This window comes from Mus musculus, chromosome 7 (genome assembly GCF_000001635.26).
Source record: "Mus musculus strain C57BL/6J chromosome 7, GRCm38.p6 C57BL/6J".
Taxonomy (NCBI): domain Eukaryota; kingdom Metazoa; phylum Chordata; class Mammalia; order Rodentia; family Muridae; genus Mus; species Mus musculus.
The window spans coordinates 12,351,501-12,473,396 of NC_000073.6; the positions used below are offsets into that span (position 1 = coordinate 12,351,501).

Genomic DNA, 121,896 nt, shown 5'->3' on the forward strand with positions numbered 1-121,896 from the left:
TATTTCTATATATCAAATTTGATTGTTTTAAATCTTATAACAAAAACTAAATATTACAAATTCTTTTAAAATTGCATACATATTCATATATCTATATTTTTAACATACACATATACATACTTTATAATGAATTTGGGGCAATAAATTAGCCACTATAAATTAAGAGTTTTAAAAAGTAACAGTGTTTGAATTACAGGTTAAAAAAAATCCCTACCGTTTTGTTCATTTAAACATTATTTCAAAAGTACAGTTTTCAGAATGCTTAAACCCCAACATTAAGGGAAGTAAATATATTTTTTTTATTTTTATGTTTTCTTTTTTTTTCCATTTTTTATTAGGTATTTAGCTCATTTACATTTCCAATGCTATACCAAAAGTCCCCCATACCCACCCACCCCAACTCCCCTACCCACCCACTCCCCCTTTTTGGTCCTGGCGTTCCCCTGTACGGGGGCATATAAAGTTTGCATGTCCAATGGGCCTCTCTTTCCAGTGATGGCCGACTAGGCCATCTTTTGATACATATGCAGCTAGAGTCAATAGCTCCGGGGTACTGGTTAGTTCATAATGTTGTTCCACCTATAGAGTTGCAGATCCCTTTAGCTCCTTGGGTACTTTCTCTAGCTCCTCCATTGGGAGCCCTGGGATCCATCCATTAGCTGACTGTGAGCATCCACTTCTGTGTTTGCTAGGCCCCGGCATAGTCTCACAAGAGACAGCTACATCTGGGTTCGTTCGACAAAATCTTGCTAGTGTATGAAATGCTGTCAGCGTTTGGATGCTGATTATGGGGTGGATCCCTGGATATGGCAGTCTCTACATGGTCCATCCTTTCATCTCAGCTCCAAACTTTGTTTCTGTAACTCCTTCCATGGGTGTTTTGTTCCCACGTCTAAGGAGAGGCATAGTGTCCACGCTTCAGTCTTCATTTTTCTTGAGTTTCATGTGTTTAGGAAATTGTATCTTATATCTTGGGTATCCTAGGTTTTGGGCTAATATCCACTTATCAGTGAGTACATATTGTGTGAGTTCCTTTGTGAATGTGTTACCTCACTCAGGATGATACCCTCCAGGTCCATCCATTTGGCTAGGAATTTCATAAATTCATTCTTTTTAATAGCTGAGTAGTACTCCATTGTGTAGATGTACCACATTTTCTGTATCCAATCCTCTGTTGAGGGGCATCTGGGTTCTTTCCAGCTTCTGGCTATTATAAATAAGGCTGCTATGAACATAGTGGAGCATGTGTCCTTCTTACCAGTTGGGGCATCTTCTGGATATATGCCCAGGAGAGGTATTGCTGGATCCTCTGGTAGAACTAAGTCCAATTTTCTGAGGAACGGCCAGACTGATTTCCAGAGTGGTTGTACAAGCCTGCAATCCCACCAACAATGGAGGAGTGTTCCTCTTTCTCCACATCCACGCCAGCATCTGCTGTCACCTGAATTTTTGATCTTAGCCATTCTGACTGGTGTGAGGTGGAATCTCAGGGTTGTTTTGATTTGCATTTCCCTGATGATTAAGGATGTTGAAAATTTTTTCAGGTGCTTCTCTGCCATTCGGTATTCCTCAGGTGAGAATTCTTTGTTTAGCTCTGAGCCCCATTTTTTAACGGGGTTATTTGATTTTCTGAAGTCCACCTTCTTGAGTTCTTTATATATGTTGGATATTAGTCACCTATCTGATTTAGGATAGGTAAAGATCCTTTCCCAATCTGTTGGTGGTCTTTTTGTCTTATTGACGGTGTCTTTTGCCTTGCAGAAACTTTGGCGTTTCGTTAGGTCCCATTTGTCAATTCTCGATCTTACAGTACAAGCCATTGCTGTTCTGTTCAGGAATTTTTCCCCTGTGCCCATATCTTCAAGGCTTTTCCCTACTTTCTCCTCTATAAGTTTCAGTGTCTCTGGTTTTATGTGAAGTTACTTGATCCACTTAGATTTGACCTTAGTACAAGGAGATAAGTATGGATCGATTCGCATTCTTCTACATGATAACAACCAGTTGTGCCAGCACCAATTGTTGAAAATGCTGTCTTTCTTCCACTGGATGGTTTTAGCTCCCTTGTCGAAGATCAAGTGACCATAGGTGTGGGGTTCATTTCTGGGTCTTCAATTCTGTTCCATTGGTCTACTTGTCTGTCTCTATACCAGTACCTTGCAGTTTTTTCATCACAATTGCTCTGTAGTAAAGCTTTAGGTCAGGCATGGTGATTCCACCAGAGGTTCTTTTATCCTTGAGAAGAGTTTTTGCTATCCTAGGTTTTTTGTTATTTCAGATGAATTTGCAAATTGCTCCTTCTAATTCGTTGAAGATTTGAGTTGGAATTTTGATGGGGATTGCATTGAATCTGTAGATTGCTATTTGCAAGATAGCCATTTTTACAATGTTGATCCTGCCAATCCATGAGCATGGGAGATCTTTCCATCTTCTGAGATCTTCTTTAATTTCTTTCTTCAGAGACTTGAAGTTTTTATCATACAGATCTTTCACTTCCTTAGTTAGAGTCACGCCGAGATATTTTGTATCATTTGTGACTACTGAGAAGGGTGTTGTTTCCCTAATTTCTTTCTCAGCCTGTTTATTCTTTGTGTAGAGAAAGGCCATTGACTTGTTTGAGTTAATTTTATATCCAGCTACTTCACCGAAGCTGTTTATCAGGTTTAGGAGTTCTCTGGTGGAATTTTTAGGGTCACTTATATATACTATCATATCATCTGCAAAAAGTGATATTTTGACTTCCTCCTTTCCAATTTGTATCCCCTTGATCTCCTTTTGTTGTCGAATTGCTCTGGCTAATACTTCAAGTACTATGTTGAAAAGGTAGGGAGAAAGTGGGCAGCCTTGTCTAGTACCTGATTTTAGTGGGATTGCTTCCAGCTTCTCTCCATTTACTTTGATGTTGGCTACTGGTTTGCTGTAGATTGCTTTTATCATGTTTAGGTATGGGCCTTGAATTCCTGATCTTTCCAAGACTTTTATCATGAATGGGTGTTGGTTCTTGTCAAATGCTTTTTCTCCATCTAACGAGATGATCATGTGCTTTTTGTCTTTGAGTTTGTTTATATAATGGATTACATTGATGGATTTTCATATATTAAACCATCCCTGCATCCCTGGAATAAAACCTACTTGGTCAGGATGGATGATTGCTTTCATGTGTTCTTGGATTCGGTTAGCAAGAATTTTATTGAGGATTTTTGCATCGATATTCATAAGAGAAATTGGTCTGAAGTTCTCTATCTTTGTTGGTTCTTTCTGTGGTTTAGGTATCAGAGTAATAGTGGCTTCATAAAATGAGTTGGGTAGAGTACCTTCTACTTCTATTTTGTGAAATAATTTGTGCAGAACTGGAATTAGATCTTCTTTGAAGGTCTGATAGAACTCTGCACTAAACCCGTCTGGTCCTGGGCTTTTTTTGGCTGGGAGACTATTAATAACTGCTTCTATTTCTTTAGGGGATATGGGACTGTTTAGATGGTCAACTTGATCATGATTCAAATTGGTACCTGGTATCTGTCCAGAAATTTGTCTGTTTCATCCAGGTTTTCCAGTTTTGTTGAGTATAGCCTTTTGTAGAAGAATCTGATGGTGTTTTGGATTTCTTCAGGATCTGTTGTTATGTCTCCCTTTTCATTTCTGATTTTGTTAATTAGGATTTTGTCCCTGTGCCCTCTAGTGAGTCTAGCTAAGGGTTTATCTATCTGGTTGATTTTCTCAAAGAATCAACTCCTTGTTTGGTTAATTCTTTGAATAGTTCTTCTTGTTTCCACTTGGTTGATTTCACCCCTGAGTTTGATTATTTCCTGCCGTCTACTCCTCTTGGGTGAATTTGCTTCCTTTTTTCTAGCGCTTTTAGATGTATTGTCAAGCTGCAAGTATGTGCTCTCTCCCGTTTCTTCTTGGAGGCACTCAGAGCTATGAGTTTCCCTCTTAGAAATGCTTTCATTGTGTCCCATAGGTTTGGGTACGTTGTGGCTTCATTTTCATTAAACTCTAAAAAGTCTTTAATTTCTTTCTTTATTCCTTCCTTGACCAAGGTATCATTGAGAAGAGTGTTGTTCAGTTTCCACGTGAATGTTGGCTTTCCATTTTTTATGTTGTTATTGAAGATCAGTCTTAGGCCATGGTGGTCTGATAGGATACATGGGACAATTTCAATATTTTTGTATCTGTTGAGGCCTGTTTTGTGACCAATTATATGGTCAGTTTTGGAGAAGGTCCCGTGAGGTGCTGAGAAGAAGGTATATCCTTTTGTTTTAGGATAAATGTTCTGTAGATATCTGTCAGGTCCATTTGTTTCATAACTTCTGTTAGTTTCACTGTGTCCCTGTTTAGTTTCTGTTTCCACGATCTGTCCATTGGTGAAAGTGGTGTGTTGAAGTCTCCCACTATTATTGTGTGAGGTGACATGTGTGCTTTGAGCTTTACTAAAGTGTCTTTAATGAATGTGGCTGCCTTTGCATTTGGAGTGTAGATATTCAGAATTGAGAGTTCCTCTTGGAGGATTTTAACTCTGATGAGTATGAAGTGTCCCTCCTTGTCTTTTTTGATAACTTTGGGTTGGAAGTCGATTTTATGCGATATTAGAAAGGCTACTCCAGCCTGTTTCTTCAGACCATTTGCTTGGAAAATTGTTTTCCAGCCTTTCACTCTGAGGTAGTGTCTGTCTTTTTCCCTGAGATGAGTTTCCTGTAAGCAGCAGAATGTTGGGTCCTGTTTGTGTAGCCAGTCTGTTAGTCTATGTCTTTTTATTGGGGAATTGAGTCCATTGATATTAAGAGATATTAAGGAAAAGTAATTGTTGCTTCTTTTTATTTTTGTTGTTAGGGTTGGCATTCTGTTCTTGTGGCTGTCTTCTTTTTGGTTTGTTGAGGGATTACTTTCTTGCTTGTTCTAGGGCATAATGTCCGTCCTTGTATTGCTTCTCTTCTGTTATTATCCTTTGAAGGGCTGGATTCGTGGAAAGATATTGTGTGAATTTGGTTTTGTCGTGGAATACTTTGGTTTCTCCATCTATGGTAATTGAGTGTTTGGCCGGGTATTGTAGCCTGGGCTGGCATTTGTGTTCTCTTAGTGTCTGTATAACATCTGTCCAGGCTCTTCTGGCTTTCATAGTCTCTGGTGAAAATTCTGGTGTAATTCTGATAGGCCTTCCTTTATATGTTACTTGACCTTTCTCCCTTACTGCTTTTAATATTCTATCTTTATTTAGTGCATTTGTTGTTCTGATTATTATGTGTCGGGAGGAATTTCTTTTCTGGTCCAGTCTATTTGGAGTTCTGTAGGCTTCTTGTATGATCATGGGCATTTCTTTCTTTATGTTTGGGAAGTTTTCTTCTATTATTTTGTTGAAGATATTAGCTGGCCCTTTAAGTTGAAAATCTTCATTCTCATAAATTCCTATTATCCGTAGGTTTGGTCTTCTCATTGTGTCCTGGATTTCCTGGATGTTTTGAGTTAGGATCTTTTTGCGTTTTGTATTATCTTTGATTGTTGTGCCGATGTTCTCTATGGAATCTTCTGCACCTGAGATTCTCTCTTCCATCTCTTGTATTCTGTTCCTAGGGTTTCTATCTCCAGCGTTGCCTTGCTTTGGGTTTTCTTTTTTGTGTCTACTTCCCCTTTTAGTTCTAGTATGGTTTTGTTCATTTCCATCACCTGTTTGGACGTGTTTTCCTGTTTTTCTTTAAGGACTTCTACCTGTTTGGTTGTGTTTTCCTGCTTTTCTTTAAGGGCCTGTAACTCTTTAGCAGTGCTCTCCTGTAATTCTTTAAGTGACTTATGAAAGTCCTTCTTGATGTCCTCTATCATCATCATGAGAAATGTTTTTAAATCTGTGTCTAGATTTTCGGTTGTGTTGGGGTGCCCAGAACTAGGTGGGGTGGGAGTGCTGTGTTCTGACGATGGTGAGTGGTCTTGATTTCTGTTAGTAGGATTCTTACGTTTGCCTTTCGCCATCTGGTAATCTCTGAAGCTAGCTGTTATAGTTGTCACTGTTAAGAGCTTGCTCTTCAGGTGACTCTGTTAGCCTCTATAAGCAGACCTGGGAGGGTAGCTCTCTCCTTAGTTTCAGTGTTCAGAGCAGTCTCTGCAGGCAAGCTCTCTTCTTGCAGGGAAGGTACCCAGATATCTGGTGTTCGAACCAGACTCCTTGCAGAAGTTGCGTTCCACTCACTAGTGGTCTTAGGATCCTGTGTGGAATCCTGTGTGGGCCCTTGCGGGTGTCAGGCGACTCCACTGGTAAGGTACCCTGGGGCTCGAGTGGAGCGGAAGGGGCTTGTGTCCCAGGTCAGGCCCGGGTAGCCTGCTTCTCTATTTCCCGCGGTCTCAGATTCCGCATGATTGGATTGGGGCAGGCGCTGTGTTCCACTCAACAGAGGTCTTAGAATCCCATGGGGAATCCTGTGTGGGCCCTTTGCGGGTGTCGGACGAGTCCGCTGCCAAGGTACCCTGGGGCTCGAGTGGAGCGGAAGGGGCTTGTGCCACTTTCTGTTTTTTATAGTCAGGCCTGTCAAGACCAAATGGTTCTGTCCAATTGTCCTTACATGCATAATATTACAGGAGTGTTATCTTATTACTAGGGACTAACCTCCTAGAGAAAACCGTGTCTCTCTTTTTCCCAACACCTAACAATTGTGAACAGCTCACAGCTATAGTAGAATTTAGTCTCTAGCTTCACTTAATATGATGAGATTTGGTCAAGCTTGACCTTGTGCCTACTGCAACAGTCACTGTGAGTTCACATGTGCAGCTGCCCTGCTGTGCACATAAAACACTGTTGTTTCCATATCTTTATCTACCATCTCTAGCAGAGTGGTAGAGTTTTCTACCTTTTTTTCTGCAATGATTCCTGAACATTTTGAGGAAGGGGGTATAGAGACATCCTGTTTATGGATAAGAATTATCATGCATTCACTTTTTCTCTATCCTTGAACATTTATGGGTCTTTGAGTTAATCACCATCTATTGCAAGAAGAAGCGTTATCTGAAGAGGACCAAGAGATGCATTAATTTGTGGATATGACAAGTTGTTAGGAATCAGTTTAATATTATGTTGGTTTAGCATAGTAAAAGTAATAGGTTTTCTCTTATGACCTTTGACATGTCTAGCCATGGATTGTTAGCCCAATAATGGTGCCAGGTATGGGTTTTAGCTTCTGGAGCAGGAATTAAAACTAAGCAGAAAGTGGTTTTTCAGAGACCATCTGGTGAGAAAGTGAGCCCTTCACAATCTCCCTAACAGGCCAAATGGCCTCCTGCTAAGAGCTGGTTATCACCCCCTTCCTCCCTATTCCCTTCCTGGCACCTGAGGCTATAAAAGCTGAGTTATAGTCCCCTCTTCCCTATCTCTTCTTGAGTTCCCATGACATCCAAGGACATGAGTCATGCCTGAGCCCAGTCTGACACCCAAGGCTGTCAAGGAGGATCGATGTTCTGGAGATAAGATGCAGAGTGCTCGCTGCCTGGCGCCTGACTTTGGCCCCCATGTCAGCAGATGCCCACTTCTTTGTTCTTTGTATAATTCTCCCTCGACCCCTCCCATATTCCCCAAGATGTATGTTTTAAAAAGAAGGCATCTCAGCATAATAAATGAGACCTTTATAGGGACCCTTCTTGGTCTCCTATTTCTCTTTTTCTTCCTCCCATTTCCTTCCAGGTTTGTGGTCCCCCTCGCACGCACGAATAACTGAATCCCGTGGGACGGGATAGTGGTTGGTTGTTACAATGAGGTTTATGCCACTATTACACCAGTGGCCATGTCCCGCCAGGGCAGGCATTGTTACAGTGCACAGTGTTATTGCTGTCTGATGATTACTTTGTTCCTCCTGGGGTATAAATAGAACTCCCTACACTGTGAAGGTTATCCATTAGGGATGAACCTCCAAATCTGTACCAGATTTGTTCTCTTACATTGTGGAGGGTAACCAGGACCACTGGCAATATCAAGTCCAACTGTTTTTTAACTAGGAAAATTTTTAATTACAACTCCTCAAAGATTTTGTTAGTGATGATTATGGTAGGAGTAGTTTGTTTATAAATGTTTTGTTTTGTTTTGTTGTTTTGATTAGCTTGGTCTCACAAAGTAGCCTAGAGCTGTTTCAGGTTCACTATCTCCTTTAGACTTGTCTCAGATTCACAGCAATCCTCCTTTCTGCAGAGTCGCAGAATTATTGTCCTGCAACATTCTTAGAGAAAACATTCAGCTTTTCAACAAATTCTTCTCTACATGATACACACCTTATATAGACTTCTATTATCTAGGAAATTGTGGAACTGATTAATATTAACTACCTGTCCAATTCTTCCATATAATTTAACTATTTAGACACAAGCATGGGTTTTAATTTGCCCTCACTCACCAAAATGTGTGTGTGTGTGTGTGTGTGTGTGTGTGTGTGTGTGTGTGAAAAGGAGATGTGGAATAAGAAAAAACTACTTCAACAGACTTAGGTATGATTAGATGAGAACTACTTATATCTTAAAAATCATGGTAGGAAGCCTCTCAATTTTATTCTGAATAAAATTGTTTGTTATCATTGATTTCAGTGTATTTGGACATTGTTTAAATTCTTATTTATTTCATTTTAGAGAAAAAGAAATAGTTTTGTCTTCTCTGTGTTATGAATTTTTCTCATGAATATGTAATACTAAAATTCTTCTTGCTTAAGTTATAAAACTATTGACCCCACACTGCATAATGTTGTAAGACCTGGGAGGTCAGCCCGAGTTGACAGCCTCTCACAAACTGCAGTATTTGCTACCATCTTCCAGAAGGCATTGTAATATCTATGTCATAGTGCTGTGAAGAGACAAAAGAAGCCCTCAGAATTTATCTCCCATTGAATACGCTCTTGCCATTGGGGTGACCTATATGATTTTAACTCATGTAATTTAAGAAGCTATTGAATTCCTTATCCTTGTTAATGTTCACATTTTCCTGATGAACAATTACCAAAACAACCTAATTTTGGAAGGGTTTATTTTAGCTTGAAGTTTCAGGCAAGAAGTTTCATGGCATGAAAGTCGTGGAATCAGGAGGCTGAGGCAGCAGATCACTTTGCATCTGTAGCCATAGAGCAGGGACAGATACACACTGGTTCTCAGTTTTCCTCATTTTATTCAGCCCTGCACTCTTAACCAATGGATTAATTGATATGAAGAACTAGATTGGGTCCTCCTACCTCCATTAACATAACTTATATGCTCCCTTAAAGACATCTCCACATGTTTGTTTTCTAGATGATTTTAGATCTTGGCAAGTGGACTATAAGCATTAATCATCATGTTACCAAATGAACACATATATCCATGAACAACATCAACAGAATTTGTGACACATTGAGAGATTTTTTTTTGTTTTTTGTTTTTTGTTTTTTGTTGTTGTTGTTGTTGTTGTTGTTGTTGTTGTTGTTGTTGTTGTTTCAAGACAGGGTTTCTGTATAGCCCTGGCTGTCCTGGAACTCACTTTGTAGACCAGGCTGGCCTCGAACTCAGAAATCTGCCTGCCTCTGCCTCCCGAGTGCTGGGATTAAAGGCAATTTTAAAAAGTATTTCTTCTATGGGAGGAAAAATAGAATATGAAGACAAAGTTGGTAACACTCATAAGTACAATGGGAGAAAATACAGAAGAATGTCTGTAGAAATGTAGAAGTTACTCTCCAAAGCTGTGTATTGTCTAGACTGCCCTACATAGTAATAGGGTGCAAGTAACTGAGTAGTAAATGACAATGGTACACAGCAGGTTTGGGATGGTTAGGGGTGTCTCTGATTTCAAGTGTAACTCTAAGAAAAACAGTAATCAATGCAAATAGGTATTACTTGATTCTTCTTCCCTCAGGGGAATTTGGAAGTGGGACCACCAGCCCAGAAAATGAGATCAGATGCAAAACATAAGTGACGTTGATACATGCAGAGAAACAGAGCAGTTGTCCACATAAATATGTTATCATATGCCAGAGATCCTGCATTTTTTTTTGCTCTGCTTTTCTACAGATCAGTTGAAGCAGTGGGACAGGAATCTGAAATGTGCCTACACAGCAGTTCATACCTCAAGACCTGGTTGACTATCTGAAGGCATAAGAAATTCTGCAATACATGATGACCCCTAATTTTAGAGTATTTTGAATGAAAACAAAGATATCTTATTATCATGGAATTGTTTAGCCAGCATTATGATAGCTATAACAGTTAATGATACTTAATTTACATAAACATTGACTTGCTTAATAGCAGCTAGTCATGGCTGAGTCTAATGTCCGATAATGGATGAAAGACTATTTGAATTTATCATAACACACAATTGGCTATTATAAATTCCTTCTACTACAGCAGGGTAAAGCGTTCTTAGGAGTAGATTGGTTATTACTGATAAGGATGAAGGGACAAAATGTGGGAAAGCATGTGTCTAAGAATGTAAATATGTTTATTATCCACAGCCTTGGATTGTCAAAAACCACAGTATAGATAATGAGTATGAAGGACATGGAGTAGGAGAGGACAAAGGTAAACACAAGAATCAAGATGGTTTTTGTGGCTTTGTCTTCAGGGGAGACTCTGAGGGGATGGTGGGCACTGTGAATGTACTGTAGCTGACTCTTATGCCTATAGAGAATCTTCACCATAAAGATACTGGCCCATACCATGATGCTCAAACACAGACCATCAGTGAAACAAACAAAGAACAAATGTAGGCCAGTAACACCATTGCTGAAAGCAAATGCTGAACAGTATCCCAACATGATTTTCCTGGTGACATTTTTTATAGTATTTGGTCCAATCACATCTATAGCTGTCTTGATGTTTAGAAGCAGATGTAGAAGCCAGCTTATAGAGCAGAACTGAATCATGTATTTTGAGACAGAGTGTGTAAGTGTCATCAGCCTGGAGTGACTGAGGCTGATTGTGATTGCTTGGAAGCAACTCAAGAGGCAGGTGCAGTGCAGGGAAATGCCCCGGGACACTCGATTGCTGTAGAGAGTAAGTTTACATAAGAGGTCATCCAGGAGATACTGCAACCCCAGTTGTACCATTATGTGAGGTGTTACTCTTGAGATAATAACCAAGGAATTGGCTAAAGTCAGATGCTTTAAAATCTGGTCTTTGGGCATCAAACTTTTTCCAGTGATTACAGATGTGACATAATGAAGAAGAATTGACCAGTTACCAAGGATTCCCACAGCTGTTTGAGAAAAGAACAAAATCCCCACTGGCAAGTTCTCAGGAGCCATGTTCTTTTCACCTGGGATAAACAAATTTAACCACATCAATACACCCAGAAAGAAAGCATTTAAATGTGTATTCATTTATCACAGCTTAAATTATATCAATGTGAGAACAAATGTCTGGCTTATAGCAGGTTACCCAATCAAATAAGATAAAGAACCAAGTTCAGACACATGTTGGGTCATCAAATGGGAGTAAGGCAAAGGATATAAACTTAGAATCATGGTTTTCACATTTTCTATACTGTTTTATAATCTTCAAGTTTCCTCTATTGCTTTTTTCTAAATGAATGTCCAATAGATACTTCTAACTTTTCTGAAAGAAGTTGGTGTACTAATATGAACAGTAGACCTGATTCACTCCTGTAATCCAGCTACTAAAACACACAAAAATGGAAATTAAAAGGTATACCCATGCCACACCAACCCCAGTAGGATCTGTGTGACAAGTTCCATAGACTGAGGCAATAGACCTCAAAAGAAAGAGGCCTCCTGGAACTGGTTGTGGAACTCTTGGCCAGAGTAAATTATTGTGCCATATTTCTCTTGGCAACTTATCTGTTTATCTTTTTTATTCCTTTTCTTATTTACAAGATGTTCCTGAGAGCCTAGGCTAAGATCTTAAGCAAGAATAATGGGTAAGAAACCATCACATGAGATGGAGTCACTAACCATAACCTTATCTCTAGGAAAACCAGATCTTCACTATATAAATCATGTATAAGATGTTATTGATATGTAAAAACTTTCCCAACAATAAAATTTTATATGACTGCATGTGTGTCATCAGAAGGAAGCTTTGGTATATTGTTTTTAAAAGCATTAAATAAAAAGAATTAAAATAGTTTAAATTTATGCTTTGAAGATTTACAGAAAATCAGGAACTAGAAGTTAAAACAGTAACTGATCATAAAAATTCCTTAACTTGTTCTTGGAAATTTGTCACTAGCCTTAGATGATTGTTGTATTTTACTATGCTAAATAATTATAATAATATCCATTCTGCCCCACTGCTTCATTGAATATATATTTTTTAGAAGTTGTAATACTTGGATGATTTTGTATTTTACTGTGTCAAATGATTATTACAATATCCATTCTATTTGACTGCTTCACTGGACACATATTTTCAGAGTTGTGATACCTGTTTCTTTATGCATAAGAACTCTTGTTTGAGAGCTGCAAAATACACTCAGATTCAAACTGCCTCTGTGATTGTTTCTGTTTGTCACCGCCGGATCCTTACCCACCTAGCCTCAAGGACCCTCATCCAAGGAACCCACATACCCAACTATAGTGGTCTGTGGCATACCCAGAGACACAAAAACTTGTGAGCAAAAGGAATGGAAAGAATAGATATAAGTAAAGAGACAGGCTGAGACAAATCAGGAAAAAACATAGTAAGAATTTTTTAAAAATTGAATCTAACAAAAATGCCTACTAGCATTTTCTTATTTAGAAAAAAAAACAGTCGTTTATGTTTATATTTCCCTAATTTAAAAAGAGAGAAAAAAGGTTTTCTTTCTATGACTCTCTGATATCTTTCCAGCTGACACACCATATGAGGTTTATAAGTAAGTGTGGTTCACCCAGCTAGAAAACATTAGTGAAATTCCAGTGACTTATTGTCAGTAGACAATAAGTGTCCCTTTGAATGCAGAGTCTTCCCCATAAATATTTATTACAATGACATGCTACTGCACATTATAATGGTAGTCTTGCTGTAACATGAAGAAATGATAAGAAATGTTAGCAAGACAGATATAACAGTCAGTTGAAGAGACAAAGTGAGTAATTGTATCCAAAAGTTCAAAACTGTATCCGTGCTTGCACAACTCTGATTTGAGAAAGCAACAACAAAATAAGAGAGAAATAGGGGAATAAGAGGATGGAGTGAGAAGGCTATAGAGAGACTATGAGAGTTGGAATGTGTCATTCTAACATCTTCAAAAAGGAAGGCCAGTCCAAGACCATCTCCCTAACCACCTAAAGAGCAATTTTGAGCCAGCAGGTTTTATTCTTTGACAGGGTTCTAAGAAGGAAAGTCCAGGAGATCAGAGATTAAAAGGAGAGGACCTTAGGAGATCATGTACTAAGCTATGTCTTATGCCAAGCAAGCTTATTAAGAAGTACAGAGGCAGAAGTAGAGAACATACTGGGAAAAGCTGTTGGAATTAGTAGGAATTTCAGAGTCAGTTGAAAGCCTAGTACAATGTAAATTCCATGAAACCCATAAGAGTATCTCTACCAAAGACTTTTAGTATTGGGTAACAGAGATCCTAAATTCACTATCTTCTGTAACCATGCAAAGCCTGATTGGGAAAGCAACTCAGACACAAAACCTTTAACCTACAGTTTGCCCTGTCTGCAGATTGTGCTGGAACAAGAGTCAATCAGAATTCTCATCGGAGAGACTTCATCCAGCAGCTTATGGGAGTAGATGCAAAGTTCTACAGCCCAATATTAGGCAGGGTCCAGGGAGTCCTGCAGAGGAAGGGCAGAAAGGATCAGAGGAACTACCGCAGTCAAAGACACATAATGAGAACAGAGTTCTCAGAATCAACTGACTAGGACTCATGGGAACTTGAGAGATCAGGGAGCCTACAGGCATCTGACATAGACACTCTGCATGTTAGGGCTGAGTAGGCTGGTATTCTTGTGGAAATCCTAACAGCGGAAGCAGCAGCTCTTGCTGTTTTGCCTTCTGTTTTGTTTTTTTTTTAATTAGATATTTTTTTCATTTACATTTCAAATAGTATCACGAAAGTCCCCTATACCCCCCCACCCTGCTCTCCAACCCACCCACTCCCGCTTCCTGGCCCGGCATTCCCTTGTCCTGGGGCATATGATCTTCTCAAGACCAAGGGCCTCTACACCCATTGATGGCCTACCAGGCCATCCTCTGCAACATATGCAACTAGAGACACAAGCTCTGGGGTTAGTTCATATTGTAGTTCCTCCTATAGGATTACAGACCCCTTTAGCTCCTTGGGTACTTTCTCTAGCTCCTTCATTGGGGGCCCTGTGTTCCATCCAATAGTTGACTGTGAGCATCCACTTCTGTATTTGCCAGGCACTGGCATAGCCTCACAAAAGACACCTATATCAGTGTCCTGTCAGCAAAATCTTGCTGGCATATGTAATAGTGTCTGGGTTTGGTGGTTGTTTATGGGATGGATCCCTGGGTGGGGCAGTCTCTGGATGGTCCTTCCTTCTGTCTCAGCTCCGAACTTTGTCTCTGTAACTCCTTCCATGGGTATTTTGTTTAGCCTTCTTGTGGGACCTTTTTCATCCTATTTAGTTGCCTTATCCAGCCTTGATCTGATTGTACATACCTGGTCTTGTAGCTCCTTATGCCCTGCTGGATTGATATCCTATGGAGGTCTGCTCTTTTCTGAGGAGAGAGGAAAGGCTGAGATGGGAGGGAGGGAAAATTTTGTTTGGGATGAAATATGTGAAAGAATAATACATTTGTTTGTTTGTTTGTTTATAAAACATCCTACTATTGATTATTAGACCCTTTTGTAAGAGGTCAATAAGTTAAAAAATACTGAAGTAAGAAGATAGTTTAAAGATATTTCCACGAGCAAATAGAGGTTGGTAACAGTGAAATCAATAATGAAATTCATCAAAGAATTATGATTATTGAAGTGGTAAAAATCTATACAAACCACTAACTATACTAAAAACTGACATAAAATGAGTTTTTAAAGGGATTCCTCTGTGGATATTACTTCCCTCCTAGAATACATTCATTTCTGAGGATATATAAAGGTTCTAAATGTCCAATGAAAATAGCATACAACTTGAATGTTTCTTTACCTCCAATGGATGAAAAAGCACTCTCTCTACTTCATCAAACAGTCCAAGGGAACCTCTTCTTGAACTTCAGTAACCTTGATCCTAGAGAACAGGAATTTTCAAAGTTGATATACTGTTACAGCACAATGTAAATGCAAATGGACCCATGCCATATGTCTCAGTCTCATTTTAAACAATGAACTTACTTAAATTTAAAATTTATCTAAAACTACAGCATCTCATATGATCCTTTCCAGGGAGAAATGGGACAAAGTCAGCAAGAAACTTCTCAAGCTAACTTGAACAATGAGAGCACAGAATATCTCAAAGGCTTCAAATATTGAGTAGACAGTGGTCCTAGACAGATAATTCCAGCTTTTCAAGAGGATAAACAAAGTTTCTAGGAACCACAACCTTAACTCCTTTGAGTCCCTGGTCTCAGTCCCAGACCGGGACAGAGTCCACTCTTCCAAACAGACCTGGGTTCCTTTCAATCTTTCATAAGGGCTTCTGAGAAATTTTGGACCAGTCTAGCTCTCAGTGCATATCCTAATCATGTGTCTTGAATATATGTGCATTAAGAAGAGCTTAGTGTATGAAGGTGTTCCTGATAGTGATAGTATCAGAAGACACTCATGTGGTTCTTTATTGGCATTCTTTTACTCATATACTAAGTTACATGGCAGTTGGAAAAGCTTCTATAGTTAAGAGCTGTTACAAGGTAGAGAGAGAGAGAGCAATCAAATACAATGTATAGAACAAGAGAGACTTAACACAGCATACCTGCATAGAATTAGACAAAGAATGGAGTAAGACAAAATAGATTGGTTCACAGGGTACAATCTGTCAGGCTACTGAGCAATTCTGGAATTTCAGATAAGATAATAGATACTGTATTCAAACACGACAGCTCCTGTGAGTCAGATTATGTGATAAATACTATATTGGGTTCAGGCATTCCATCCATGAATAATGAATAATGATTCATTCTAAAATGGTAAAGGGAAGATATAAAAATATAATGGAACATCTAGAAACAAAACAGGTCATTGGTATATGGATGGCTCAGTATGAAATTTCTTCATCTACAGAAAGGAAAACTAATAAAATGTCGAAACCAGAAAGCAAATTCTAGTCATCTCTCTGACATACTTCAATGGAGAATTTTCCATAAATTCATTTTGCAAGAGCAGAAAACTGTCTCAGCCTGGATACCAAGGGAGTTTGACAAGCTTTGTCTATAATCATAGTGGATGAACAGACAGATGGAAGCACTCTGAAACAGCAGTTCCCAGAACTCCTTGTGGGCCTGCTCCATTTGCAGAGTTCCTCATTTGAGCCTGACCCTGTCCAGTCCATGATATTGTTTCTTAGGCTCTGGAATTGACAGGACTCTCCTCACTTTTTTACTCAAATCCCATGCTCATGTCCTAAAAGTCTCCTGAGTTTCAGAATACATCAAAAATTATCAAAACCATACCTGTCAATTGTAAGCTTTCTCCTTCAGATTTCATTCAAGACTCCCCTTCACTATTCTCACAGTGAGGTGCTGAGGAGAATAGCAACTGTGTTTTCCCTGCCATCACCTAAACTGATGCAGAAGGATATTTATTGTCTCAAATTTTACAAAACTAACTGAAAGAATTCTCTTTTGAAACACAGAAATCTGGCTCAGTCTGCAAAGATAACAGTCAGTCACACTATGTATGTGCCATGCTGCTCAATGTACACACTGTCCATTCAGTTGCACAGAAGAGTCTAGTTTAAAGCATCTATTTCTTTAAGAAAAAAATCTCTTTTAGTTACTTAAAAGATGTTAGAGTGCCATTAATGGCTTATGTCCCTGAGATCGTAAGGTTAGTAACTTGGAGTCTGGAAAGAGGAGTCAGTGGTTAAGAATTCTTGCTGCTCCTTCAGAGAATCTAGATTCTGTCTGAAGCACCAACATCAGGTGCCCTCAACTATAGCTAAAAGTTAGATTCTGATAACTCTGGGCTTGCTCCAACATACACATACCCACAAGCATAAGTACAAATAAACATTATTTAATATAATAGGCATGAATCTTAAAAGGAAAGATTAGTAACTTTTATTCACCAGGAGAGAATAGAAAGAGCAGAATTCAGCCCTTAACAAGGGTAATGTAGGGGCGGGAGACACAGTAAAAGTAAAAGTAAAAGTAAAAGTATTTACTCAAGCATCCATATCTGAGTTTACATCATACAACCTGCATGGATTTGCTGGGTGTTGTTGGTTACCAGCTTAGAAACACACCAGACACACACACACACACACACACACACACATACACACACACACACACACACATACACACACACTATTACCTATTGTCTATTTATCAATCATATATCTACCTCCCTACTTATTTATACATCTATCTGGATGTTTTCATTTACAGATCTAATTATATCATAAATATGAATGAGAATGGGAGTTGTCACAAGATAAGAAGGGAAATTTTGGAGCTTGTTGGAAGTCTGCACAGAATGGGAAAGGCAAGAGACAGTCTTTCTTTAAAGAGGAAATAGCTCCCACTTTGTGTGAAAGCCTTTTCAAGATATTGCTTCAATACTTAGCAATAGTGACTCTCCTCTATTCTTTTCTACCTGTAAGTGCTCTGATCACCTGTGACTTGGTATAAAGAGTGTATGTACTTACTGTGTGTGCTGTAGTAAGGCGATGAGTATGCCTTGTTGAGATAAAACTCTAGTTCCTCACTTACATGCTTATAACTCCCTAGTCTTCATCCCCTAAGGACCTGTGACTTTCAATTCTAGATCCATGGCAACAGTTTTCTCAATCCTCAACATAGAGGATTGAGAATAATTTTTCAACAACTTTGCTTTAATTGCCTGTAATGTAAACATCCAGAATAAGACAGTAGATACACAGAAGCAATTATGAGGAGATGGGAGAAAAACTTTTCTGTGAGTCCCTAGAGTACACAGAGTGTCACAAGCAGAGACACACAAGTCCCATTTCATGGTTTTACAAGGAAGTTACATGGCTCTATTTGAATCTGGGCAGATCTGACTGCTTTTCCTCAAGACCTCATATCTTGAGAGATTAGAGAAGTTAAATGACCAGCATTAAGAGGCATTAAAATTGGAGATTCCACAGTTCTTTAACTCTCACTTCTTAGTATCAGCATTCTCTGAGTGCTTGTTGCTTGGTTTGTATGCTTCTAGACTCCATTAATCTTGATGTCTAAAGAAAGTCCTTTGCATGAATTTACAACTATGTATATGAACAGTTTATGTGTGGACTCCAATTTTGAGCTATTACAAGTGAGACTTCTATAAACTTCCTAGTAAATTTATTGTAATGCATTGTGTACATGTATTCCAATGGCATACATTTCAAAAAGACTCAATGTATTTTTGAGGACTATGGGATTTTTAAAAATTATTTTATTTACTATTTTAAAATTTGAAACATATGCACAATGTAGCTTGATCATATCTACTCTCCTTCCCCTTCTCCAATATCTCCTTTCCAGTAGATTTCCCTCCTAATTTCACATTTTTTCTTTTCTTTTTTTTTTTTAGTACTATACAAAGAATTAATGTTTATTTTATTTTTTTAATTTTTTTATTAGGTATTTTCTTCTGTTACATTTTCAATGCTATCCCAAAGGTACCCCATACCCACCCCCAATCCCCTACCCACCCACTCCCTCTTTTTGGCCCTGGCATTCCCCTGTACTGGGGCATCTAAAGTTGTCAAGTCCACTGGGCCTCTCTTTGCAGTGATGGCCGAATAGGCCATCTTTTGATGCATATGCAGCTAGAGGCAAGAGCTCCGGGTTACTGGTTAGTTCATATTGTTGTTCCACCTATAGGATTGCAGTTCCCTTTAGCTCCTTGGGTAATATCTCTAGCTCCTGAATTGGGGGCCGTGTGACCCATCCAATAACTGACTGTGATCATCCACTTCTGTATTTGCTAGGCCCCGGCATAGTCTCAGAAGAGAGAGCTATATCTGGGTCTTTTCAGCAAAATTTTGCTAGTGTGTGCAATGGTGTCAGCGTTTGGAAGCTGATTATGGGATGGATCCCTGCATATGGCAATCACTAGATGGTCCATCTTTTTGTCACAGCTCCAAATTTTGTCTCTGTAACTCCTTCCATGGGTCTTTTGTTCCCATTTCTAGGAAGGAGTAAAGTGTCCACACTTTGGTCTTCCTTCTGGAATTTCATGCGTTTAGCAAGTTGTATCTTATATCTTGGGTATCCTAAGTTTCTGGGCTAATATCCACTTATCAGTGAGTACATATTGTGCGAGTTCCTTTGTGATTGGGTTACCTCACTCAGGATGATGCCCTCCAGGTCCATCCATTTGCCTAGGAATTTCATAAATTCATTTTTTAATAGCTGAGTAGTATTCCATTGTGTAAATGTACCACATTTTCTGTATCCATTCCTCTGTTGAGGGGCATCTGGATTCTTTCCAGCTTCTGGCTATTATAAATAAGGCTGCTATGAACATAGTGGAGCATGTGTTCTTCTTACCGGTTGGGACATCTTCTGGATATATGCCCAGGAGAGGTATTGCGGGATCCTCCGGTAGTACGATGTTCAATTTTCTGAGGAACCGCCAGACTGATTTCCAGAGTGGTTGTACAAGGTTGCAATCCCACCAACAAGGGAGGTGTTCCCCTTTCTCCACATCCTCGCCAGCATCTTCTGTCACCTGAATTTTTGATCTTAGCCATTCTGACTGGAGTGAAGTGGAATCTCAGGGTTGTTTTGAATTTCATTTCCCTGATGATTAAGGATGTTGAACATTTTTTCAGGTGCTTCTCAGCCATTCGGTATTCCTCAGGTGAGAATTCTTTGTTCAGCTCTGAGCCCCATTTTTTAATGGGGTTATTTGATTTTCTGGAGTCCACCTTCTTTAGTTCTTTATATATATTGGATATTAGTCCCCTATCCGATTTGGGATAGGTAAAGATCCTTTCCCAAACTGTTGGTGGCCTTTTTGTCTTATTGACGGTGTCTTTTGCTTTGCAGAAACTTTGGAGTTTCATTAGGTCCCATTTGTCAATTCTCGATCTTACAGCACAAGCCATTGCTGTTCTATTCAGGAATTTTTCCCTGTACCCATGTCTTCCAAGCTTTTCCCTACTTTCTCCTCTATAAGTTTCAGTGTCTCTGGTTTTATGTGGAGATCCTTAATCCACTTAGATTTAAACTTAGTACAAGGAGATAGAAATGGATCAATTCGCATTCTTCTACATGATAACCGCCAGTTGTGCCAGCACCATTTGTTGAAAATGCTGTTTTTTTCCACTGGATAGTTTTAGCTCCCCTGTCAAAGATCAAGTGACCATAGGTGTGTGGGTTCATCTCTGGATCTTCACTTCTGTTCCATTGGTCTACTTGTCTGTCACTATACCAGTACCATGCAGTTTTTATCACAATTGCTCTGTAGTACAGTTTTAGGTCCAGCATGGTGATTCCACCAGAGGTTCTTTTATCCTTGAGAAGAGTTTTTGCTATCCTAGGTTTTTTGTTATTCCAGATGAATCTGCCGATTGCCCTTTCTAATTCATTGAAGAATTGAGTTAGAATTTAGATGGGGATTGCATTGAATCTGTAGATTGCTTTTGGCAAGATAGCCATTTTTACAATGTTGATCCTGCCAATCCATGAGCATGGAAGATCTTTCCATCTTCTGAGATCTTCTTTAAATTCTTTCTTCAGAGAGTTGAAGTTCTTATCATACAGATTTTTCACTTCCTTAGTTAGAGTCACGCCAAGGTATTTTATATTATTTGTGACTATTGAGAAGGGTGTTGTTTCCCTAATTTCTTTCTCAGCCTGTTTATCCTTTGTGTACAGAAAGGCCATTGACTTGTTTGAGTTAATTTTATATCCGGCTACTTCATTGAAGTTGTTTATCAGGTTTAGGAGTTCTCTGGTGGAATTTTTAGGCTCACTTATATATACTATCATATCATCTGCAAAAAGTGATATTTTGACTTCTTCCTTTCCAATTTGTATCCCCTTGATCTCCTTTTGTTGTCTAATTGCTCTGGCTAGGACTTCAAGTACAATGTTGAATAGGTAAGGCGAGAGTGGACAGCCTTGTCTAGTTCCTGATTTTAGTGGGATTGCTTCCAGCCTCGACCATTTACTTTGATGTTGGCTATTGGTTTGAAGTAGATTGTTTTTATCATGTTCAGGTATGGGCCTTGAATTCCTGATCTTTCCAAGACTTTTATCATGAATGGGTGTTGGATTTTGTCAAGTGTTTTCTCGGCATCTAAAGAGATGATCATGTGGTTTTTGTCTTTGAGTTTGTTTATATAATGGATTACATTGATGGATTTCCGTATATTGAACCATCCCTGCATCCCTAGGATGAAACCTACTTGGTCAGGATGGATGATTGTTTTGATGTGTTCTTGGATTCGGGTAGCAAGAACTTTATTGAGGATTTTTGCATCGATATTCATAGGGGAAATTGGTCTGAAGTTCTCTATCTTTGTTGGGTCTTTTTGTGGTTTAGGTATCAGAGTAATTGTGGCTTCATAGAATGAGTTGGGTATAGAGTACCTTCCGTTTCTATTTTGTGGAATAGTTTGTGAAGAACTGGAATTAGGTCTTCTTTGAAGGTCTGATAGAACTCTGCACTAAACCCATCTGGTCCTGGGCTTTTTTTGGTTGGGAGACTATTAAAGACTGCTTCTATTTCTTTAGGGGATATAGGACTGTTTAGATCATTAACCTGATCTTGATTTAGCTTTGGTACCTGGTATCTGTCTAGAAACTTGTCCATTTCATCCAGGTTTTCCAGTTTTGTTGAGTATAGCCTTTTATAGAAGGATCTGATGGTGTTTTGGATTTCTTCAGGATCTGTTGTTATGTTTCCCTTTTCATTTCTGATTTTGTTAATTAGGATGCTTTCCCTGTGCCCTTTACTGAGTCTGGCTAAGGGTTTATCTATCTTGTTGATTTTCTCAAAGAACAAGCTCCTCATTTGGTTCATTCTTAGAATAGTTCTTTTTGTTTCCACTTGGTTGATTTCACCCCTGAGTTTGATTATTTCCTGCCTTCTACTCCTCTTGGGTGAATTTGCTTCCTTTTGTTCTAGAGCTTTTAGGTGTGTTGTCAAGCTGCTAATGTGTGCTCTCTCTAGTTTCTTTTTGGAGGCACTCAGAGCTATGAGTTTTCCTCTTAGAAATGCTTTCTTTGTGTCCCATAAGTTTGGGTATGTTGTGGCTTCATTTTCGTTAAACTCCAAAAAGTCCTTAATTTCTTTCTTTATTCCTTCCTTGACCAAGGTAAAATTGAGAAGAGTGTTGTTCAGTTTCCACGTGAATGTTGGCTTTCTATTATTTATTTTGTTATTGAAGATCAGCTTTAGTCCATGGTGATCTGATAGGATGCATGGAACAATTTCAATATTTTTGTATATGTTGAGGCTTGTACTGTGACCAATTATATGGTCAATTTTGGAGAAGATACCATGAGGTGCTGAGAAGAAGGTATATCCTTTTGTTTTAGGATAAAATGTTCTGTAGATATCTGTTAAGTCCATTTCTTTCATCACTTCTGTTAGTTTCACTGTGTCCCTGTTTAGTTTCTGTTTCCATGATCTGTCCATTGGTGAAAGTGGTGTGTTGAAGTCTCCCACTATTATTGTGTGAGGTGCAATGTGTGCTTTGAGCTTTACTAAAGTTTCTTTAATGAAAGTGGATGCCCTTGTATTTGGAGCATAGATATTCAGAATTGAGAGTTCCTCTTGGAGGATTTTAACTTTGATGAGTATGAAGTGCCCCTCCTTGTCTTTTTTTATTATTTTGGGTTGGAAGTCAATTTTGTTAGATATTAGAATGGCTACTCTAGCTTGTTTCTTCATACCATTTGCTTGGAAAATTTTTTCCAGCCTTTCTTTTTTTTTTTTTTTTAAGTGTCTTTTTTTTCCATTTTTTATTAGGTATTTAGCTCATTTACATTTCCAATGATATACCAAAAGTCCCCCATACCCAACCACCCCCACTCCCCTACCCACACACTCCCCGTTTTTGGCCCTGGCGTTACCCTGTACTGGGGCATATAAAGTTTGCGTGTCCAATGAGCCTCTCTTTCCAGTGATGGCCGACTAGACCATCTTTTGATACATATGCAGCTAGAGTCAAGAACTCCGGGATACTGGTTAGTTCATTATGTTGTTCCGCCTATAGGGTTGCAGATCCCTTTAGCTCCTTGGGTACTTTCTCTAGCTCCACTATTGGGAGCCCTGTGATCCATCCATTAGCTGACTGTGAGCATCCACTTCTGTGTTTGCTAGGCCCCGGCATAGTCTCACAAGAGACAGCTACATCTGGGTCCTTTCGATAAAATCTTGCTAGTGTATGCAATGGTGTCAGCGTTTGGATGCTGATTATGGGGTGGATCCCTGGATATGGCAGTCTCTACATGGACCATCCTTTCATCTCAGCTCCAAACTTTGTCTCTGTAACTCCTTCCAAGGGTGTTTTGTTCCCACTTCTAAGGAGGGGCATAGTGTCCACACTTCAGTCTTCATTTTTCTTGAGTTTCATGTGTTTAGGAAATTGTATCTTATATCTTGGGTATCCTAGGTTTTGGGCTAATATCCACTTATCAGTGAGTACATATTGTGTGAGTTCCTTTGTGAATGTGTTACCTCACTCAGGATGATGCCCTCCAGGTCCATCCATTTGGCTAGGAATTTCATAAATTCATTCTTTTTAATAGCTGAGTAGTACTCCATTGTGTAGATGTACCACATTTTCTGTATCCATTCCTCTGTTCAGGGGCATCTGGGTTCTTTCCAGCTTCTGGCTATTATAAATAAGGCTGCTATGAACATAGTGGAGCATGTGTCCTTCTTACCAGTTGGGGCATCTTCTGGATATATGCCCAGGAGAGGTATTGCTGGATCCTCCGGTAGTACTATGTCCAATTTTCTGAGGAACCACCAGACTGATTTCCAGAGTGGTTGTACAAGCCTGCAATCCCACCAACAATGGAGGAGTGTTCCTCTTTCTCCACATCCACGCCAGCATCTGCTGTCACCTGAATTTTTGATCTTAGCCATTCTGACTGGTGTGAGGTGGAATCTCAGGGTTGTTTTGATTTGCATTTCCCTGATGATTAAGGATGTTGAACATTTTTTCAGGTGCTTCTCTGCCACTCGGTATTCCTCAGGTTAGAATTCTTTGTTCAGTTCTAAGCCCCATTTTTTAATGGGGTTATTTGATTTTCTGAAGTCCACCTTCTTGAGTTCTTTATATATGTTGGATATTGGTCCCCTATCTGATTTAGGATAGGTAAAGATCCTTTCCCAATCTGTTGGTGGTCTTTTTGTCTTATTGACGGTGTCTTTTGCCTTGCAGAAACTTTGGAGTTTCATTAGGTCCCATTTGTCGATTCTCGATCTTACAGCACAAGCCATTGCTGTTCTGTTCAGGAATTTTTCCCCTGTGCCCATATCTTCAAGGCTTTTCCCCACTTTCTCCTCTATAAGTTTCAGTGTCTCTGGTTTTATGTGAAGTTCTTTGATCCACTAAGATTTGACCTTAGTACAAGGAGATAAGTATGGATCGATTCGCATTCTTCTACATGATAACAACCAGTTGTGCCAGCACCAATTGTTGAAAATGCTGTCTTTCTTCCACTGGATGGTTTTAGCTCCCTTGTCGAAGATCAAGTGACCATAGGTGTGTGGGTTCATTTCTGGGTCTTCAATTCTATTCCATTGGTCTACTGGTCTGTCTCTATACCAGTACCATGCAGTTTTTATCACAATTGCTCTGTAGTAAAGATTTAGATCAGGCATGGTGATTCCACCAGAGGTTCTTTTATCCTTGAGAAGAGTTTTTGCTATCCTAGGTTTTTTGTTATTCCAGATGAATTTGCAAATTGCTCCTTCTAATTCGTTGAAGATTTGAGTTGGAATTTTGATGGGGATTGCATTGAATCTGTAGATTGCTTTTGGCAAGATAGCCATTTTTACAATGTTGATCCTGCCAATCCATGAGCATGGGAGATCTTTCCATCTTCTGAGATCTTCTTTAATTTCTTTCTGCAGAGAGTTGAAGTTTTTCTCATATAGATCTTTCACTTCCTTAGTTAGAGTCATGCCAAGATATTTTATATTATTTGTGACTATTGAGAAGGGTGTTGTTTCCCTAATTTCTTTCTCAGCCTGTTTATTCTTTGTATAGAGAAAGGCCATTGACTTGTTTGAGTTTATTTTATATCCAGCTACTTCACTGAAGCTGTTTATCAGGTTTAGGAGTTCTCTGGTAGAATTTTTAGGGTCACTTATATATACTATCATATCATCTGCAAAAAGTGATATTTTGACTTCCTCTTTTCCAATTTGTATCCCCTTGATCTCCTTTTGTTGTCGAATTGCTCTGGCTAATACTTCAAGTACTATATTGAAAAGGTAGGGAGAAATTGGGCAGCCTTGTCTAGTCCCTGATTTTAGTGGGATTGCTTCCAGCTTCTGTCCATTTACTTTGATGTTGGTTACTGGTTTGCTGTAGATTGCTTTTATCATGTTTAGGTATGGGCCTTGAATTCCTGATCTTTCCAACACTTTTATCATGAATGGGTGTTGGATCTTGTCAAATGCTTTTTCTGCATCTAACCAGATGATCATGTGTTTTTTGTCTTTGAGCTTGTTTATATAATGGATTACATTGATGGATTTTCATATATTAAACCATCCCTGCATCCCTGGAATAAAACCTACTTGGTCAGGATGGATGATTGCTTTAATGTGTTCTTGGATTCGGTTAGCGAGAATTTTATTGAGGATTTTTGCATCGATATTCATAAGGGAAATTGGTCTGAAGTTCTCTATCTTTGTTGGGTCTTTCTGTGGTTTAGGTATCAGTGTAATAGTGGCTTCATAAAATGAGTTGGGTAGAGTACCTTCTACTTCTATTTTGTGAAATAGTTTGTGCAAAACTGGAATTATATCTTCTTTGAAGGTCTGATAGAACTCTGCACTAAACCCGTCTGGTCCTGGGCTTTTTTTTGGTTGGGAGACTATTGATAACTGCTTCTGTTTCTTTAGGTGATATGGGACTGTTTAGATGGTCAACTTGATCCTGATTCAACTTTGGTACCTGGTATCTGTCCAGAAATTTGTCCATATCGTCCAGGTTTTCCAGTTTTGTTGAGTATAGCCTTTTGTAGAAGGATCTGATGGTGTTTTGGATTTCTTCAGGATCTGTTGTTATGTCTCCCTTTTCATTTCTGATTTTGTTAATTAGGATTTTGTCCCTGTGCCCTTTAGTGAGTCTAGCTAAGGGTTTATCTATCTTGTTGATTTTTTTCAAAGAACCAACTCCTCTTTTGGTTAATTCTTTGAATAGTTCTTCTTGTTTCCACTTGGTTGATTTCACCCCTGAGTTTGATTATTTCCTGCAGTCTACTCCTCTTGGGTGAATTTGCTTCCTTTTTTTCTAGAGCTTTTAGATGCGTTGTCAAGCTGCTAGTATGTGCTCTCTCCCGTTTCTTCTTGGAGGCACTCAGAGCTATGAGTTTCCCTCTTAGAAATGCTTTCATTGTGTCCCATAGGTTTGGGTACGTTGTGGCTTCATTTTCATTAAACTCTAAAAAGTCTTTAATTTCTTTCTTTATTCCTTCCTTGACCAAGGTATCATTGAGAAGAGTGTTGTTCAGTTTCCACGTGAATGTTGGCTTTCCATTATTTATGTTGTTATTGAAGATCAGTCTTAGGCCATGGTGGTCTGATAGGATACATGGGACAATTTCAATATTTTTGTATCTGTTGAGGCCTGTTTTGTGACCAATTATATGGTCAATTTTGGAGAAGGTCCCGTGAGGTGCTGAGAAGAAGGTATATCCTTTTGTTTTAGGATAAAATGTTCTGTAGATATCAGTCAGGTCCATTTGTTTCATAACTTCTGTTAGTTTCACTGTGTCCCTGTTTAGTTTCTGTTTCCACGATCTGTCCATTGATGAAAGTGGTGTGTTGAAGTCTCCCATTATTATTGTGTGAGGTGCAACGTGTGCTTTGAGCTTTACTAAAGTTTCTTTAATAAATGTGGCTGCCCTTGCATTTGGAGCATAGATATTCAGAATTGAGAGTTCCTCTTGGAGGATTTTACCTTTGATGAGTATGAAGTGTCCCTCCTTGTCTTTTTTGATAACTTTGGGTTGGAAGTCGATTTTATCCGATATTAAAATGGCTACTCCAGCTTGTTTCTTCAGACCATTTGCTTGGAAAATTGTTTTCCAGCCTTTCACTCTGAGGTAGTGTCTGTCTTTTTCCCTGAGATGGGTTTCCTGTAAGCAGCAGAATGTTGGGTCCTGTTTGTGTAGCCAGTCTGTTAGTCTATGTCTTTTTATTGGGGAGTTGAGACCATTGATATTAAGAGATATTATGAAAAAGTAATTGTTGCTTCCTGTTGTTTTTGTTGTTAAAGTTGGCATTCTGTTCTTGTGCCTGTCTTCTATTAGTTTTGTTGAGGGATTATCTTCTTGTTTTTTCTAGGGCGTGGTTCTCGTCCTTGTATTGGTTTTTTTCTGTTATTATCCTTTGAAGGGCTGGATTCGTGGAGAGATAATGGGTGAATTTAGTTTTGTCGTGGAATACTTTGGTTTCTCCATCTATGGTGATTGAGAGTTTGGCTGGGTATAGTAGCCTGGGCTGGAATTTGTGTTCTCTTAATGTCTATATAACATCTGTTCAGGCTCTTCTGGCTTTCATGGTCTCTGGTGAAAAATCTGGTGTAATTCTGATAGGCTTGCCTTTATATGTTACTTGACCTTTTTCCCTTACTGCTTTTAGTATTCTATCTTTATTTAGTGCATTTGTTGTTCTGATTATTATGTGTCGGGAGGAATTTCTTTTCTGGTCCAGTCTATTTGGAGTTCTGTAGGCTTCTTGTATGTTCATGGGTATCTCTTTCTTTAGATTTGGGAAGTTTTCTTCAATAATTTTGTTGAAGATGTTTGCTGGTCCTTTGAGTTGAAAATCTTCATTCTCTCCTCCCGACACATAATAATCAGAACACCAAATGCACTAAATAAAGATAGAATACTAAAAGCAGTAAGGGAAAAAGGTCAAGTAACATATAAAGGCAAGCCTATCAGAATTACACCAGATTTTTCACCAGAGACTATGAAAGCCAGAAGAGCCTGGTCAGATGTTATACAGACACTAAGAGAACATAAATGCCAGCCCAGGCTACTATACCCAGCCAAACTCTCAATTACCATAGATGGAGAAACCAAAGTATTCCACGACAAAACTAAATTCACCCATTATCTCTCCACGAATCCAGCCCTTCAAAGGATAATAACAGAAAAAAAACAATACAAGGACGGGAACCACGCCCTAGAAAAAACAAGAAGATAATCCATCAACAAACCTAAAAGAAGACAACCACAAGAACAGAATGCCAACTTTAACAACAAAAATAACAGGAAGCAACAATTACCTTTCCTTAATATCTCTTAATATCAATGGACTCAATTCCCCAATAAAAAGACATAGACTAACAGACTGGCTACACAAACAGGACCCAACATTCTGCTGCTTACAGGAAACCCATCTCAGGGAAAAAGACAGACACTACCTCAGAGTGAAAGGCTGGAAAACAATTTTCCAAGCAAATGGTCTGAAGAAACAGGCTGGAGTAGCCATTCTAATATCGGATAAAATCGACTTCCAACCCAAAGTTATCAAAAAAGACAAGGAGGGACACTTCATACTCATCAAAGGTAAAATCCTCCAAGAGGAACTCTCAATTCTGAATATCTACGCTCCAAATGCAAGGGCAGCCACATTCATTAAAGACACTTTAGTAAAGCTCAAAGCACACATTGCACCTCACACAATAATAGTGGGAGACCTCAACACACCACTTTCATCAATGGACAGATCGTGGAAACAGAAACTAAACAGGGACACAGTGAAACTAACAGAAGTTATGAAACAAATGGACCTGACAGATATCTACAGAATATTTAATCCTAAAACAAAAGGATATACCTTCTTCTCAGCACCTCACGGGACCTGCTCCAAAATTGACCATATAATCGGTCACAAAATAAGCCTCAACAGATACAAAAATATTGAAATTGTCCCATGTATCCTATCAGACCACCATGGCCTAAGACTGATCTTCAATAACAACATTAAGAATGGAAAGCCAACATTCACGTGGAAACTGAACAACACTCTTCTCAATGATACCTTGGTCAAGGAAGGAATAAAGAAAGAAATTAAAGACTTTTTAGAGTTTAATGAAAATGAAGCCACAACGTACCCAAACCTTTGGGACACAATGAAAGCATTTCTAAGAGGGAAACTCATAGCTCTGAGTACCTCCAAGAAGAAACGGGAGAGAGCACATACTAGCAGCTTGACAACACATCTAAAAGCTCTAGAAAAAAAGGAAGCAAATTCACCCAAGAGGAGTAGACGGCAGGAAATAATCAAACTCAGGGGTGAAATTAACCAAGTGGAAACAAGAAGAACTATTCAAAGAATTAACCAAACGAGGAGTTGGTTCTTTGAGAAAATCAACAAGATAGATAAACCCTTAGCTAGACTCACTAGAGGGCAAAGGGACAAAATCCTAATCAACAAAATCAGAAATGAAAAGGGAGACATAACAACAGATCCTGAAGAAATCCAAAACACCATCAGATCCTTCTACAAAAGCTTATACTCAACAAAACTGGAAAACCTGGACGAAATGGACAAATTTCTGGACAGATACCAGGTACCAAAGTTGAATCAGGATCAAGTTGACCTTCTAAACAGTCCCATATCCCCTAAAGAAATAGAAGCAGTTATTAATAGTCTCCCAACCAAAAAAAGCCCAGGACCAGATGGGTTTAGTGCAGAGTTCTATCAGACCTTCAAAGAAGATCTAATTCCAGTTCTGCACAAACTATTTCACAAGATAGAAGTAGAAGGTACTCTACCCAACTCATTTTATGAAGCCACTATTACTCTGATACCTAAACCACAGAAAGATCCAACAAAGATAGAGAACTTCAGACCAATTTCTCTTATGAATATCGATGCAAAAATCCTTAATAAAATTCTCGCTAACCGAATCCAAGAACACATTAAAGAAATCATCCATCCTGACCAAGTAGGTTTTATTCCAGGGATGCAGGGATGGTTTAATATACGAAAATCCATCAATGTAATCCATTATATAAACAAACTCAAAGACAAAAACCACATGATCATCTCGTTAGATGCAGAAAAAGCATTTGACAAGATCCAACACCCATTCATGATAAAAGTTTTGGAAAGATCAGGAATTCAAGGCCCATACCTAAACATAATAAAAGCAATCTACAGCAAACCAGTAGCCAACATCAAAGTAAATGGAGAGAAGCTGGAAGCAATCCCACTAAAATCAGGGACTAGACAAGGCTGCCCACTTTCTCCCTACCTTTTCAACATAGTACTTGAAGTATTAGCCAGAGCAATTCGACAACAAAAGGAGATCAAGGGGATACAAATTGGAAAAGAGGAAGTCAAAATATCACTTTTTGCAGATGATATGATAGTATATATAAGTGACCCTAAAAATTCCACCAGAGAACTCCTAAACCTGATAAACAGCTTTGGTGAAGTAGCTGGATATAAAATTAACTCAAACAAGTCAATGGCCTTTCTCTACACAAAGAATAAACAGGCTGAGAAAGAAATTAGGGAAACAACACCGTTCTCAATAGTCACAAATAATATAAAATATCTCGGCGTGACTCTAACTAAGGAAGTAAAAGATCTGTATGATAAAAACTTCAAGTCTCTGAAGAAAGAAATTAAAGAAGATCTCAGAAGATGGAAAGATCTCCCATGCTCATGGATTGGCAGGATTAACATTGTAAAAATGGCTATCTTGCCAAAAGCAATTTACAGATTCAATGCAATCCCCATCAAAATTCCAACTCAATTCTTCAACGAATTAGAAGGAGCAATTTGCAAATTCATCTGGAATAACAAAAAACCTAGGATAGCAAAAACTCTTCTCAAGGATAAAAGAACCTCTGGTGGAATCACCATGCCTGACCTAAAGCTTTACTACAGGGCAATTGTGATAAAAACTGCATGGTACTGGTATAGAGACAGACAAGTAGACCAATGGAATAGAATTGAAGACCCAGAAATGAACCCACACACCTATGGTCACTTGATCTTCGACAAGGGAGCTAAAACCATCCAGTGGAAGAAAGACAGCATTTTCAACAATTGGTGCTGGCACAACTGGTTGTTATCATGTAGAAGAATGCGAATCGATCCATACTTATCTCCTTGCACTAAGGTCAAATCTAAGTGGATCAAGGAACTTCACATAAAACCAGAGACACTGAAACTTATAGAGGAGAAAGTGGGGAAAAGCCTTGAAGATATGGGTACAGGGGAAAGATTCCTGAACAGAACAGCAATGGCTTGCTCTGTAAGATCGAGAATTGACAAATGGGACCTAATGAAACTCCAAAGTTTCTGCAAGGCAAAAGACACCGTCAATAGGACAAAAAGACCACCAACAGATTGGGAAAGGATCTTTACCTATCCTAAATCAGATAGGGGACTAATATCCAACATATATAAAGAACTCAAGAAGGTGGACTTCAGAAAATCAAATAACCCCATTAAAAAATGGGGCTCAGAACTGAACAAAGAATTCTCACCTGAGGAATACCGAATGGCAGAGAAGCACCTGAAAAAATGCTCAACATCCTTAATCATCAGGGAAATGCAAATCAAAACAACCCTGAGATTCCACCTCACACCAGTCAGAATGGCTAAGATCAAAAATTCAGGTGACAGCAGATGCTGGCGTGGATGTGGAGAAAGAGGAACACTCCTCCATTGTTGGTGGGATTGCAGGCTTGTACAACCACTCTGGAGATCAGTCTGGCGGTTCCTCAGAAAACTGGATATAGTACTACCGGAGGATCCAGCAATACCTCTCCTGGGCATATATCCAGAAGATGCCCCAACTGGTAAGAAGGACACATGCTCCACTATGTTCATAGCAGCCTTATTTATAATAGCCAGAAGCTGGAAGGAACCCAGATGCCCCTCAACAGAGGAATGGATACAGAAGATGTGGTACATCTACACAATGGAGTACTACTCAGCTATTAAAAAGAATGAATTTATGAAATTCCTGGCCAAATGGATGGACCTGGAGGGCATCATCCTGAGTGAGGTAACACATTCACAAAGGAACTCACACAATATGTACTCACTGATAAGTGGATATTAGCCCAAAACCTAAGATACCCAAGATATAAGATACAATTTCCTAAACACATGAAACTCAAGAAAAATGAAGACTGAAGTGTGAACACTATGCCCCTCCTTAGAAGTGGGAGCAAAACACCCTTGGAAGGAGTTACAGAGACAAAGTTTGGAGTTGAGATAAAAGGATGGACCATGTAGACACTACCATATCCGGGGATCCATCCCATAATCAGCTTCCAAATGCTGACACCATTGCATACACTAGCAAGATTATGCTGAAAGGACCCTGATATAGCTGTCTCTTGTCAGAGTATGCCTGGGCCTAGCAAACATAGAAGTGGATGCTCACAGTCGGCTATTGGATGGATCACATGGCCCCCAATGAAGGAGCTAGAGAAAGTACCAAAGAAGCTAAAGGGATCTGCAACCCTATAGGTGGAACAACATTATGAACTAACCAGTATCCCGGAGCTCTTGACTCTAGCTGCATATGCATCAAAAGATGGCCTAGTCGGCCATCACTGGAAAGAGAGGCCCATTGGACACGCAAACTTTATATGCCCCAGTACAGGGGAACGCCAGGGCCATAAAAGGGGAGTGGGTGGGTAGGGGAGAGGGGGTGGGTGGCTATGGGGGACTTTTGGTATAGCATTGCAAATGTAAATGAGCAAAATACCTAATAAAAAATGGAAAAAAAAAAAAAAAAAAAAAAAAAAAAAAAGAAAAAAAAAAAAAGAAAATCTTCATTCTCATCCACTCCTATTATCCGTAGGTTCGGTCTTCTCATTGTGTCCTGGAATTCCTGGATGTTTTGAGTTAGGATCTTTTTGCATTTTCCATTTTCTTTGATTGTTGTGCCGATGTTGTCTATGGAATCTTCTGCACCTGAGTTTCTCTCTTCCATTTCTTGTATTCTGTTGCTGATGCTCGCATCTATGGTTCCAGATTTCTTTCCTAGTGTTTCTATCTCCACTGTTGCCTCACTTTGGGTTTTCTTTATTGTGTCTACTTCCCTTTTTAGGTCTTGGATGGTTTTATTCAATTCCATCACCTGTTTGGTTGTGTTTTCCTGCAATTCTTTAAGGGATTTTTGTGTTTCCTCTTTAATGTCTTCTCCCTTTTTTGTTATGTTTTCCTGTAATTCTTTAAGGGATTTTTGTGTTTCCTCTTTAATGTCTTCTACTTGTTTAGCAGTGTTCTCCTGTATTTCTTTAAGTGAGTTATTTAAGTCCTTCTTGATGTCCTCTACCATCATCATGAGATATGCTTTTAAATCCAGGTCTAGCTTTTCAGGTGTTTTAGGGTACCCTGGACTGGGCGAAGTGGGAGTGCTGGGTTCTGATGATGGTGAGTAGTCCTGGTTTCTGTTAGTAAGATTCTTACGTTTACCTTTCGCCATCTGGTAATCTCTGGAGTTAGTTGTTATAGTTGTCTCTGTTTAGAGATTGTTCCTCTGGTGATTTTGTTACACTATATCAGCAGACCAGGGTAACTAGCTCTCTTCCCTGAGTTTCAGTGGTCAGAGCAGTCTCTGCAGGCAAGCTGTCCTCTTTCAGGGAGGTGCACAGTTATCTGGTGTTTGGACCTCCTCCTGGCCAAAGATGAAGGCACAAAACAGGATCTTTCCCAGAAGCTGTGTTGCTTTGGCCTGCAGACTGCCCGCTGCGGAGTCCCAGAATCAAGGTGGCCCCCGCGGAACATGAGGCAGAAGCCTTCCGGGCTGTGCGGACACCTGTGCTCTGACCAGGAAGGTGGCCGGTTGTCTGGAGCCGGAAATGGCGCCGCCTCAGAGGCTCTATGGCTCTCGCCCATTCCAGAAGCTGCTGGCCTCTGTGTTCCACACTCTCACCCGCAGACCGTCCGCCGCAGAGTCCCGGAACCAAGGTGGCCCCCACGGAACGTGAGGCAGAAGCCTCTCGGGCCGGGTGGACCCCTGTGCTCTCACCAGGAAGGTGGCCGGTTGTCTACAACAGACTGATTATGCTATTCCTCTGGACCTAGTGCAGAAACCTGCTCCAGTGGAATTCCCTTCCACTAGCCCTTTCCACAACCCACCTATTTTTTTGATGAGTATGACGTGCCCCTCCTTGTCTTTTTTGATATCTTTGGGTTGGAAGTCGATTTTATTCGATATTAGAATGGCTACTCAAGTTTGTTTCTTCAGACCATTTGCTTAGAAAATTGTTTTCCAGCCTTTCATTCTGAGATAGTGTCTATCTTTTTCTCTGAGATGAGTTTCCTGTAAGCAGCAAAATGTTGGGTCCTGTTTGTGTAGCCAGTTTGTTAGTCTATGTCTTTTTATTGGGGAGTTCAGTCCATTGATATTAAGAGATATTAAGGAAAAGTAATTGTTGCTTCCTGTTGTTTTTGTTGTTAAAGTTGGCCTTCTGTTCTTGTGGCTGTCTTCTTTTAGGTTTGTTGAGGGATTACCTTCTTGTTTTTTCTAGGGCGTGGTTCCCGTCCTTGTATTGGTTTTTTTCTGTTATTATCCTTTGAAGGGCTGGATTCGTGGAGAGATATGGGTGAATTTAGCTTTGTCGTGGAATACTTTGGTTTCTCCATCTATGGTAATTGAGAATTTGGCTGGGTATGGTAGCCTGGGCTGGAGTTTGTGTTCTCTTAGTGTCTGTATAACATCTGTCCAGGCTCTTCTGGCTTTCATAGTCTCTGGTGAAAAATCTGGTGTAATTCTGATAGGCTTGCCTTTATATGTTACTTGACCTTTTTCCCTTACTGCTTTTAGTATTTTATCTTTATTTAGTGAATTTGTTGTTCTGATTATTATGTGTCGGGAGGAATTTCTTTTCTGGTCCAGTCTATTTGGAGTTCTGTAGGCTTCTTGTATGTTCATGGGCATCTCTTTCTTTATATTTGGGAAGTTTTCTTCAATAATTTTGTTGAAGATGTTTCCTGGTCCTTTGAGTTGAAAATCTTCATTCTCATCCACTCCTATTATCCGTAGGCTTGGTCTTCTCATTGTGTCCTGGATTTCCTGGATGTTTTGAGTTAGGATCTTTTTGCATTTTCCATTTTCTTTGATTATTGTGCCGATGTTCTCTATGGAATCTTCAGCACCTGAGATTCTCTCTTCCATCTCTTGTATCTGTTGCTGATGATGGCATCTATGGTTCCAGATTTCTTTCCTAGGGTTTCTATCTCCAGCGTTGCCTCACTTTGGGTTTTCTTTATTGTGTCTACTTCCCTTTTTAGGTCTAGTATGGTTTTGTTCATTTCCATCACCTGTTTGGATGTGTTTTCCTGTTTTTCTATAAGGACTTGTAACTCTTTAGCAGTGTTCTCCTGTATTTCTTTAAGTGAGTTATTAAATTCCTTCTTGATGTCCTCTACCATCATTATGAGATATGCTTTTAAATCTAGGTCTATCTTTTCAGGTGTTGGGATGCCCTGGACTGCGCGAAGTGGGCGTGCTGGGTTCTGATGATGGTGAGTGGTCCTGGTTTCTGTTAGTAGGATTCTTACATTTACCTTTCGCCATCTGGCAATCTCTGGAATTAGTTGTTATAGTTGTCTATGTTTAGAGATTGTTCCTCTGGTGATTTTGTTACCCTGTATCAGCAGACCTAGGAGACTAGCTCTCTCCTCTGAGTTTCAGTGGTCAGAGCAGTCTCTGCAGGCAAGCTGTCCTCTTTCAGGGAAGCTGCACAGTTATCTGGTGTTTGGACCTCCTCCTGGCTGAAGATGAAGGCCCAAAACAGGATCTTTCCCAGAAGCTGTGTTGCTTTGGCCTGTCACAGAAGCCGTTGTTTCAGACGTCCACACTCTCACCTGTGTAGATTTCTTTCCGCGGAGTCCCGGAACCAAGGTGGCACCCGCTGAAGCTGAGGCAGAAGCCTCTCGGGCCGGCCAGACAGCTGTGCTCTGACCTGGAAGTTGGCCGATTGTCTGGAGCCAAAAATGGCGCCGCCTCAGAAGGTCTGTGGCTCTCGTCTGTCCCAGAAACTGCTAGCCTCTGTATTCCACACCCTCACCCGTGCAGCCTGTCCTCCTCGGAGTCCTGGAACCAAGGTGGCACCCGCGGAAGCTGAGGCACAAGCCTCTCGGGCCGGCCAGACAGCTGTACTCTGACCTGGAAGATGGCTGGTTGTCTGGAGCCGAAAATGGCGCTGCCTCAGAAGGTCTGTGGCTCTCGCCTCCATTTTTTCTTTTCTTATTTGTCATTTTTAAACATCACCTTCCAAGTCAAATTAGTGCTGCCTATATGCTCATGATTGTGTGTCATCCACTATGCCTTGGACAATGTATCAGTTATCGAACATCCAAGGAAAAATGACTCTCCTGCTTTTAGACCCAGGCCCCTGAAAATAGGTCCATATATATGAGTGGGGCCTCAGTAACTCTGCCCCTACCCAAGCTGTACTATTCCAATGAAAACTGAATTAATTTTAAAGAGCCTTGTGTGGGTACCCATAGGAGCTCATAAGGGCCGCAGACATGTCATACACAGAAGACAACATTTTATAGCTCTCCTTCATATCTTCTAGTTCTTAAACTTCTTTCTCTTTCTTCTTATATGTCATGCCCCTTGCACCTGGAGGGAAGGTTGTCTATATATAAACACTCATAACCACTCATTCTAAGCAGTTGACTAGTTATTAGTCTATTTTAACTACAGCCTAATGCAAAAGAAAATTCTGACAAGGGTTTACTGTATCACAAATCTATGAATACAAACATAAATATTTAAGAAGCAGTTTGACAATGTGACCATTTAGCAAAACAGCTATAGTAGGTTATCCTATAAAGTCTATTATTTCCCAAGCCTTGGAGATTTGACTGGATTTACAGGGCAAGGCATAAGCTCCCTTGAGACATGGGCCACAGATTCAGTCAGAAAGCAAATGGTTACCTCAGTAACAGCCATGCAACAACTGAGCTAGTAGGCACATCTTGCTTGGGTAGGACATTATTGTAGCATGCAGGATCCACTGCTGAATAAGAATGTCTTAGTTAAGGTTCTGTTGATGTGAAGAGATGCCATAACCATGGCAACTTTTATAAAGGAAAACATTTAATTGAGGGTGGCTTACAGATCAGAGGTTTTATCCACTATCATTGTGGCTGGAAACATAGTAACCTGCAGAAAGGCATAGTGCTGGAGAAGCTCTATATCCAGATTGCCATGTAGCAAGAAGGAAGACAGAAACACATTGGCCAAATTTGATCTTCTGAGACTTCAAAGCCCTCCCCCAGTGATCCATGTATATCAAAAAGACCACACTTATTAATTGTGCTATGCCCTGTACCAATCATTCAAACACATGAGTCTACTGAATCATTCCTATTCAAACCACTACATTCCACTCCTTGCCTCCCATAGGCTTATAATCATAAAATAATGCAGAAGTGCATTCAGTACAACTTTAAAAGTCCCCATAGTCTATTTAAAAGTCCAAAGTTCAAAGTCTCTTCTGAGATTCATGCATTCTCTTAGCTTTAATCCCTTCTCAAATCAAAATAAAAAAGGAGATCACGTACTTCCAACATATAATGGCACAGAATATATATATATATATATATATATATATATATATATATATATATATATATATATATATATATACCCTTTCCAAAAGGTAAAGAAGAGAACATAGTAAGGAAATACTGGACCAAAGACCAGCTGGGCAGACTCCAAACTCTGCCTCTCCATGTCTGATATCAAAACATTCTTCAGATCTCTTGCTCCTTCTCCTCTTTGCTGAATGCAACACAAATCTTTCTAATGGGCTGGTTCCACTCCCTGTTAGGAGTTCCATGCTGGATATCCAATAGCTCTGACAACTCCAACATATTGGGTTCTCCAAGTTAATCCAGACTCCAGTTTACAGCTTCATGCAATGGCCTCTTTAGTTCTATCTAGACCATACTCTCTAGGGGTGTCCCTTTTCTAGGCAGGGACACCACTGCCACACTCCTGGTCTCAGTGTCTTTCCTCAGTCTCAGACAGAGAGTCCATAATCTAATTCCACTATCTTAGACTCTAAAGACAGAGTCACATTGCTGATGCAGCCAGGTTCTGCTGTTTGTTGGGGCTGGAACATGGTCCCCTCCTTGAATTACATCTTAACCAACTTTCTCTCTTTGATGAATTCCTTTATTACCTAAGTTTGACTGTCCTGAAACTCATTCTGTAGACTAGGCTGGCTTCAAACTCAGAGAAGCAATTCCCTCTGCCTCTAGAGTCCTGGGATTAAAAAAAAAAAAAAAAAAAAAAAAAAAAAGAAAGAAAGAAAGGAAGGAAGGAAGGAAGGAAGGAAGGAAGGAAGGAAGAAAGCAAGCTTATGTTTCCACATCAGACTCTAAACTTTTCTTTAATTTTCTTTCAAAAGTTGGAAGCATAGCTGGGTGTAATCTTGCCCAAGGCCACTATTCCCTTTAATCCATTTTTTAAATTTATTTTTAAAATTTACTTACATTGTTTCTCTTTCTGTATTAGATATTTTTCTTTTCATTATCATAATTATTTATTTATTTATTCAAATTTATTTGCATTTCAAGTGTTATCCCCTTAGCCAGTTTTCCCCCCCTCCAAGAAACTCCCTATCCCACTTCCCCTCCCTCTCCTTCTGTGAGGGTGTTACTCCACTAACCCACCCACTCCTACCTCCCTGCCCTTGATTCCCCTACACTGGGGCATTTATCTAGCCTTCATAGGATCAAGGACATATCCTCCCATTGATGTCTGACTGTAGGAAGCCAACTTTAAGATGGCGCCGGGCGCCAGGTGTGCCGTTGTCATAAACAACATCAGCGCAGGTGTAAGTCCAAGTCTGGTGCCAACCCCTTTCAAGCGGGTGCATGCAAATTAGGTGCCGGAAGACTGACCAATCCCAGGGAGCCATGAAGCCTTTCCCTGTGCTGGAGAGTATATAAGCAGACCTCCCTGGGTTCCCGGGTCCCCGTAGCAGCATCAAGGTGTTCCTGCAATAAAGGCTGTTGAGAAGAATCTGACCATGTTGTGTCTTCCTTGCCGGCCGAGGTGGGCGCAATATCTGACAGGGCCATCCTCTGCTACATATGCAGCTGGAGCCATGTGTACTCCTTGGTTGGTGGCTTAGTCCCTGGGAGCTCTGTGGGTTCTGGTTGGTTGATATTGTTATTCTTCATATGGGGTTACAAACCCCTTCAGCTCCTTCAGTGCTTTCTCTAACTTCTCCATTGAGGACCCCACACTCAGTTCAATGGTTGGCTACTAGCCTTCAACTCTGTATTTGTAAGAATCTGGCAGGGCCTCTCAGAAGACAGTTTTATCAGGCTCCTTTCAGCAAGCATTTCTTAGCATCCACAATAGTGTCACAGTTTGATGACTGTATCTCGGATGAATCTCCTGGTAGAACAGTCTCTGGATGGCATTTCCTTCTGTCTCTGCTCTGCACTTTCTCTCCATATTTGCTCCCATGAGTATTTTGTTCCCCTTTATAAGAAGGATCAATGCACCCACACTTTGGTCTTCTTTCTCCTTGAGCTTCATGTGACCTGTGAATTGTATCTTGAATATTCTGAGCTTTTGAGCTAATATTCACATATCAGTGAGTGCATACCATGTGTGTTCTTTTGTGATTGAGTTACCTCACTCAGGATGATATTTTTTAGGTCCATCCATTTGCCTAAGAATTTCATGAATTCATCGTTTTTAATAGCTGCGTAGTACTCCATTGTGTAAATGTACCACATTTTCTGTATCCATTCCCCTGTTGAGGGAAATCTGGGTTCTTTCCAGTTCCTGGCTATTATTTAAAAAAAAAAAGGCTGCTATGAACATAGTGGAACATGTGTCTTTGTTATATGTTGGCAAATCTTAACATCAGACTTTTCTTTGTTCTGTTTGTCTCCTCAAGATCAGGACTTAGCTACATTCCACTTTCTGATGCTCCTTTTCTGTTAAAATTGTACATTTTGTAACTTTCCTTTCTCACCTTGCTCCATTTCATTATAGATTTGCAGAAGTGTAACCACTTATAACCACACAACATAGTCCACACTAGGCTAATTTGAAATCTCTGTAAATGTAATCAATCTAAAACTCTACAATTTAACCTAAGACAAGCTTTTCAGACAAGGTGAAAAAAGTCCACATTCCTCACCAAAATAGCACAAGATAGTTTCTAGGACATATGCTACCATTCTCTTTCTTTGAAACCTCTTGACATGGCCTCCATAGTTCACTGTCTTCCATGCTCATACGAGTATGGCTCATTAAGTTCTATTTACAGTATTCAACTGTTTCTTTTCTAATCCAAAGTCCAAAAGTATTCCACATTCCTCCAAACAAAAGTATAGTCAGGCCTATCACAGCAATACCCTAGTCCCTGGTACCAACTTCTCTCTTTGTTAGGGTTTTATTGCTGTGAAGAGACACCATAACCATGGAAATTTTCATAAAGGAAAACATTTAATTGGGACTGGCTTAAAGTTCAGAGGTTTAGTTCATTATCACGGTAACTAAACATTCAAACACATGAGTCTATGGGGATATGTTTCTACAATACAAGTATATTTTGAGATGATAGTCTCATATTATCAAAACATTACTATATAAAGAACCAGGATGGAGGATAATGAATAGCAGAAAACAAAAGTCCACATGAGGATCAGAATGGGCAGGGTGGTTCTGAACACAGGGAAGATGCTAGGACAGGACTTGGCATTGTGAAAATACTCTACCTGTCCCTTTGTCCCTGCTGAGGATGTTCATCATGGGGACCCTATCCCAGACAATGTGACTCAAACACATACCATCAGTAAAGCAGAGGGGGAACCCACACAATGTTCCAGAAACAAAACAAGCACAACATCTAAAACTGAAAGTTATTGCCATCCCTGCTCTTATGAGGACAAGTCACTCTCATGGTACTTATGATGTTTAGAATCACATGCACAAGCCAGCTGAATGAGCAGTGGGGACGGATGTACTTCATGGCTCTTTGTGTAAGCTTCATCCATCTTGTGCTGCTAGACTGATTATGATTGCTTGGAAGCAACAGAGAACATAAGTGCTGCACAGAGAGACTCCCCAGGACACACAGCAAGTTTATCTATGAAGACATCCAGGAGAAATTTTAATCCATAATCATAAATGCCTTGATATTAAAGGAGCAAACAAGTAGAGTCTGAGTTTATGGAAGACCATTCCCAGAAAGGACATTAAAATTCTTCTCTCTGTTGTCAACTGGATTCAGGTCCTATGTCTGTGTTCAATCCAGCTTCTTCAGATGAGAAGTTTACCACTGGAGAAAAATATTGTTTGTTTTGTGTGCCTGTGGTATGTGAGAATATTTGAGAGTGTGGGTTCCTGTGTGTCATAGTGTACATGTAAAGAAAGGTCTGAGCACAATATACATTCCAAATGTAATGACTGTCAGTCATTCCCTTCTACATCATTTTGATATTTGCAGGTTCTCTTCATTTTGATATTTGCTGCTGCATATAGCAGGTTAGTTCCTTTACTATATAGAGACTACCCATAAGTTCTGTGACTCTAGAGAACCCTAACCAATACAGACCCCAATGGAGGAGCTAGGCGAAGGACTGAAGGAGCTGAAAAGGTTTGCAACCCCATAGGAAGAACAATATCAACCAACAAGACCCTCCTCCCAGAGCTCCCAGGGACTAACCACCAACTAAAGAGTATACATAAAGGGACCCAAGATTCCAGCTGCATATGTAGCAGAGGATGGCCTTATCTGGCATCAATGGGAGGTGAGACCCTTGATCCGGTAGAGGCTCAATGCCCCAGCATAGGGGAATGCTAGGGCAGTAAGGTGGAAGTAAGTGGGTGGGTGGGGAGCACCCTCATAGAAGCAGGGAGGAGGAGGATGAGATAGGGGGCTTATATATATATATATATATATATATATATATATATATATATATATACCTCTATAAATCCAGGCCTACAGAAGTTGCTAGAAGGAAACAAAAATCAAAAGAAGTTAATCACATCTAAATCAATACAGGAAATAAATGAACTCAGACCAGAAAATCAAGTGAGAACACACACACACACACACACACACACACACACACACACACATTAAAGAAAATAACTAGAATCAATAAACACTGCTCACTGATATTGATAGTTGCAATTTCCCATTTAAAAGGCACAAACTAACAGAATGGGTATGAGCATCTTTTGGGTATATGCCCAGGAGTGCTGGGTCTTCAGGTAGAAGTATTTTCAATTTTCTGAGAAAATGTCCAACTAATTTTCAGAGCGGTTGTACAAGTTTGCAATCATACCAACAATGCAGAAGTATTCCCCTTTCACCACATCCTTGCCAGCATCTACTGTCCCTTGAGTTTTGTTTTGTGTTGGTCTTTTTATTAGCCATTCTGATTGAGTAAGGTGGAATCTCAGGGTTGTTTTGATTTGCATTTCCCTGATGACTAAGAATGTTGAATGTTTCTTTTTTTGTTGTTTTTTTTTTTTTACTTTTATTTGTATATTTATTTATTTATCTTATTGGTCATTTTATTCATTTACATTTCAAATATTATCACCCTTCCCAGTTTCCCCTCAGCAAACCCTCTGCCCCATCCTCCCTCCTGCTGCCTCTATGAGGGTTCTCCCCCATCTACCCACCCACTCCTGCCACACCATCCTAGCATTTCCATATGCTGGGGCATCAAGGCTTCACAGGACCAAGGTCCTCCCATCCCATTGATGCCAGATAAGGCCATCCTCTGCTACATATGGATATGGAGCCTCTATGTGTATTCTTTGGTTGGTGGTTTAGTCCCCAGGAGCTCTAGGGGGACTGGATAGCTGATATTGTTGCTCTTCCTATGGGGTTAGCAAACCTCTTGAGCTCCTTCAGTCCTCCCCCTAACTCCTCCATTGGGATTGCTGTGCTCAATCCAATGGTTGCCTGCAAGTATCCATACCTGTATTGGTCAGGATCTGGCAGAGCCTCTCATGAGACAGCTATATCAGGCTCCTGTCAACAAGCACTTCTTGGCATCAGCAATAGTGTCTGGGTTTGGTTTCTGCATATGGAATGAATCCCCAGGTGGTGCAGTCTCTGGTCTTCAGATCTCCATTCCTTTTCATGTTTGTTGACTGCAACAAACTGCTTTCTCCTGGTCTAGTTCCACTCCCTGATAGCAGCTTTCCTCAGCATGTATCCCATGGCTCTGGCATCTTTAACATCTTTGAGTCTCCAAGGCAATTTCAATGTTACAGCTTCTTGTTTCAGTGTCTGGGATTCCACTTGATCTTTTGGACTCCTCCTAAGGGCTGGCATCACTTCTCGAGCTCTGACCTCTGTAGCACTCTAAGCTCAGATTGATCCACTTCACTTCGGCTTCTGTTCTTGGTGATCACCCCATGGTTCTGACATCTCCAACACACTGGGGTGTTCCACTCCAACTAGGCTTCACCAATAGCCTCTCATAGGCTCTCTTCAAGATGTCAAGCATCAAATCCTTTGCCTGACCCCTTCAGTCCTGGGCCATCAACTACAGCTGAGGCTACACCTTCTCCAATGGCCTTCCATGACCTCTCACAGTGCTAAGCCTCAGCTGTTCTTCATTACACCTTCATGCATTCAAAACCAGTACACCTGGGTGACTCTTACATATTACCAAGTCCAGCTGCAACAAGAGGCACAACCTTGGCTATCTCTGGAATACAGCTTCTTTGTGCCCCCAGAAAACACTTCCCAGAAGATTTCACCTCAGTGATGCTGGTCTCTTCTTAATCACTGCTAATTTCTTAGCTCCAACTAACCAGCATCGATTGTCCCAGTAGTTCCTTCCATTCTTAACTCTAGAGCCAGAGCCACGTGGCTGAAGCTGCAAAGTTCTGCTGCTTGCATGAACTACAACATGACCTGCTTGTGCTATTACATTTTCACTGGCTTTTTGTTTTCCAAATCCTTCACTGCCTAAGCTTGGCTATCCTGGATCTCACTCTGTAGATTGACCTTGAATGCAGAGATTAGCAAGCCTGTCTCCTGGGATTAAAGGTGTGTATCACCTTGCCTGTATCTAAGTTTATCTGGGTAGGATCTTGCCCCAGGGTCTCACTCCCTTTATCTTTTATCTCCTAGAACACAAGATTTTGCTCCACTTCACTTCCTGGTACCCCTTTAATATTCGAACCATATGTTTTATATTTTTCCTTTCTAAGCTTGCTATGCTTATTCAAACTTCTCTTCATAAGACTTAACCAGAGAACAACGTCTCTGCTGGGCTTTTTTGAAACTTTTGTCAATGCAATTAATCCAAGTCTCTTCACCTTAGCCTCAGGCAAACTTTTCAGACAAGGGCAAAAAGTAGCCACATTCTTCTCCAAAATATCACAAAAACAGTCTTTATGCTACATTCTGAAATTCTTCTCCTTTGAAATCTCTTGAGCCAGGTCAACACAGTTCAAATCACTCCCAGCAACAAAGTCTTCTATATTCCTACTAGGATGACCCATTAAGCCCCATTTAAAGCATTCCACTGCTTTCCAAATCCAAAGTCCCAAAATCTACATTCTTTCAAATAAAAGCATGGTCAGGCCTATCACAGCAATACCCCACTCATAGTACCAACTTCTGTCTTAGTTAGGGTTTTACTGCTGTGAACAGACACCATGACCAAGGCAAGTCTTATAAAAAACAACATTTAATTGGGTCTGGCTTATAGGTTCAGAAGTTCAGTCCATTATCATCAAGGGGGGAAGTATGGCAGCATCCAGGCAGGCATGGCGCAGGAGCTGAGAGTTCTACATCTTCATCCAAAGGCTACTAGTGGAAGACTGACTTCCAGGCAACTAGGGTGAGGATCTTATGCCCACAACAAGGTCACACCTATTCCAACAAGGCCACACCTCCAGATGGTGCCACTCCCTGGTCCAAGGATATACAAACCATCACAGTCACCCTGCAGCTAGCAGGCTAGGAGCAGTTACCTCATGTCATCTCTCTACACAGCACCATTTGTTCTCAAAGAACCAACTCTTGGTTTTGTTGATTATTTGTATTGTTCTCTTTGTTTCTAATGGATTGATTCCAGCCCCGAATTTGACTATTTCCTGCCATCTACTCTTCTTGGATGTGTTCACTTCTTTTTGTTCTAGAGCTTTGAGATATGCTGTTAAGTTGCTAATATGAGATCTCTCCAATTTCTTCAGGAAGGCTCTCAGTGTTATGAATTTTCCTCTTAGCATTACTTTCATTGTGTCTCATAAATTTGGATATGTTGTGCCTTCAGTTTCATTGAATTTCAGAAAGACTTTAATTTCTTTTTTCTATCTCTTCCCTGACCAAGTGATTATTGAGTAGAGAGTTGTTCAGTTTCTCTGAATCAATAAAATATTAAGCATAATGTTTATCAAGGCTTGTTGGAACCCACCTTAAAATCCAGCACTCTGAAGGTAATGGTAGGTGGGTGATCTCTGAGTGTTTATGGCTAGCCTGGTCTACATAACAAGTTCTAGGACAGTCAGGATTACATAGAAAACCTGTTGGAAAGCCAAAAACAGGAATAAAGAAGACTGTTAAATCACCATGTGTGGGAGAGTACACCTTTTTATCCAAACACTAAGGAGGGAAAGACAGATAGACCTCCATGAGTCCATGCACAGCCTAATCTAAGTACTCGGTTTCTGGCCTGAGACACTGTCTGAAAATAAAGGAGAAAATGGAGCGGGGGGGTGGGGGGTGGGGGGGGCTGGAGTGAAAGTTCAGTGATCAGAAGTACTTGCTGTTCTTTTAGAGGATCCAGGTTTCTCTCTCAGTGCTTACACTGTGCTCACAACCATCTATAACTCTAGTCTTAGAAGGTCTGAGACCCACTTCTGACCTTCCTGGGCACGCCACACACATTGTGCACAGGCATACATGCAGGTACAATGCTCATACACATATTCTTCTTTGAAAATAAATAAGAATAATGTACTTATAATTTTAATATCCCCCCTCAACTTTCTCTGTGTAGCCCCAGGAATGGGGTAGAACCTATAGGAAGTAGGGATTTCTGAGAATTCCTTAGATCCCTGAGACTATTAAATTCTCAGTAATTGTAGGATTCTAACCTGTATCTCTAGCTCCCCTTCAAAAAAATTACAAAGAAACATTATAAATTAGATATTACTAATTATTCAATAAAGGAGAATAAAGGTAAATATCTCCTGGTGAAATGAATGTTTGGAATAACTAAAGTTACAAACAATACCAACATTCTGAGAACTCAGTATCACAGAACATTGTATATAGGAGCTGGAAGTCCAGAGATAAATTAGTAAATAGTAGAAAGCTAACTTCCATCATAGAATTGTGGGAACACTTTTTTTCTTCTCTCTTTTTTTTATTGTTTAAGTCTTTCATATCTGCATATAATGTGTTTTGACAAAATCACCCTCCATTCCCTCCCTATAATTTCTATCTTATCCCCATACCACTTTAAACACACTGAACCCACTTAGTGTTTTCTATATGTGCATGGTCTTAGAATCATCTACTGGAACATGGATATCCCCCAATGTTCTGAATCCCTTGAAGAAAACCAAGTCTCCCTCCCCCAGCAGTCATCAATGGTCAAGAGCTCCTCAGCTAAGGGTGGGACTTTGCAGCCACTTCCCTGTCCCATGCTGTATTTTGTCTGGCTTTATCTTGAGCAGGTCTTAGGCATGCTGTCATAATACTGTGGCTTCATATATGCAACATACATGGACACATATGTCCATATGTGTCAGAAAATAATGAAATGTTAATTCTTCTTTTTAAAGCATGTATTGAGAATAATGGGATTTGTTATAACATTTTCATACATGTATACTGTATTCTTTCATCATATTCATACCCCATTACTATCTCATATCCAAACATCCCTGTAATGCTTTCTTCCTAGCATTTGATCTTCTACTGATCTGCATCATCAAGTCAATTTTGCAAGAGAGTGAGAGCATATTATATTTTTTCTCAATTTTCACTCTTTTCATTTTATTAGTTATTTAATAATTTTATAGACTATTTTGATCCTTTTCAATCCCCCTCATCGATTCCTGGAAATTTCCTTTTCTCTATGTTTCTAGCTTGTCCCAGAGATCTTGCAACTCACCCACCTCATCTCGTGACCAGATTCCAGTAGTCTCTTCCAGTAATCTCTTCCTCCTTCCTCTCCCTAACCTGTTTCTATTAGCACACACAAACTCATTCAATACCCTACACACACAATATACTCACAATGTCTGTTCTACTTCCCTTTCTTAGTGAGATTAACAGGTTTACTCCTTAAGCCTGCCTTGTAACTTGGCACATCAATTAGGAAGTGACTAAGATGCGCACCAGGATCAGGATGGCTTAAGTGGCTCTAGTTTCAGGTGAGACTCAGGGAATGGTGGTCACCGTGGATGTACTGGACCTGTTTCTTGTACTTGTAGTGGAATCACACCATGGAGACAGTGGTCTAGGGCATGATACACAGATAGAAAACCTCAATGAAACAGATCAAGAATAAATATAGTGGGGTTACAGAGCCTCCATAACCAACTGATGACCAGTAATCCACATTTTATTTCTTAGTGAAATGTCTGTTGGTATCCAGGGCAGTATCTCTCATAGCAATTCTGCTGTTTAGAAGCAGGTGCACAAGACAGTTGAAAGAATAAGAGGGAACAATGTACTTACTGGTTTTCTGTTTAAGCTTTATCCTCATAGACTGCTGGGGCAGACTTGGAAGCAACTCAGGAAACATATAGAATGATGGAAACCCCTCAGGCTATATAATGCAGGCATATAACAAATTTAAATCCATTGTCCTCAGGAGATATTTCAATCCCAGCTCTGTCATTGAGGAATGCCTCTTGAAATCACAGACATGAAGTTGGTTGACAAAAGTGACATGCTTTAAAGGCTCACCTCTAAATATAGACATGAAATAATAAACCATATGTGACCAGTTGTCCAGGATTCCTACAACTGTCTGGGGAAATAATCACCGCTGGAAAATTCTCAGGAACCACCCCCTGTCATCTAAGAAAAAGCAAATGTATCCACATCAAGAGATATAAAAATAAAATATTTTAGCAGGGATTATCTTTGTGTTTGTCTCTAGTTTCTAGGAAAACATTTACTTGGAGCTGGATTACAGTTTCAGAGGTTCAGTCCAGAATCATCATTATAGGAATCATGGCAATATGCAGGCAGACAGTGTGCTGGAAAAGCCAAGAGTTCTACATCTTGATTCAAAGGCATCAGAAGGAGACTGTCTCAATAATGGGCATAGCTTGAGCATAGATATGAGACCTCAAAGCCTGCCTCCATAGTAAAATACTCCCTCTAAGGCCACACTTACTCCAACAAAGCCATACTTCATAATACTACCACTCCCTAAGGGGCAAGTATTCAAACACATGTGTCTTTGAGGGGCCATACCTATTCAAACTACCACAGAAGGGAATGAAAGAATCTTCAGTTTTAAAACATCTGTCCATTCATCAAAATGTTTCTCTTAGGGAGCAATCCTGAGCTAGTATAAGACTTATTGGTACTTGGGTATTTCTACACCTTGCAATGGCTTTAGAAAGCTACAGACCAAGGTGGGGAAGCAGAGATCACTTTAAATCCACAAGTGTTTGGAAAGCTACACATTTCAAATAAGTTCCAGAAATAGATGAGGATCCAGAGTAAGGACCAGATCTGACCTTGTTCAAGGATCACAGGGAGTGAAAAGATCCTCAAATCAGAGAACAAGTTATAATCCCAGATATAAGGTCCTAGCTGACACAAATAAAGCCTTAACCTCAGAGGAAGGCTAGAGACAGAGGGTCTGACTTTAAATGCCAGTCCACCAGAGGAATAGCATACACCAAACCTACTAGGACTTAGTTCTTCACTGAACATTGGAATCACCAGAAAGAAAGAGAGAGAGAAAGAGAGAGAGAGAGAGAGAGAGAGAGAGAGAGAGAGAGAGAGAGAGAGAGAGGAAGAAGAAGAAGGGGGAGGAGGAGGAAGAAAGATGGAGGAGGAGGAGAAAGGAGGAGGAGGAAGAAGAAAGGAGGAGGAGGAAGAAAGAAGGAGAAGGAGGAAGAAAGAAGGAGGAGGAGGAAGAAAAAAGGAGGAGGAGGAAAGGAGGAGGTGGAGGAGGAGAAGGAGAAGGAGAAGGAGAAGAAGAAGAAGAAGAAGAAGGAGGAGGAGGAGGAGGAGGAGGAGGAGGAGGAGGGGAGGAGGGGGAGGAAGAGGAGGAGGAGGAAGTGGTTAAGATTTTTACACAAACAAAAAATAGAAAAGAAAGAAAACCTCAACTAACACACTAACTCCAGATGAACAATCCCAGCTCAGAAACGTAAGCAAAGACAATAAGATTCTCCCACAAATCAATGACCCCATCATAATGACACCAAATGAAAGCTACCTGGAAGGACTACCAGACAAAGAATTCAAAAAATGATTTTAATTGTGTTCAAATAATTCAAAGGCATGAATAAACTCTAAAAGAACAAAAAGATGAATAAAGTGAGAATAAATAAATGAGAATGAATAAAGTGATATAAAAATAACAGCAGAAATGCTGAGGAACACCCAACCTGAAATGACACTGCAAGAAAAAAAAACTTAATAAACCAAATAAAATCATGAGTAGAGAGCATTATCAAGAAAAAGGAACAGGCAGAAAACAAAGAGTGAGGTATGGAAGTCAAGATTGAGGAATTAGATAATGTAGTAAGTATCAATAATAAATAGAAAAGAAAATATGAACAAAGACTGGAGGAGTTCTAAACCACCATGAAAATATCTGACCTTCAGATTGTAGAAATGGCAAAAAGGATAAAACTGTGGTGAAGACATGGATAGTATTTTCAATTTTTTTTCTAAGCATAGAAAAAAAAATGCTTGTACAAGAATTCTGCAGAATTCCAAATATATAAAACCAGAAAAGAAACCCTTTATGCCATATAAAGTTAAAATATTAAAAATAAATAATAAAGAATGAGTAATTATATTTAAACTAAAAATGTTTAAACTCTTCAAAATATGAAAATATCAGACCCAGCATATGGACCTACCAGAACTTCAAAGAATAACTAATACTACCATTTCTCAAATTGTTCCAATAAGCAGGTAAGGAAAGAATGCTTCCAAATTCTTTTTACAAAGTCAATGTTTCTCTTGATGCCAAAACAAGACAAAGACTCAACATAAAAAACTGAATTATAGGTGAATCTTCTTGATGAATTTAGATGCAAAAAGGCTCAGTAAAATAGCTACAAACTAAATTCAAATTAGTCTTTTATACCTCAATCTCTGTTTTCTGCCTGATCCATTCTATTAATGAAGCTTTCTACAAAGAATTCTATTTGGCTTATTAAGTTTTTCATTTACAATATCATTCCAGGTTGGGTGTCTATCATTTCTGCCTTTACTTTCATATCTTGGGATTCCTTTTCCCATTTAACTCATCCCTTAGTTTTTGATCAAATTAGGAAGAGTATCTACTGTTATTCAATCAGCTTTACCCCAGAGATGCAGGGGTGGTCCAATATTACAAAATCAATACGTGTAATATATTACATAAACCATCTCAAGGAGAGAACCACATGATCATAGAATCATAAAAGGCCTTTGGGGAAAAATCTGTCTCTTTATAAATAAAAGTTCTAGAGAATCTTGAAATATAGGCAATATAGCAATATAATAAAGGCACAATACACCAAGCCAAATTCATGCTAAATGAATTCAACTTGAAGTATGTCCAAGAAAATCAGGAACAAGACAAGGATATCCATTCTCCCCACTCTTGTTTAACATAGTATGTGAAGTCTTATCTGGAGGAAGTGAAAGAGATTAAAGGAATATAAATAGAGAAAAAATAAGTCAATGTATCTTATTTGTAGATGATATGAGGCTACACTTAAAAGATTTGAAGACTACCTACCAGAAAACTCCTACAGCTGATAAATACATTCAACAAAAAGCAAAATACAAATTTAGCACCAAAAGCCAGTGGCCACTTATTTATTTATATATTTACATCCCAAACATTGCCACCCCTCCTGACTGGTCTTCCTCTCATAAAATCTCTCCCTCCATGTGCCCTCACTTTCTCCTCTGAGAGGGTTTGCCCCTCTCCCACCCCCTTACCCTAGTGAATAGTCTTTGCAGGATTACATGCATCCTCTCCCACCGGGGTCACATAAGGCAACCTGTTGGGGAATGGATTCCACAATCAGGCTATAGCTTTAGGAATAGCCTCTGATCCAGTTGTTAAGGAATCCACATGGAGACTGAGCTGTATGTCTGCTACACACGTAGGAGGGGCCTCAGTCCAGCCCATGTATACTCTTTGGTTGGTGGCTGAGTCACTGAGCACTCCTAGGGGTCCAGGTTAGTTGGCTCTGTTGTTCTTCCTGTAGAATTCCTATCCCCTTCTTCCCCGGACCTGCAGGGACAATCAGCGGGGACCCAGGGCAGGAGAGAGAGAGAGTGGGAGGGATAAGAGACACGAAGAATGAGAGCAAGTCATACTGATCAAGCTCTGAAATTTTATTCAGGAGTGGCAATATAAACATAAGCAAGAGGAGGCTCCAAGGGAGGGGGGAAGAGCCCAGGGGCTCTCTGAAGGTCAGGTGGCAATCTTCAGCTCCTGGAACCAATGGTCACAGTGTCCTCTTTACCCACAAACATTCTTACTGTTATGACCATGAATGTTCTCTCAGGATTGTTTATGTAAGCTAGAAAATATCCACAAAGCCATGGCTCAGGCCATGGCTCCCGGCATCTCCTCCCTTTTAATTATTTTCATTAAGGCCCCACAGAAGTGGAGTGATCAATCGTCATCTCTTCCTTGGATGAGTGGGCGTTAGCCAGCGGGGGTGGGGGGGCGAGCATTGACCTGATTCCTCCCGTGGGTACCATCACGACCCACAGTCATGGCTCTTGGTATCTTTGGGGGAGGAGACGCAGAGCCTTAGAAAAATCCTTAGGATAAGGTTGAAAACAGATACCAACCTCCTTGCAAACCAGGTTTGTCTCACAGGGAATTCAGAGATGGTCCATGTTAGACCTTCTCCTGCGTTGCTTAGCCTCGCGACCCACGCTGGTGACCATATTGGATTCATTTTATCAAGAACCAGTATGGAGAATCTGGATGTCTACATGTAGAAGAATGAAATGGATCCTTACATCTGAACCAGCATACAGAACAATTCCAACCAGATCAACATCGTAGTCTTAGGCCTAGACTGTGGAGCTGCTAGAAGAAAGACTAGGGAGGAACCCTTCAGGATATAGGCTAGGGTAAGAATTTTCTGAACTAGACTATTTTACCATCAAAACTATTCAGTATAATTGAAGAAAAAATAAATAAAAGCTTTCAACAGTAAGATAGAAGGACCCATGTACTTGATGGCTCTGTGTTTATGCTTCATCCAACTCACCTCACTAGGGTTGATTGTGGTTGCTTGGAAATAAATCAGAAGACATGGAATACAGTGAAATCCCCTGGAGTACTCGAGAAAGATAAAGTATAAGTTTACACTCAATGACATCTAGGAAATATTTCATTCCAAACTCTGTCATTACCTTAGGAATTCCTCTAGAAAAAATACAAGAGCAGTTGGCAAAAGTCAAGGGCTTTACAGTCAGGATTTTAAGCATCAATCTCTTTTTAGTCAATCCTTGGTTCAATAATTAAGCAGAACTGAAGAATTGCCCAGGATTCCTACTGCAGCCTGCAAGGTTAAGACTGTACTCATTCCCTCTGGCCTCAGTTTTGAGCAAAGGGTTATCAAGGTCACCAAGAACAATTTAGAGATTGCCAAGGACTTGTGCAAAAGTGTTTTCAAGTCTGACCGAGAACTCTGACATTTATACACAGATAAGAAGATGGGGGTATTTAAAATCATGTTTGTCTTTTCAATAAAGAATAATAAAAAAAAAGACTGTACTCATTGCCAAATGCTCTGATTTCATTTTCCCACAGTCAAAAACATTGTTTATGTTAGGCTAACCTGGAAGAGAAACTTGCAAGTATGTACTACTTTTATTAAAGTACATAAATAAAGATAGAGGACTTGACTCAGCAGATAACATGCCTGCCAAGGCTCTGGGTTTCATTCCCACAAACACAATAGTCACTTAAAAGGTCTTCAATTTGTCCTGTATATAAAGCTTTCTCAAAGATCAATGTTTTATAAAATAAAATAAAACAAAATAAAATAAAAACCTCATGCATCCATTCATATAAACAGCTACTTGGTGGATAATAGGATAATGTATATGTCATGATATTTAATAATAGAGACATCTAAATAATATGAGTTTTAACATTTCTCACCATTACTCAAATTGCTTTCTTAAGTTTATTTCAGTTTAAATCCAGTCAGAGGATTTTTGTGTTTATTCCACAGTCTTTTCTAAAATCAAAGAATTATTGTTGTCATCTCGTTTCTTCTAACATAATGATGCAATTGTTTTCCAGGGATATGAACAAACTTAATCTCCATTCATCAGAAACAAGACCACAATAGTTACCAAAACCACAACTGTGCAAAACTATTATTATGTCTGCTCCCAGGCACCTCCATAAGAAGTTACCAGTTCTCCTTATTGGCACGAGAATCATACTAAGCACATCTTGTCCTGAAAATTCCATAGAAATGGCACCAAGAAATCTTGAACATCCCTTACTCCAGGCACAAGAAGCATATTTCTGGTTGTACTTAATTTGTGGATTTTCCTGAGGGTCAAACACTAAGATCAAAGATCAAACAAAATTTCATACCAGGTTGCAGGTTTAGCTTCAATCCAGTTCTGGCTCCAGATCATTCACCAAAATGATTCAAGACTTTCATAAAAACATCAGTGTAGCGCCTGTGCACCTATCACCATTGGTGTTTGAAAGGATAAACATGAGGCTTAGGAGGGAGTAAAGGTGCTATCGTGTATCCAATGATATAGGAAATTTAAAATAACACAAAAATTGTTAGTAAAAAACAAAGCTACTTAGAAAACGTGACTGTAAGACTCAATTGAGTAAATCAAAATTGGAATTAGTAGAAGAACATTAAGTGGTGATGAGGATTTTTCAGTTGGTAAAATACTTGCATGCCATATACAAGCATGGAGCTTGACTGCAGAACAACATAGGCTGAGTGTATTGGAACATACCTGCAATCCCAGCCATTGGGAGGTAGAGGCAGGAGCTTCAGATGTAAAGGGTGACTCTCACCTACATAGTGAGCTCTAGGCCAATCTGTACTACATCAGTCTCCATATCAACTTATATTTTGTTTAATTCCCTCCTCCCCTGCAAGACTGTATTCCCTTCTCCCAAGCCCTAGCCATTTCCCAGATCCAACCTGAAAACCACACCCAGCCTCTTGAGGCAGTCTCATGCTTAAGTATCTAGCACTCACCCCAACAAGCCTGAGACCCACACCCAATCTACAAGCCCAATCGGGTGAGTCCCTTCCTGGATTCCAGTTGTTGGACAAGAGGCACAGACTCTAGGCAGCCTAGTTTAATGTATCCACATGAGACACATCTGCAACAACAAGAACTGCACATGATCAGGTCTCACTGAAAAAAATACAAACTTCATGAAGAACAAAACAGGATGTCAACTTCAATATCCACTAGTACTATCAAAATGTTCTCCAATGAGAATCCCCTAGTTCACTGCTTCTCAACCTATGGGTCATGAACCCCTGGGGTTACATGACCCTTTCACAAGGTTGTCTAAGACCATCAGAAAACACAAATATGTACATTGTGACTGATAATAGAAGCAAAGTTACATTTATGAAATAACAATGAAAATAATATTATGGTTGCAGGTCACCGCAACATGAGGAAATGTATCAATGGGCCACAGCATTAGGAAGGTAGAAAAGCACTAACCTATTTTATTCCACAAATTTTAAAAGGACAATCATAAACTTTATTAAAGAATTCAGACAATTTAAAGAAGACACAAAGAAATAGTTCAATAAACATAAAGAGAATAAACATGCAGTGATGCCCCCATAACACATAACACATAAGCATTAAGTGAAGTAAAATGATAAATACAATCCAGTATTTAGAACATGAATTCAATAAAAGAATAAAACCACTGAAGAAAGTTCAATCTGAAATGGATGTGGAATTGAAAAAGTCTATCTCCTGATTTTAAAACTCAGAGGAAAGTCCTCTAAGTAGAATGGATCGAATGGAAAATAAATTCACGAGAAAAATATTAAATTTGAGAGGTGGGGAGGGACTGTGGGACAAAATGAGAAGACGAAATTATTTTTAATTATAGGTACAACAGATGAGGGAAAAGAAACTTCATAACATGTTAACATGATAAGTGGAACAGAGCAGAAGAGATGGCTCTGCCAGTAAAATGATCATGAGAACTTGAATTAAGATCTCCAGCACCTACATAAAATCTGGGCATTATGGTACAAGCCTGCAAGGCAAGAGTTAATGGGACACAGAGATGGTGGGCCCCAGAAGCTCATTGTCTGGCCACCCTAGCTGAAATACAAATACAATCAGCTGGGGTTTACAAGGCCATGACACCAGGCACAAGCCTATATTTCATATCAATTTTCATGTACAGTTCAAAGTAAAGCAGAAACACATTCATTATGTATGCTCATTCATACATGGGTGGGTCTTTCCCAGATCAAGTCAATTCTGGAAATCTCTACAATATTTTGTCATGTTTAGTGAGCGAGTTATGCTGAGAAGTTGACATCTAAATATCCATCTCAATTCATATAACTTTCAGAGCAATGACGTTTAAGTAAAAAGAGAAAAGAGGCACTGGAGAACCATTTCGGTTCCTCCCCAGTTAAGAGTGTGTACTGCTCTTGCAGAAGAACTGAGTTCAATTCCAGAACGCACATTAGGGAAGTCACAGCCATCTGTAACTCTACCTCCAGGTATTGAATGTCTTGTTCTGGACCCCACAGATTCCTGAACTCACACAACACAGGTTCACCAACAAACACATAATTTAAAAATATAAGATGATCTTTTTAAGAGAGAGAAAAGTACAAAGAAGGAAGAACAAAGACTAGATGAAGGGGTAAAAAGGAAAATTAGCAAGAGTCACTTTCCCCTATGCCATCTGCATCTCAGACTTCTGACTTCACACATCTTGTGAAAAACAAAACAAAACATCCACCTGTATGTTCTGTGATGCTGTAGAGACGACAGGAACTGTGAGTTTAATCTGTCCTGTGGTGGTGAGGAGACTCTACTCCCTAATTTATAGTTTTATTATTCTCTGGATTCGTCCTCACTGGATCAGAGATTTTCATGTCTACTCTGGGTCTATGACAGCATCTACAGAGGGAACTGAAAAAAACTTTTAAACATTGTTGCCCCAACTGAATGTCAGTAAAACATGTACAAATTACATGACCAAATCCAAGGAAGCAATTAAGAGGAGTTGGGAAGAAAACCTTCTGATACCTGGACTAGAACAAACAGGAATTTATGCAGGAGGCACAAAAGGCCAACAACAACAGTAACAACAACAACAACAACAACAACAACAACAACAACCAAAAATTGTAGAAGCATGATTTGGCCAGTTTGGAGACTGCCTAAGGACCATTTCCAAACACCTAATATTCTGGGATCTTTAACAGTTGTTAAGACCATAAACTTTGGGGTAGACAGATGGCTCAGTGGTTAAAAAGAATGGTTAAGAAAACTCTGCTGCTCTTGCATAGGACCTGAGTTTAATTCCCAGCACCTAGGTTGGCTGTTGACAACTGTAGCTCCAGCTCCATGGAATCCAGTGCCATCCTCCACTGGTATCTGCACTCAGGTACCTACACAGAAATCTTTTTCTTTTTTAAGGAAATAAACCAAGCTTGTACCACCATGCCTCTAATCCCAGCACTGCCAGAGACAGAGCCTGGTCAATCTCTGAATATGAGGCTACTCTGATGTACACAGTGAGTTCCAGTCCAGTCATTGCTATAGAGACTCCAAAAAAGTTTTTAAGAAACACCAACATTGAGAAACATAGAGATGTGGAAATCTTGCTTCCACTCTTTCCAACAATATTTTCTAAAAGGTTCATGGGGAGTTAATGTTTATTTCCTTTTAGACTCTCCAGAAATCCATTCTATGCATCTAAAACTATTTGTATAGTGCAGACACCACACACTTTGGTTACAGGACACTGGGACTAAGCTGACATTGAACCAGCCTCCCTTCCCTACTGTCTGAAAGTGCTGTGCAGGGTGCTGGGTGAAAAAAAGCCATCATCAGCAGTCTTGCTCAGCTTTGGGCCCTACATGCAACACTACTGACCTCCCAATCAAAATAAGCTCATTACAGTGGTAGTGGTTGTTATGGGGACAATGAACTACTTTCTGCTTAGATTTGAGGACCACTCCTCAGGATACAATTCATGCCTGGGACTTTAAACCTAGGTGAGAGCCTATGAGAGACATGGACACAGGTAATAGTGGGGAATTATTTATGATTATCTTGCTAAATGGACATTTTGTGCCTCTCAAAGTGCCTTCTAAACATTTATGTTTGTACCCATATGTAACTACTATTGTGTCAGCTTTGGTTCCAAAAGTTTCTTTGTGAAGTGAGTGGAAGTTACTGCTGAGACTGATGATTCTGAGGGGAAAAAAATGACTATTAAATGCTCAGCCCTGTACCACCAACCACCTAGAGCTTACGGGACATCACAGAAAAGGAGGAAATAGAGACAAAGTAGAATCGAAGAAAGGGGTGGAGTGTTATGGAACTCTGCTTCCAGGTATAAAGCGGTCTCTACACTCAGGAACTCACATCAGCTCTAATTACTTGCCCAAGGCTTGCCCATATCTGAGCACATCAACATTCTGTCATGTAGAAGGGTGGCTTACCATGCCACCTCCCCACGAGCATCTATTGACCAAGTAGGGAGGGGCTCATGAATCTCCCAATGTTTGCTGGTTCAGAGTCTTTCTTCAGTGATGAATCCACTTAAAAGCTGCATGCTTCTGCAATAAACCCTTAGCCACGCACCTGCTAAGCAACACTAATGAAAAGTTCACAAGAGGGCAGAGATGAGCAGGAGTGGGGAAAGATGAGAGGAAACAAAGGTAATAGGGGGACACTATGATCAAGATGCATACATGTGTGTACAGAATATGAAATCTATTATAAATGTGCTAATAAATATTAGTATAAAATAAAAATTCAAAACTCATAATTTCATGTGTTGGATAGTTCATGTTGGTGGGATGAAGAAATCAGGCTTGTCCATCTCAAATGCGGTAAAATCTTTTTTTATTATTATTTATTTTTTATTTAAACAATTTTTATTAGATATTTTCATTTACAATTCAAATGCTATCCCAAAAGTCCCTTATATCCTCCCCCCACCCTGCTCCCCAACCCACCCACTCCCGCTTCCTGGCCCTGGCATTCCCCTATATTGGGGCATATGATTTTCGCAAGACCAAGAGCCTCTCCTCCCATTGATGGCCAATTTCAATCTAAAATAAATCATATCAATGAGGCCAAAGAAGTGGCCATTTATATGAGCACTTGGTGTGCTCGACCTTTTTAACTGTTATAAAGACCCTGGTCTGAATCTTTCTCTAAATGAATCCTGGTGCACACATACTTGCATTTTGAATGTATAGACTTCATGGCAGAGTTTCCAGGCAATGATTGTCTTTCTTTCTCAGAATAATCACAAGCCAGTTTCCAAAATGGTAACATCTACATTTCCAACAGCAATGGCTAAGGGTTTCCTCCTCCCATATTCTTGTAAACTCTTTACTGTCCAAATCTGGAAATATTTCCAACTCTGCTCATAAACATTTTTTATGTTTCTCAGTCATAAATTGCATTTTTTTCTGAAAACTATTAAGTTAATTTATCTCTGTCTCTAAAATACTTACTTTCATAAGTGGTTTATCAGATACTTGTCCATTTTTTGATGTTATGTTGATGAAATATTGTGTGTGGTTCAGATAACATCATTTTCAACTTCATACTTATGATTGATTTTATGTGCATAAATGTGTTTGTGGGGAGGGAGTACCTGTGTCTGGGTTCTCTCAAAAGTCAAGGGAGGGAATCAAAGCCCACCAGAACTGGAGTTGAACAGTTGCCTAACATCAGTGTTGGGAACCAAACCCCAGTGTTCTAAAAAATCAGCAAGAAGTCTTAACTGCTAAGCCATCTTGCCAGTCCTATGAGCTCATAAATTTTCAGTGTCTTCTATACATGACAGCACTGTTCCACTCTTGAACACACAGAAGCTAGTGTTGTCTACCCAAGACCTATATGCAGGGGATCAAGCCAGTAGACCTTCCAAAAGGAAGAGCAGAATAGTTCATGAGCTTCTAGCTGAGGTTAATGGATAAGGAAGAGGAAGAGTCCATTTTCTTTCATGTGGACCATGATAAGTTGCTCACACTCCTGTGAGTAGCCCCACACCCATGCACATATGGGAAACACTAATTGGACATGGGGTCGGTAGTTAAGGAGACAGATAGAGACAAAGACAGTGAGAGAGAAGTGGGGAAATGAAAATCGGGAAAGGGTAGAAAGGTAGAGGGTAGATTTGGGAAGAATTAGGGGGAGTGGTAAGCAAATACAATCAGGACATTATATGCAATGAGAGACCTTGTCTCAAAGACTAAGGAAAATGCTAAAGGACAATCAGCTTCCTGCTGTGACCTCTGAATGCACACACACACACACACACACACACACACACACACATACACACACACGCGCATGCACATGCATGCATGGCATATACACACTCCAAACCAGGAGGAGGACTAGCTGGGATGAAGGAGATCAGCAAGAGGGGGAAGAATAAGAGAAGGTAATGACAGTTAGGAGGATGTGTACATACTGCACTGTATATAAGTAAGGAATTATCCAACTTTTAATTATTTTTAAAGAATTAGTCGTTTTCTCAGTAATTGTATGCACTGAAAAAACTATATTAAAAGAGCAAGAAGGACACTTGCTTTGATGAGATAGGCATGTAAAGACATCAAAAAAATGTTTTAAAGGTACACAGGTCTAATAAATTATATCACAACTGTTTTAGAAACTAATATTTAATACATACCACTCCTAATCACTATGTTTGATTTAATACCTGTATTCCAAAAGCCATTTGCAGCAATTCAATCAGTATGTTGGAAACAGAATTCATAAAAAGATGTTACTACATACTTTCCCAGACTCCACCTACAGTGACATCTCAGCAGATGAAAACTGATCTCAACAGTACTCATAGAAGGAAACTGGGAAAGACCACAAACCTGGGCTTAGTATAGTACTGAAAGTTTTAACTTAAGACACCTATGGGTGGTCTGTTTAAAATGTATGTTAAACTTACTTATCTATGGTCAATATAGGCATTTCATTGTACATATGACAAAAACCTTAAGGAAAATGTTTTTCTTCCAGTATTCAAAAGCAATTGATTTACATGACAAAATACTATTCATAACACTAAACCATCAACAAAATCCTGTGTATTTTTGTTGTTACACTTTGTCCTATCTGTTAAAATAAATTTAGGCTTGGGATGGTGTCAGGCGTCTGTAACTCCAGCACTTGTAAAGCAGAGGCAGGAGGATCTCTGAGAGTTCTGGGCCAGTCCAGGCTACATAGCCCGCTCCAGAATAGCAAGGACTACATAGAGAGACACGTTCTCAAAATAATTAATAATAATAATAATAATAATAATAATAATGATGATAGTTTCACTGAAGGAAAATAAAAAAAATACATGAATAGTCATTTTATTACAGATGTATAAGTGGCAATTAAGCACATGAAAAAAAAGTGTTTTATTTCAGAATACTTAAGGAAATACAATGAAATACATAGTGAAATGTCACAGCAGACTCACCAAATGGTAAAATCTTAAATGTCAGGATGGAGAGAAACAGCCACTTTCACATTCTGCTGGTGGGAACGCAAGAGGGAGCAAACACATCACAGTTGGCATTTCCTAAACTGTTCTTAAAATATTCATCTATAACTCCTGTATTACAATTTGTATTGTTAACACAAAGGTGCTTAAACTGCATAGCTATATAAAGACTGACATATTCACAGCAGCTTTGTCATATGAAAAAATCTATAAAGAAATTTTATAAATAAATTAATGGATAAACAAACAGTAGTTGATCCATACAAAACATTATTCAGCAACAGTAACAACTTTTCATATGAGCATCACTGTTGAATCTTCAAGAAATTATACAACATATATACATATATAAAAGCATACATGTTTTGATGGCAATAATTTAAAATTCTAAATGATGTAAACTAATCTGTTGTGTAAGAAAAAGCAGGGTCTGAAGAGATGGCTCAGCAGTTAAGACCACTAGATGTTCTTCCAGGAAACCTGGGTTCAGTTCCCAGTACCCACATGGTTGCCCACGACTATCTGTAATTCCAGTCCCAGGAGCTCCTACTCCCTCCTCTGGCCTCCCCAGGCACTAGGCACACATACATACATACAGAGAAAACATCCATATGCCTAAAAAATAAAGTTTAAATGAAAAACAAAATCACTTGTTTCCAGGAGAGGTAGGAAATGTAAATAAAGTGGCATGTTGTAAATATACAGATGACAGATAAATTCATTTTCATAACTGTAATGATTCCAAGACTTTATAAAATTGAGGTTTTGTTTTGAGATAGAGTCGTACTATGTTGCCCACACTGAGCCACAATCCCCTGGGCTCATGAACTCCTCCTTCCTTAGCCTTTCTAGAAACGGGAACTCCAGGTATATACCACAGTGCCATGCTATGCCCTTTAAGTATAAATCATCCAGATGATACATAAACAATGCCATAAAAAGTAGCCCAAAACAGTATACCTAGATGCCCTGCTGTTCTCAAAAAAATATTCACAACCTGATATGGATCCCATCATGTTTCTTCTCAGATCTGAGCGTCACAGCCTTGCTCTACTGACAGTCAACCTTGGTAAGTAATAAAAGTTACTGCCCCTTAAATCACAACTCAGAATTATACTCCATCTCACAGAGTCATCTTCTTCCCCTTGTGTTTCTAACTGTACAGCTTTGGCTCATGGCAAATCCAGGGGAAGAGAAGAACCTACAAAATCATCTCACTCTTTTCTCCGACAAAAACTCACAGCCATAGGAAATAGCCATAAAGAGCTCAAGAATTTGTCAACTCATACAAAATCACTGGAACATCTATGGGTGGAGTTTTAAGAGAAGCATGTTCCGGGGTCAGAGACGTGACTCGGTAGGGAAAAGTGTTTGCCCAAAGCCTGATGACCTGAATTCAATCTCAGAAGCCCACATGGTAGAATAGAAACAACTCCAAAAGCTGCCTTCTGACCTCCACACATGTACCACAGTCCATGTGCACCAAGCCACATATATGCACAATAAAGAAATGAAGGATTATTTTCATATCCATTAACTCAGTTCCTGTCCCAATCAATACCCTATTCACTACTTAACACACATAAAATGGCTCCAGTACAAAGCCTGCAGAAGAGATTACCTTCAAGAGTGCTAGGAATTATGTGACATCCCGGTGGAAAAGTGAATAGAATTGTTCAGGTGGCACAGGAATATCTGGGGTTGTCATAACACGTCTCTTCATGAAGACTTCTTACCTCCCAAAAATCATAGTACCTTCAGTGAGTCAGGAACACAATACCAACAGTCTCTCCTGTGAGGGCAGGGACAGCATGAAAACGAGACCAATAATCCACACTGCTGCTTCCTGCAGCTCTACCATACCTTCTCAAACAGAAAGTGGGGATGTCTATGGAGTTGGCCCACCCCGTCATGCTGACATCATAGGTCACCTGATACGTCATACCACAGAATGAACAGAGCCTTCAAGATCAAAGGAGCATAAACAAACTTCCTTTTCAAAAGTTAGGGCATAGCAATGTGTAGCAAGCATTTCACAAGTTGGTGAGTTCCAGCCTAGAAATATTCATCAGGAGCACAGTGTGAGAGCAAAACCTGTCCTGAACAAGGTTGTCTTTCCTAGCAAAGTTAAAAGCACAACTCGGACCACACCTTCTAAATAAGATTGCTGCCCTAAAAAGGAAAGGAGGGGTCTCCAAGGCTAAGGCCGGAGCAGAGTAGAGAGGTCTGAATCTCAAAGCACTTAGCAGGGATAATCAGACTCATAATCTTCCAGGTGGTAAGAGTAACGGGGTTTTTACCACAGGTACTGCAAATGACATAAATCAGGACATGGCTCTAGGCATACTAAAAACTGGAATGAGTCTCCTCAAAATTTCCCACATATCTGAAATAACCTCCACTTCTGAAGCCCAGATGAATAATCTCTGAATTCAGAGAGGGCTCTGAGTCTCCTCCAGTGTTACTACACTTATTAAACAGCACTTTTTTTTTTTTTGAGTCAAATTTGAAAGTTTTATTAAATACTGGCCAGGGTCAAACCTGGGATTCCCAGAGAATGGCCACAAATTATGTTAGCCAGCTGCTTATAAAGGCAAAACCCACAAAGCTGCACACTTCCCACCTTCGTCCAATCAGGGGCAGGCATAAATCTTTATGCACTTTCTGCCTACGTCCTTCTCACCTAGATGTGATAAAGAACACGCTAGGCAGCATGTTACATGATGAAGACTCTTCTTAGGTGTGAACTCGCTGGTGTCGGACAAGATTCGATCGACGGCTAAAGGATTTCTCACAATCATGGCACTCGTAAGGTCTTTCTCCAGTATGAACCCTTCGGTGCTGAATCAGGTCAGACTTATGAGTGAAGGGTTTGCTGCAATCACTACATTCAAAAGGTTTTTCTCCACTGTGGCTTCTCTGGTGTTGAATCAGGCTAGCACTCTGGCTGAAGGACTTCCCGCATTCACTACACTCATAGGGCCTTTCTCCAGTGTGCAGTCTCTGGTGTTGAATGAGGCTAGCACTCTGACTAAAGGCTTTCCCACATTCGATACACTCATAAGGCTTCTCTCCGGTATGAACTCTCCGGTGCTGGATGAGGCTAGAGCATTGCCTGAATGACTTCCCACACTCTTCACACTCATAAGGTCTCGTGCCAGTGTGAATTCTTTGGTGCTGGATGAGGTCAGATTTTCGGGTGAAGGATGTGCCGCATTCCCCACATTTGTAAGGCCTTTCTCCAGTGTGAACTCTTTGGTGCTGGACGAGGATGAATTTGCGACTGAAGGATTTCTCACATTCACTGCACTTGTAAGGCCTGTCACCTGTGTGTACTCTCCGGTGTCGAATGAGGTTGGAGAACTGCCTGAAGTATTTTCCACACTCGCTACACTCATAAGGCTTTTCCCCGCTGTGAATTCGCTCGTGTTGACTGAGTTCAGCTTTGCAGCTAAAGGCTTTTCCACAATCAGCACACTGGTGAGGCATTTCTCCAGTGTGGACTCGCCTGTGTCTGATGAGATTAAAGATCTGTCTAAAGGATTTCCCACACTCGGAGCACTCGTATGGCCTTTCTCCAGTATGAATTCGGTGGTGTCTAAAGAGGCTAGAGTTTTGTCTGAAGGATTTTCCACATTGTTCACACTGGTAAGGCCTTTCTCCAGTGTGGATTCTCTGGTGTTCAGTGAGGTTGGATTTGTACGTGAAGGATTTTCTACATTCCACACACTCATAATGTACTCTAGCACTGTGATGTCTCTGATGGTAAACGAGTTCAGATTTGTAGATAAAGGCTTTTCCACATTCAGTACATTTATAGGGCCTTTCTTGAGGACAAATTCTGTCTTGTGTGTTGAGGCGGCACTTTTTGCTGAAGGGCTTCTCATGCTGACTATGCTCATGTGTCCTTTTTCCCGAGTGACTGTCCTGATGCTGAGCATGCTTGTAACTGCAGGAGAAGGCTTTCTCATACTTGCTACACTCAGATGGCCTTTTCTCAGAGGAGGCACTTGGACACTGAACAAGTGTGTGTTTGCAGCTTGAACCTTTTTGGCATTCACCGTCCTTACAATGTTTCTCTCCATTCAAAAGTGCTTGCCCACACTTGGCACTGCTATAAGGCTGTTCACGAATACAAGTGGCTTGCTGTTGAAGACAGCCTGTGGAGGGCTGTTCACTATGACACGCACCCTGCTGCTGAACACCAGCTATAGAGGAGAGGGCCTCCTCACCATCCTTCCCACGGATGAATGGCTCAGTCAACCCATGGGATCTGCAACTTGACATAGCTGTAGCCCTGTGAGAATCCCTTTCACAGGACTTTTCACCACTGTAACTCTTCCAATGCCGGTTACTGTCTTCCTTCAAACCGGAACCTGTTCTGCTCAAATCTAATGTCTGCACAGGCTGTGTGCTCAAGAACTCATTCTGGTGCCAAGCCTCTTCCAAAGCTGGGACAGGTATCTCAAGGAGATGAGTCTCCTGGGGAGATGGACTTGTGTTACACACCACCTCTTCTGCAGGCTCACAAGTTACGTCTTCATCCCCCATTCCAGTACAGGAACCTGAAATCAGAAAAATACATGTTGAGATGCTAATGAAGTAATGCTGGAGAGGGAAAGCACATCACAAAGGTAAGCTAGACACAAAAAGGAACAACACAGCTGGACTTAGATTATACCATGCTCTAAACACTTGGGAATGTGAGGCAAAAGGGTTGATAAGTCTGAGATTAGCCTGTGCTACATAGACAAGGGATTGTCACAGAAGAAAAAATAATGGAAAAGAGGCAATGAAAGCACTGGAATGTTCTAAGAACAAAAGAGCTGCAGACATACTGAGGGAGCTGCTTTCAAATACAGAATGGGTTTATCACACCAGACAAAACACATAGGAATAAGATGCAGGAAAAGACAAGCAGGGTCTGCAAGCAATTCCTCAGCCAACAGCCATCACCAGGATGTGTCTATTGGGGATGTGTCTACACTGAGCAAAAGTCCCCAAATGAAGCTAGTAATCAAGGATTAATTAAAGCTATGTAAGTGCCTCACAATATCTTGTGTCAAAACTAAGAACACAACAGAGCATAAAGGTAGCCAAGAACCAAAAGTTGCAGGTGCAATGACAAGATGCCAAAGCTGTAAACATGGAGTAAAGATAGAAATGAGATATGGGTGAATCTTTTACTAAAACACTGTGGGTACTCTGCTGTCTCCTGATACAATATGTACATACCCTTCCCTACATGCCTACCACTAGGTCCGGTCTCCTTTAAGACAACCTTGATTTATCAACTCTATGAGGCAATCAAGATATGTCCTGCATCCCCAAACACATGAGACATGAAAAATGCAAATATTGAGAGAGAGGAAGAGAAAGAGAGATAGGGAGGAAGAGAATGCACACATGTGAGTGACCCACACTAACTTATAGCAACTTAATCTAAAATAGTATATAGGAAAGAAACCATAACAAAACGCTTAAGACTCCTTCATGAATAGCTCACAATTCATTTTAAAATAAGCATGACAACACTGGCAATTCCTCACAAAAGCAGCCATAAAGAAATGACAACTAAGCCTGGTACATTCCTTTAATTCTAGCATTCGGGAGGCAGAAGAAGACAGATCTCTATGAGTTCAAGTCCAGCCTGGTCTACATAGTGAATTCCAATATATCTGGGGCTATATAGAGAGACACTGCCTCCAAAAGGGAAAAAAAAGAAAAAGAAGAAAGAAATGACAACTACAGGAACTAGGCAGAAACCAAGGCATAGGACACAGTAGAGAAAGTTTGAGACTTGTTATGACTCCTAAGATAGCAATCACTCTTGGGTAAAAATAACGGTAGACACCACTCTGGACACTGGGAGCCATGCAAGGACCTTACCCAGAGATGCCACAAGTGCCAAGTTTTCCAGCATCACACTGCAGTACAGGAGTCTCTGGGCCTTATCAAGGAGCACCCACTCTTCCTGGGAGAAGTGAATGGCCACATCCTCAAAGGACACATCCTATCACAATGGAAACAATTTAGCTTATAACCGGCTTCTCTTTCTGGACTCCAACTCAAAGCACTCCACTTTTGTTGTCCCAATATACATCTCTTGCTCTCTATATTCTCCATGTCATATCAAAGGAGACGCTCATCTACTGATTGCCCACTCTCTGCCTGCTGATATTGTACCCTTCCATGGAAACACAGGGAGATAAACAGAAAGATAAAATCTAAACTCAAGGCCTAGGATGAAGGCTACTATGCCCTCTTATCAATGCCGTGGCTGTCACAGAGACTGGTTAGGGAGAAAAATGGTTAGAGAGAAGATAGGCTAACTTAAATTTTGTCTTATCAGACAATAGCCCTGAAGACCCTAAAAATCTTCCAGACCCAAGGAACATGGGCTCACCTCTTTATCCTAAGACTCTTTACTACTTCTGGGGAAATTAGTTCACGCTACCTCTGCACATTTGTGCATCTAAGAGGTCAATGTTGGATGTCATGTTCAAATGTTTGCTGTCATATTTGGTGAGATACGCCTTCTCAATAAAACTGGAACTCAGCAGTTTAACCAGACTGGCTAGCCAGTGACGTCCAGGGATCTTCCTGTCTCTGCTCCCCACCCTCAATCCCACTGCTGAGGTTACAGACATGGTCCACAGGGCCCATGCTTTATATGGATGCTGGAAATCTGAACTCAGGTCCTCATCCATGAAAAGCAAGCACTTTGCCCACTGAGCCATCTCCCTACTCCCAAACACAGCTCTCTGAATCGTACTTTTCTTGTATGATTTCATTCCCACAGCTACACCCTCAGGATTACATGGCCCTGAATCATAGGAAAAAAAGAAGTTTATGATCCATTTCCTTCTGAAGACTCCAATGTAATGCACATCTCCCATCTAATCTTATCTGCCCATGATGAGATATAGGCCTGAGTACTACTTACACCAGGTTCTCAATCTCACTGACTACTCATGCCCATCACTAACACATAGAAGGATGATAGGCAACATCTAATTCTGGCCCTGGCATGTAGAGCTGCATGCTTTACTACCATAGAACTGCCCAGTAGTCCTGCCCATCCCTCATTCCATATACAACCAAACAAGGATTTGCAACTTTCATTACTATGTCAAGACCTTGAGATCATCAATTTGCACTTCCACCTTTTTGTTCCACACACCTCTCTATACATACAACCATAGCTACACACTGGAAGCAGCCCCTTGGCCTACCCATTGGTTACTCAACACATAGGATCCACAGAGTCCTTGAGGAATTCCCCAACCTCTCACAGACCCCACTACAAAGCAGCCCCAACCCTGTAATGATGGTATCCTACCTGATGCTATTCTTTGGTTCAACCTCACCCACTGTGGTGTTTTGAATAGATTTGGCCCCTGTAGACTCATGAATTTGAATACTTGGCCTAGAGGGAGTGGCACTATTAGGAGGTGTGGCCTTGTTGGAGGAGGTGTAACCTTGTTAGAGGAAGTATATCATCATGGAGGTGGGCTTTGAGGTCTCAGTTGCTCAAGCTATGTCCAGTGACACAGTCTCCTTTTGCTGCCTGCAGACCAAGATGTAGACCTCTTCGCTCCTCCAACACCATGTCTACATGCACACTGCCATGCTTCCTGTCAGGACAATAATGAACTAATGTTGAGGTTTGGTCATTTACTATGTATTGTAATGCTAGACACTGACCCCCAAAGCCTGGTTGCCCACAGAGATTCCACACATGTGTACAGCATGACCTTGGTCCTTGATTAAATAAAGATACTGACAGCCAACTGGGCAGAAGAGACACAGGTCAGGTTTGAGGTTCTCAAGGTTGAGGTCTGAGCAAAAGCACAAACAGATAGAAGGTGAAGAGAAGAGGAAGCCACCATGGGTTAGGTAAATCATGATATAGCCATGAGGGCTAGCAAATTGGAGTTAAGAGCTGCCCAGATGGAACATGGCAAATTATGCCTTGGGGTTATTGGTGGAGAAATAGATTCTAATAGCATAGAGGGTAGATATCTGCCCAGCTCTAGTGTTGATGAAGGCTTATTATAATAATAAAAGTTGTGTATCATTTATCCAGGAACCAAATGATCAAAGGGAGGGCAAAACCACTGACTGAGATTACATATTTCTGTTAACAGACTAACCTCTAAAACTATAAGCCAACCTCAATTAAATGTTTCCTTTCTAAGAATTGCCAGAGTCATGGTGTCTTTTCACTGCGATAAAGCCCTAAGACACCCACCAACAATTACCAGTGGAAGCCGGGTATTATAACTCATGCCTATAATTCCAGTACTTAGGAGACTGTCACAAGTTCAAAGCTAGCTTGAGCTACATTGTGATGCACTAGACCCCTTTCAGCCCAGTATAAAGAGCAGAGATAGTCGAAGTGATCAGACCAGATGTGATGCCTAGCAAAGACACTAAAACCTGTCACACTATCTCCAAGTTTATACCATGTGCTCTAGGGTTCCAGTTTCCTAGAGTCATCAATCCATGCTGGGGTGGGTTTTGTTGACACGGCTATCTAATGTTCCCTCACTCATACTCCTGTAAGTAACCCCAGTAAAGCTCACTGGCTTACCAAGTTGTACTTTGGTCTGTCCTCTCTTCCCTATCTGGGACTCCTAGATGCTTGTTCATGTCTCCACAGAATTACTGTCTACACAACACCATTTCCCTTCTTCCACAGTCGGTTTCCCGTGCAGCAGCCGGCAACAAGGAGCCTGAGGAGAATAAGTTGGCTTGCCAGCCTTCTCCACACCCAAATTTCCCATTGTCATTTCTACATATAAAGTACACATTCTGCTTTTCAGAGAATTATTCTGGGTCTGACACCTTCACCTCACTGATCCTTATTCTAAGGAGAAAGATCTTTCTGCACATGCCTAAGTAATTCAGTCTCCCCTTCAGGCACAGGCACATACTGGCACACACCGTGGGAGAAGCAACCTTCTACACTTCTGTTCACACTTGCCAAGAATTTCATACAACTCACAGCCTACACATCTCTGGGTTATGTACCTAACCTGTTCAAGACTGCAAGGCACCAGGCTACTAGGGCACACTGAGATAATAGACCAAGGACACCACTAACCTAAAACCTGTTGGTAGCATGAGGGTAATGGCAGGATCCACTTACCAGGCCAAGCTCCATAACTGGTTCTGAAGTCAGGGGAACCTGAAAAAAGGAGGAGGCTCTTAGAATCTAGCAGCCATAGGCGGTCTTCACAGGCTTCAGTCACACAGTGACCCTGATCACCGTGGGGTCAGAAGGCCTGGGATTACTACAAATCTGTCTATGCAGTGGTCCACAATTCTGAATCTCACCTGAGAGCTGTCACACCGGTGGCACAACTCTCTCCTGCCCCTCATATCTCCTCCTGTTTGTCCTTGCTCTGAGTAACTTCAGGAAAATTTAGAATCCTATTCCCGAATAGGATCTCTGTTCACAATTCTCACTGGCTCCCGGTGTCTGAAGAATTAAACTCAAATTCCTCAGGTGCAAATCGACCTCACAACTGCTTCTACAAACACTTGGCTACTAGGACTCAAAATCTTCCCTGCCTAGCAGCCCTTTCAGGAGGCATCCCTCTGCAACACTCACAAACCCCTGCACACAGCTGTTCTGCTGCCAGGAGCACCAACTAGGAACTTCAGGGTCATGATGGGGCCTCTTCCGGGGCTCTAGCGCTCGGGTGACAGCGCAAGACGCAGCACTTACCTGGGCTATGTTCCTGTGCATGGCCACAGCCATTGGATTCTGTAGAGGAAGCAAGGACCAGGTCGCCGAGGTCTCTTCCCTAGGCCTGGCTCGGGGCATGTGGGCGGAGTCGCTGGGCCTCAGCAGGGCCTCTGTAACACAGAGCAGCTCTTTGCGCTCTGCCATAAGAACTGCCCACCTCGCCGAGCTTCCAGTTAGGTAAACAAACCTCAGAAACGCCTAAACGACCACCAAAAAGACCACGCTGGAAATCTAGCTCCAGACACGAACCGCGCACTAGTCCACAAACACACACCCCAAAAAATAATAATACAAATAAATGCCGAATTTCCACGGGCTCAACTCCACCCCCATCGTCTCGCGTATTGCATCCCGGGAAATGTAGTTTCCGTCGCTCCCCAGGCAGGTACCCTGCCCCCAAGCCTGACCCCTATGAACTTAGTTTAAAAGAAAACAGGCATGCTTATATGAGTTTGTGACTACAGCTTTCTGGCGAGGAAAGATACTTAAATAAAACTGTTTCAGTATTCCTGGGATCTGTTGTATGGCTGATAGCCACTGTGATGATGTCTTATTTCAGACACCATGAAGTTCTTTGTGCATCAAGAGGCTATAAAGAAACAAATTCAAATGAACATATTCCGTATAGTAGTTTAGGCACTATATGTGTGCTTGTGTATCTGTATATTTATGTATACACTCAGGGACTCCATGATGCAGTTCTCAAGAGGTCATCCCATCCATGATGGATGAGACTTTATGGTATTTCAGATATTCGTGTCACCCATGTGCCTTTAAGAACCCCTCACCAGTGCTCACACACAAATGCTCTCTCTCTCTCTCTCTCTCTCTCTCTCTCTCTCTCTCTGTGTGTGTGTGTGTGTGTGTGTGTGTGTGTGTACATCATACATACATACCTATACCCATGCCTGTACCCGTACTTGTACACATACACATATGTGTGCAAAAACTGTTGGCTTGGCTATAATATGCATTTTTATTGCTGTTCAAACGCTTTCATTCAAAATCATTGATAACTAAATTTTTAACTCCCTGTATACTCAGTTAATGACAAGACAAAAACAATGTTAATTGGGTACATTGTATGGAAGATAAGGAACAATGTTTTGACTACCGTAGATCAGAAGCTAAAGGGACATCTTTGCCTCTTGTTCCCACAGACAGCTGCTTTCCTACCTATTTTCTAGTGATTGTGCCTAATGCGCAGATCCAATTTTATATTTTTCATTTAGTATGTCTTGTTCAACTTCCAAAGAAGCAGTTGCCTTAAGAATTTATAAATTCACTATGTCTTCCAGTTGCCCCAAATATATATTTGTCAAGAAACTGCTGAATGAAATTTTTTAAAAATTTAAAAATGCCTTGCTCCTAGATATGGTGGAGGAGGTTTGTTGTACACATGAGGAGAGCATTGCCAGACAGAGTCCAGAGTGAACATGACCCTGAGATAGGCAGTGCTAGGAGAGAGGGTAGGGGAGAGGAGAGATAGGAGAGACAAGAGTAGAAAAACAGATCAAGTAACCAAAATGGCTGGATTATATAGTGAAGGGCAGCTGGAGGGAGGGCAGCCCACTTCCTGAACTGGAAAGTCATACCCTGCAACAGGTAGGGACTAAAGGAGAACCGGGTAGCCAACTCCACTTTGATTATGTTAAATAGGTACCTCAGTTAGCTCTTTGTTCCAGGTTTGAGGCCCAACATCTGGAATTTAAGCTAGATAGATGGGTCATCAGTTAAGAGTACTGGCTGCTCGTGCAGAATAACCAGGTTCAATTCCAAGTAGCTATATGGTGGCTCACAACTTTCTGTAACTTCACGTCCAGAGGATCTGATCCCCTCTTCTGACCTCTGCAGGAACCAGTCCTACAAACAATCCACGGATACACATATAGGCAAAATACCCATACCCGTTAGATTAAGTTTTAAAAAATGGAATTCATCACCAGATGTGGCCTAGTTTATATCCCTGATGAAATGACTCATTAGTCCATACATATACAATTTAATTCCTGGTTTTCAAAAGATACAATGTAATAATTATTTAAAATATTTGTCTTTGGGTCTGAAAAGATAACCCAGTGGTTAAGGGCATTTGTTGTTCTTGTAGAGGGCAGGATTCATTTTTCAGCACCCGATCTTTAGCTGATGTTCCAGGGAACTTAACAATTTCTGGTCTTCACAGGCACCTGAAAATACATGGTACACATACATACATGCAGGCAAACACCCTCTCACAAAGCTTAGGAAGAAAACTTTTAAGACACCTGAGACTTTAGTCCTCTGAGAGTTTGGTTCAACATTTTAGAACCCAAACTTCCAGGACATCTTGAGTCCAACAGAAGTATCTATAAGACCTAAAGCCTATTTGTTTACACAGACAGCTGTGTTCATTTAAAGAACTATGTCTCAACAGTCATCTGAAGGATGGACTCAGAGATAACAAAACAGACATTCCACCTCTTCCACCACTGACAAAGGCCTTTTGCTAAGTTTCACTCACATTTCCAGTCCCCTCAACTGAGATCTGAGATCGTATCATCCTTTCCAGAATATGATTCAACACTGAGGGACACCCAAGGTGTTAACCTGAAACACACACACACACACACACACACACACACACACACACACACACACACACACACATACATATACATATACACACACACAAACACACAAAGATACAGACAGACAGACATAGACATACAGACACACAGAAACGCACAGACACATGTCACATCCATGGTCAAGAGCAGATATAGAATGAATGCATACATGCTCCAAAAATATATTATTTGTTCAGATTTTTTTATTTTCTGCATTTCTTATTAGATATTTTCTTCACTTACATTTAAAATGCTATCCCAGAAGCCCTCTATATCCTCCCCCTGCACTGCTCCACCCACTCCTGCTTCCTGGCCCTGGCGTTCCTCTGTACTAGGGCATATGATCTTCACAAGACAAAGGGCCTCTCCTCCCATTGATGGCCCACTAGGCCATCCTTTACTACAAATGCAACTAGAGACACAGGTCTGAGGGGTACTGGTTAGTTCATATTGTTGTTCTTCCTATAGGGTTGCAGACCCCTTTAGCTCCTTGGGTACTTTCTCTAGCTCCTTCATTAGGGGCCCTCTGTTCCATCCAATAGATGACTGTGAGCATCCACTTCTGTATTTGCCAGGCACTGGCATAGCCTCAAAAGAGATAGCTATATCAGGGTTCTGTCAGCCAAATCTTAATGGCATATCCAATATTATCTGGGTTTGAGGATTGTTTATAGGATGGATCCCTGGGTGGGGAAGTCTCTGGATGGTCATTCTTTCTGTCTCAGCTCTGAACTTTGTGTCTGTAACTCCTTCCATGGATATTTTGATCCCCATTCTAAGAAGGATCGAAGTATCAACACTTTGGTCTTCATTCTTCTTGAGTTTCATGTTTGCAAATTGTAGGTATTCTAAGTTTCTGGGCTAATATCCACTTATCAGTGAGTGCATATCATGTGTGTTCTTTTGTAATTGAGTTACCTTAGTCAGGATGATATCCTCCAGATCCATCTATTTGTCTAAGAATTTCATAAATTCATTGTTTTAAATTGCTAAGTAGTACTCCACTGTGTAAATGTACCACATTTTCTGAATCCATTCCTCTGTTGAGGGACATCTGGGCTCTTTCCAGTTTCTGGCTATTACAAATAAGGTTGCTATGAACATAGTGGAGCATGGGTTCTTATTACATGTTGGAACATCATATGGGTATGTGCTCAGGAGAGGTATTGCTGCATCTTCCAGTAGTACTATGTCCAATTTTCTGAGGAAATGCCAGACTGATTTCCAGAGTGGTTGTACCAGATTCTCAGCCATTCGGTATTCTTCAGTTGAGAATTCTTTGCTTAGCTCTGTACCCCATTTTTTAATAGAGTTATTAGGTTCTCTGGCATCTAACTTCTTGATTTCTTTGTATATATATTGGAAATTAGCCCTTTATCAGATTTAGGGTTAGTAAAGATCTTTTCCCAATCTGTGATATTTTTGTCTTATTGACAGTGTCCTGTGCCTTACAGGATCTTTGCAATTTTACAAGGTCCCATTTCTTGATTCTTAATCTTCCAGCACAAGCCATTGGTGTTCTGTTCAGGAGTTTTGTCCCTGTGCCCATATCTTCAAGGCTTTCCCCCACTTTCTCCTCTATAAGTTTCATTGTCTCTGGTTTTATGTGGAGTTCCTGATCCACTTAGACTTGAGCTTTGAACAAGGAGATAAGAACAGTTTGATCTGCCTTCTTCTACATGCCAAAACCATTTTCTGAAAATGATGTATTCTTTCCACTATCGAGTTTTAGCTCCCTTGTTAAAGATCAAGTGACCATAGGGGTGTGGGCTCACTTCTCAGCATCTAAAGAGGTGATCATGTGGTTTTTGTCTTTGAGTTTGTTTATATTGTGGATTACGGATTTCCGTATATTAAACCATCCCTGCATCCCTGGGATGAAGCCTACTTGATCATGACAGATAATGGTTTTAATGTGTTCTTGGATTTGGTTTGTGAGAATTTTATTGACTATTTTTGCGTTGATATTCATAAGGAAAATTGGTCTGAAGTTCTCTTTCTTTGTTGGGTCTTTATGTGGTTTAGGTATAAGAGTAATTGTGGCTTCATAAAATGAATTGGGTAGAGTACCTTCTGTTTCTATTTCGTAGAATAGTTTTGAAGAATTGGAATTAGGTCTTCCTTGAAGGTTTGATAGAACTCTGCACTAAACCCATCTGGTCCTGGGCTTATTTTGGTTGGGAGACTATTAATGACTACTTCTATTTCTTTCGGGGTTATGGGACTGTTTAGATCATTAATCTGATCCTGATTTTACTTTGGTACCTGGTATCTGTCTAGAAATTTTTCCATTTCATCAAGGTTTCCCAGTTTTGTTGAGTATAGCCTTTTGTAGTAGGGTCTGATGGTGTTTTGGATTTCCTCAGGTTCTGCTGTTATGTCTCCTTTTTCATTTCTGATTTTGTTAATTAGGATACTATCCTTGTGCCCTCTAGTTAGTCTGGCTAAGAGTTTATCTATCTTGTTGATTTTCTCAAAGAACCAGCTCCTGGTTTGATTGATTCTTTGAATAGTTCCTTTTGTTTCCACTTGATTGTTTTCAGCCCTGAGTTTGATTATTTCCTCCATCTACTCCTCTTGGGTGAATTTGCTTCCTTTTGTTCTAGAGTTTTTAGGTGTGCTGTCATGCTGCTAGTGTATGCTCTCTCTAGTTTCCTTTTGAAGGCACTCAGGGCTATGAGTTTTCCTCTTAGGACTGCTTTTATTTTGTCCCACAAGTTTGGGTATATTGTGACTTCATTTTCATTAAACTCTAAAAAGTCTTTAATTTCTTTTCTTTATTCCTTCCTTGAACCAAGGTATCATTGAGAAGAGTGTTGTTCAGTTTCCACGTGAATGTTGGCTTTCTATTATTTATGCTGTTCTTGAAGATCAGCCTTAGTCTGTGGTGATCTGATAGGATGCATGGGATAATTTCAATATTTTTGTATCTGTTGAGGCCTGTTTTGTGACCAATTATATGGTCAATTTTGGAGAAGGTCCCGTGAGGTGCTGAGAAGAAGGTTTATCCTTTTGTTTTAGGATAAAATGTTGTGTAGATATCTGTTGAATCCATTTGTTTCATAACTTCTGTTAGTTTCAATGTCTCTCTCTAGTTTCTGTTTCCATTTAGGATCTGTCCAGTGATAAGAGTGCAGTGTTGAAATCTCTCCCTGTTATTGTGTGAGGTGCAATATGTGCTTTGAGCTCTACTATAGTTTCTTTAATGAATTGTGTAAATTTGGTTTTGTCATGGAATATTTTGGTTTCTCCATCTATATTAATTTAATGTTTTGCTGGGTATAGTAGCCGGGGCTGGCATTTGTGTTCTCTTAGGGTCTGTATGACATCTGCCCAGGTTCTTCTGGCTTTCATAGACTCTGGGGAGAAATCTGGTGTAATTCTGATAGGTCTGCCTTTATATGTTACTTGACATTTTTCCCTTACTGCTTTTAATATCTCTTTGTTTTGTGCATTTGTTGTTTTGTTTATTATGTGACAGGAGGAATTTCTTTTCTGGTTCAGTCTATTTGTAGTTCTGTAGGCTTCTTGTATGTTCATGGGCATCTCTTTCTTTAGGCTAGGGAAGCTTTCGTCTATAACTCTGTTGAAGATATTTACTGGCCCTTTAAGTTGTGAATCTTCCCTCTCTTCTATACCTATTGTCCTTAGCTTTGGTCTTCTCATTTTGTCCTGGATTTCCTGGATGTTGTGGGCTAGGGGTTTTTTACATTTTGCATTTTCTTTGACTATTATGACAATGTTTTCTATGGTATCTTCTGCATCTGATATTCTCTCTTTTTTGTTGGTGATGCTTGCATCTATGACTTCTGATTTCTTTTCTAGGTATTCTATCTCCAGGGTTGCCTACCTTTGTTTATTTCTTTATTGTTTCTATTTCCACTTTTAGATCATGGGTGGTTTTTTTTTCAATTACTTCACCTGATGGGTTGTGTTTTCCTGTAATTCTTTAAGATACTTCTGTGTTTCCTCTTTAAGGGCTCTTACCTGTTTACATCTGTTCTTCTGTTTTTCTTTAAAGGAGTTATTTATGTCTTTCTTAAAGTTCTCTATTGGCATTGTGAGATGTAACATTAAATCCTAATCTTGCTTTTCTGGTGTGTTGGGGTATCAAGGACTTTCTGTGGTGAGAGATCTGGGTTCTGATGATGCCAAGTAGCCTTAGTTTCTGTTGGTAAGGTTCTTGTGCTTGCCTCTTGCTATCTGTTTATCTCTCATATTAGTTGGTCTTGCTGTGATGAGCTATATTAGGTATTCTTGGGTCCATTTGCTTGGAAAACATTTTTTTCAGCCCTTTATATTGAGATAATGACTATCTTTGTTGCTGCGATTTGTTCCTTTTCTACTGCAGAATGATGTATTCTGTTTATGTATCCATCCTTTTAGCCTGTGTCTTTTTACTGTAGAATTGACTACATTGATGTTGAGAGATACTAGTGTCCAATGATTGTTACTTCCTGTTATTTTAATGTTTGTGTTAGTTGTGTGTGTGTGTGTTTCTCTTTTACTGGTTTTAATGGTATGAAATTATTTATTTCTTGTATTTTCTTATATATACTTAGCCTCACTGGGTTAAAGTTTTCCTTCTAGTATCCACTGTAGAACTAGGTTAGTAGTAAGGCATTATTTGAATTTGGTTTTGTCATGGAATGCCACTATAGTTGGAGACATATATGGTGACTGAAAGTTTTGCTGGCTAATGAAGTCTGGGATGACATCTGTGGTCTCTTAGGGTGTGCAATACCTCTGCCCATGCCTTTCTATCTTTTAGAATCTCCAATGAGAAATCGGTTGTAATTCTGATAAGTCTGCTTTTATATGTTATTTGGTCTTTTTCCTTTCTTCTTTTTAAAGTATTTCTTTGTTCTACATATTTCCTATTTTGGCTATTATGTAATAGGAGGATTTCCTTTTCTGGTCCAATCTGTTTGGTGTTTTGTAAGTTTCTTGTATCTCCTTTTTTAGGTTAGGGAAATTTTCTCCTATATTTTTGTTGAAAATATTTTCTGGGTCTTTTTGCTGAGAATCTTCTTTGGTTTTCTTTATTGATTCTTTTTTTTTTCAAGTCTTGAAGAGTTTAATTCATTTCTTTCCATTCTTTGTGTATTTATTTATTTATTTATTTATTTATTTATTTATTTATTTATTTATTTGATTTTTCGATACAGAGTTTCTCTGAGTAGCCCTGGATGTCCTGGAGCTCACTCTGTAGACCAGGGTGTCCTCGAACTCAGAAATCTGCCTGCCTCTGCCTCCCAAGTGCTGGGATTAAAGGCGTGCACCACCATGCCCAGCTTTCCTGTATTTCTTTAAGAAATTTATTAATTTCCTCCTTAAGGACCTATATCATATTCATAAAGACCATTTTAAAGTTTTGTTCTTGTGATTCCATCGTGTTGTAATCTTCAGGGTCTGCTGTAGTGGGTTTGTTAGAACAAGTGGGGACATATTGTCCTGATTGTTATTGTTAGTGTTTATTTTTTACTTATTTACTTTACAACCTACTTACTGGCCCCTCCCAATAACTCCCTTTCACAATCCTTCACCCACCTCCCTCCCCTTCTTCTCTGAAGAGAAGGGAGGCTATGGATTTCTCCCCACACAAGCACATGAAGTCTCTGCAAGGCTAAGCACTTTCTCTCCCACAGCCATGCTAGACTACTGTCTGCAAGCATAACAGAGTACCACTATTACTGACAGGGATTGGTGCTTGGCCATGTGATGGGTCTCAAGTTGGGTCAGTTATTGGTGGCTATTGCCTCCTACTCTGCTCCGTCCCCTTCATTTCTTGTAGACAGGATAAATCTTGTGTCAAAAGTTTTGTTTTATGCATTTTGTGTCAAAAGTTCTGTATTTTATGGCTAATATTCACTTATAAGTGAGTATATACTATGCATGTCCTTTAGGGACTGGGTTACCTCACTTAAGATGATATTTTCAAGATCTATCCATTTGCCAGCAATATTCATGATGTCTTTGTTTTTAATAGCTGAATAGTATTCCACTGTGTAGATGTATCACATTTTCTTTATCTGTTCTTCAGTTGTAGTACATCTAGGATGTTTCCAGTTTCTGGCTATTACAAATAAGTCTGCTGTGAATTAGTTATTACTTTTGCTCTGTAGTACAGTTTTAAATCAGGGATGATGATAATACATCTAGAAGTTCCTTTATTGTGCATGATTTTTTAACTATCCTGGGTTTTTTCTTTTTCCATCTGAAGTTGAGAATTGTTCTTTCAATGTCTGTAGAGAATTGTATTGTAATTTTGATGAGGATTGCATTTAATCTGTAGATTTGGTAAGATGGCCTCTTTTTTACTATGTTAATCCTTCTGATGCATGAACATGGGAGATGTTTCTATCTTCTGATACCTTCTTTAATTTCTCTTTCCAGAGACTTGAAGTTCTTGTCATACAGGTCTTTCACTCGCCTGCTTAGAGTTATACCAAGATATTTTATATTATTAATGGCTATTGTGAAGGGTGTTATTTCCCTGATTTCCTTCTCAGCATATTTATCATTTGTATAAAAAAGAGTTACTGATTTTTTAGTTAATTTTCTATTCAGCAACATTGCTAAGATGTTTACTAGCTGTAGGAGTTCTTTGGTAATTTTTTCTTGTGGTCACTTATGTATACTATTATGTCATCTTCAAGTATTGATACTTTGACTTCTTCCTTTCTAATTTGTATCCCCTTGATCTCCTTTAGTTGTCTTATTGTTCTAGGTAGAACTTCAAGAATATTGAAAAGATATGGAGATAGTAGACAGTCTTGATACCTAAAAAACAATAAAGACAATATACAGAAAGCTGATAGCCAATATCAAATTAAATGGAAAAAAACTCAAAGCAATTCTACTAATGTCATTGTTTTGAGACTTTTACTGACTGCTTCTTTTTCCTTAGGGATTATCTGACTATTTATATTGTTTACCCAATCTTGATTTAACTTTGGTGAATAGTATCTATCAAGAAAATTTTCCATTTTGTTTAGATTTTCCAAATTTGTGAAGTACAGGGTGTTGTTGTTGTTGTTGTTGGAAATTTTATCTATTTACTTTTCAAATGTTATACTTTTTACCAGTTTCCCCTCCGGAAATCACCTATCACATTCCCCCTCCCCCTGCTTCTATGAAGAAGCACAGTTCTTTGAAGTAAGACCTAATAATTCTTTTGATTTCCTCAGTGTATGTTGTTACATCCCTCTTTTCATTTCTGATTTAGTTAATTTGGATATTCTCTCTCTACCTTTAGTTACTTTGCCTAAGAATGTGTCTATCTGCTGATTACCTGAAAGAACTAACTCTTTGTTTTATTGAGTCCTGATCTTGTTCTCTTTGTCTCTATTTTATTAATTTAAACCCTGAGTTTGAATATCTTCTGCTACCTATTCCACTTGGATGTGTTTGCTTCTTTTTGTTCTAGAGTTTTCAGATGTGTTGTTAAGTTGCTAGTATGAGATCTCTTCAATTTATTTATGAAGACACATGGCCAATTTATTTATGAATTTTCCTTTTAGCACTGTTTCCATTGTATCCCATACATTTAGATATGTTATGCATTTATTTTCATTGAATTCTAGGAAGTCTTTAATTTCTTTCTTTATTTGTTCCCTGACTTAGTAATCATTGGGTAGAGAGTACTTCAGTTTCCATGAGTTGGTAGGCTTTCTGTTGTTTCTGTTGTTTTTGAGGTCCAGTTTTAATCCATGCTGGTCTGATCAAATATAAAGGGTTATTTTAATTTTCTTATATCTGTTGAGACTTCCTTTATGACCAAGTACATGGTCAGTTTGGAGATGGTCCCATAAGGTGCTGAGAAGAATGTATGCTCTTTTTTGTTTGAATAAAATGTTCTGTCTATTTGAGTCATAATGTCTGTTGGTGCCACTATTTTCTGTTTAGTTTCTGTCTAGATGACCTCCACGTTGAGGTGAGTTGAGTGTTGAAATCTCCCTCTATAAATGTGTGGGGTTGAAGATGTGATTTAAGGTATATTAATGTTTCTTTTAGAAATGTTGGAGCCCTTGAAAGAATCTATATGTTCACTGGTTAATGAATGTTTCTATGGCTTACTCTAGGACATTATTTGCCAATAAGAACGAATTATAAAAAGAATTAGAGTACTTTTTTTAAAGGTATTTACTTAGAAGCATTCAGGATGTCAAAAAAACAGCCACAATTTTTTTTTCAATTACAGAGTGGTATTCAGTTAACAGAACAACAATTATCTTCATATAAGCTGCATCACAGACAACTGAAGATGAAAAAAATAAAACCCAAAAATAAATCCAAAAGAAACAAAAAACAAAAAACAAACTACGGTTCCCATATAGAACTACTTTGGGCTGTGCACCAACAAGAACATGCTTTAAATTTCCATGCCAATTTACAACCTCTGACTCTTGCTTGCCCCAGCGCTGTCATTATGGAGCTCAATGTGCTGCAATGACTGTGAAAGCCTAGAATACTTTTTGACATATGGTCACGCATTGATAATTTTAGATTGGGTTAAGAAAGCCACTCAAAATAATATTTTTTTTATTATTTTTTATTAGGTATTTTCTTCATTTACATTTCAAATGCTATCCCAAAAGTCCCCCATACCCTCCCCCCTCCACTCCCCTACCCATCCACACCAACTTCTTGGCCCTGGTGTTTAGAACAAGGAGCCTCTCTTCCCAATGATGGCCAACTAGGCCATCTTCTGCTACATATGCAGCTAGAGACACGAGCTCTGGGGATACTGGTTAGTTCATATTGTTGTTCCACCTATAGGGTTGCAGACCCCTTTAGCTCCTTGGGTACTTTCTCTAGCTCCTCCATTGGGGGCCCTGTGTCCATCCAATCGCTGACTGTGAGCATCTACTTCTGTGTTTACCATGCACCAGCATAGCCTCACAAGAGACAGCTATATCAGGGTGCTTTCAGCAAAATCTTGCTGGCCTATGCAATGATGTCTGCGTTTGGAGGCTGATTATGGGATGGATCCCCGGGTGTGGCAGTCTCTAGATGGTCCATCCTTTCGTCTCAGCTCCAAAATTGTCTCTGCAACCCCTTCCATTGATATTTTATTCCCTATTCTAGGGAGGAATGAAGTATCCATGAGTTGGTCTTCCTTCTTGATTTTATTGTGTTTTGGAAGTTGTATCTTGGGTATTCTAGGTTTCTGGGCTAATATCCACTTATCACTGAGTGCATATCAAGTGACTTCTTTTGTGCTTGGGTTACCTCACTCCTCCAGGTACATCCATTTGCTCAAGAATTTTAGAAATTCATTGTTTTTAATACCTGAGTAGTACTCCATAGTGTAAATGTACCACATTTTCTGTATCCGTTCCTCTCTTGAAGGAAATCTGTGTTCTTTCCAGCTTCTGGCTATTATAAATAGGGCTGCTAGGAACATAGCAAAGCATGTGTCCTTATTACCAGTTGTAACATCTTCTGGGTATATTCCCAGGAGAGCTTTTGCTGAATCTACTGGTAGTACTATGTCCAGTTTTCTGAGGAACCACCAGACAGATTTCCAGAGTGATTGTACAAGCTTGCAATCCCAACAGCAATGGAGGAGTGTTCCTCTTTCTCCACATCCTCGCCAACATCTGCTGTCACCTGAATTTTTTATCTTAGCCATTCTGACTGGTGTGAGGTGGAATCTCAGGGTTGTTTTGTTTTGCATTTCCCTGATAATTAAGAATGCTGAACATTTTTTCAGGTGCTTCTCAGCCATTCGGTATTCCTCAGGTGAGAATTCATTGTTTAGCTCTGAGCCCCATTTTTTAATGGGGTTATTTGATTTTCTGGAGTCCACCTTCTTGAGTTCTTTATATATATTGGATATAAGTCCCCTATCTGATTGAGGATTGGTAAAGATCCTTTCACAATCTGTTGGTGGCCTTTTTGTATTATTGACAGTGTCTTTGGCCTTACAGAAGCTTTGCAATTTTATGAGGTCCCATTTGTCAATTCTCAATGTTACAGCACAAGCCATGCCTGTTCTATTCAGGAATTTATCCCCTGTGCCAATATCTTCAAGGCTTTCCCCACTTTCTCCTCTTTAAGTTTCAGTATCTCAGGTTTTATGTGGAATACCTTGATCCACTTAGATTTGACCTTAGTACAAGGAGATAAGAATGGATAGATTCACATTCTTCTACATGATAACCGCCAGTTGTGCCAGCACCGTTTGTTGAAAATGCTATCTTTTTTCCACTGGATGGTTTTAGCTCCCTTGTAAAAGATCAAGTGACCATAGGTGTGTAGGTTCATTTCTGGGTCTTCAATTCTACTCCATTGGTCTACTTGTCTGTCACTATACCAGTACCATGCATTTTTTTTATCACAATTGCTCTGTAGTACAGCTTTAGGTCAGGCATGGTGATTCCACCAGAGGTTCTTTTATCATTGAGAAGAGTTTTGGCTATCCTAGGTTTTTTGTTATTCCAGATGAATTTACAAATTGCCCTTTCTAATTCGTTGAAAAATTGAGTTGGAATTTTGATGGTTATTGTGTTGAATCTGTATACTGCTTTTGGCAAGATAGCCATTTACTATCTTGATCCTGCCAACCCATGAGCATGGGAGATCTTTCCATCTTCTGAGATCTTCTTTGATTTCTTTCATCAGAGACTTGAAGTTCTTATCATACATATCTTTTACTTCCTTAGTTAGAGTCACACCAAGGTATTTTATATTATTTGTGACTATTTTGAGGAGTTTCGTTTCCTAATTTCTTTCTCAGACTGTTTATCCTTTGTGTAAACAAAGGCCATTGACTTGTTTGAGTTAATTTTATATCCAGCTACTTCATTGAGGCTGTTTATCAGGTTTAGAAGTTCTCTGATGGAATTTTTAGGGTCACTTATATATACCATCATATCATCGGCAAATAGGTATATTTTGTCATCTTCTTTTCCAATTTTATCCCCATGTTCTTCTTTTTTGTTGTCAAATTACTCTGACTAGGACTTCAAGTACTATATGAATAGGTATGGAGAAAGTGGACAGCCTTGCCTAGTCCCTGAGTTTAGTGAGATTGCTTCCAGCTTCTCACCATTTACTTTGATGCTGGCTACTGGTTTGCTGTAGATTGCTTTTGTCATGTTTAGGTATGGGCCTTGAATTCCTGATCTTTCCAAAACTTTTATCATGAATGAGTGTTGGATTTTGTCAAATGCCTTCTCAGCATCTAACGAGATGTTCATGTGGTTTTTGTCTTTGAATTTGTTTATATAGTGGATTACCTTGATGGATTTCCATATATTAAACCATCCCTGCATCCCTGGAATGAAACCTACTTGGTCAGGATGGATGATTGTTTTAATGTGTTCTTGGATTCGGTTAGCGAGAATTTTATTGAGTATTTTTGCATCAATATTAATAAGGGAAATTGGACCGAAGTTCTCTATCTTTGTTGGGTCTTTCTGTGGTTTAGGTATCAGAGTAATTGTGTCTTCATAGAATAAATTTGGTAGAGTACCTTTTGTTTTTATTTTGTGGAATAGTTTGAGAAGAACTGGAATTAGATCTTGTTTGAAGGTCTGATAGACTCTGAAATATCAGAGTAATTGTGGCTTCATAGAATGAATTGGGTAGGGTACCTTCTGCTTCTATTTTGTGGAATAGTTTGTGAAGAACTGGAATTAGATCTTCTTTGAAAGTCTGATAGAACTCTGCACTAAACCCATCTGGTCCTGGGCTTATTTTGGTTCTGAGACTATTAATGACTGTTTCTTTTTTTTTTAGGGGATAGAGGACTGTTTAGATCATTAACCTGATCCTGATTTAACTTTAGTACCTGGTATCAGTCTTAAAATTTGTCCATTTCGTCCAGGTTTTCCAGTTTTGTTGAGTATAGCCTTTTGTAGAAGGATCTGATGGTGTTTTGAATTTCTTCAGGATCTGTTCTTATGTCTCCCTTTTCATTTCTGATTTTGTTAATTAGGATGCTGTCCCTGTGCAATCTAGTGAGTCTGGATAAGGGTTTATCTATCTTGTTGATTATCTGAAAGAACCAGTTTCTCATTTGGTTGATTCTTTGCATAGTTCTTTTTGTTTTCACTTGGTTGATTTTGCCCAAGTTTTATTATTTCCTGTCATTTACTCCTCTTGGTGGAATCTTCTTCCTTTTGTTCTAGAGCTTTTAGGTGTGTTGTCAAGCTACTAGTGTGTGCTCTCTCTAGTTTCTTTTTGGAGGCACTCATAGCTATGAGTTTTCCTCTTAGGACTGCTTTCATTGTATCCTATAATTTTGGGTATGTTGTGGCTTCATTTTCATTAAACTCTAAAAAGTCTTTAATTTCTTTCTTTATTCCTTTTTGACGAAGGTATCATTGAGAAGAGTGTTGTTCAGTTTCCACGTGAATGTTGGCTTTCTATTATTTATGTTGATATTGAAGATCCTATCAGTCCATGATGATCTGATAGAATGAGTGGGATAATTTCAATATTTTTGAATCTGTTGAGGCCTGTTTTGTGACCAATTATATGGTCAATTTTGAGAAGGTACCAAGAGGTTCTGAGAAGAAGGTATATCCTTTTGTTTTAGGATAAAATGTTCTGTAGATATCCATTAAATCCATTTGTTTCATAACTTCTGTTAGTTTCACTGTGTCCCTGTTTAGTTTCTGTTTCCATGATCTGTCCATTGATGAAAGTGGTGTGTTGAAGTCTCCCACTATTATTGTGTGAGGTGCAATGTGTGCTTTGAGCTTTACTAAAGTGTCTTTAATGAATGTGGCTGCCCTTGTATTTGGAGTATAGATATTCAGAATTAAGAGTTCCTCTTGGAAGATTTTACCTTTGATGAGTATGAAGTGCCCCTCCTTGTCTTTTTTGATATCTTTGGGTTGGAAGTCGATTTTATTAGATATTAGAATGACTACTCCAACTTGTTTCTTCAGACCATTTGACTGGAAAATTGTTTTCCAGCCTTTCATTCTGAGGTAGTTTCTGACTTTTTCCCTGAGATGGGTTTCCTGTAAGCAGCAAAATATTGGGTCCTGTTTGTGTAGCCAGTCTGTTAGTCTGTGTCTTTTTATTTGGGGAATTGAGTCCATTGATATTAAGAGATATTAAAGAAAAGTAATTGTTGCTTCCTATTATTTTTGTTGTTAGAGTAGGCATTCTGTTTTTGTGGCTGTTTTCTTTTAGGTTTGTTGAAAGATTACTTTCTTGCTTTTTCTAGGGCATAGTTTTCGTCCTTGTATTGTTTTTTTTCTGTTATTATCCTTTGAAGGGCTGAATTCATGGAAAGATATTTTGTGAATTTGGTTTTGTCACGTAATACTTTGTTTTCTCCATCTATGGTAATTGAAAGTTTGGCTGGGTATAGTAGCCTGGGCTGGAATTTGTGTTCTCTTAGTGTCTGTATAACATCTGTCCAGGCTCTTCTGGCTTTCATAGTCTCTGGTGAAAAGTCTGGTGTAATTCTGATAGGCCTGCCTTTAAATGTTACTTGACCTTTTCCCCTTACTGCTTTTAATATTCTATCTTTATTTAGTGCATTTGTTGTTCTGATTATTATGTGTCGGGAGGAATTTCTTTTCTGGTTCAGTCTATTTGGAGTTCTGTAGGCTTCTTGTATGTTCATGGGCATCTCTTTCTTTATGTTTGGGAAGTTTTCTTCTATAATTTTGTTGAAGATATTTGTGGCCTTTTAAGTTGAAAATCTTCATTATCGTCTACTCCTATTATCCATAGTCTTGGTCTTCTCATTGTGTCCTGGATTTCCTGGATGTTTTGAGTTTGGATCTTTTTAGATTTTGCATTTTCTTTTATTGTTGTGTCCATGTTCCCTATGGAATCTTCTGCACCTGAGATTCTCTGTTCCATCTCTTGTATTCTGTTGCTGATGCTCCTATCTATGGTTCCTGATTTCTTTCCTAAGGTTTCTATCTCCAGAGTTGTCTACCTTTGTGTTTTCTTTATTGTTTCTATTTCCCATTTTTAGATCCTGGATGGTTTTGTTCAATTCCATCTCTGGTTTGGTATTGCTTTCCTGTAACTCTCTAAGGCATTTTTGTGTTTCCTCTTTAAAGGCTTCTAGCTGTTTACCTGTGTTTTCCTGTATTTCATTCTTAAAGTCCTCCATCATCATCATAAGAAGTGACTTTAGATCCATGTCTTGCTTTTCTGGTGTGATGGTGTTTCCAGGACTTGTTATGGTTGGAGAGTTTGGTTCTGAAGATGCCAAGTAACCTTGGATTCTGTAGCTTCTGTTCTTATGCTTGCCCCCTGCCATCTGATTATCTCAAGTATTTTGTCCTCAATATATCTGTATGGAGCCTGTCCTTCCTATAATCCCAGTTGATTCAGGACTCCTCAGAGTCCAGCTTTCTCTGTGATCCTTTCCTTGTGGACTCCTCTGAACCTGAGATTCTGGGTGTGTCAAAGTTCTTGGCAGTCAAGTTCCTCTGAGACCCTGAAATACTGGTGTGACCAAGCTCCTTTTATCTTGGGATCCTGTTGTCAAAGATCCTGGGCATGTTACAGTGCCTGGAAGTGGTGTCTCCTTTCAGGATTGTGGAGCTGTCTGGTCAGTGGTCCTAAGATCATGTGGAGAGTCTTCTAAGGACTGTGTGGGTGTTGCCAACTCCTAGCACAAGGTGACCAGGTACTGGCGCCAACATGAAGGGACTTGTGACCCTGGTCAGTCCGGTTTTCTGCTTCCCTAATACTGTCTCAGGTCCCATGCGATTGGATTGGAACAGCAGTTGTGTTCCACTCACAGAGGTCCAAAGATCACGTGTAGAGTCCTCTAGGGACCTTGGGGGTGTCTGCTGACTTGGTGCCCAAGGTAACCTGGTGCTGGCACCGACCGGAAGGGACCAATATATTTTAATATTATATTAAATAAAATATTCTAAAGGAGCAAACCCATAGTGACATATATTAGACTAGTGGTATTTGAGCTTTGTGGAGAAGAATTTAGCCAGGAAGAGTCAAGATGAAAGGGTGCAGCATTTTTTTCTGGGGTGATGAGTTGATAAAACTGACTTTGTGGGACTGGAGAGGTGGCTCAGTATTTCAGAACACTTACTCCTCCTCCAGAGAACTCCAGTTTGGTTGCCACAACCCATGCCAGATAGTTCATATCCACCTGTAATTACAGTTCTACCGATACAGCAGCTCTGGCCTCTGTGAGCATATGTGCTCATACTGCTGCCACTTACCCTTAATTAAAAATAAATAAAATTGTTTGGTAATTGTTATAAGACACCATGAATATATATTCAAGACAAATTAATTAATTAATTAATTAATTGTCATATGCTTTTATTTATTCATTTTAAACGGGGTATTTTCATGACATCCAGGCTTGCTTCTAAGTTGAAACAATCTTGCTGCTTCAGCCTCCCAAGTGCAGGCATTTTAGGTGTGCTCCAATATCTGGAAAATTGCTTAATATAAATAGATTAATTGTACATTGTGTGATTATGTCTTATTAAAAGCTAGTATTAAAAAAGAATTATCAATCAGTTATAGGGTATGATCTTTCATTATATTCTGATTTATAATAATAAATCAAACTATTGAAAGTGAATATTAAGTAACTATAGGCTGAAATATCAGTCAACTGGAGTTTTTGATGATATATTTTCTTTCTAATTTTATATTTATTGATTAATACATTGATGTGTTTCTTATGCTCCTTCTTTTATTTGCATACTTTTGGGGATATGCAAATGACATACAACATATATGTAACCCAAATAGCAAGTTGCAGAAGTCAGTTTTCTCCTCCAAACAGTGGGACTTGGGGATTTAGTGAGGGTTCTCAGCTTAGCAACAGATTTCTTTACTTGCTAAATTGTGGAGTCACCTTTTTAATCTATTTTTAACTTTAAGAATGGGATTATGGTTATGTCAGGAAATTATATTTATCAGTTGGAATGGCAGAACTTGAAAATTGTCGTTTTTACATGAAACTTATCTATTGGAAATTATGAAGTGTGTGTGTGTGTGTGTGTGTGTGTGTGTGTGTGTGTGCATTTGCTTGTTGGGAGCAAGTGCTTATATCTACCATGACTTCCAAGTACAGTGTGGGTTTGTGTACCATGTGAATTTACCTGCTGAACCAACTTTCCAGCCTTAGGATTTGTTTTTTTCAAAAGATGGAAAAAAGGCTCAGTAACCAGGGATGATGCTTATGCTTGACAATGACAAGAACATTTATTGTTTTCTGGTGTGATTTCGTGTAGGTTCAAATTCTTTATGATAAAACCTCCCTGGAATTTCCTCAAAGAACTTCAAAGACAATTGAGGGTTGGTAGATCACACTAGTACAGAAACATGGGGGGGAAACGCAGAGGTTATACGTCATGTCAGATACTGGGCTAATTGCTTCTTGTTCCCATCTGTGGCCTTTCTCCAAAACAGTGCCCTGAGCACCCTGGGCACAGCTGCTCTTGGGCTTGCAAGTTCCCCAGGAGAAATATGGGCCCATTGTCACTCTTTTTATAGTCAGCAGATGATGCCCAGAGCTGCTACCTTGCATAAAGAGAGGTTACAAACCTCAGGAGAAGGGGATACAACTTTTAATGGCTCTGGGATTTGGTGTCCATCTACCTCCACCACCTCATGATCGATAGTCTCCCCATATTCTACAAGCCCAGATGTCCCAGTATGATCTTAGCATCAGATGCTTATCAGGGGCAATTCCCCAGATAAAAGCCCCCTTCACTGCTAGCCACTGCCCCATATGGGGCTGTCCTGTCATTGGCTGTCTGGCCCCCTAGCAGGCATGTGGCTGTATGCTCTTCTTCATGCTCTCTTTGGCTGTCCCTCTGGCTCTGCCCATTCTGGACCAATAGCCTGGCTGTTGCCAAGACAGAGCCCCCAATTTAACCGTCCTGGGGATGTAATCATTGGGGGCAGCTTCTCTATTTTTCAGTTTTCTAATGGTACCCTGTCTAATTTTACTGCTCCACCAACTGAGCTGCAGGCTTCAGGGTAAGTGCTGTATGCAGGATAGGGGTCTCCTAAAGCTGGGAGCAGCTTTACAAGGTTGTGTCAAGCCTTGGATAAGGGTTGATTCTCAGACCCAGCTACTTGGCCACTTCTTTTCTCTCTGTAGATGAAGTAGCTCTGCTGCTCTCTTTATGCATCACTTCTCTACATCTTTTTTTCTTATCTGTACCAAATTGAAATATACACTGCTCATGGACTGGCTGTAATATATGTGCTCCACAGGTCAGGTGTGGATTTTTGATTCTTTTGTATATCCTTTCTTCTTAAATAGGGTCCAGGTATGTATGTTTATTGAATAAATGATAATGTAATTAATAGATTTTTTCATTAACCATAGCCCCCGTGTTTTCTCTCTATTGTATTCCTTTTGCTTGGTATTTTTTTCTGAGAATCTCATGTTCCCTCCAACTCTAGGTAGTCAAAAATGACCTTGAATTTCTACTTCCTGGGATTATAGAAGTGTACTATCACACTCAGTTGATGAGGATCTAACTCCATGAACTGCGCCATGTCAACAACCTGTCTTTTCCCATTTTTGTTCCAGCATTCCTAAAATATTGCTGCACCCAGTACTTCCCAACACAGCCTTTATGGTTTTGAATGCTTTTGTTTAGCTAATTTCATTGCAACAATTGCTGAATATTGGTTATGTGACTGTACTTCCAGAACTCATAAATCTGAGCCAGGAGATTGTTACTTTTAGCCAAGATTGAGAAACATTGTGTGACCTGAATCACAAACAGTTATTAAGGGAGTTTTCTAAAGAAATTACCATCATTTTATAGTTAACCAGAAATGCAGGAGACTTTTACTTCCGAATTTTCACATTTAACAATATCTAAATGACTTTTTTGGTTTGTGTGTGACTGTATCTCACTTGGTGCTAAGACTAGTCTGGAATTCCTTGTGTAGTACAGGTAGCACCAAATATGGGATTACAGGCATGAACCATCACACAAGCTTGCCTAGTTTTGGGGACAGTGTCTGTCTGGGTAGATGAGGTTAGTCTAAAAGTCACTATTTGCCTATCCCTCCATGAGGACTGGAATTACAGTGTGTGCCACCATATTTGGTTACCATATTATTTTTTAAGCCAATGGGTAATAATATATGTATTGAGTAAATTGCAATATTTTTAAAATGTATACATTATAGAATAATTAACAAAACTCACCAACAAATTCATTATTTGCACACTTATTTTTTTTTTAAATGGTGTTTGTTTGTTTGTTTTAGAGATTTATTTATTTATTTATAAGTACACTGTAGCTGTCCTCAGATACTCCAGAAGAGGGCATCAGATTTCGTTACGGATGGTTGTGAGCCACCATGCGGTTGCTGGGATTTGAACTCGGGACCTTCAGAAGAGCAGTCGGCGCTCTTAACCACTGAGCCATCTCACCAGCCCCTGCACACTTATTTTTAATGATTTAAACATTTAAAGTCTAATGTGGGAGGTTGGGAAGGGAGAATCTTGAGGGCTGAGGAAATGCCTGAGTTGGTGAAATGTCTACTATGCAAACATGAAGACCTGAGTTTAGATTGCCAGAGCCCATGTGAAAGCTTAGCATGTTGAACATCTATAACCCTGGTTAGGATCAGCGAAATGAGAGGATTCCTAAAGATTGCTGGCCAACAGCCTAGCTGAATGGATGATGTCCAGGTTCAGTGAGGTAACCTGTCACATAAAGTAGTATGGAGAGGAGTAGTGAGATGGCTCATGAGGTAAAGTGCTTGGCTTTCAAGCCTGATGGGTGACCTGAATGATCTCCTGGAACTCACATAAAAGTGGAGGAAGAAAACTGACTCAGAACCTTGTGTCCTGAACTCTATGTGTTGTAGTGTGTGTAGGTCTATAAAAATATATGTGCACAGACTAATGATTTTTAGAGGGTGGAGAAGCAATTGAGAACGGTATCTTGATCTCACATCAACCTTTACACCCGCACAAAGAAATACACCCATGCACACCATACATATGTACATACACATGCACATGCACACATGCCCAACATGGTTGATGGAGATACTAGAAGTTGACCTCTAGCTTATACATGCATGCATACATGTATACAAATAAAAGAAGTTCAAGTCCATTCTCAGATGTGAGTGTGATATCAGACTAAGTGAAATGGAGACTCAGACTTAAAACAAAAACAAATCTACTCTCAGCACTATCATTTTTAAAAATTTAATTAAAATGTAGCAACATCAGTTGGATGTGGTGGCACATGCTTTTAATTCCAGCATTCAAAAGGAAGAGGCAGGTAGATTTCTAAATTTCTGGCCAGGAAGGGAGATCCTGCTGTCTCAACCAGCCCATACATACATCCTTCAATCCTTCCTTAAACACTGTCCATGTATACCCTTCCTTTCAAATTTTCAATTTATGGCTTTTTAAATTGTATCTGCATAATTATGCAGATACATATATAAATAAATATAAATATGACCTGTTGAGTAATTTTAATATTGTTTGTATGTATATGTTTAAATTTTTTATTAGACTTAATTGTTGATGATTTCATATGTTTATATGGTAAATTTAGTTTATTCTCATTCCCCAACCCCTCTTATTTTCCTTCCATACCTGGCATTACCTCCTCCACACTTGAGGTCCCTTTCCCACATTTCCTGTCTTTTTGTTTTGTACCCACTGATTTTAACTGGGGCTGTCCTGTATGGCTGTGGGTTTGGAATGTCCATCGGAGCCTGGTGGAGTCACCTGTTATTTGAAGAAAATGACAGTCTTTAACCCAAAATACATCAGCTGCCATAGTTCAGCAAGAAAGAGTAGGGCCAAGCAAAGGAATTTCCAGCACATGATTGGCTTTTGACAGGCTCTCCTGCATGCAGTGTCTGAGTCATGTCCTGATGGCAGCATTTCACTTCTCGTCCCCGTATCTTCTGGCTTACTTTGAGCATTTCTGAAATAGATGTTAGTTACTAAAAATTTTAACCAATAATACTATCCAATAGATTTCTTTCTTTGTTTTCTTGAGACAGGATCTTGCTATATAGCTCTGGCTACCTGGGTCTGGCTTTGTAATCCATTGTGACTACAACACAAAAAGATCCACCTGCCTTTGCCTTTATGGAATTAAAAAAGTCAACCACCAAAGCAGTTCATATGATAGATCTTCAAATGTCCCTCCTGTCTTCTGAAACTTTCCATTTGGTTACTGTCTCTGCCTTCCCTCTGGCTCCCCTTTGACTCCTCTGGAATGTTCTCCTGTGCACATCTCTGCACAAGTGTTTGAGGAGATGTACATTTTTACTCGGATCACTTGACTCACAGTGTTCATTCTTGTTCCATTTACTGCATAATGAGTGATAAATGTGGCCTTCTCTTTCCCTCAGCGTTTCCATGTGGAGCTACCGGGTAGCCCAGAGTTTCGTCTTTGCCATTGAGGAGATTAATAAGAGTGCTCACTTGTTGCCAAATTTGACACTGGGCTTCTCCATTCGAAACTCTGGAGACTCAGTGCATGGAGCCCTCTATGAGACAATGGGCTTTCTCACAGGGCAGGAGGAGCCCATCCCCAACTACACATGCCAGCATGGCTCTCCTCAGGCTGCCTTGGTTGGGGACACACGGTCATCCCTGTCTGTCTCCATGGCCAGGCTTCTGGGGCTGTACAAGTTTCCCCAGGTGAGTTGCACAAAGCCTTATTCTTTAGTGAATGTGGTGCAGTCTCTTAATGATGACGGTGACGGTCACAGCAGTGAGCTGCTCTGCTGAGGAGCCAGCTTCCCTGAAATATTCTCCATGTCCAACATGATTCTCTCCTCCATGTATAGATAGTTTAGAGAGAACTATCATCCCCCTGCATTGCCAAAAAAACAGAGATTTTTTTTCTATTTAAAAATATTTTTAAAGATGTAATTATTTTTATTTCATCTGTATTGAGCACTTTGCATACACACTTACGTGTACATATACGCTGGTGGCCACAGAATTGTGGAGAGCTGAGGCCTAGTTTTGGGAGCCTGGTGACTAGGAGCGTGATAGACAAAAGCCTTCCATCCCGTGCAGTTATCTGCTGGGTCTCCTTGCTCTACCAGAAAACAGGCTGTCTTTGACCATCCCACAGTCACTGGAGGTGGACCCTAAGTTTCAACACATGATCCCACTTCCTGTATTTTTTTTCTGCTTTATGTTCCACCAACATAGGAGGAGGTAAAGATTCCCAGCTACACCTCTGCTACTATGGAAGCATATGCTGCTGTGCATATACTCCCTACCATACGAGTTATACCTTCTCAAATATATGCTGCTGTGCATATACTCCCTACCATACGAGTTATACCTTCTCAAACTGTGAACCTAAAGCACCTCTTCCCCATTCAAGTCAGTTCTTGTCAGGTATTTTGGCCACATCAATGAACAACCATTACTTCAGCTGTTTCATCTTTGGGAAGCACACACATGCTGTTTCTATGAATAGTGAGTATAGGGTTTGTTTTCTTTCTCTCTTTCTTTCTTTATTTCTTTCTTTCTTCCTTCCTTCCTTCCTTTCTTTCTTTCTTTCTTTCTTCCTTCCTTCCTTTTTTTCCTCTCTTTCCGTCTTTCTTTCTTTCCTTTCTATGATGCTTACATGCTTTTTGGCCATCTTAGGAATGTACATAGAATTGCTGAGCCAAATGGCAATTGTATTGAACCACAGATTCAGTCACTATAATGTTAAGTAGCTTTTCCTTGCTGTGACAATCATATCTGAGAGAAACAACTTTGTAGAGAGGCTCTCTTTTAAGCAAAATCTGTCAATAAATTCATGAATTTATTTATATCTATGTGCTTGTCTGTGTGGGTGCACCTGTCTGTGTCTGTGTTTGTGTCTGTCTGTTTATTTGTCTCACTATGTGTGCATGTTGAAGCAGCATCTCTCTGTATAACCAAACTTTCCATTGAACTCTTAATCCTCTTTCATTAGATCCTGAGTGCTGTGCACTATCATACCCAGAGCAGAAACATGATATATTAAACAGTTTTTAAAGAACTTCTTAGCCTCGCGTGGTGGCGCATGCCTTTAATCCCAGCACTCGGGAGGCAGAGGTAGGCAGATTTCTGAGTTCGAGGCCAGTCTGGACTACAAACTGAGTTCCAGGACAGCCAGGGCTATACAGAGAAACTGTGTCTGGAAAAAAAACCAAAACAAAACAAAACAACAAAAAAGAACTTCTTGTATTCCAATGTATAGGTCTACAAGATAAGCTTCAGGTAAATTCCAGGGACTGGAGAGATGGCTCAGAGTTTAAGACCATGGTCTGCTCTTACAGAGGACATAAGTTTATTTCCTTAGCAGCTCACATCTCTCTTTAAATCCATTTCCACCAGTGTGACTCCCTCTTCTGTTCTCCAAAGACTGCAGGCAACATGTGATGCATAGTAATCAATACAGGCAAAACCCTCATCCATGTAAAATAATAACAGTTTGAGTTTCAGAGAAACAATCAATTGTTTTTAGTATAAGTTATTGTAATATTTCTATTAAAATATACTTTTTTCAATTACTAGGGTGTGTTTCATGGAATAGGTTGGCATGACCCTGTTTATGCAATTGAGTCAATTGTATCCTTCCATTTGAACCAACAAGATACTAGGGCTTTTGTTTTAAGACTGTATAACTATTATAGATTTTTTAGTAGCAGGAGCAGGTTTTCAACACATATTGTGAATTATATCCAGATCTGTGCCTATAAATAAATAAATAAATACCTAGTTGTCACATCTCCAAAAACTATCTCTTTTGAGAACATTGAACCACTATTTCCTCAGCAAATCGACAAATCAGACTCCTTTTTCTTTCAAACATGGAAAAAGCACACAATGATGGTTTGATAAGAGCCCATAATTTATTGGCAGCCAGGAAGCTCGTCAGGTAGAAGTGCTTGCTACCAAGCCTGATTACTTGAGTTTATGCTCCTGGAACCCAGCTGGTGGAAGAAGAAAAGCAATCCTCCATAATTTTTTTCTGACATCTATATATGCATCATCAAAGACACACACACACACACACACACACACACAGAGAGAGAGAGAGAGTAGCATCAAAACACAAAAATTTAAAAAGAACAACTCAACAGCTGTGTGCAAACCAGAGAGTCTAACCAAGCCTACCTGAGATTCAGGAGCAAACTATGAAGGGGCAGTGGAAAGGACAGACACTGAGAGGAGGACAAGAAGAACTATGGTTCTGGACTTCACTTCAGGAGCCACAGGGCTGTCAGGGATGACCAGCCATTGAGGAGCACATAGCTGATTGGTTGAATCAGCACAATCCCAAAGCATGATATTCAAGTGCTTTCATGAATATCTTCACGTTTTAGATTTTAATATACTCTTACCTGTATGTGTATATGTCTCTGTATGTCTATGCCACAGTTACCAGGGAAAGAGAGAGACAGCATGAGATCTCCTGGGACTGGAGTTATAGATAGTTGTTAGCAACCTGATATAGGTGTTTGCAATCTAATTGAGATCCTCTACAGGAAGAACAGGAGCTTGAACTTCTAAACTATCTCACCAGACCCCTTCTTCTCACAATCAAACTGACCATCAGCTTTTACCTGAGTCCAGGATCTCATACATTCTCATATTGCCTGGCTCTTCCTTGACAGGTCAGTCATGGATCATCACTACCCAGCTTGAGTGACAAGATTCAGTTTCCATCTTTTCTTCGGACCCTGACTAGTGACCTCACATCCTCCCATGCAGTCACCCAGCTGATAATTCACTTCCAGTGGTCCTGGGTGATCATTCTTGCCCATGATGATGACTTTGGGCAGCAGGCCAGCTCTCTGGCCACACAGATGCTGACCCCAGCTGGGGTTTGCATTGAATACCACCTCCATGTCCCTTCCCATCAGTCCTTTTCTAAAATTGAAGAGACTATCCAGAAGATGCAGAAATGTACAGCCAGGGTTGTTCTGGTTTTCCTAAGCAATTCAAATTTCCAGCTCATCCTACATGGCTTATTGGCTGTTCCTGTCTCAGGACAGGTGTGGGTAAGCAAGGACACTCTGCACATGGCACTTGCTCTAACTATTCCAGACATTTCCCAGGTGTTGCAAAGCACATTTAGCCTTTTGCCTCATAGCAGCAGGGCTATTGGCTTCCCTGAGTTCCTTGCTCACCTGCGCCCCAGCCAGACCCCAGAAGACATGTTTATAAAGAAGTTCTGGGAGTTCACCTTTAATTGTACATGGCCCTACCAAAACAGCACAGTGACAGAAGGTGTCCAGTTCTGTTCAGGAAATGAAAGTTTGAAAAACAAGCCACATCCTTTCCCAGAAGTGAGTAAAATTGATGCTGCTTATGCAGCTGTCTACAGCATCGCTCATGCCCTACATGATATGATATCCTCTGAGCACCAGGATGGGAAATGTACAGACTCCCAGGACTTTCAGCCCTGGCAGGTAAAAGAGACGTGTGTAGGATGGATGATTCAGGGGTGACAGGGAGCAGGAACAATGGTTTATACTAAGCTATAGAGGTATAGCAGACCATATGCTTCATCAAGGATGTCTCATCCTCTCAACTGAGAGGCATCTCAGAACCTGCATTGGATAAGATATCATGCTGTGTGTGTGATCTCAGGTGATCCCAGTCCTTACAGATAATATTACATTTTTCTACTGTCCCAAATTGGGGTTTTCATAAACAGAGGATGATTTTTAGAATAGGTATGATGCAAATCAGAATTTCTAACAGATAGCAAATGTCATTGGTTAGTTGGTTGGTTGGTTGGTTGGTTGGTTGGTTGGTTGGTTGGTTGGTTGCTTGCTTGCTTGCTTGCTTGCTTGCTTGCTTGCTTGCTTGGTTAATTGACTGATTGATTAATCAGTGTAGAATCATATGTGTGCAGGCATTCCGGCCCATGTGGAGGATAGTCACAGGTGTGTGCATACATGTGGGAAGGTCTGAGGATGATATGAGAAATTACCCTTCAATCACTCTTCTACCATATTCTTTCATACATGGTGCCTCACTCAAACCCAGAAGTTATTGTTATGGCTCATCCTGCTAGCCAGTCTACTTTGAGCATCTCCTGTGTGCACTCCCTGAAGCTGTCATTAGCCTTCTATCAGATGTAGGGTTCATGAGATTCTTTTCCCAATCTGTATGTTGCCATTTTATCCCATTAACAGTGTCATTTGGTTTCATGAATTCCCACTTGTCAGCTGTTGATCTTAAAGCCTGAGCCATTGGTGTTCTGTTCAGGTAATTTTTCCTGTGCAAATATGTTCAAGATTATTTCCCATTTTCTCTTCCATTAGATTCAGTGTATCTGGTTTTATGTTGAAGTCCTTAATCCACTTAGAATTGAGTTTTGTACAAGGTGATAAATATGGACCAATTTGAATTCTTCTCCATGCAGATCACCAATTAGGCCAGCATGATTTGTTGAAGATGCATACTATTTTCCACTGGATGCTTTTTACTTTTTTGTCAAAGACCAAGTGTCAATAGGTGTGTAGATTTATTTCTGCATCTTCAATTCTATTATATTGATCAACTGTCTGTCTTTGTACCAATACCATGCAACTTTTATCACTATTGCTCTGTAGTTCAGCTTGCAGTCAGGAACAGTAATTCCCCCGGAAGTTCTTTTGTAGTTGAGAATTGTTTTCTCTATCCTGAGTTTTTTGCTTTCCCATGTGAAGTTGAGAATTGCTCTTTCCATGTCTGTGAAGAATTGTGTTGTAATTTTGATGGGGATTTCATTGGATTGCATAGATTGCTCTTGGTAAGATTGACAATTTCACTGTGTTAATCCTACTAATCCATGAACATGGGAGACCTTTTCATCTACTGAGACCTTCTTTGATTTCCTTCTTCAGGGACTTAAAGTTCTTGACATACAGATCATTCATTTGCTTAGTTATAGGTACACCAAGATATTTTATATTATTCATGGCTGTTGTGGAGGGTGTTGTTACCATAATTTCTTTCTCAGCCCCTTTTTCATTTGTATAAAAACAACTACTGATTTGTTTGTATTAATTTTATATCCAACCAATTTGCTGACATTGCTTATCATCTATAGGAGTTTTCTAGTAGAATCTTTGGGGTGACTTACGTATACTACCATACCATCTACAAATAGTGATATATTAACTCCTTCTCTTCCAATTTGATTCCCCTTGATCCACTTCATTGAGTAATTGCTCTATCTAGAATTTCAAATATTATAATGGACAGATAGAAAGAAGTGGACAGCCTTGTCCCAGTTAGTAGAATTGCTTCAAGTTTCTCTCCATTTAATTTCTGTTTGCTGTTGTTTTGCTATATATTGCCTTTATTATGTTTAGATATATGCTATGAATTAGCGATCTCTCCAAGACTTTGAACATTAAAAGATGTTGGATTTTGTCAAAGGATATTTTGGCATCTAATGAGATATTCACATGAATTTTTGTGTGTTTATATAGTGGATTATATTGATGGATTTTTATGTACGGAATCATCCCTGCATCCCTAGGTAAAGCCTACTTGATCATGGAGAATGATAATTTTGATGTGTTCTTCGATTCAGTTTGCAATAATTTTAAGTATTTATGAATTGATATAAGCAAGATGGGTCTGTAGGTTTCTATTTTGTTGGGTCTTTGTATGGTTAGGTATGAGAGTAACTGCGGCTTCATTGAATAAATTAGTTAGTGTTCCTTCTTTTCTATTTTGTGGGATAATTTTAGGAGTATTTGTATTAGCTGTTTTTTTAAGGTCTGGTAGAATTCTGCACTAAAACTATCTGTTCCTTGGGCTTTTTTTTTTTTTTTGGTGGAGAGGTTTTTACTGACTGCTTCTATCTCCTTAGATGTTATGGGACTGTTTAGATAGTTTTCTTGATCTTGATTTAATGTACATTTAGGTACATTACATCTGTCTACAAAGTCATTCATTTTGTCTAGTTTCCCAGTTTTGTCAAGTATAGGCATTTGTAGTAAGATCTGATTTTTTAAAAATTTCCTAGGTTTCTGTTGTTATGTCTCCCTTTCCCTTTTTGATTTTGTTAATTTGGATACTTGCTCTATGTCTTTTAATTAGTTTAGCTAAGGATTTCTCTATTCTATTCACTTTCTCAAAGAACAAGCTGTTGATTTTGTTGATTCTTTGTGTTGCTCTCTTTGTTTCTAATAGGTTAACTTCAGCCCTGAGTTTGACTATTTCATTCTGCCTATTCCTTTTGGATGTGTTTGTTTCTTTTTGCTCTAGAGCTTTCATTTCTACTGTTAAGTGGCTAGTATAAGATCTCTCCAATTTCTTTATGAAGGCACCCAGTGCTATGAATTTTCCTCAGTGTTTAACTGCTTTCGTTGTTTCCTATAAGTTTGGACATGCTGTCTTCATTTTCACTGAATTTTAGAAAGGCTTTAATTTATTTCCTCCCTTACTAAGTTATCATTGATAGAGAGTTGTTCAGTTTTCATGAGTATGTGAGCTTTCTGCTGTTTTTGTTGTTATTGAAGTCCATACTTAGTTCATGGTGATCTGATAGAATGCATGGGATTATTTCAATCTTCTTGTATCTGTTGAGGCTTGTTTTGTATATGATTACATGATTAATTTTGGAGACGGTTCTATAAGGTGCTGAGAAGAAGGTATATTCTTTTGTTTTATAGTGAAATGTTCTATAAATATCTGTTAAATCCATTTCATTCATAACGTCTGTTAGTTTCACTATGCATCTTTTTAGTTTCTCTTTCGGTGATCTGTCCATTGGTAAGAGTGAGGTGTTGAAGTCTCCTACTACTATTGGGAGGTTCAACATGTGTTTCGAGATTTACTAAGGTTTCTTTTATGAATGTGAGCACTCTTGCATTTGGGGCACAGATGTTCAGAATTGAGACTTCATCTTGGTGGGTTTTTCTTTGATGAGTATAATGTATTCTTCTCTGTACCTTTTCAAAAATTTTGGTTGAAAGTTGAGCTTCCTTCTTGGGGACATTTGCTTGAAAAACTTTTTTCCAATGCTTTACTCTGAGGTATTGGCTGTCCATTGTCACTGAGGTGTTTCTCATATGCAACAAAATGTTGGGTCCTGTTTACTTATCCTGTCTACTTATGTGTCTTTTTATTGGGGAATTAAGTGCATTGATGTTGAGAAATATTAAAGACCAATGATTGTTAGTTCCTGTTAACTTTGTTCTTCGAGGTGGTATTATGTGTGTGTTTCTCTTTTGGGGTCAGGGGTTGTTGTGGGATGATTAATTTCTTTTGTTTTCTTGGGTGTAGTTACTGTCCTTCGGCTGGAGTTTCCTTATAGTATCATCTATAAGGCTGGATTAGTAGAAAGATATTATTTAAATTTGGTTTTGTCATGGAATATCTTGATTTCTCTATCTATGGTGATTGAGAGTTTTGTTGGGTATAGTAGCCTGGGCTGGCATTTTTGTTCTCTTAGGGCCTGTATGACATCTTTGCAGGATCTTCAGGCTTTTAGAATCTTCATTGAGAAATCTAGTATAATTCTGATAGATGTGCCTTTATACATTACTTAGCCTTTTCCTCTTATGAATTTTAATATTCATCTTTCTTTATTCTGTGTATTTTGTGTTTTGAAAATTGTGTTGTGATGGAAGGATTTTTTTCTGGTATAATCTATTTGTGTTCTGTAAGTTTTTATACATTTACAGCCATCTCTTTCTTTAGATTAGTGAGATTTTCTTCTATGAATTTGTTGAAGATGTTTTCTGGGCCTTTGAGCTGGGAATCGTCACCTTCTTCTATTCCAATATTCTTAGGTTTAGTCTTTTAAGAGCTTTTTACACTTTGTATTTTCTTTGCCTGGTGTATTGATATCTTCTATAGTATATTCTACACCTGAGATTCTCTCTTCTATCTCTTGTATTCTGTTGGTGGTACTTGCATTTATACTTCCTGATCTCTTTCCTAGCTTTTCCATCTCCAGGGGTGCCTCTATTTGTGATTTTTAAAAATGTTTTATTAGGTATTTTCCTCATTTACATTTCCAATGCTATACCAAAAGTCCCCCATACCCTCCCCCCCCACTCCCCTACCCACCCACTCCCACTTCTTGGCCCTGGCGTTCCCCTGTACTAAGGCATATAAAGTTTGCATGACCAATGGGCCTCTCTTTCCACTGATGGCCGGCTAGGCCATCTTCTGATACATATGAAGCTAGAGGCACGAGCTCCAGGGGTACAGGTTAGTTCATATTGTTGTTCCACCTATAGGGTTGCAGATCCCTTTAGCTCATTGGTTACTTTCTCTAGCTCCTCCATGGGGGCCCTGTGATCCATCAATAGCTGACTGTGAGCATCCAATTCTGTGTTTGCTAGGCCCCAGCATAGTCTCACAAGAGACAGCTATATCAGGGTCGTTTCAGCAAAATCTTGCTAGTATATGCAATGGTGTCTGCGTTTGGCAGCTGGTTATGGGATGGATCCCCAGATATGGTAGTCTCTAGATGGTCCATCCTTTTGTCTCAGCTCCAAACTTTGTCTCTGTAACTCTTTCCATGGGTATGTTGTTCCCAATTCTAAGAAGGGGCAAAGTGTCCACACTTTGATCTTCGTTCTTCTTGAATTTCATATGCTTTGTATCTTGTATCTTTGAAACTTGTATTCTAAGTTTCCGGGCTAATTTCCACTTATCAGTGAGTACATGTCATGTGAGTTCTTTTGTGATTGAGTTACCACACTCAGGATGATGCCCTCCAGGACAATCCATTTGCCTAGGAATTTCATAAATTCATTCTTTTCAATAGCTGAGTAGTACTCCATTGTGTAAACGTACCACATTTTCTGTATCCATTCCTCTGTTGAGGGGCATCTGGGTTCCTTCCAGCGTCTGGCTATTATAAATAAGGCTGCTATGAACATAGTGGAGCATGTGTCTTTCTTACCAGTCGGAACATCTTCTGGATATATGCCCAGGAGAGGTATTGCTGGATCCTCAGGTAGTACTATGTCCAATTTTCTGAGGAACCGCCAGACTGATTTCCAGAGTGGTTGTACAAGCTTGCAATTCCACCAGCAATGGAGGAATGTTCCTTTTTCTCCACCTCCACGCCAGCATCTGCTGTCACCTGAATTTTTTGATCTTAGCCATTCTGACTGGTGTGAGATGGAATCTCAGGGTTGTTTTTATTTGCATTTCCCTGATAATTAAGGATGCTGAACATTTTTTCAGGTGCTTCTCAGCCATTTGGTATTCCTCAGGTGAGAATTCTTTGTTTAGCTCTGAGCCCCATTTTTAATGGGGTTATCTGATTTTCTGGAGTCCACCTTCTTCAGTTCTTTATATATATTAGATATTAGTCCCCTATCTGATTTAGAATAGGTAAAGATCCTTTCCCAATCTGTTGGTGGCCTTTTTGTCTTATTGATGGTGTCTTTTGCCTTACAGAAGCTTTGCAATTTTATGAGGTCCCATTTGTCAATTCTCGATCTTATAGCACAAGCCTTTGCTGTTCTATTCAGGAATTTTTCCCCTGTGCCCATATCTTCGAGGCTTTTCCCCACTTTCTCCTCTATTAGTTTTAGTATCTCTGGTTTTATGTGGAGTTTCTTGATCCACATAGACTTAAGCTCAGTACAAGGGGATAAGAATGGATCGATTTTCATTCTTCTACATGTTAACTGCCAGTTGTGCCAGCACCATTTGTTGAAAATGCTGTCTTTTTTTCCACTGGATTGTTTTAGTTCCTTTGTCAAATATCAAGTGACCATAGGTGTGTGGGTTCATTTCTGGGTCTTCCATTGTATTCCATTGATCTACCTGCCTGTCACTGTACCAATGCAATGCAGTTTTTAATCACTATTGCTCTGTAGTACATCTTGAGGTCAAGAATGGTGATTCCCCCAGAAGTTCTTTTTACTATCCTAGGTTTTTTGTTTGTTTTGTTTTGTTGTTTTGTTTTGCTTGTTTGTTTGTTTTGTTATTCCAAATAATTTTGCGGATTGCTCTTTCTTTTGATAACTTTTAGTTGAAATTTGATTTTATTTGGTATTAGAATGGCTACTCTAGCTTGTTTCTTGGGACCGTTTGCTTGGTAAATTGTTTTCCAGCCCTTTACTCTGAGGTAGTGTCTGTCTTTGACACTGAGGTGCATTTGCTATATGCAGCAAAATTCTGGGTCCTGTTTACATATCCAGTCTGTTACTCTACATCTTCTTACTGGGGAATTGAGTCTATTGAAGTTAAGAGATATTAAGGAATAGTAATTGTTACTTCCTGTTATTTTTTATGTTATTTTTATGTTTGTGTAGCTATCTTTTTTGGGTTTGTTGAAAGAAGATTACTTTCTTGCCTTTTCTAGGATGTAGTTTCACTCCTTGCTTTGGCATTTTCCATCTATTTTCCTTTGTAGGGCTGGATTTGTTGAAAAAGATATTGTGTAACTTTGTTTTTGTCATGGAATATCTTGGTTTCTCCATCTATGGTAATTGAGAGTCTTACTGGGTATAGTAGCCTGGTATAGTAGAACATTTGTGTTCTCTTAGGGTCTTAATGGCATCTGCCCAGGATCTTCTAGTTTTCATAGACTCTGTTGAGAAGACTGGTGTAATTCTGATAGGTCTGCCTTTATATGTTACTTGACATTTTCTCTTACTGCTTTTAATATTCTTTCTTTGTTTTATGCATCTGATGGTTTGACTATTACATGATGGGAGAAATCTCTTTTCTGGTCCAATCTATTTGGAATTCTATAAGCTTCTTGTATGTTTATGGGCATCTCTTTAGGTTAGGGAAATTATAGAAGTTTTCTTCTATAGTTTTATTGAAGATGTTTACTGGCCTTTTAAGTTGGGAATCTTCACTGTCTTCTATACCTATTATCCTTAAGTTTGGTCTTCTCATTTTGTTCTGGATTTCCTAGATGTTTTTGGTTAGAATCTTTTTTCATTTTTCATTTTCTTTGACTGTTGTGTTAATGTTTTCTATGATATTTCTGCCCCTGACATTCTCTTTTCTATCTCTTCTGTTCTCTTAGTGATGCTTGAATCTATGACTCCTGATCTCTTTCCTAGGTTTTCTAACTCCAAAGTTGTGATTTCTTTATTGTTTCTCTTTTCATTTTTAGATTCTGGATGGTTTTGTTCAATTTCTTCACCTGTCTGCTTGTGTTTTCCTGTAATTCTTTAAAAGATTTTTTGTGTTTCCTCTTCAATGTCTTCTACCTGTTTATCTGTGTTCTCTTGTATTTCTTTAAGGGAGTTACTTATGTCCTTCTTAAAGTCCTCTATCATCATCATGAGAAGTGATTTTTAAACCTGAATCTTGCTTTTCCAGTGTGATGGGGTATCCAAGACTTACTGTGTTGGGAGAACTAGGTTCTGATGGTGCCACGTAGCCTTGGTTTCTCTTGCTTATGTTCTTGCACTTGCCTTTTACCATCTGGTTATCTCTCCTGCTACCTGCCCTTGCTGCCTCTGACTGGAGCACTTGTGATCCTGGTTTTATCAGAACTCCTCAGAGTCCAGCTCTCTCTGGCATCCTGAGATTCTGGGATCCTATGATCCTGAGATCCTGTTGTGTCAGAGCTCTTCTGAGTCAAATTTTCTTTGGGTGTTGCAGGAGTGACTGGGGAGCCAGAGCCGATTTGGTCTGGGCACAGGTACAAGCTGGAAGATACCCATGACTATGGCTGGGCTGAGGTTTGTGTTTCCCTGGTTCCTGGAGCAGGGGTCCCAGTTTCTCTGGGTTTTAGGAAAGATGTTGTGACTTCAGCTCCGATCTTGAGTATGTCACAGCTCCAGTGATCCTGGGTGTATCTGAATTTCTGGGCATTGAGTTTCCTCTGTAATCCTGTGATCCTGTGATCCTGGGTATGTTAGAGCACCTGGGAGTGGAGCTTCTTCAGGGTGTTGTGGGATTGGGTGCAGAGCCAGCGCCCAAATTCTGCTCCTGGTGCAAGTTCAAACTGAAAGGAATCTGTGCCACTGTTTGGGCAGAGGTTCCTGTGTTCCTGGATTCTGGGGACTCAGTTACTCCAGGTGTTGTGGCTGATGTTGTGGCCTCCTCACCTCTGATCCTGGGCATGTTAGAGCACCTGGAAGTTGAGCTTCCTCTGGGTGTTGTGGGACTGGGTGTAGAGCCAGCCCCCAAGGTCCATTCAGAGCACAGGCTCAGACAAGAAGGAACCTGTGTCACTGGCCTAACAGGGGTTCCTGCATCCCTCTTCTTTATTGTTTCTATTTCCATTTCTAGGTCTTGGGCTGTTTTGTTCGATTTCTTCACCTGTTTGTTTGTCTTTTCCTGTATTTCTTTAAGGAATTTATTTGTTTCCTCTTTAAAGGATTCTACCTGTTTGGCTGTCTTTTTCTGTTTTTCTTTATAAAGGAGTTATTTATATCCTCCAAAAAGGCATAAATCATCTTTATGAGATGGGATTTTAGGTCAGAATCTTGCTTTTCATGTGTCCTAGGGTACCCATGGCTTGCTGTGGTAGGAGAACTGGGTTCTGATGGCACCAAATTATACTGGCTTCTGTTTCTCATGTTCTTGTTCTTGCCTCTTACCATCTGTTTGTCTCTGGTATTAACTGGCCTGGGTTTCTCTGACTATAGTCTACCTCCTTGAAGGCATGGGTGAGATGGGTTAAATCATGCCTTCTGGGAGTCAGACAGTACTGTCTCTGGTTATAATGGGCCTCCTGTATACCTGGTTATAGCATTCCTCCTGTATCTCTAGTTAGGGTGAACCTCCTGTGTCCCTGGTTATGTCTGGCCTCCTGGGAGACAGGCAGACTATGGGGTGTAAGAGAGGGCAGAGTGACATGCCTGCCCCTCTCTTATACCCCATAGTGAGGTTGCGGTCCAGAAAAAAGGTGGTGCTCAGGCAGACAGGACTAATCCCACATCTGCTGGGCTCTGTGGGGGTTCTATCTGACATGAATGTTGAGGTGGGGGTCTTACCTATGTCTCTGGTTGTGGCAGACCTCCTGAGAGACATGCATGCTATGGGGTATTGGAGAAAGGCAAGCACACCAATCTGCTCCTGGTGGAGGTACAAGTCAGACGGAAGATGGTGTTCGGGCAGAGGGGATACCAATTTCATACATTTATATAATGTTTTTTTTTCTTTTTGACTCCACCCTATCTCTATTTGTCTATCTTCTGCAATCCACTGAGAGTAAACACGTTAAGATTGGTGGCCTAGGAGGGGGGTGTTTTAATTAGCTTCCTTCAGGTGACTTGAGTCTCTACTGTGTGCCTGGCAAAGATACATCTGAGCCAGATATACAGTGATAGTTGTTGGCATTTTTGGCTGAGAGTGACTGATTAGAAATTACATGACACCTGGCTTAGTGATCCAAGCCTGTCATCCTAGCACACAGGAAGTCAAGGCAAGAGAATCAGGTTCAATGCCAATCTAAACTACACAGCAAGATAGTGTCTCAAAACAAACAAAAGGAGGCTGGTGGTTACTGTCGGTAATCTATGAAAAAATGTAAAGTAGAAGGAGTGAGAAGCAAGGAAAGGATTGCGTATGGTCTGAGAAATTCTCTCTTTCAGGAAATATCTGAGTTCCAAATAGAAAATGAGAAATTTCACCATGTGAAAAAGTAATAGCATTGCATATGGCAGGGATAGCATGTATCAACACCCTAGAATGGTAACAAAAAAGAAGAGCCACATGAGTACTAAAGGAATGTGCCACATAGGTCAGAGTGATTAGGGGACCTAGGTGGTCTGGGGCCAGTCTGTGGAAGTCTTACTATGGTTTGGTGTCTAAAGAGTTTTGATGGGAAGTTTGAAGCCAGTAGTAAAGAGTCAAATGAGACCCTGGAAATAATACCACATTGTGATGTTTGGGATATAAATTTAAGGCTGGTGAGATGATAATGGAATTTGTACCCAAGCCTAGGTTAGACTCCTGAATAACATATGGCAGCATAAGGAGAGAACACAACTGATAGCTGTCCTCTGACACGCCTAAAGTGTGTGATATATATATATATATATATAGAGAGAGAGAGAGAGAGAGAGACAGACACAGACAGACAGACAGACAGAGACAGAGACAGAGAGACAGAGAGACAGAGAGAGAGAGAGGCTGGTTAAAATATCTGAGTTAATTATTATGAATGATTACTTTATAAAAGCTAGAACATGTTTGTGAGTCTCTGAAAATATCACACATCCTTAAGCCCCCTTATACCTACTGGCCACTGGGGCCAGCCCTAAGATGAAGAGGCTTTGTACCATTGCAGAGGTGAATGGCCTGTGGAATTTTGAATAATTCCCTGGGTACTGGCCATGACCATTCTACAATATTTCCCATTCTTCCTCAGCTGCTTCATGCCCTCAGAAAGGTTCACTTCAAGTCTCCTGATGGAGTTGAAATTACGTTTGATGCCAATGGAGATTTGGTGTCAAAATTTGACATTCTCCAAGGACAGAAGATCCCCAAGGGCATATTCCACTTGGTTCATGTAGGCATCATAGACCCTCAAGCCTCTTCAGAGAACAAAATGATGGTCCATTTGAAGGAGGATATCCAAGTAAGTTGCCTAGATGCAGAGATGACTCTTGTGTGTTACCGTGATAAAGTCACAGAAAAATTCAAAGTCCAGGGTTCTTGATCTCTGTGTAAGCAGATGCCACTCTAGAAAGGGCCAGTCAATTATAACTGACTATGTTCTTTACCTCATAAAAGAGCATTCTCTGAATGATACTCACTCACCAGTGAATATACATATATCAGATCTGGAGTTAGAGAGATAGCTTAGCAGTTAAAGTGTTTGCTATCCAGACATTAGGTCTCTAGAACACTTGTATATGTGGATTGGGCAGTGTGGTCCACCTGTAATTTTATTCTTGGAAGTTGGAGACAAGGAGATGCCCAAAAAAGCCAGCAAGTAAAACTCACCATATCAGTTATCTCAGGGTTTTACTTTGTGCATCAGTGTGCATAGTGGAAAAACAATGGAGGGTGATTCCCAACATTATCCTTGGGCCTCTACATGCACTCATACATACATGCACATAATCACATATAGATGTAAAAACACACATACACATAATTACACAATGCATACTTGTGTAAAATGGGGGCAAGAACATACTAGACTCCCAAAGTAGGATCAGAATCTATACCTGGTGATCTTTTGAGAATATTTTCATTGTCTGTGTTCAGGACCTGATCAATGAAAAGTAAGATAGTGACCCACTAAACCAGACACCGTCCCATGGGTCACCTGAGAAATGGACTCAGCAGACACTCTGTGGGTACTTGCTGTGTTAGATGTTCTCAATCATAACAAATACTTCATGGTATGAAGTGAGGAAAGGTTTTTTATTGACTCATGGAAGGCCAAGCCAGATGGATCCATTGCTTTGAGTGTGTGTGGTTAAGAAAATCCCTGTCTTGGCAGCAGGGATGTGTGGTGGAAGTTTCCCCATTCATGGGACCAAGGAAGTGGGAGGTGAGGCTATAGATAGATTAGATACATAAACAACTTAGATCTTACTAGTGCATAGCCCCTGTTCTCTCTTCCACCAATTAGATCCCATATCCTATTTCTACCTACAATAGTTCATCAAATTATGAGTCTACTAAGGAATTGACCCATTGATTATATCAGATGCATCAAGATCCAAATATTCTTCAAAAATCTACCTTCTGTTAATCAGTGGTCCAAAATACACAAGACTTTGGGAAATAACTTGAGATTTAAATGTTAACACTTATTAACAAATGTTAATAAATCAGCTGTTTTGAGATAGGCATATCTATGTATGTAATCTGCTGCATAGAAATGCTTCAGCTTCCTGTACTATACCAGTGGACAAAGAATCCCCCTCCTTCTGCAACTTCCTCTAAATTTGTCCTGGTGGCATCTCCAGTCAATGGTGAACTTAAGGATTTCTTCATCAGAATGAGATTCTGATTCATAGACACATGCTAAGTATTCAGAGGACTCTTATGGAATACCTTTTAATGTGCTTGCACTGGGAAATTGTTTTAGTCTCTTCTTTTATGGCAGAGATCTCAGAGATCTTCACTGCCCTTCTGATAATCCTTGTCTAGAGTTGGGAGTATGCTAAAAGAAACTGAGGCAGCCTTTGTAGGTCTCTACTGGAAGTGGGGGTATGCATGTGTGGGTATGTGCCTGTGTGTGTGTGTGTGTGTGTGTGTGTGTGTGTGTGTGTGTGTGTGTGTGTCTGTGTGTCTGTGTGTGTCTGTGTGTCTGTGTGTCTGTGTGTCTGTGTGTGTCTGTGTGTCTATGTCTGTGCTAAGGTGTTAAAGGTTACTACCTGTAAATTTTCTCTTTCTGAAGCTCAAGGATGCTTAATTATTAGAGTATATATGCAAAAATAACAAACAGGACAGTCAAACTATAAATCTCAACAGCTTCACAAAGGAGGGAGATGGGGAAAAGGAACTGAGACAGCCATGCCTTCTGAGTTAGGCATGGAGTCCAGAAAGCAATCACAAGGCTGCAGGGAACTTCAGAGAAACAGAAAGAAAGCCAAGAGTTGCAAGGGAAGCATTTCCAGGTTATGGGCTATTTCAGAAAGAAAGAAAGAAAGAAAGAAAGAAAGAAAGAAAGAAAGAAAGAAAGGAAGGAAGGAAGGAAGGAAGGAAGGAAGGAAGGAAGGAAGGAAGGAAGAAAGAGAAAGAAAGAAAGAAAGAAAGAAAGAAAGAAAGAAAGAAAGAAAGAAAGAAAGAGAGAAAGAAAGAAAGAGAGAAAGAGAGAGAGAGAGAAAATGATGGTTTCCTGAGTAACTGAGACAAGCAGGCTGACCTGACAGAAGGACATGGCAGTGCTTCTGTAATGTCTGACTATATTACAGTTTCTTTTCAAGTTTATTTTGCATGTATGCATATTTTCCTGCATACATCTTATGTGTACACCTGGTGTCTACAGAGGTCAGAAGATGGAATTGGATCCTCTGGAACTGGAGTTACAGTGTAAGGTGCTCTGTGGGTGATGAGAATTGAACCCTGCTGCTCAGAGAGAGCAGTATATACTTCTGAAAGCTTAGCCATCTCTGTAGCCCTGTACCTTCAATTGTTGATTTAGGTGCCACAGAGAGATTGGAAGACTGTTTAGCTAAGTCTTTGAAGTCATTAGCCAAGGAAGCTATATGTAGCCCTTCTCCAATTACATACAATGGTACTTCTGCAGTCTAGCATCTCTCTTAGGATACATATGTTTTCTGCAGGGCATCTCATCTAGTAGGCTGAGAGGAAACTGTTCTGTTCTGCTTCTCAGAGTGAGGCTAAGCATGATTTCCTGGAGAGTCACAATGACACTATGCTCACTGTTACTAGGTGCCCACCTCTGTCTGCAGTGAAAGCTGCCTTCCAGGATTCAGCCAAGTGCCCAGACTGGGAGCCCCCCACTGCTGTTTTGATTGCAGACCATGCCCTGAGGGACAGTTTGCAGACCAAAGAGGTAAGGGCATATGGACTTGGGATCTGAAGGACAAACTGGGCACTGTGAGCCTGCTGTATTTCTCCATTGTCTTAGTTACTGTTCTACTGCTGTGCAAGTAAACTATGACCAAGATAGCTTCTAAAATAAGAGCATTGATCTGGGGGTTTACTTAAAGTTTAGAGGCTGTATCTATGACCATCACAACAGGAAACACTGCAACAGGCAGGCAGGCATGGTACTACAGCAGTAACTGAGAGCTTATATGCTGATCCACAGGCCACAGTGGTTATCTCAGTAGATAAGAGTTATCTGCAGGGGCAGAGATGTAGAGAGTGGGCATGGTCTGGAATTTTGAACCCTCAAAGACCACAGTCAGAAACACCAACAATCCACCACCTGCAGTTTATCAACTAGAAATCAAACATTCAAATATATGGGCTATAGGGATAATTCTCATCTACTGAGGTAAAAACCACTGCGCCCATCTACTGAGATGTTACACAATCTCTGCTTTATGTGGACATTAGGAAGGAGCACCATTGAGCATGTTACTATTTTTATTTAATTTTATTTTTATTTATTATTTTTATTCACTTTTCATCTCATTCACTGCCCTCTTCCTCCCAGTCACCCTCTCCCACAATCCTTCCACCATTCCCTTCTCCTCAGAGTGGGTGGGGTCTCCCTGGGTATGCCCCTACCATGTCATATCAAGTTTCTGTAAGCTATACACATCCTCTCCCACTGAGGCCACACAAGGTAGCCCAGCTACAAGAACATATCTCATGTATAGGCAATAGCTTTTGGAATATCTCTCACTCCAGTTGTTCAGGACCACATGAAAACCTAGCTGCGTATCTGCTATATAAGTACAAGGAGCCCTAGATCCAGTCCGTGTATGTTCTTTGGTTGTTGGTTCAAGTCTCTAAAAGCCCAAGAGTCCATGTTTAGTTTATTCTGTTGGATGCCAATCTAGACTACCCAGCAAATCACTCAATCACCATAGATGGAGAAAACAAAATACTTCAAGACAAAGCCAAATTAAAAGAAAATCTATCCACAAATTCAGCCCTATAGAAAATACAACCCAAGGAGGGTAAGTACATCTAAGAAAATACAGGAAATAAGTAATTCCATACTTGCAAAAACAAGGGAAGCACACATAGACACACATATACACAGACACACACACACAAACATACTAACACTACCAACATCAAAATAACAGGAAATAACAATCACTTGTCATTAATATCTATCAACATCAGTGAACTCAATCCCCCCAAAAAATGGCACAGAATAACAAAATGGATGTGAAAATAGAATCCATCATTCTGCTACATGCAAGAAATACACTTCAACATTAAAGATAACTACTACCTAAGAGTAAAAGGCTGGAAAAATATTTTCAAAGCAAATGGACTCAAGAAACAAGCTGGAGTAGCCATTCTAATATCTAATAAAATAGATTTTCAACCAGAATTAATCAAAAGAGACATGTAAGGACATTTCTTACTCATGAAAGGAAAAAAAAAATCTACCAAGGTAATATCTCAGTTCTGAATGTCTATGCCCCAAGCACAATGACACCCACATTTGTAAAATAAATACTGCTAAAGTTTACATCACACATTGAACTCCACACATTAATAGTAGGAGACTTCAATAGCCTACTCTCAGCAATTGACAGGTCATCTGGACAAAAACTAATGAGAAATAACAGAACTAATAGATATTATGAATCAAATGGTCCTAACAGAAACCTATAGAATATTTCACCTGGACACAAAAGAATATACCTTCTTCTCAACACCTCATGGATCCTTCTCCAAAGTTGACCATATATTTGGTAACAAAGCAAGCATCAACAGGTATAAGAAAATCAAAATAATGCCCTGTATCTTCTCAGACCATCACAGTTTAAAGCTGGACTTCAACAACAAAACACAAGAAAACTTACACACTCATGGAAATTGAACAACTCTCTACTCTCTACTCTCTACTCTCTACTCTCTACTCTCTACTCTCTACTCTCTACTCTCTGGGACATGGAAAAAAAGAAAGAATTAAAGAGTTCTAGAATTCAATGAAAATAAAGGCACAAGATACCCAAATTTATGGGACACAATGAAAGCAATGCTAAGAGAAATATTCATATCACTAAGTGCCTTAATAAGAAATCAGGAAGTTCTCACACTAGCAATTTAAAAGTATACCTGAAAGCTCTAGAAAAAAGAAAGACTTGAGCACACCAAAGTAGAGTAGAAGGCAGGAAATAATCAAAATCACGGCTAATATCAATCACTTAGAAACAAAGAAAACAACACAAAGAATGAAACCGAGAGCTGGTTCTTTGAGAAAACCAAGAGGATAAACAAGCGCTTAGCCAAACTAACCAAAAGACAGTGAGTATATCCAAATAAACAAAATCAGAAATGAAAGGGGAACCCTAACAACAGACACTGAGGAAATTCAGAGAATTGTTAGGTCTTACTTCAGAAGACTGTACTCCACAAAATTGGAAAATCTTAATGAAATGGATTTTCTAGACAGATAACACTAACCAAAGTTAAAGTTAAACCAAGACCAGATAAACTACTTAAATACTCCCATAACACATAAAGAAATAGAAGCAGTCATTAAAATTCTCCCAACTCCCCCTCCCCCCAAAAAAGCCCTGGGCCAGATAGTGTTTGTATAGAATTCTATTGGACTTTCAAAGAAGAGCCAATATTCTTCAAACTATTCCACAAAAAAGAGAATGCTACTCTTATAATTGGTCTTAAGTAAGTGCTTTATTAAATAGGATAAGTGAATAATGAAGTGCTTTACTGAGTAGGACAAGTGAATGATCCATAATTGCACAGCCCAATGAAATGTCCAATAGCAAACACTGCTTACCCTTTGGCCCCATATCAATAAACATAGTGTCACTGGGTAAGAGTGCTGCAGGCCTTGAATCCCAGCACTGGGAGCAGAGTCTATCTCATCTTTATAAGTGAGTTTGAAAGCAGCCTGGTCTACAGAGTGAGTCTGAGAATGGCCAAGGCAATACCCAGAGAAATCCTGTCTTGAAAAAATGAAAAACATAAAAAATAAAAAGAACCATGGCATAAGCTACTTCCACAAGTGTCTACAGACCTTATAAAAACACTTGACTTCCATGCAGACTGGTGAATTTCACTTGCTTTTCAAACTCTTTTAAGTAGTATTGCATCATGGTTGTTCTGTGTGACTTCCTTCTTTCTCTGTATTAGCTGGGTTCATCTCAGAGGTTGAATGGCAACAGACCACCATATTCTGGGCTGTTCTTATACAGAACCTACTCCTTTACATGCTGAAATGCAAAGCCAAGTTGTCCCCAGGATGTTTTTTTCCTGAAGGATATGGAGGGGAGATATGTGTGTATGCATGTGTCCCTCTGACTTATCGTGAAATACAATCCCATTTTGAGATACCGAGGAAAAGGATTTTTAAAAATTAATTTGGAGGGTATAATTCAGGCTAAAACATTTGTTAAGATAACTTTTTCTATTGGAGAGAAAAATTAAGCACTAAAAAGTTCACATAAGAGAAGATTCTTGTGACTGGGCAGTGTGGTCTCCAGGTTCAGTTGGAGATCCTGTCTCAACAACTAATAAAGAGAGGGTCTTTAGAGATGGCTCAGCAGTTAGGAGCACCCACATGGTGGCTCATAACCATCTGTAACTCCAGTTACAAAGAATGTAATGACATCTTCTGAATTCTGCAGTTACCAGGATACATAATATGCATACATACAATACATACAGACAGACAAATCACTCAACAAATTAAATAAAGTAAATCATTCCATATTATATATATATATAATATTTGAACATACTCAACATATTTGTTGAGACAACTGAAATGGGTTCAAACACTCTCTGTCAACTTTGACAACCTGAGTTCATCTCCTGAGACTCACATAGTGGAAGGATAGGACTAAATTCCTGAAAGTTGTCCTGACCTGCAAAGGCACACCAAGGTATGCCTGAGCTCACACACATACATACAATGTATACACAATGAATAAATATGTAGTATATAAACAAAATAAAATAAATAAGTTTGATTAAAAAGTAATAATGTAGGGGAAATGATTGAGAAACAATATCTGATGATAATCTCTGGTCTCCATGTGCATCCATGTGTATGAACATACAAGCATGCAGACATACAACACAACTCACATAAGTTATGTATAGTAGTACAGTTTTTCTAACCACAACACTTAAGAGGGTAGGGAAGGAGGCTGAGAAATTCAAGGTAATCTGAGACTCAACCAGTACAAGGCCAGGCTGAGTTACAGGAGACATAGTTTTAAGGCAAAAACAAAACCCTCGAATAAAACATATATATATATATATATATACAGAGAAAGAGAGAGTGTACAAATTTCTCTTTGTGCCTCTGCATGTAATATTACCAATTCTAACCTGGACGTCAATAATAAGTCATAAATACATTAATTCATGAAAAACTTGCAAGAACAATTAGCACTTAGGACACATTCCTTTAGAGCTAGTGTGGTTCCTATTGTATTACAGATATTGTGTCCTTGTGTCTCCCATAGACATGAAGAGATGCCTTCTGTGCCCCAAGGAGCAGTACTCGAGTCATACCAAAGACCATTGCCTGCCCAGAACAGAGATCTTCCTGGCCTTTGAGGAACCATTGGGATTCATTTTGGCTTTGGTGGCACTCTTGCTGACTGGTCTGGCTGTCCTGGTTCTTGGAGTATTCCTGAAGCATCGAGACACACCTGTGGTCAGAGCCAACAACAGAACTCTCAGCTACTTCCTCCTGATATCTCTTTCCCTGTGTGCCCTGTGTGCCTTGCTCTTCCTGGGGAGACCCACTGTCACCACCTGCCTCCTCCGTCAGACCACCTTTGCTGTGGTATTCACAGTGGCTGTCTCCTCTGTTCTGGCCAAGACTCTCACAGTGGTCTTGGCCTTCAGAGTCACCAGGCCAGGGAGCAGGATCCAGGTATGCCTTAGCCCCAGTGCTTCAACCTCAGTGGTCCTCATTGCTTCCTTAATACAAGTTGTTCTTTGTGGGGTGTGGTTGGTGACTTCCCCCACCATTCCCAGAAAGGGATATGATCTCAGAGCCCCGGCACATTGTCATCCAGTGCCAGGAAGGCTCTGGTGCCACCTTCTTCTGTGTGCTGGGCTACTTGGGTTTCCTGGCAGGGGGTACCTTCTCTGTGGCTTTTCTAGCCAGGGGCCTTCCAGATATCTTCAATGAGACCAAGTTCCTCACCTTCAGAATGCTGCTTTTCTGCAGTGTCTGGACAGCCTTCCTTCCCCTGTACCACAGTGCCCGGGGAAAGTTCACTGTGGCTGTAGAGATCTTTTCCATCCTGGCCTCCACTGCTGGGCTTCTGGGTGGCATCTTCATCCCCAAGTGCTACATCATCTTGCTGAAACCTGAAAAGAACACCCCTGCCTGGCTAAGGCAAGACCACCAGGTACAGCAAGAAAAGAAGGGTGAGATGCCCCAGAGAATGCATGTCCCCAAATCAAAAAGCCTCAAGATCTAGTCCTCAGGGGAGTCATCAAGACCAAGTGAATGATTTCAGCTCACTGTTTGTATGTGGAGCAAAAGATATTTAAAAGACAGATCAAGATTAAACTGAGATACTTAGAACAAAACAAGTGACTATTGGGTTTAGAATGGGTTTATAGATGTCACTGACTATTCTCTCCATATGTATTGCTAAAAGTCATCACAGTTAAGAAACTTGGAAAGGTGAGCTTAGAATATTGTTCAGTGGGTAAAAACGCTTGTCAGTAAGCATGGCAATTTGTGTGTGATCCTAGGACACACATGGTAGATGTAGTGAAATGGCATCACTGTTTTTTTTTCTCAGACATCTGCTTGTAAACCACAGCACACTCCTCACATGCATATATACAAAACATCAACGCAAAGGTGGGAAAATGGAGATGAAGCAATGATGATGATAATGTCAAGGGCTGCTGAGGGTGTGTAAAATTGACAGGCAGTTGTTGATCTGATAATCTGTTTGGTTGATTTGGGGGTTTTGGGTTTGGGGTTTTTTTTGAGGTTTGTTTGTTTGTTTGTTTGTTTGTTTATGAGAGTAGGAGTACTGGTGATTGAACCTTTCACTGACAATTCCTTCAGAGACTTATCATGTGACTGAGCAATCTCACTTTTCGATATATACTCAAGAAAAATAAATCATCTCTGTAAAGACTGTTAACAAAACTTCAGAGAAGCATTATTTATATAATAAAAGTTGCATAAATCTAAATGCTTATCAGTTAATGAATGTTTTGTAAGACTTACTCATGACAATGGCATTATTTGTAAATAAGTATTAAACATAAGTAGTAGAATACTGTTTTATATACAGTTAAGTATTGAAAATCTTATACTGAGTTAAGGAAGTCAATCAAAATAATATATTTTAATATTCCACTTAATGAAATATTCTGATGAAGTAAACCGGTTCATAGCGGCACACATTAGACTACAGGTTTCTTGACTTGTATGGAGGGGAGGGAGGAGTGAAGACTTAAGTATGAGTGTTTATTTCTGAGGTGTGAAGTTCTAAAAGTAACTTTGTGGGACTGGAGAGGTAGCTCAGTGTTTCAGAATACTTACTTTTCCTCCAGAGGACTCCAGTTGGCAGCACAACACATGCCAGGCAGCTCATATCCACCTGTAGTTACAGCTCTAGGGATCCAACAGGTCTGGCCTCTGTGAGCACATGTGCTCATACTGCCACTTACACTCAATTAAAATAAATAAAATTATTTGGTATTTGTTGTAAGATAATGTGAATATATATTTAATACAAGTTACTTGTCATCTGCTTTTATTTATTTTGGGCAGGGTCTTTCCACAACATCCACATTGGCTTCAAACTTGTAGCAATCTTGCTGTTTCAGCCTCCTAAGTGTAGGTATTTTAGGTGTGCTCCCACATCTGGAAAATTACACAATGTAAATGAATGAATTGTACTATATGTAAATTATGTCTTAATAAAGCTAGTATTTTTAAAAGAATTATCAATCAAATACAGAGTGTGACCTTTCTTTATATTCTGACTTATAAGAATAGATCAAATTATTGAAAGTAGATGTTAAATAACTATAGGCTGAAATATAATAGGTTGGTGAACTGGAGTTTTTGCTGATATATTCTATTTCTTTTTAATTTTATATTTATTGATTGATAGACTGATGTGTTTCTGTGTGCTCCTTCTGTGTTTGCTTCCATGTTTGGGGATATGCAAATGCCGTGCTACATATGTGTAAGTCAAATGGAAATGGAAGAAGTACGTTTTCTTCTTCAATCACTGGGACTTGAGAATGTAATAAAGGTCCTCGGGCTTAGCAGCAGGTGTGTTTGCTTACTAAGTTGCTGAGCCAATTTCTTAATGTGTTTTTAACTTCAAGAATGGAATTATGGTGATGCTAGGAAATTATATTTATCACTTGGAGTAACAGAGTTTGGAATTTATCTTTTTATATAAAAATTATCTATTGTATACATATGAAGTGTGTGTGTGTGTGTGTGTGTGTGTGTGTGTGTGTGTGTGTGTGTCTGTGTGTGTGTGTCTGTGTACTTGCCATGGTTCCCATGTGGAATAGAGGACAACTTTGTAGAGTTGGTTCTCTCCTTCTACCTTTATATGAGTTCTTGGGATCAAATGCAGGTCATCAGATTTGTGTACCAAGTAAATGTATCTGATGAAGCATCTAGCCAAACTTAGAATTTGTTAACTTTTTCTGGATGTTTTACCCCATTTTGCTTAATTTATTATTTTTTATTTATTTTAATCTCTATATTACATCCGACTATAGTTTTCCCCTACTTCCGCTCCTCCTAGTGCCTGTCCCTTATCTCCCCTGTCTCCCAGATCCATTATCCTTTCAGAAATGGGCAGACCTTACAAGGATATCAACCAAACATCATATATCACATTGCTGTAGGACTAAACACATTTCTTCATATTAAGTCTGGATGAGGCAACCAAGTAAGAAGGAAAGGGTCCAAAGAACAGGAAAAAGAATCAGAGCATCCTCTATTTCCACTGTTAGGAGTCTCACAAGGACACCAAGCTACAAATCCACAAAATACATGCAGAGGACCTGGGTCAATTTCATGCAGACTCCCTGGTTGGTGGTTTGAGATCAGGTTAGTTGATTCTGTGTGTTTTCTTGTGTGTCCTTGACCACTCTGTCTCCTACAATCCTTCATCCTGCTCTTCTGAGGGATTCCCTGAGCTCCACCTAATGTTTGGCTGTATGTTGTTCTCTACACCTATTTCCATCAATTGCTGGATAAAGTCCCCCGATGATGATTATGCTATATTTCTGTCAACTAAGTTTTTAATTTAGCCATTCTGATCAGTGTTAGGTAGAATCTCAGAGTCATTTTGATTTGCATTTCCCTTCTAGCTAAAGATACTGAACATTTCTTTAAGTGTTTCCAAGCCATTAGAGATTTCTCTGTTGATAATTCTCTGTTTGGCACTGTACCCCATTTTTAACAGGGTTATTTGGTTCGATGATGTCTAATTTCTTGAGTTCTTAATATTTTAGATTTCAGTTCTCTGTAGGATGTAGGGTTGGTGAAGATCTTTTCCCATTCTATACACTGCCATTTTGTCCTATTGATTGTATCCTTTTCCTTACAGCAGCATTAAAGATTCATGAGGTCCCATTTATTAATTTTTACCTAGTGCCTGAGCTGTTGGTGTTCTCTTGAGGAAGTTCTCTCCTGTACCTATGAAGTCAAGGCTATTCCCCCACTTTCTCTTCTATCAAATTTAGTGTATCAATTTCATGATGAGGTCTTTGGTCCACTTAGACTAGAGCTTTATGCAGGGTAATAGATGTGAATATATTTGCATTCATCTACATGACACCCATCTTGTTAGACCAGCACTACTTGATAAGAAAAGAGGCTTTCTTTTTTCCATGGTGTAGTTTTGGCTTCTTAATGAAAAATCAATTGGGTTTTTTTTTTTTGGTTTGTTTTTTGGTTTTGTTTATTTGTTTTGTTTCTTTAAAGGTATGTGGGTGTACTTCTTGGTCTTTGATTCAATTCCATTGATCAACCTGTCTGTTTTTATGCCAATATCATGAGCTTTTTATTACTATTTTACATAGACAAGTACTATTCTTTCAAGATCTGTAAAGAATTGTGTTGGGCTGGGTGTGGTGGCATACGCCTTTTATCCTAGCACTTGGGAGGCAGAGGCAGGTGGATTTCTGAGTTTGAGGCCAGCCTGGTCTACAAAGTGAGTTCCAGGACAGCCAGGGCTATACATAGAAACCCTGTCTCAAAAAACCAAAACCAAAAACAAACAAACAAACAAACAAAAAAGAATCGTGTTGGAATTTTGATGGGGATTACATTGAATTTGTAGATTCTTTTGGCAAGATAGCCATTTTTACTATGTTAATAGTGCCAATACATGAGCATGGGGAGATTTTTCCATTTTCTGATATCTTCTCCAATTTCTTTCTTCACAGACTTGAAGTTATTATTCAGGTCTTTCACTTGCTTGCTTAGAGTTACATCATCATATTTTATATTATTTGTGACTGTTGTGAAGGGTATTCCCCATCTGATTTCTTTCTCAGCCTGTTTGCCATTTGCATAGAAGGGCTACTGGGTTTTAGTCTGAGGTAATTACTATTTTGATGTTGAGGTGTGTTTCTTGTATGCAGCAGAAGGATGGATCCTATTCTCACATCTATTCTTTTAGCCTGTGTCACTTTATTGGAGAATTGAGTCCAGTGATATTGAGGTATACAATGATTAATATTAATAAATATTTTTATTTATTTAGTGGTTGTGGTGTTGACAGTGGTGGTGATGGGGTGTGTGTGTGTGTGTGTGTGTGTGTGTGTGTGTGTCTGTGTGTGTGTGTTTCTCTTCTTTTGGTTTGCTGATGTGAGATTATTTATTACCTGTATTTTAATGGGTATTGTAAGCCTTCTTGGGATGGAGTTTTCTTTCGAGCACCTCTTATAAGGC

The 121,896-nt window shown here is 39.7% G+C and overlaps 2 protein-coding genes and 4 pseudogenes across 4 annotated transcripts; 1 reads left to right on the forward strand and 5 right to left on the reverse strand.

The window, feature by feature from the left end:
* Positions 1 to 10,307: 10,307 nt before the first annotated feature.
* Vmn1r84 (vomeronasal 1 receptor 84) lies at positions 10,308 to 11,264 on the reverse strand. The gene has a single exon (NM_134233.1). It carries the CDS (start codon positions 11,262 to 11,264, stop codon positions 10,308 to 10,310), a length of 957 nt encoding a protein of 318 aa, NP_598994.1.
* Positions 40,772 to 41,383, reverse strand: Vmn1r-ps66 (vomeronasal 1 receptor, pseudogene 66; annotated as a pseudogene).
* Positions 47,548 to 48,226, reverse strand: Vmn1r-ps67 (vomeronasal 1 receptor, pseudogene 67; annotated as a pseudogene).
* Positions 52,599 to 52,985, reverse strand: Vmn1r-ps68 (vomeronasal 1 receptor, pseudogene 68; annotated as a pseudogene).
* On the reverse strand, positions 61,049 to 71,239 carry Zfp551 (zinc fingr protein 551). 3 transcript variants are annotated; one of them, NM_001033820.3, is made up of 4 exons: positions 70,890 to 70,991; positions 70,308 to 70,346; positions 67,043 to 67,166; positions 63,648 to 65,718 (listed from the first exon to the last, which is right to left on the reverse strand). In NM_001033820.3, the coding sequence occupies exons 1-4, from the start codon at positions 70,986 to 70,988 to the stop codon at positions 63,890 to 63,892; spliced, it is 2,091 nt and encodes a 696-aa protein (NP_001028992.2). In that variant the 5' UTR covers positions 70,989 to 70,991; the 3' UTR covers positions 63,648 to 63,889. The 3 variants fall into 3 exon arrangements, with proteins under 3 accessions (XP_006540323.1, XP_006540324.1, NP_001028992.2); XM_006540260.3 differs by lacking the exon at positions 67,043 to 67,166 and having other exon boundaries at positions 61,049 to 65,718; positions 70,890 to 71,239; XM_006540261.3 differs by lacking the exons at positions 67,043 to 67,166; positions 70,308 to 70,346 and having other exon boundaries at positions 61,049 to 65,718; positions 70,890 to 70,977.
* Vmn2r-ps53 (vomeronasal 2, receptor, pseudogene 53) lies at positions 93,858 to 117,388 on the forward strand (annotated as a pseudogene).

Bases quoted from the DNA above. Each gene is read 5' to 3' on its own strand.
- Vmn1r84 (NM_134233.1), bottom strand. From the start codon at position 11,264: ATGTGGTTAAATTTGTTTATCCCAGGTGAAAAGAACATGGCTCCTGAG.
- Zfp551 (NM_001033820.3), bottom strand. From the start codon at position 70,988: ATGCCCCGAGCCAGGCCTAGGGAAGAGACCTCGGCGACCTGGTCCTTG. The intron at 70,347-70,889 runs GTAAGTGCTGCG...TCCTTTTTTCAG, and splicing joins TGCACAGGAACATAGCCCAG to GTTCCCCTGACTTCAGAACC. The intron at 67,167-70,307 runs GTAAGTGGATCC...CCATTGTGATAG, and splicing joins CAGTTATGGAGCTTGGCCTG to GATGTGTCCTTTGAGGATGT.